The sequence below is a fragment of the Amphibalanus amphitrite genome, unplaced genomic scaffold (genome assembly GCF_019059575.1).
Source record: "Amphibalanus amphitrite isolate SeventyFive unplaced genomic scaffold, NRLGWU_Aamphi_draft 001626F_arrow, whole genome shotgun sequence".
Taxonomy (NCBI): domain Eukaryota; kingdom Metazoa; phylum Arthropoda; class Thecostraca; order Balanomorpha; family Balanidae; genus Amphibalanus; species Amphibalanus amphitrite.
The window spans coordinates 1,611-131,372 of NW_024883119.1; the positions used below are offsets into that span (position 1 = coordinate 1,611).

Sequence of the window (129,762 nt, forward strand, 5' to 3'; positions counted from 1 at the left end):
GCATCGGGAGCGACGATACAAGCCGGCACAGCCGCCGACACAGCCGCCTCTGCGGGCACACACCGCCCGACCCGCCCCGCTGTATCGACAATAAATCCCCCCGCGATCCAGCAGCAGAGGCGAGAGGGTGCCCGTTAATGAGCCCTTAGCAGACTCCCGCTGCATGCTGAACATGGTGCTGATCCTATCGATTTGCATAATTTTGAAGTTATTTTAGTGAGATAGGAAATCGATGCATCCCGGGATGCTGTTGGGTCCCGTGTGTCTGTCGGTGGTGTGGGCCGAGTGTGGCCGGCGTCACTGAGCGCTGCGTGTGGTGTTTACAGCCGGGCGGCAGCGGCGCGGCGCCGCCGACCACTACAGTGGCGGCCAGCTGCCAGACGTCCCCCGAGGAAGGCAACACACCCTCCAAAGAGCGGCTCATCATGGTCAGGGCCGGCCAGGGCGCCGGGCCGCCGCAGCAGGCCGCCGCGCGCCGCAAGTACGCCGTCGACGGCAGCGACGAGAGTGAGCAGGAGGACTCGATGTACGCCTCGCTGGGCCTGCGCACCTCGGTGACGGCGCGCCACGGCAGCGACCGGTCTCTGACGCCCGTCAACGAGCCAGCGGCCGGCCCGCCGCCGCCGCCGCCGCCGCTGCCGGCCAGTCGACCGTCCTCTGCCACGGTGGCGCCAGCGGCCGCGCCCACCGCCGTCCCTGCCCCCCTGCCGGCGGTGCGGCGGGCCCCGGCCGGCCGACGGCCCGCCTCCGCCGGCCGCCCTCCTCCTCCGGCTGCTGCACAGCGCGAGGTGACACCCTACCGGTCCACCTATCCACCCGGAGCGGACGAGGCGGCGCGCCTGTTCACGGCCCGTGTGCCGGCGCGCGCGCTGCCGCTGCCGTTCGAGGCGTACCGTCCCGAGAGCCCGGCGCCGTCCGTGCCGCCGCGCCGGTACCGGCAGGACTCGGGTGACCTGCGCGACTCCCGTGACCGGCGCGCGGAGCAGCGGACGCGCCGTGACGGCCGCCGCCGCCGTCACGGCCGCCACGGTGACGACGTGCAGGTGCGCGTGGAGACGGAGACGGTGGAGATCGTGAGCGGCTCCGGCTCCGAGAGCGAGGACGGCTCCTCGTGGGCGGAGCCGGTGCGGCCGCGCCTCGGCGCCGGCCCGGAGTCGGCCGCCGACATTGGCAGGATGCGGCGCCGCTTCCACACCCTGCTCGACGACGCGTTCAACTCACTGGACAGCCAGAGCCGCGGCGGCCGGTGGCGCTGCCGCTCGGCGGCGCCCTCCCGAAACAGGTCAGCTGGGTCCCCGGAACAGGTCATCTGGGAGGGGTCCTCCGAAACAGGTCATCTTGGAGGAGGGGATCAACCTAAACGGGTCGGCTGGGGGTCCTCCAAAACAGACCAGCTGGGTGGGAGGGTCCTCTTTGAGTGACATTGAGTGAGTTGGGAGCTGGCGCCCTATGGAGATTGTACTCTTAAACAAGTCAGCGGGGAGGGCCGGGACTTGACCTTCCAATTGCTGAGGTCATGTAGGGAACCTTGTATTTTCGGCACATCATGATTAACCCTCGCCCGCACATGCCATTTTCCCATCCTAGAACGCACATGGGGGGGGGGATGGTTGCCACCCCCCGCGCCATTTCGTTCCTGTTGGAGATAGAGCTTAGCAGCAAAGACCAAAAAGATTCTTTGGGAAGAGACGAATCCAATGATACCCAGTTTTACCTTCTCAGGTCAGTCATTGACCTTCCAGGTCAGGTCAAACTAAAAAATGTTGCAGTTTTGGGTCACCGTTGGATATCAAGTGCGCTGCTTATCAAATACAGATGACGATGCTGTTTTCTGGTGCCAAGCCAGCTAGAACCTCTGTGTCACACTATCCGACCAGAATTTTGCTGCTGAGGTCATTTCAGGTCAAGTTAGGTCAAGGTCAATTATATGTGTTTGTATGTCTGTGTGTGTCTGTGTGTATACTGATGTGTGCACCGATTGTTTTTGGGTCCATATCACATGAAATCATGATCTGAGAAGCTTTTACCAAAAATGCAGTCAAAAAACTTCACAAAAAGTAAATTCAGCTTGCCTAAAACGCAATTATCTTAGATGACCTAGATTGACCTTGACCCTGACCTTGACCCCTGTACATCGTCGAACAACATGTTCCATGATAGGTGGGAGGTAAGACTGGCAAAAAAGGCCGAAATCAGGGTGTCAAAAGCTCACAAGGCCCATGGCAAACGCAAGATGTTGAGAATTGGCCATTTGGGTCATGACATGACCTGAAAAACAAGGTCATATCTCCGAAACCGAAAATCACAGAAACTTTAAATTTTCAGTGGACATCAAGAAAGGATAGAGGATATACGAAATATCAGCCTTCTAGCTCTAAAAATGTTGAGTGCAGAGCAGAAAGACTGCCTGGGGGGGGGGGCATGTTGAACTTGAACTCAACGACACCAAGTTACGCAAAAAGACAGACTGTCTCCCTGCTTTTTTCCATTCACCATCGTGGGCGCTGCCAGTAAGCCTTGGTGTAGTCTACATCTTAGTATCACAAATGACAAGCTTGCGATATTTCTTTCTCGATGGCCATTTTGTCAGCATTAACGTCCATTTCTGAGGAAGCACACGGCTTGTGCTCTGTTACATAACATACTGCACTTTGTGGCTTCTCACCTCTGCTAAAAACAGCGGCGAACACTGAAGCGAGCAGTGAAGTGACACGTGTCCCGCATTGCCACAAGCTCCCACACACTACATTAGCGAGCTTCTTCTAAACGGCGGCTGGCGACTCACGCACATACACACGTAGACAAGACTGGAATTTAGATTACGCCGTTCTTCAACCAGCTTAGCAGAGAGATGGAATTTGAACCCAGTTTCTATGCAAATTGCTTCTGCCAAATGGCAGAAGCAGAATGAAGTGTCCGCAACAAACACAGTTTAATATGGCAGGACAGAGCAAGCTTGCTTGGTTCTGCAGTGCAAACTAGGGTACATATTTAGAAAACAATGCATAAAAATGGTTAACACACAGTATCAGAGAGCTTTATATTCTCATGTTTTGTTGCATGTGCTTATGACCGCTGAACAAAAGAACACTTTCCAGTTTTCCGTAGGCATTCATTTATTAATTCGATTTTTTTGTGAACTGCTTCTTAAAAACACCAAACAAAGCTGAATCCTGCGATATTTCATTGCAACTATCAATGTGCAGATATTCTGAATCATAAGACGCTATCTGCTCCTCATTTTAGTTATTTTATAGATTTGTGCGTAAACAAAACATTTTATTTAAAAACTAAATTAATGATGAATGATGTATGTCATTAATCGTGGTACTTGTAAATAGATCAGTTTTAGGCAGGCTAGTGATCAACACTGTCTAAACAATGCAGCATCATTTCTAGAGATGCATTTCTGTACGCCTGCTGGCAGCATATTTTCACGCGTAAAACTACACCAGACACGACCGTGTGAGATTCATCAATACTCCTGATGTGTACCGAACATCCGGAGCTTTGTGCGATAACTGACGGAACTTGTGGCCTGCTCCGTGTTGCAGGATTGTCCCCATTGTTATACAGGAGGAGCCCTCAGGTACAGCCGACGATAGCGCCAGGTTCTAAAATACAGCCATCGTAGAGCCGCCGCCTGCCCCGCACAACCGCATTTGACAAAATCAATGACTTCGCGCCACGGCTCAAAATTACTGAGAAATCCGTCACAAGACCTCTGAAAAAATATACTGCTTATACAGGAGCAAGTAAATGCGCGTTAGCAAAAAATAGAGTTTGCATTAAGCATTGGTCGCAGTGGTGTATGCAAACGCATATTGTATATGCAGCGCGAAGCTATTTTCTCGTGTATTTAAGGTTATTGACGGTCTTAACTATCAGGGCCACACCCCCACTTATGTTTTGTCCATTATGTAATATGCAAATTAAGAATGCATGTAATTATACATTTTGACTAGTGCAGGATAACCTCCCCCCTCTCTCTCTCTTTGGAGGATATTTTCAAGCTTTGCTTATCCAAAACTTATGGCCCGCTACATATTTCCGGCGAACCCATGTGCCATATTTTCCTTTTGACACGTAACAGCCTAGACGGTGCTCTGACATTGATTTTGTTAGATGCTTGCCTGGCATCCGTTGCTTTATGTGTGCAGGGCGCATCACCCCTTGCTCCCGCATACGCTTGTTACCATAATCGAGACACCAGCACCCGTTAATGCCTTCATTGATTAAAGGGAAAATTGTGTTTTTCTCATGTTTGATTCTATTCTATGATACCAGAAAAACGCCTTTTGGGCGAAGACCTAGCGAGCGAGACAGTGAGCCCTGCACGTACGGAAGGGCGAGAGGGTACTTCCAAGGGGCTTGTGCAAAGCACCCTTCTAACCGGTCGCTAGTGGTGTGCCAAATTTGAACGCAATCGACCCAGCCGTTCCTGAGATCTGGAAGCGGCACTCTGCACGTGCGCACGCGCAAACGGGGTCCAAACTGACTTCTGCACGGCACCCTACTAACCGGTCCCAACCGTGTACCAAATTTGATCGCAATCGGCCCAGCCGTTCTCGAGATCTGGAAGCGCCCCTGCACGTGCGCACGTGCAGTAGCACCCTAACCGCAACACATAGGAATGCATTGCCTGGTGGATGCCTACCTCTATGCCAAGATTCAGCGAAATCGCCCCAGTAATTACCGAGTTACTGAAATGGGAACAAATTTGGCACCTCTTATTTTTGCATTTTGCACGTGCAGTGGGGGTCACTCACATAGATCAAGAGTATCCGACCTTTGGTAGAAGGGATGCGGCTACCCTACAAAAATTACCGCAAGACAATCGCCCAAGCGGCTGCTGAGAAATGAGCCTCTCAAAATCACTACTTTGCAAAACAGCTTGAACGCCCTTGACTTTTCACGTGCCACGTGCCACGACGGTCACTGAGATGTATCAAAAGTAGTCAGTCACGGGGTAGAAGGGATGGGGCTACCCAGCAAAAAAGACCGCAGGCAAATCGGTCCAGCGGTTGCTGAGATATAAGCCTCTCAAAATCGTTACAGGCGGGCCGGGCCGCTTATACTGAGATTTTTTTCCGTTATATTGAAGAGACTTCGCTTCGCTCGGCTGCGCTCGCTCGCTCGTAATCAGAAACAGCTTTTTTGTCTTATGTTTGTTTTTGTTATGTTAGCTTTTCTTCTCTTATGTTAGTTACAGTAATGTGATCTCAAATTGGCAGCACTTTGATTTCAAGTGTGGTGACCGGTATAAATTTGCAACCACCTTACCCCCGCTTCATAAGGTTGGTATCTTCAGTAGCTAAATGAAACTAACTTGTGACAGGCACTATCGACAAGAATCGCAGAAGACTCTGGCCACTCAACTAAATCCGAGTGAGTCGCCGAGTCAGAAAAGACAAAATTTCGACTTCTATTTGTAATTAACCGAGCTTGCACAGTGCACAGATATGATAAAGCGCGCTTTTTGAGAGAATCCTTCAATGAACTATGTTTATGAACCACACTAACTTGCATTTAAGAATCAACTATGATCGGCATGCCGAAGTCGATCCATGCATTTACAGGGGAAAATATCCTAAACCAATCGACCTGTACAATATACTTATATGTATATTATCTGCAATGTGTGTGTCTATAACTCCTCCGCTTGGAGCACTTGCAATGCCTGGCACACGAGGGCTGCTTTAGGATGCATAATGTACGTACGGCGTAGGCTCATGGCTGACTGTTCAATGTTGCAATGCCAACGGCCACAGCGTGGTCGTCGCTGACAATGCTTCCCCGTCATGCAAACACCAATATTGGTATTTATCCGGGATAGCTGACTTTTTTACCATTTGCATGCTTAGTTTGTACATACGTTGAATATGAATAATAATAAGAAACACCGTTCAATCCAACAGCTGTAAGAGAGCATAGGTACAGGTCTCGCGGGTTTTAGTGGTAGGTTTTGCACCTAGAAAATTTAGTGTACTTCAGGCTATATCTTCGTCGTCTTAAGCTTTTAAGTGTTGAAGATGCGATCGACTTGTTGGGCAACGAGCCGGCCATGATCGTGTAAAATTGCTTCATCGTAGATTGATTACTTTCTGAGATATAACCGGAAATGTATAAGCGCAAAACCTACCGCTTAATCTCTCGAGAGCCGCACCTATGTACTTCTCTGGAGAATAGTTGACAGACACGTGTGATCAGTCTACGTAACACATAGTCATCATGAATAATATGATTTGAATCAATGAGCCTTTCAAATAACTGATTTCAGCTCACACAGTGAAAGTTAACCTTTTAGCCCGCTACACCATTCAAAGGCTTTCATATCGTATTGTTGATTGTTTGAATTGGACAAATTAATTCGTATTTGATGTAAGATAAAAACACCAAAACCACCCAACGTTTCGTGTTATTCACTTTTTCAAGGGTGATATGACACATTTTACCTACAGAGTCAAGTACGTTTTTTCGGTTTCGTTCGAATATAGCGCGGGCACTTTTTCACAAATTTCCTCTGCCTTGCATGACATATTGACGTATACATACACACATACTACAAATTAACGTCTTTCCTAGCCAACAGAGCAGACACCGAAGCTAGTCTGAAGAATCCACTCGAAGTGTTCAAAACATCACCTTTCGCAATAAACGCCGCTTCTATAATTCTCCGTTGGGTTTTAGAAAAGTTTTATCACCCTTGAAAAAGTGAATAACACGAAACGTTGGGTGGTTTTGGTGTTTTTATCTTACATCAAATACGAATTATATCGTATTGTCTTTTAGGTCATCATGTATTTGCAAAATGACCAGAAATGCATACGAAGTGTAAGATACGCACTCAAAAACCTCTCATATATGCACAACAAGAGAGTTGCGTAATGTTATTGGCAGCATTGTCAACGCATGACCAATATTTCATTTGGGATATATGTACTTACACTCAACAATGATGTATAGTTTAGTGCATCATTAAAGGTTTTCCAAGACGTGTATCGTTAGACGTGTTTCGTTTTGTGTTTTGGTCACTTTCTGATAATTTTGAAAATAGTGTGCAAACCAGTCTGCTCCATATGTACCTATGTGTCGCGTACCAATCTCTGGACTGCTGGCCGGAAGCGACTCAAGCTTATTTTGAACCGATTCTTCATGATCATAATTTTCATTGTTTATCCAAATTTACCTTTTTATATCTAACTATGTACTGTTAATGCGTGTTTCCCATGTTCCATTTTTGTTTTAATTCGTAGCTTTTCTTCGAAGTCATTGTCTTTACCCAACTTTTTTGTCTCTCTCTCTCTCTCTCTCTCTCTCTCTCTCTCTCTCTCTCTCTCTCTCTCTCTCTCTCTCTCTCTCTCTCTCTCTCTCTCTCTCTCTCTCTCTAAGATGCCTAATGAACAGTGAAAAATGAACACATTAAATGGAGTTCCTTTTCCCATCCAAACTGTTAATGACCGCAGTCTCTCAGCGTTCCGACATTATTTATCTCTCGGCTATCCCTCTGCCATTGTCTCGTCCTGTTTTCACGGCCTCTACCGCCGACGTCACTTTGTTCTGTTTACTCCCGAGACCGCTGCTGTCACACCGATTTATTTACACCACCATCAACCCTTTCACAGCGCTGCCACCCCTCCCCTGCCCGGCCCAGCAAAGCCCTGGTGACATCCCTGACGTGCCGCCCTCAGGTCGGTGACGGGCCGGGGCGAGTTGTAACTCCCCGCGCGTGCCGCGCCCCCAGATCAGTGAGGGGTCTGAGCTAGCTGCAACTAACTACCCGCGCCGTACCCCCATCGGTCGGTGACGGGCCGGGGACCGTAACTCCCTGCGCCGTGCCCCCAGGTCGGCCGACGGTCCCGAGCTAGCGGTGTCGCCCCCTCGGCGGCCGGCCAGCGCGCTGGAGCGCCGCTCCGTGCCCACACAGGTATCGCTGTCCCCCTCCTCGCCGGGTCACAAGTCGGCCTGGACCACCACCGACGACCTGAGCCGCTCGGCCGCGGCCGCCGCCGGGCCGCCGCCGCTCCGGCTGCTGCCGGGCCGCACCGGCGTCACGTCGAGCCCGATGCGTCGCGGCGGACTGTCGCCGCTGGAGCCGGGCGAGCCGCTCTGTGCCGACGACCCGGCGGTGCCGCTCATCCGCGCCATCCAGGAGGAGCTGCGCCGGTTTGGGGACAGCGTGCCCACCGGCGACACGGACGTCTGAGGATGGACGGACGGATGGACGGACGGACAGGCGGACAGACAGCATACGGACGCTCGAAGAGTCATCAGTCTGGTCACAGGACGAGCTGCCGCACAACCGTGTGATACCTCCGTGCCACCGAAGCACTTCGGCTCGGAACAGGTGCTAATATAAAGCCCTGAATGTCCATGAGAAGGCATCTTATCCAGTGGACTCGGGGAGCAGCCAGCAGCAGAAATCAGTACCAAAAGCCGGCGGCAGAGTGGACTCTATGGATGTTCGGTACCCTGAAAACTAATGCATGAAGCTGGAGGATCAGGTGGTAAGCCAGTGGCTTGATATTACAGCACGGCGAGATAGAGCGGAGCCGTTTCAGATGTACAATTTCGGCAGCCGAAACTGCACGCAATCTATCGGATCCTTTACTCAATGAAGAAAAATAGGGATACCGAGCAACTTGTTTCGCAAATAGACGAGCAAAACCAACGCAAGGAAACCACGGACAAAATATGTGTGCAGCATTACACATTTTTGCATAGATGGAAGCGAAAAGACACATGAAAATGCAGGACAATTTACATGTAAGGCGTGTGTGACTGTGCCACTTGGTATATGCTGTGCTGTATGATAATTAGTTGCGATTTTATACCAGCGAGTAAGAGTTTATACATGAGTAAGAGAGCCAGTGTTCCTGGACGCTCAACTGAAGGAATGTTACGCCATCTCTCCAGGCCTACGAACTTTTTGATGATAGTTTAAGTGTGAAACAGAATATTTGACTCCCAACAATGTCCATTGAAATAGCCATCCGTCCATATTAACTACCCGTCCAAATGTCACTTTTGGTGCACGATTTTGTAGGATAGAAATAGGTATGTGGCATCGTGCTTGAAATGTTATCGTTCGCGTATGTTTGATCCGTATCGTCATATACATATATGAAATGCGGTGATATAAAAGCGCGTTTTGGCAATTTGCGGCATTAAAGAACACATCGAGCGTTTTAAACGCCCGGTGACATTTGCGACATACCCACGGTGAAGACGAGTGTTTTTGCGTGTGACTGGCCATGTAAGCTATAAAATAGAGGGAAGAAAGCTTCACGTGGAATCCATAGCTAGTATTTATGAGTATTTCGTTAATCATAACAATGAAATGTCTACTTTGTAGCAAGTGAACGCTCGCAATGATGTTGGAAACTAGCAAAGCAAAATGCTTTGGTTTTCGGCATAAATAATGATGCATTCCAGTGTCATTAGCTAGAAATTAAACCCCAATGTTACTCAAATAGGATATTTTTGTTGCATTCATCGTTGCTTCTTTATGAAGATGGATGTACTGGTGTTATTTATACTGAGTGACAATGCGAGGCGACAGACGTGCAGTATTTGTGAGATTGCTGTATATGGATGGGATAAGTGTGATTTGTAATCACTTTGTACTACTCGTGATGGTTGCATAATAAACGCTCCTCAAGATAAATGCCAGTCTTGATCCTGCTATGTCACTGGCTGGTATTACGGCCTGGCCCCGCCCATATCAGACGCGCAATGTGCATCCGCTGTCAGCACCTGTGCTGCACCTCCCTGGAGAGGTATTTAATCCTCTCACCTCCCGCACTACGTGATCACCACGTCGGAGCCGCCCTCCCCTGGGGCCCCCGGTCACCCCGGGACGCGATGGAGCCCCGCCGGCCGGTGACGGCGCGCCAATCAGACCGATGAGTCGTCGGCCGGGCGGATTAGCGCTCCGTGTCGCGTCGCCGCGCGGCCGGTCGTCGACAGCCAGTCACAACACGGTTCTGCTCTCAGCCGGCGGCGTCGGCCGTCCCCCGTCGACCCCGCTGTCCGCCCCCTCCACCCCCTCCGATCGCCCCCTCCACCCCCACCGGACGCCCCTCCGCCCCCGTCGGCCGGCCGCCTCTGACCGATCACCGTACACGGAGAGGTGACGGCGACACGGCGGCGACGGCAGGTGTCTGGGGTGGGACGGATGGTCCGCCCGGGGACAGACCCTGTGACCTGACACACGCAGGGCCGAGGCGTGAAACGGTAAATGACAACGTGAGACTAGGTATTTTAGTTAGGGCCGTGTGTTGGCCAATTATACGTTACGAGATCAGGGGCCGTATTCACATCGATCATTTTCGTAAGAATTTTCTTAAGTTTGACCTACTTCTTAAGTTAATTTTTTTTATTCACGTGAACTCCGCCGATAAAAACTTAAGAAGTGTCGATACGAATACCAAATTATACTTACGAAAGAAAATCGACTTACGAAGTCGACGTGAATACGGCCCCAGGGCCACACTGAAAACAATTTAACCCAAGGCTGGCGAGTAAACCGGTGTTTTACGGGTACCCCTATCCGCAACCGTTTTTAACCACCCTTCCAGGAGTAGTGCTAGGTCCCATTGCGGTGTAGTCGTACTTGCTCTGAGCGGATATAACCGCTGTCAGCGAACAAGTCCGCTGAGAGCAGGGACGACTACACTGCAATGGGACCTTACTGTACTCCTGGGAGGGTGGTTAAAAATGGTTGCGGATAGGGGTACCCGTAAAACACCGGTTTACTCGCGGGCCTTGGGTTAAATTGTTTTCAGTGCACTCACTTCATTGCCTTGACAGGCCAATCGTTCCCCGGCCTCAGTTTAGATCTGACGACCCGAGCGAGGCAGTTTGCAGATCGGAGTCGGCCTGAGCTGTGCCATCTGCCCGGCTCGGCACTGACCTCGGCGTTACGTACGATGCCGTCGGGACGGCTCTGTCAGCTCAGATCCGAGATCGGACGGGGCTGGGACCAGGTCCATTTCCGACAGCCGCCGGCTAAATCGGCTGCCGCGTGACTCACCCCATACGCGCTATGACGCCGGATTCAGAGACAGAGAATGTGGTCCGGTTGGATAATACTAACATCAGTATAAGCATTGTACATAGAATCTATGTCAAAGGGTAGTGGAACAAGGACAACATGAAGATTGAAAACGTTCGTAGCATACCAAGCAAACCATTTGAAATGGTTCTCGAATCATGGTATGGTAACTACTACATAGTCGTAGAAATAAACAAAGATCAAAAAACGACTAACTTTATCAGAAGCACAATCTGAATGATGCACTGACCATCATCAGTGATGCACTGACCATCATCAGCATATTTTTCTTTCACCCTGAGCTTACTTCTCGTCAAGATATAAAAGCTCCAATCTTCATAATGGCTGCCCCATGACAATATTCGTGCTCATATTGACCGCTAGCATCGTTTACTAGCAGTCATCTACGCATTTGATCCACTAGTTCCTATTTTCATTATCGCATCCATTACGAGAAATATGTGAAACATCACACTTTGCACTGAATCATCAATAAACGCTTGATGCTTCCTTAAAAGAGCAATTTTCCCCAAAAAGTGCCAAATAATAAGGACCTAAGTCACCATGACCGTTTGAGCGGACAAAGAAAATGGTTGGAGAGATGGCATCGTCAATCATAGGGCTAAAAATCAATATAGGACAAATTTGTTACGTCAGCTAGTGATATGTGTCTACCGTCCCTCTCTGTGGGTGGATAAAAAGCTATAAAAAAAGAATCAGACCATAACCTAGCGGAAATAAGGTGCTAAGCGCGCCGCCGGGAGCGCTTCTCACCTATTTGTCGATAAAAATAGCGACGTGGCTAACACGGGAGTTGACATTTCACAGACCGGTGTATCCGGCGGTGCGCGACACACAAAATATCGCCCAGCCCATGACGTTCCATTTTACAGGGTGGAAAGTAATTACGCGAACATGTATTTTCTTACAATTTCGCCCGTCAGTGGAGATTTTGCATGAGCGCGGGCTGTTATGGAACATGACTGGTCGTGTTTGTTGTCGCCTCATCTAATAAAAGTGACCTTACTTTGAAAAATGACTTGAAAGGTCTACAACACCTCTCGGCTTCGAGTGGTGCTGACGCCATACGCTGCTCAAGATCAAAATGGGCAAAGAGCTCAATTTGAACTTGCCAGGGAAAGCGTTTGTGATTATTTTGGCTGGATTGGTGCGGAAGGGACTCGGAACGGTCTCGGCACCAGCATTACTCAATTACACCTTTGGTTGAAGCATAATAAAACTTAAGAGGACTTAAAAAGCAAAGCCGTTGGCGGCAGTAAAACCTCGGCGAATTCAGGCGCCGAATGGGTGGTCACCATTTCCGCGACCAAACGACAACAGTCGACCCGAAAACAGGCGAAATGGTTGACTTTGGCCGGGTACCCGATCTAAGATATCACGATTCATACATAAATCCGTGAAAATTCGAAAATCAAGCCGTACAAACAATCGAGATGGCCAAAATTCATGAATTAACAGCAGGATTGTCAATTTAAGTTTTCTAAAGACCGCCAAACCTGAACAGAGGAGGACAGGCAGCTGGCTTTGTGGTTGGGTGAGACATCTTCGAAGCTATTTCATCCGTCAAACCTGCAGAACAACGCGTTGGGGGCTGCTGATGCGTCCGACGTCCCGCCCGTCCCAGCCTTCAAACATCCGGCAAAGGAACACACATCAGCGTGTTATGAGCTCCGGATGGTGTCAGAATTGCATGTAGTGACCAACAAGGCCACCAAAAATAAAGTATACAACTAGTGGAACATCCTTCCAGACGAGTCTCTTTATCTAATCCATCAATGCACCAAAAGGGGCAAAATGATTGAGCGCACTTTTGTGCCCGACGCAAAGAAACTCTTCTTCATGATTGATAAAGTCCTTCCTCTCACGGCCAAAAAGACGCAAGACTGGTGCTTTGAGAATCCGTTCTTCTTCTGGGCATATAATGGTCAATCTGGGAATAGCCCAGACCTCAATTTGATCAAAAATATCCAGGCGACTCTTCAGGAGAGCGTCTAAGAGCTGCTAGTAGCCACCAACATCGATTGCCTCACCAGACAGCTCCAGGAGGCGTGGACTAAGCTTTGGCCAACAGTGCTTGACATGCTCATGTCAATTATGCCTGAACGCCTTTGTCAGTGTATCGCACATAAATAGGAATATATGAAAAGATGAAATTTTCATGTCACCGCCGCTTTTTCCATTGCTATAAGACGAAAAAGTATGTTCGCGTAATTACTTTCCACCCTGTATGTCCGACAGTGCGAGCTTTACTACGCGGTGCGGCCATAAAGTGTTCCCGGCCGATGTGGTAGGGAAAGGTGGGCGCAGCTGCGTCACCGATCAGTCAGCGCGCCGTCCGCGTTCAGCGAATACCTCTGCTTGACGTCAACTGCGGTTAGGTATGACATTCGCCGCGAGACTGAGCACCGAGTGCAGTTATGTCACAGCCGAGCAGAGGAGGCCCGTTTTCCCCTGTGATTTCCACTCATCCCGAAAAGTTGTTTCCTGTCCTTCGCTGTCTGGTGCAGTTTCCTCTCGTGGGCGGCTGACCGACCCCCCCCCCCCCCCGCCTAGTGGAGGGGTGGGCGGGTGGATGGACAGACTGACGGCACTAGCAGGGAAATCGGTACCCACACACTCCCATACGCGCGCTCATAAGCAGAGCAGGCCCGAACCAGGCAGTGTTCATTTGTCGGTAGTGTTGGTCGGCGAACGATAAAGTACGGGAGGTTTCCTGATGCACTGAGGCACAGACCGGAGCCGGGCGGCACGGCAGACAGCCTCATAGACCGTGCCCAGCACCTCGGAGCCGTCACACAGCAAAACAGTGTCTGAACAGCGTCTGAACAGCGTCTGAACAGCGTCTGAACAGCGTCTGAACAGCGTCTGAACAGCGTCTGAACAGCGTCTGAACAGCGTCTGAACAGCGTCTGAAGCCTGACCAGTATCTGAACAGTATCTGGACAGGATCTGAGCAGGTGAGCGATATGACCGCATCTGGACGACGCACAACAAATGAGCCGGATATATTTCATTGCACAGAGCAAATAGCGGACGGCAAGTGACACCACATCCAGGAAGGCTATGAGAGCGTAACAAGTCTGTCCTTTTCCTGCTTTGCGATGCTGTCTCCAGCCATTTTGTTTGTTGATTTCTAGAAGTTTTTCATAGCTAGAATTAAAAGATCAAATACATCAAAATTTTAGAGAACTAGCGATCATGCGAGCTTATCCACGATTCCAGGGGAAGAAATCAGTATGAGCGACCAAACCACCCCAAGGCAACCACTCAACCGATCAATAAGTGGTCGGCTGCATTAGATAGCCCCATCCTTTACGTAATTGATTAAAGTGCTTCTGATGGGTAGCTATGCGTACCTGATGCGTACCTCTAGGTGACCATCTGACATGTGCAATTTGCCATCTCAGAGGTACAAAAATAGTTCCGTTTGCAACAACTCTCCAACGACTAAGGAAATTGCGCTGAAACTTGCAAAAGATGAAAAGAGGAGAGTGGAGTAAGTTAGTCGCTCTTCGCTCTTTTATGAAGCATGTATCCCCGCGCCCCACTGGGGGGGGGGGGCTATTTATAGCCCCCCCTCCCGTTTTTCTGCAATAACTTCCAAACCGCTTGACGGATCGACGCCAAACTTACAGTACCTTTGGCTGCATCAATTTGACACCTTGTGTCAAAATTTGAACTTCGTAGCTACCATAGGTCGGCCGGAAATGACGTCAGAGTGACGTCATGTTCGGCCGATTTCGACGCATAACATTGAACCACGGCAATCGCTCCCATGAGCTCAGTTTTTAAGCTAGATCCAATTTCTTTGCATAAAAGGACTCAGAATTGACCGCGCTATCAAACTGCTATCTCGAATTTTCAAAATTTTGAAAAGTTCGAAAATTTGATATAATAATATTCAAAATATGTATTTTTATATTTTTTCAAAAAGTTTTTGACTTTTCGAAAAAACCGGAATATATGTGACAGAACGCTTGATTATGACTAACTCTAGCAAGTTTTAGCTAAATATCTTCAAAAATGGCCAAGTTATACGCATTGTTGCAAAAAATTCACAATTATTAATTTTTCAAATCAATTTTTCAGTACGTATTTGACATCGTACACCAATATAAATGGCACCATCGTGTTCCTGAGCTCAAACTGCATCCAATAGACACCTTTTTTGTTGAAAAATTTTACCTTCAAAATTTGACCTTTTTTGACCTGAAAATGACCTGACCTAAGCTAAATTCGACTCAAAATGACCTCGAATGACACAGACGACATCAAATTCGAAATCTATGGCCTAAATGGACCATAAAACATGTGTCACGTGACCGACGCATGATAAAATATTTTCGTGACCTGTGATGACCTGACCTTGACCTGAAAATCAAAGTAAAAGCTTGGTACCCTCAGGGTATCTAGAGCATCTGTTTAAGAGTGTGTGTACCAAAAATGAGCCTGATCTGACTTGTAAGATGGCGGCCAGAGCCCAAAATGTGAACAAGCCAAAATGCTAATAATTTTTACTTTGACCTGACCTGTGACGTCATCGGTGACCTCGAGGTCAATGAAATTAGGTTTCGCTCGACAGTTTTTCCGGGGCTATCAGACGCCGTTTGAATTTTGACGATCGGCCCAGTAGTTTCGGAGTTAGGAGGGGGGGGGGCTATGAATAGCCCCCCCCCCCCCCAGTAGGGCGTGTTATACACAGACCCCAGTGGGGCGCGGGTTAACCCTCGCATGTGTGCGGCGTTTTCCAGCTTCTAATGTGTAGGGGGGGGGGGTCGGTTGGACCCCCCCTTGCCGTTTGGCCCCTGATCGAGCTAGAGCTTCGCGGAAAAAACGAGCGTGTTGCCCGTGACGAGAGGAAGCCGATGATACCCAATTTTAAGGTCCTAGGTCATTGGTTGACCTTCCAGGTCAGGTCAATGGCCCAAAGTCGGGAAAATCGGGACCTGTTAGAAAGTCGTAAAGTGTGGCTGCTAAGGGGGTTTTCGGGGTGCTGATCACGAATATCGTGTTAGTTTTGATCACAGATGATGTCTTGAAGCATTTAGACCAGGTCGGGTCAGGTCAGGTCAGGTCAACCAGTAGGCGTCGTGACGGGTATTCGTAGTACGTGTCAACCGCCTCTGACAGCTTCGTAACATGTTACAAAGTCACCAAAACTACTTCGTAAATGTTCAAATGGTTGCTAAATTCGAATTCAGCTCCAAAAACTAGCCTAGAAACATGTAAAACTCGAAAAAGTGACCCGAGGTCACCCGAGGTCACCAAAGGTCAATGACCTGACCTGACCTTCAGGTGACCTTGACCCACACGGGAGTAACATCAAATCACATGTTTGAACGTTTGAAACCACGAAAAGCTTGCAAACACGCGGCTAGTGCGAGCCGACATACGCGAAATCGCGATTCCGGCCAAACATGGTCTCGGAAAAGAGGTCACAGGTCAAAGGTCATTTGGGTCAGGGTCATGAAATTTTCAGGGTAGGTGTAAAATTGATCAATGCGAGGGTACTGAAAGTTTCGTCGCGATCGGCCGATTTTTACGCGAGTTATTCGCGAAAAACCATGGGGGGGTCCATCCGACCCCCCCCCCTACACATGCGAGGGTTAACCCTCGCATGTGTGCGGCATTTGCCAGCTTCTAACGTGTAGGGGGAAGGGGGTGGTTGGACACCCTCCCCCTTGCCGTTTGGCCCCTGATCGAGCTAGAGCTTCGCGGATAAACGAGCGTGTTGCCCGTGACGAGACTGAGAGGAAGCCGATGATACCCAATTTTAAGGTCCTTTAGGTCATTGGCTGACCGGCCAGGTCAATGACTTGGTTGACAGGTCAGGTCAATGACCCAAAAGTCGGGAAAATTGGGACCTGTTAGAAAGTCGTAAAGTGTGGTCGCTAAGAGGTTTTTCGGGGTGCTGATCACGAATATCGTGTTAGTTTTGATCACAGATGATGTCTTTAAGCATTTAGACCAGGTCGGGTCAGGTCAGGTCAGGTCAACCAGTAGGGGTCGTGACGGGTATTCGTAGTACGTGTCAACCGCCTCTGACAGCTTCGTAACATGTTACGAAGGCACCAAAACTGCTTCGTAAATATTCAAAATAGTTTCTAATTCGAATTCAGCTCCAAACACTAGCCTAGAAACTTGTAAAGCTCGAACAAGTGAACCGAGGTCACCAAAGGTCAATGACCTGACCTGACCTTCAGGTGACCTTGACATCCACCCAAATGCATGGGAGCAACATCAAATCACATGTTTGAACGTTTGAAACCACAAGAAGCTTGCAACCGCGCGGCTAATACGAGCCGACATACGCCGAATCGCGATTCCGGCCAAACATGGTCTCGAGAAATAGGTCACAGGTCAAAGGTCATTTGAGTCAGGGTTATGGAAATTTCAGGGTAGGTGTAATGATTAACTCGAGGGTGATAAAAGTTTCGTCGTAATCGCTCGCTTTTGCACGAGTCATTCGACAAAAACCGAGGGGCCCGTCCATCCGACCCCCGACACATGCGAGGGTTAAGTTGACCTTTTCAGGTCATATTTATAGTTCATTCGACGGGTCTCAACAAGACAAACGCGATGCCTGCAAAATCAGCGTAATACAAGCTTGGTGACAAAAGTTATTCAAAAATATTTTCCGCAAAAACGTCAAATTTTGAGTTTTTGCCCTCTGGTGGGTAAATCGTTTACCTTAGGTCAAATCTGGCAACAGCATAAGAAAGAACTGTATAAGACCATCAATTGCACTTTTCTGCAGCGCTGTGGCTCTATTGGTTCTCGACGTATACGCCGATTTGTGAAAAGTTGACAAAATCGGGAACAAAAATTCGTGAAAAATCTACCATCGGTAATCAGTGCTCTCAGCGATGACCTGAGGCCTCTTGCACCAAACTACCTAGCTAGGTAAAATCGAAAAACCGGTTTCAGAATAAGCTAATCTAATGGTGGTGAATTTATTTGCAATAGCCCAATACATAATGCTACATGTGCTTGCTAACTTTTGCACGCAAATTGTTACATTTGAGACTTGGACTGGGTATACGATGCAAAATAATCCAAGCATTGGTGCAAGAGGCCTCTGATCGAAAATGACTTGTATAATTCTGAAAGATCTTATAGCGAACTATCCAGTGCTTTTTACCGCGTCTTTCTAGCTTGCTTACTTTCCGAGATAGCCTATACTGTTAAGTCCTGACCAAAGCGTTAGTGTTAACCCTCGCCCGCACATGGGGGGGGTTGCCACCCCCCCAGGTAGTCTTTCTGCTCTGCACTCAACATTTTTAGAGCTAGAAGGCTGATTTTTCGTATAGCTGCTCCTCTATCCTTTCTTGATGTCCACTGAAAATTTCAAGTTTCTGTGATTTTTGGTTTCGGAGATATGACCTTGTTTTTCAGGTCATGTCATGACCCAAATGGCCAATTCTCAACATCTTGCGCTTGCCATGGGCCTTGTGAGCTTTTTGACACCCTGATTTCGGCCTTTTTTGCCAGTCTTACCTCCCACCTATCACGGAACATGTTGTTCGACGATGTACAGGGGTCAAGGTCAGGGTCAAGGTCAACCTAGGTCATCTAAAATAATTGCGTTTTAGGCAAGCTGAATTTACTTTTTGTGAAGTTTTTTGACTGCATTTTTGGTAAAAGCTTCTCAGATCATGATTTCATGTAATATGGACCCAAAAACAATCGGTGCACACATCAGTATACACACAGACACACACAGACATACAAACACATATAATTGACCTTGACCTAACTTGACCTGAAATGACCTCAGCAGCAAAATTCTGGTTCGGTAGTGTGACAAAGAGGTTCTAGCTAGCTTGGCACCAGAAAACAGCATCGTCATCGGTATTTGATAAGCAGCGCACTTGATATCCAACGGTGACCCAAAACAGCAATATTTTTTAGTTTGACCTGACCTGGAAGGTCAATGACTGACCTGAGAAGGTAAAACAGGGTATCATTGGATTCGTCTCTTCCCAAAGAATCTTTTTGGTCTTTACCGCTAAGCTCTATCTCCAACAGGAACGAAATGGCGCGGGAGGGGGTGGCACCCCCCCCCCCCCATGTGCGTTCTAGGATGGGAAAATGGCATGTGCGGGCGAGGGTTAAGGCGTTTGGTGCGAGAGGCTGCCCGGGGTCGCGTTGACGGGCGGAACTCACAGTCACACATACATGGTGGTGTTACCGGGAACTGTCTTTTTGTGATTACTATTGTTTGGGTGAAAACAACGTAGCTCAGGACAAGGTCAGGTCACAACCTCAGGTCATGAAGCCAGTTGGAAGACGTCATGTCGTATATCATTTAACTTGGCATGTCTTTCTAGGCCTATTAAGGCCTAGAAATGGCGCGGCCTTAATCTTTTCATCTTTTCGGCATCTTTTCGCGGGCATCGCTTTTCGAAAGTTAGGTATTAGCAGGGCTCTAATGGCTTATTGGGATACCAAAGCCATTCTTAGCGTGCAGCGCTACATGGCTAATGTTAAAATTCCGAAATCATTGATAGCGTTTAGAGCCATACCAAGCCAAAATGTAAACCGACTCTCATGCTCTTTTTGATAGCATTAGTGGTGTGCTTAAATTTGATTATTAAGTTCAAGAGTTCCATGCACATACGTAGTTTGAATGTTACCGCTTAGCAATCTCTTACTTATAGAAAGGACTGCACTTGAATACTAGACTAAACGTTTCAATACCTATTGCCTGTGTGACAATACTGCAAAAGCACGTGCCTGGAACATCACAGGAAGTTTCCGCAGCACTGTAGGTACATTGCACATTCTGACAAAAACAAAATGGATATTCATTGCTCATGTTTATGCGACGATAAGGAAATATGACGTAAAGGCAAACATTACTTGGGAAATCATAAAGACGCTTCGGTGGATGTAACCGGACATAATCTGAATAACTGAAAACAATGGTGAATAGCTATAACTAACCTAAAGATGGTAATCATGTTCTGTTTTAGGCGTACCAAGAACTTTCATATGACGGAGGATGCCGGGGACGGAGGCGTGGGAAATGCCTGGTCCAGGGCTGCGGACTCGGAGTCGGAGTCGGAGTTGGAGTCGGTCGGAATGGACAGTTCTCCCGGAGTCGGAGTCGGAGTCGGAGTCGCCAAAATCTTACTGACTCAGACTCCAGAGTCGGAGTTAACGCTGCATGGCTCAACGTCATGCACTGCACCTGCTTGATTGACGATACTACGCTCGAAATGAGATTTTGTCGAAAAAAGGCCGGTTTGCTGTTTTAGACCAACGTTTCCAGCAAAAGAAGCAGAAGTCGGTGAATTTCCCACAACCTGCTTTTTAATTATACATGTTATTTTAATGCAAATTTGCAACGCAAAGCCTTGGAACGCACAAGGGATCGTTTCAGGCAAGATAAAACATCTCCATTATGAACTTCAATATCATGACATCGATCTTAATTGATAGAACCGTGTGGAGTCGGGATCTACTTGAAGCCGTAGTTGGAGTCGGAGTCGGAGTCACCCCTAATTCCGTAATCTTTAGTCAGTGATAAATTTAGCCATAGGACTCGTCTTTGAATTGAACTCTATGAAACACCGGAACAGCACATCACGAAAAACAATGTGGACACTCGTGATGCATTTTCATCTATTGTTTATCACAACTTCCCGTCACAGATAATTTGAGTAATTGTTGCCGACCTCGACTCCGGGCGTTCATGACAAATAGCTCTATTATCTGGCAGAGAGATCTATTTCATATCAAATCTCCAGGAAATATCCCGACTGGAGGAAGACTAGCCCGGCGGGGTCAATAGGTACGCTCATTGGCCAGCACTGGCTCTGCAGGCATGCACCAACACACGACTAGTAATCGCCGGCACGTTATGGATGTACGCTCTGATACCTATCGGAGAAAAGGGTCAAATGATACGGGGATATGCTAATACATTAATTGTATATATCTGTAATAACGTCAACAAACGATTTGTTTATTCTTTTTTTTTTTGCAACATCGCCAATAGGCAAACCCCATTGAAAACGAAGTCCAAATGTCAGTTAAAAAACCGCTGGCATTGTTTCATTCTTTTTCAATGTGTTAATGTGTGTAATAACAAAGGGATATTTACCGAGCTGTCAAGGGAACAACGCTTTTTCTTGCCATGATTTCAAGACTTTAAATGTTATTTAGGATGGTACAACGCATGCGTGGCAAAGACAATTAGGTACTAAAACGGCAAAATGTTTTGTTTTGCCCTATCTTAGTCAGCCCTTATTATTTTCATTTGTAAACACATCAATTTATCTAAAGTAAACAGACGTTTTAAGAGGTAATTTTTCACTATGCTTTTACTTTTCTCACAAATCCTCCCTGTTGGTTACTGTCATTCTGTTATGATTTAAATGCATTGTTGATGCAGGGCTTTAACATGGCTCATTTCCTTTGTCAATGTTTCGTATAGGTAAATCACAGGCAGCAAGCGAGCTGAGCCTTGGCTGAGCCAACGTTTATTGTAGAGGTATACTCTGAGCAGCGATCGATTGTGTACGTAAAATAAGCAAACATACGTGCTCTGTAATGCGCTATTCTCCTGTCGAAACGCCTTCCATTAATGAATCAAATAAAAAGTTAGTAACGACACACGGTGGGAACGATGTCTTTCTCTCTCTCTTTATCTCTTTCTCTTAAACTTGTTCCATGTGAGAGCAATATCTCGTGCATCCTGTCATTTATAATACTTGCACCACAAGTTCCGCTTATAGGCCAGCCAGGCATATCATGTTGCTCTATTTACATGTCATGAAAGTGTGCGCGGTTCGGTTCTGTCCTACAGCCAGGCCGCACCTGTCAGGTCTCCGTGCCGTACACAGGGCGGCCAAAGGAGCTGTATGGCAGTCCATGACACATTCAGGGGTCCCGTTCATCGCATAGAATAATAGCGGCTGTTGTCATGCACCCCAATCGCATAGATACGGATGTTTGCGGGGAATTATGGTATACAGAGCGCCGGATATTCTGGTAGGCTGCCCTTTATTTAGTGAGTAATGTTTTCAGGGAAAATAGCTCTTCACTACGCATCTTTGAACTGAAATCAGTGAATGTTGTCAGTTGTATTATTACGCAAGGCGCATCAATAAACAGGTATCTAATTTAAAAGATGAAATAAAAAGAGCTTCAAAATGCCATACCATTACCCAGTAGAATCAATTACTCAAAGTAGAAAGAAACATTATTTCATGATTATCAGAAAAAAACACTTGGCAAACAAATCTTAACAAGTCGTGAAAAGAAAGGTGAAAACATAGTATAAAAGTCACAAGTTACAATCAACAGCAACGCATATTCGGACGATAAATTATAACCCAGTCTCCCGCAGAGGGCACTGTCAGCCGAATTTCTATGCGGTGAGCCGGCTCTAAGTGCTCGCCGAGCCGTGTTGTGACTGTTCCGGGGAGAGCGCGTCTCGGCGGTCGTCGGTGGGTCGGCGCGCGTCGGCCGGTTCCCCATCGGTACCGACGGCGGGCCTCGGTCAGTCAGTGCGGGCTGCGGAGGGCCACGGGGCTGCAGGGCTGTGTGGGCTGCAAAGGACCGCGGGGCTGTGCGGGCTGCGGCGGGCCACGGTCAGTCAGTGCGGGCTGCGCCGGGCCACGGGGCTGCAGGGCTGTGCGGGCCGCGGCGGGCCACGGTCAGTCAGTGCGGGCTGCGGCGGGCCACGGTCAGTCAGTGCGGGCTGCGGCGGGCCACGGGGCTGCAGGGCTGCGGCGGGCCACGGTCAGCCAGTGCGGGCTGCGGCGGGACACGTGGCTGCAGGGCTGTGCGGGCTGCGGCGGGCCACGGGGCTGCAGGGCTGTGTGGGCTGCAAAGGACCGCGGGGCTGTGTGGACGGCGGCAGGCCAGAGCGGTCACAGTGCGTGCGGACAGGGCCACCGGCACGGCGGGTGGAGTGGGCTGGAGAGAACAGATAGCGTGGTCGGAGAGAGGACAGAGAGCACGACTGGAGGGAGAACAGAGAGCGGGAGTGAAGAGAGGACAGAAAGTGTGACAGGAGAGAGGACGGGGGCAAGTAGTAGAGCGGAGGAGGACTGACCAAAGTGAGTCAGAGTGGATGCAATTCGCACTGGCGACTGGATGGGCATCTATCGGGACAGCAACAGGCGGATGAGTTTAGAGCAATGCTGGTACAATTGTCAAATCACTCGACTAGTTTGGTGATTTATGACATTTATATTTCACAACGGTTCTGGTCATGGTTAGCACGCAAACGGCAAATATCACGAGCTGCAGAACAAACAATGACCAATAATGACCAATGCTATGTCCAATAATAATGGCCACAGAAGATATGAACAACGAGATTCAATCAAATTTTCTCATGGTGCATGTGTTTAAAGGTAGTGTGCCACCTTTGAAAGATTTCCCATTTTATTTTTCCTAGGATAAGAAGCTTCTGTTTTTACCTAATATCGCAAAAAAAAAATCAAAAATGGGCCTGGAATAGTGCCTTTTTCGCCTAAAAGTTTTTCGGTTTTTAGATATGTATAACAACTGTAGTGGGCTCACCTGCAAACAGGCGTCGGGCAACAATCGCGAATGCGGCGCACTTGTGACAATAAGCAAAGGTCATTATAGTGTTACGACCATACGACGTACGGGAATGAGTTATCAGCTGTCTAATCGTAGACAACACAATGTCGAGCCTTAAACTGTAAGCCCGTATTGGTATTGTTTCTTTTATTTGGCTGTCGAACATTATTTATGGTTTGAAATATGATTTTATGTAAAATAATTGATATGAAAAAGCCGTCTTATAAGTTATGACCCCATTTCACCACACGCAAGTGGCAGAAATGACAATGATCAGGTGACGCATTTTTCTTGGCCGAAGTCAGAGCGCGCGGCCCGACGCACCACGCGTATTTGGAAATTCCGACCTCGACGAGCATCAGAAGCCACCTAACAGGCGTGTTCGAAACCGCAGGAGATGATGATGAACGGGTTTATCGAAACTTGATTGGATGAGCATATCGATAATAGCGATTTCTGTGTGTGCATTTATTGTTCATAGTGGTGTGAAATGTGGTTGGGGTACGACCGACAACCCGTCGGGGCGAATTTCGCACTGGGGTACTCAAAATTTGAAGAATTTAAGACGTTTCCATGAGTTTTGAAGGTATGGATAAGTTCTAAAAATCCGGTTCTCCTTATCTGGGCCATTAACTCCATACGGTCCAAGAAAGCTGGCACACTACCTTTAAAAAGTTTTTTTTTTCTGTCATTCGTGATGCTTTGAATGTTAACTACACTGCACCATGATTGTAACATGATTCTCGAAAGACATTGCCATTTTCGTTTGGCGATGCACCACGGAATATTCAGAGCCGACACTCAAACGTGCAAGTCCAGATTGCGTCACAGCACACTAACACCATTCTCTCGTGTTCGTAGGAGAACACATCCGAATAACGGCTATATTTCGGGGCACGCGGTGAAATACCGGAACTATATTTTTCGCGGTAATACTCAACTTCAGTGTTACAGCGAAAAATTGAGGACTACTTCTGCAATGACCAGAAGCTACAGGCGAATCCCAGTCACCCCCTCCCCCCATTTGATGTCTCGTGCGTCTCATTCTTATTCATTTTCCACTTCATCGGCTCTCGTCTGACAAATGTTTGACCTTGCTTGCAGATACGTGCTGCTGCGCCGGTGATCTTCAAGCTGATCTCATGAAGCCTTTGTTTCACGCATGGTTTCAAGCCTCGCGCACAGACCATTAACTGCTGGTCGGTGATATTTTCTTGGAGTCTGCGGGCCTGTCCGGCGGACATCGCAACAGAAGTGCGTCCGGAGTTTTAGACAACGAGTTCACAGTCTGTTCGGGGCCACAGTGGGTTCACAGTGCGAGTGGAGCCAGACAACCAGAGGGTACACGTGGTGCGGGACACTGACCTCAGTCGAGGACTGCCGAGGGGCCCATGGACCGTGATGTAGGTTTAGACCAGAAATGCCGCGCTGCATTTCGCTAATAGGACTGTGTGACAATCTGTGCGACAGTGCTTCCCAGGAGAACTGAGTTAAAGTTGTTCCAATTTTAGACCGTTCTCCCTAGACTCCGGGGGTGGTCGTATAGCATCACTCAGTTTGTCTGAGGACGTCAGTTTTAATCCCGACTCAAGGTCAGCAGGACAAGAGGCAGCGCTGAGCACGAGCGGGAATCAGCAACGAGCCTATCACCAGGCCCAGGACCAGACTCAGCACCAGATCCAGCACCAGGTCCGACACCAGCCCCAGCACCAGTCGCACCACTGGCGGCGGCGCCATGTACGGCCTGCTGCTGGAGAACCTGGCCGAGTACATCAAGGTCGGCTACGGCGAGGACATGTGGGAGACGGTGCGGCGCGAGGCGCTGGTGGACGTGCCGTCGTTCTCGACGCACCAGGTGTACCCGGAGTCGCTGATCCCGCGGCTGGCCAGGGCCGCCTGCAAGGTGAGTGAGCGGGGAGCCGCGCCGCGCCGGACCTGTGAACTTTTACACCGCGACAGACGCCGTAAATCAGAGCGCCCCTGTGGTATTAGAATCCTGGACGATGGATGACAGTGAGCCCGCCCGGCCAACGCGACGGCTCAGCTCTCGAGGGGACGCTGAGCGCTTAGTGATTAGTGATAAAGTAGACGCAAAACCGGACACATCTGTTGATATGACTTGCTCTAAGGTTCTAGGTCAACAACACATATTATGATTTAGGATGAGAATCACAGCATTGGATGCAGAGTGCTTTGCGCTAATTTCATCCTTCACATGGCTGATGTTCTGTCTGTGTTCGGGTCGTGGAACTTGGAACATGAATGCAAGAGACTTCTGGTTGGATGAGGGACAAAAAGTGTGCTGGGATGCCTCAAACTCGGCAATTATTTCTCATACTAAAACAGATGTTCACCGCAAGTTTGCGGTACTTTGGTATCAGACTGTGTTTCTTGGAAAGCAAGTTTCTCGAGTAATACATAGAAAATACTTTCCGGGAGCATACGGAATGAGTGACGGTGCATCCGTCACTCTGTGACTGGCCGGAGCTACCGCCGATCAAATATCAGTCAAATTAGCGCAAACTGTCGGACAAGACTCGGTCAGACTATCGTGATGTAAGATCCGGCTCTGGCCCCAGCTGCCTCAGTCTTGTGAGCCGTTTTCGGAGTGCAGTTCTCGGGGCGGGTGTCGGCCGCGGCTCATATGGGCCCGGTGCCGTGTACAGAGCACCGATCCGTCACCGGAACACGGTCCGATCGATCCGTCTCTCTGGACCAGCGGGCGGTTCAGCGCAGCCCTTCATCAAACAGATACCGGCACACGTGTCAGAGACGCACAGAACCGATTTCCAACACTGCTAATCTGGACTCACAAATCAGTGTGAAAAATACCCAGCATCAAAGAGCGTTGAAAGAATTCCCAGTAGAGCTCAAGTTAGGGCAGCCAATATTCCCCCTAACTCCCATGTAAAAGACGATCTGCATTGAACGAACCAAAACAGTTGAAAAATGATTGACCTACGCTCTTCAATCTATCGTGAAACATGTGATGGTCAAAAAGTCATTGAAAGATGAACATCAGCTGAAAAATGTGAACATTATTAATTGTTCTTTTAAAGCCGGTTTCCAGAGACCCTGCAAACTGCTATGAAATCGTTTGATTATTTTCGCAATCTCTACTTTGGTGATTGGTGTAGATCGTTTGTTAACATTACGACCACAAAAAGATGTTGAAATGACTGTTTCAAATGAAGTGGCGAAGAAAGAATGGAACAAAGACATCGTTAGCAAGTTTCCACGACATAATTTCCCTAGTCGACACTGTGCCGTAGTTAATGCATATATTCGGAAAAAGATGGCGTTCTATTGAGCAAAGCTGAGAGAGGGAGAGAGAGAGAGAGAGAGAGAGAGAGAGAGAGAGAGAGAGAGAGAGAGAGAGAGAGAGAGAGAGAGAGAGAGAGAAGAGAGAGAGCTTATAAACTATCTTCCATGTACTTAGTACTTACCATGCATCTTATTCTTTGATATATTTGAATCGAAGCTTCAGTGATCATCCCAGCGTCGTAACAAACGATGATTTCATGCAGGTCTGTGAGCTTAAAGCAGATTAGCTCTCTGGAGCCAACCCGCTAAACTGGATAAACTGAGAAGTGAGAGACAATGCTGACGTTTTGAAAATCAGTTTGAACTCAATACGCTTGTCTTATATAGCGGAAATCAACAACACAAATGTGCTCATTTTTTATTGAAGAATTTCAAGGTCCTGAATAGTGAATACAAATTCCTTTGAATACTTGAAGGAAGGAATTCAGTTCTGTACACTTCCTAGTTAAGTTGACATCGTTCGTTGACCTACAGCAAACATTGTCAGAGCAGTCAAATTCATATTTGAACCTTATCCACAGTTTCGGGCCGATAAAGAGCTTAACTCGGACAGGTGATCAATTCACCACGTTGTTAGCTCGTGGCAAGATGAATTCCCGAGTTGCCCGCGGCATTCGAACCATTTTAGACGCACAATGTCCATCATCCACTCCCACGCAGTGACGTATTGTTGAAATATGCATGCATTCAAATTTTAAACTAATCAAAAATGGAATACCGCAAATAGTGACCTAGATCGAGAAAACTGGCCTGAGGCGATACATCTTACGACATATTTTTCCTAGCGCAGTCGATATGAATATAAAATACCCTACAGCTGTTCGTACACAGCTCGTACATGAACACAGCACGCATTCCTGACATACATAAGCGTCACATCCCTGTCAGACGTTAACCCAGGACATAACTGCCCACACGTAAACATAGCACAACGCACATCTCTGCTCAAATGTGTAAAACAAATAGGAACCCAATTGTAATCGAATTCCAACGAAAACATAGCGCACCCCTGTTTGAACCATCCATGCCCCACCATTCATATTCGCTCGTTCGTGCGTGTTCGAGTGACAAATTGGCATGGCAGTTGGACAGCATTTCGCTTCCTTCTTGGTTCATTATTTTATCTTATTAGCGAAGTAAAAGCATTGCTAACATGCTGTTTCTTCTTTATAGAGCATAACTGTGAACATGTTTTAGGTGACCGAGAATGTATGTACAGGCATTAGGAATTTAATTTGTGGCATGCAGCCAGCCCAAAACAGATGCCACAAAAGCACAAAGTTTGCATTCATTGACTGACGCTCGGGCGCCGTTTCAGATTCTGAACCTGAAGGAGCAGGAGTTCTTTGAGAACATGGGCGTCTACTTTGTGGGCTTCGTCGGCCAGTACGGCTACGACCGGGTGCTCTCCGTGCTGGGGCGGCACGTGCGCGACTTTCTGAACGGTGAGCAGAACCAGCCGTCGGCGCCGCTATCGAACAGACCGACTAGGGTGGCGGGGGTGTGGTTACATAACGTGACCTTAGAGCTGTGGAGTGGAATTTTTCACTGAACCCAGGTCCGGATCTCTGCAACTTCTCAGCAGAGTTGTGGACCATATTTTTAGTGTGAATAATAAACGATCTACTTTTGTATGATCATGATCATACACATTAACATATTCATGCATGGATAACTACTTCCATTGCTTCTACAAATTTTTTTTTTTTTTGCACTTGGAAGGAGCTTTAAAAGAATGTCATAATGTTACCTACCAAACCCGGATGTTTGAATGCGTCTTTTAAAATCATTAACATTTACTAGTTACAACCGACTGCCCACTGCGGAACTTTGGCACTAGCCTTTCTGATAATTTCATTTCTATTATTTCTATCACAATACGGCGGGACTAGCAAACTGCCCCGTTATATGTGTGAAGAAAGGATTTCACAGACTAATATCGGCTCTCATTCCTTGAGGACACCCTACCCCTCCACTCGGTGACAGGCCAGTATGCTGTCACCAGCTGGCCGTTCCTCCGCAGCCTGGTTCAATAAAGGCCCTGCGGCCACAATTCAGCACGGGGAGGGGCTGAGCGGCCCCACGCACTATGGTTGGAAACGGCCTCACGGATGGCCGGGGGTCAACGCGAAAAAATGTTTTGCCCATAACTTGTTAATGCGTAGACCGACTGCGATGAAACTTTGCATAGGTATACCAGTGTCTTTCGTGCATCATACAGTAACTCAGAAATGACGAGGTCACGTCACGTCACGCGTGTGTGACGTCATCATTGCAAGTATGTCATAAGTCGCCTATGTCTTTCGTTATGTTATCGATATCGTGAGGCATTTTGAACATGTTTTGAATACTGCTATTACTGAATGGATATTGTTGTTATGCTTTAGGGCGAGAAATATCAACGTAGTGACGCACAGTGTCTTACTATTGGTCATAAAGGGTCACAAATTTGGAGAAAGAGTATTTATGATTTTTTTTTAGATTAGGCAAAAAAGTAAGAAATAAAATGACGATCAAATGACAAAACATGCGTCAGATTAACCCGGCAGTTGCTGGGGTATTTCCCCATCCGCCGTTTGCCGGGGGGGGGCGTTCAACGCCCCCAGCCGATAACTCGCGAACAAATAGGCGCAGCGAAACGCACGAGGCGCGGCAAACGAAAGAAGAACGCGACGAGACGATTCACATGAATACTTTAAAGCTGAATTTCGAGGTCACAGGTCGGGTCAAGGTCAGGTCAAACACTTGAAATCGGGCTTTCAGTAGCATGGACTTTAGAACCTCGCAATCGGTGCCTCGCGTTTCGCGTTTCGATTATATCGTCATCAGTTGGTCCTAAATAAATTCAGTCATCAGTTGGTCCTAAACAATCTGTCACAACTGTCACAACTGTCACAACCCTTCATATAAGTGCTAAAAGAGTGTCAGATCAATGTAGGGGTCAGTCAAGCATAGGCCACTGGCCAGGGTCAAAGTCAGGTCAATCAGGTAAGCACATAACCCCGAAAATTAAAACTGGTACCTATCCGCAGCCCATGCATGACACATGTTTTATGGGTACTTTTGGGCGTAGAACACGATGGTGACATTCATTTTATCATACGAGTACGTGGCTGGTTGAAAAAAGATCAATTTCAGAAATGCATGCGTCATGGTCGTGAAGTAGTCACGAGAAATTGCCAACATTCAGTTCAAGATTTTGGAAACTGTAGAACGATGATCAAAAACCATAGATAGCCATTTGATTTGCCATGGTATTGGCAGTGTAATGGAGTTTACAGCATGTCTGTATGTCTGTTCTGTCAGTGGATATCCATATCCATACTCCAGGATATCCATACACGTTTGCACGATATTCATACTCCAGGTGCAGGGGCGAGCAGTTACTTCTTACGAGGGGTGCGGAGTCGAAGTCAGAGTCGGAGTCGGAGTCGGAGTCGGAGTCAGAGTCGCCCAGAGTCGTGGCAACGAGCCAGGAGTCGGAGTCGGAGTCGGTCAGGAGCCCGCAGTGGAAGTCGGAGTCGGTCCGAATCGGAACAGCTCCATCGCGACTCCGAAACACTGGCAGGGGTCCGGAGTCGGAGACAGAGTCGGCCGGAGTCATGGCAACGAGTCAGGAGTCGGAGTCGTAGTCGGAGTCGGATTTGGCGCCACCACGACTCCGCAACCCTGCTTCTTACCATCATTTATAAGGATAAGCGATTGCAAGACTGACGAGCCGACCTGGTGCTAACGAAGCGACGGGTAGGTACGCCTCGGGAGATGACGCTTCACGGACGATTTTGCGCACAAGTGCGCAGTCTGCTTTTACGTTCCCCTTACGCAGAATTGAACAGCGATTTATTCTGCCAAAAAGCTCAATGGAGGTCGATGGAGAACTTTTTGTATGTCCAATGAAACATAAACGCAATTTTGCAAATATTGCTGTGGTGACACTGCAAACAGAATGCAATGCCGTTCCTGATTTTGAACACGCATGGGAAAAAGAGTCACTCCACTCGATAGCCAACATAACAAGGATTATTTTGATATATAATAATCCAGTTTTACAACGTCATGGAGGTACTCCACATGCTATCACCAGCGCGGTTGTTTAAACCTTTGACGGCGCACCAAAAAAGTCACTGTCAGAAACTCCCGATTCCACGTACAATAATGGAGACTAAATGCGCAACTAAATAATTTTTTCTGCCCAATTCAAAACATTTCATCAATTTCCAACAGAATGACACCCCAAATATACATATATTCCGAAATTGCCCACGGCCATCCGTGAGGCCGTTTCCAACCATAGTGCCACGTGCCGGCGGTCGGGTCACGCACAAACGCAGCCCGTTGGAGCCGGCGGCGGGCGCCCAATGGCTTCATCTCTGCACGCCGTCTCATTAATGGTCCGTCGATCAATGGTGACCGGGCTGCCAGTGACAGGTGCTCGGCAGAACAAATGGTGATCGGCAATTCATTGGATGTCCAATAGTACCGCCAGCACTGCAGACACAAGCGCTGGACCAAATCCACCCTATAGCCGGATGGAGAGATGATCCGATTTCGCGGCGGAATGCTGGCGACAGCTCGGTTTGAGCCACTCGCTATTTGCTCCTGACGGGAATGGCCACTGGTCGATGGAAGTGGTCGTTTGCAGGCCACATGAAGTCTGCCATTGAGATGGGTCGCGCTTGGCATCTGTGGACACGCTAAGCGCTCGACTCGAAATTTTCCCGCCTATGCCAGGGAAGGCCCGATCGCCCAAGTAACATAAACGTCATTTATTTTTGTCAGAAATAGTTTTGTCACGTACTCACTTAGTCACATAAATCGCCACCACAATCATGCTTAGGAAACGTTGACATTTGTTTGAGAAAAAAACGAAGTCTCTATGTTAGTGGATGTGTAGTCTCTTTCCCGGTGCTGCCTGTCTTGTAAGTCGGCATGTATATGTTGCGGGCCAAGTGCGAAGGCTAGTCCATTCGCGAATGGCCTAGTCCAAGTGCGATAACGCACTTGGACTAGGCCGTTTGCAAATGGACTAGTCCATGTGCGTTATTGCAGTTGGCCTAGGCCGTTTGCGAATGGACGGGCGTTTATGCTCCCAGTCCAAGTGCGAAGTCAGGCCAAGTGCGAAATATCCAGCAAAGTGACGTCAACTTGGCAAGTCAACTTGGCATGTGCAAAGTCCCGTGTGAAATGATGCGTGCAAAGTATTGGTAACTCAACCGTAAAATGCTTACACAGTCATGCTGAGGTCGCCTCTTCTTTACCTCACCCCACCCTTGCGTGTCGAATCGAGCGCCACAAACTCGACCAAGGTCAGGTCGGGTCATCAGCGGGGAGCCCGGAGCACGGTACTAATGGTCTCCGCACACCACGCGACTCTCCGCTGTTCGAAGGTCACGGGGATATTTGACTTCCCCAGATCCAGATCGGTGGCCGAAGCCTGGCCAGCGGCAACACGTTGCTATAATTTCCGCGTTGTGCAGGGTTCAGCGGAAAGTCGCATCCCGAATGGACCAGGTGTGTGGAGACCTTAACCCAGAGTTGCGCCAGCTCGCAGATCTGCTCCGGAGAACAAACTAAACATATAAACGCAGTGGCGTCGCCACGGATTTTCGACTAGGGGATCTGGTCGGACGGTCAGTCAAAGTAATCCCCACCAAATACTGAAAACTCCTCGGATTTAGACAATTTTATTTTGAGAATGCACCAAAATCGTTTTTAAAATATTTTATTTTATTCTTGATCGATTTTCGTGGCCAAAAGTGTGTGTGGGGGGAGGGGGGGGGGCGTCGGACCGGCATATTTTCAAGAATGTGTGTGTGGGGGGGTCTGGACCCCTCCGACCCCCCCCCCCCGTCGGCGACGCCCCTGCATCGACCAGCGGTCCCCCATTCATTCGGAATCGTACCCCAATCCGAGGATCCATGCTTCCGGCGGCTAAGTGCAACGCCACAAACCCGTCCGTTCGCAAACGGCCTAGGCCATTCGCGAATGGCCGGCCATTCGCAAACGGACTAGTCCGTTTGCAAACGGACCGCCATTCGCAAACGGCCTAGTCCATTCGCGAATGGACTAGTCCGTTCGCAAACGGACTAGCCTTCGCACTTGGCCCGTAACATATAGATCACTAGGACCAAACAAATTTAAGCCTCAGAATTATATCAGGGGAAGAATGTGATGACTTTTAACCCGCGCGGGGCTGGGGTCTCCAGCCGAACGCGCGGGGCTGGGGGGGGGGGGTAAATTTTACCCCCCCCCCCTGTTATCTCCCGAACTAATGGTCTGATTTGGAAAATTCAAACACCAATCGAAAGCTCTCATCACGAACAACTAAAACATGTACTTAATTTAAAGTTTGAGGTCAAGGTCAAGGTCAGGTCAAGGGTACAAATTGCAAGTTTCTACAGTATCGGCCTTGCACCGTAGTTGCCGAAGAATGGAGTCATGGACTGAGACTGATTGCCCAAAACGTGTTCTTAGGCTACCAAGACAATAGTCGTTGCATACAATATCATTCAGAGGTCAAGGTCAAGGTCAGGTCAGGTCAGGTCAGGTCACCAAAAAACAAAATATAGAAAAGGGCATGTGCGACACATGTTTTATGGGTCATTTTACTCATAGAATTCAATAGGCACACTCAATAAGTGATATGGACCACCTCTGGATGAATTTCAGGTCGAGTTCAGGTCAAGGTCAGGTCAAGTGAGGTCAAATTTTGAAGTTGGTTGTTAAGGCCTAAAAAGGTGTCTATCTGATGCAGTTTTTCACGGCGAATCGAATGGTGCTATTTTTGTTTCCGAACGAGGTCTAGAACTTCCAAAAAAGTTTTTTTTTTCAAAAAATTTGTGTGTCGTGACGTCATAAAATTTTGAATAACTCCCACATTTTTGAACCGATTCTTCTAAAATTTGGTATGTAGGTGCACATAGACCACTTCTCTGACATATATTCCGTTTTTTCGAGAGACTCAAAATTTTGGATTTTATAATCATTTTCCCAAAAAAGTCAGTTTTTTGAAAAAAATTAGGCCAAAATCAAAAATTTCAAAAAACCGAGATAGCCATTTGATAGACAAAGTAGAATCACGTATAACCTTTTTGTTACGTCTTGATTCCTTTAAAAATTAAGATGTTAGCGGCGTTTGAAATTTTGCCGTTTTTGAGGCGAAAATGGCGAACATGACGTCACTAAAACGTCAATTTCTCAAAAATTTCCCGACGGATTTCGCTCAAATTTTCAGGAAACGTGTCAAATTGATGTAAGAAAAGGTACTGAGCCGCCGTTTTTGAGATATTGCAAAAATTCGCAAGGGGGGTAAAATTTACCCCCAGCCCCGCGCGGGTTAAGACCAGATAATGCATTTTACATATCATAATTAGAGGTTAATGGAGTTCCGGTTACCAAATAGCCATGTGATTCTCGTTAGGGAGAGTTTCCCGGAAAACATTTTGGGATTTACATAATCCCTATCATGCTCGGCGCTGTTATTTATAAAAGTTTCAATATATATATATATATATATATATATATATATATATATATATATATATATATATATATATATATATATATATATATATATATATATATATATATATAATAAAAAGTTTCTATAAACATAGGAGAGCTTCCATTGGAGCTATTATTTATGATTAAAGGATTAATAGCAGAAGCATGCAAAAACAGAACATGAGCGGCTCTTCTACCGATAGAGATTGGCCGCCCTAGTACAGAGCTGACACAGGGCACTGTCGAAACTGCTTTGGTCGGTGCTGACTTGGCTGCACCTCTCGGCTGCTGTTGTCCCGTCCGCGCCCCACCGGAGCATGTCTGTCCAGTCAAAGCCGTGTCATGTCTGGACTGAGGAGCGATTCGGCGAGCAGCAGCAGAAGCACTCCACACACGACATGGTCTCGTCCGGACAGACAGACTCCGGTGCGACGATGACAGGACAACAACGGGCGAGGCATTTCTCCCACCCCGTAGTAGTTTGACTCTGACATAATTACTTCCCGAGGGAAGATAACAGAACTCTGACCCTCTATCAGTCTGGAATACTGCCCGATGGCTGGCCTTCCTCGCCCCTCTTTGGTTCAGCCCGACTCGTGTTTTGATGCATAGCCTGACATAATAGATAATGTCCCGGCAGTGATGAATAGGGGGACATACGTTTTCTCCATGCCAGTCCTTAGATCGTTTCATGCCATTCGTGCTACATCGCGTGTTCAACCATACCGATTTATTCAGTACCTAATGGTGAAAATCCCCACACTACAAGGTATGGTCTATCTGAACACATGTTTGAGTATCTTCAGTGAGTCACAGAGCGTAGAGTGTAGGGTGAGTCACAGAGCAACGTCATCTGGCTCACTAATGCGACCATGGTGCGCTGATAGTGCACAAGGTGAGCATGGTGCTCGCTCGGCAGCCGCTTCATGACCTGATAGCCCTACTGGTCTGTCGGTTAATCCACCGAAGTCGCACTGGTCTTTCATGCAAACGACCCACACATGATTTTGAAAGAAATGATATTTTTCAATAAGACACGTCAACTGGGACTAGTTAGTCTTCCGCGCCGCCAAGGCGAAAAAATTATTTGATGGAACCTTAGTACCTAAGGCCTTATCAATGCTAGCTCAGACGGTAGGTAAATCTGCTTCAAAATGGCAAAAAGCAGTATGAGCTGAAGGAGAGCGTTTCGCGATGTTGTTTACAATCGTTTTATCATCGCTCACTTGTCTCGATGTGTTGATCCTTCGCTGTCTGGTGCATAGCTAACATCGGATTATGTCGACATAGGTTTATCCTCTGCAGCGTTCCGTGACAGTGACATTTTTCCGGAATCGTTTCCGACAAACTTCCACTTATTGGCCGATATAATGAATCGTTCCGCTCTCCAACTTCCTGGTAAAGAACCGCTCGGCTCTGCCGGCGAAATCCAGCCAGTCAGCCGCGTACCCACTGAGCCTCGGGAAATTAGTTAGTGCGCCTTGGCCAAGCTGCGATAAGTAGCCAACAAATTCCAACCAGCGGCAATTCTTGAGAGTGCTTCAGCCACGAAACACGCCGTCATTTAGATGCTCGCCAATTGATACTCGCTCATAGTTTGACTCGTCTTGGTCCGAAACTGGCCAATGATTCCTAAAAAAAAAAATCAGCCATGGACTATTATAGAGTGTAATGCCTCACCGGCACCCGAGCCGGTCGGAGCGCTCTCACGTTTCTCCGACAGGTCTGGACAACCTGCACGAGTACCTCAAGTTCTCGTATCCGCGCATGAGGCCGCCGTCGTTTTTCTGCGAGAACGAAACACCAACCGGCATGGTGTTACACTACCGGAGCAAACGACGGGGCTATGGAGGCTACACCATGGGACAAATCAAACAGGTAAGAACTGTCCTACGCCATGGGACAAATCAAACAGGTAAGAACTGTCCTACGCCATGGGACAAATCAAACAGGTACAGACTTCGGCTTCACCGTGGAATAGTACAAACAGGTGTGGGCGAGCCTATAGTTATGTTCATGGAGCGAATCTAAGGGGTAGATCCGAGGCTACACCATGGCTATTGAGCATGGTAGGTAGCAAGTGAAGATATCCGCCAGATAATACGATGGAATTAGCAAGTTTGTTCACAAATTCTTGCCCCGATAGGAAACCTGAATCTGTTGAATGCCTTGTACTTCAGAGAACCATCATGACCTGCGTCGATCAAAAATGAACGCATTTTGTCATCGCAATGTGTTTTTAATGCTGACAAAAAAAGAGCATAACTGAAAATTCCAGAGCTAACAAATTGCGGCAAAAATATTCGGAATATAAATAAATATCTGCCAGTTATCAGAGTACCAGCACCCTGACGCGACTGCCCGCTCTCCTGTCGCCGCCGACCGCAGGTGGCTCGGCACTTCTACGACACCGAGATGGAGATCGAGCTAGTGCGCGAGGACTCGCTGGTCGACTCGTACCACGTCACCTTCCAGCTGACGTTCGACAACCACGCCTTCCGCGAGAGCCACGCCATCCGGCTGGTGCGCGACGAGCAGAGCCTGCCCATCCGCGCCGGCATCATCTTCGAGCTGTTCCCATTCTCCATCGCCTTCACGTGAGCACGAGCTGCAGCTACCCGGCAGCCGCTTCCTGCAGCTTCTTTACGTGACCAGGTCGACACCGCCCTCAGTGGTGTTTGGACTGGGACACAGCACACTGTTAACGCACTTGATTTCAATTAACTTGTGACCTATTGGAAGTTTTACGTCGGATTTGCAAGATTATTAAGACGCACGGTGTCAAATATGCCTTTATGGCATTAAAATCAGACTAAGATGCAGTGCAACAGTTGAAACTTTGACACGGATTGCTGTTTAAGTTTCCACAAGGCAACTCAGTATCCTGATTGTTAACGAACTTCAGCCAGTAGGCCACACATAAAACGTTTTCTTTTCATTGGACAGAGCAGAGTCAATTCAGTGAAGGCACACACTATTATTTGAAAGATATTTGATTTGGAAGAGCTTTTAATGTAGCAAAGGCCGCTGAAGCAGTTGTTTTACAAATAAAAACACTAGATCTGCTTGGGGAATCCTCGGGCAGTTTTTTGGCTGTCTTTTTAAAGTTGACCTTCCTTCCCCGAATATCGCCGAGTGACGCGGAGCTGCGCGACCGGTGTGTTTCCGGCCGCCGGGCGCTAATTCGGTTACCATTCAATACACGGTAAACACATTACCACGGTCAATATCAACGGCTCGCTGAGCCGCCGCTGCCGGGACGTGAGCAGCGAGCTCTCCCAAATACCGCGCCACAACAGCAGCGGAGGGGGCCGCTCCGTTCAGAGATCTCAGCTCACCCCTCAGACAAAGCTGGCAGCTGGGAATCCCACGCCGCGGTCTAACTGGGCCAGCTCCCGGGCGGGAAGTGTCGGCCTCGCGCCACTGCGGCCGTGACCGGACCACCGGGCGGCACTGGTGTCGACTGCCAGGATCGCCGGCGTCACCGGCCACCGGTGACCGAGCGGACAAATCGCATCGACCCCGGCCGAGCCGGCGGCCGATCGGCAGCGGCCATCCGGCGCCGCCGGTACGGAGATTGCCCCACTGTGGCCGCCAGGACGCGCCCTGGCCACTAGCCAGACCGTCGCTCGGTCCAGTTTCCCTCATCGCCGCGTGAGGCATCACATAATCAATTATAACTGCGATCCAGAATCGGCCATAACGGTGATGATACTAACGCTGGCATGAATTATGCTTTATGAAAAGGAATTTGATGAGGATATTCGATGATAACGAGACTTGGCCTAGTGACCAATACCTTGTGACATCTTGTGGGAATATTCTTCACACAAAACTAAATCGAGAACTACGGAAGATCACATCACAATTTACAACACATCGAAAGCGATTCAGAGCTGTGGAATGACTCGTGCACTATTTTCCGACAGATCAAATATGGTTGTAAAGAACCTCGGTCAGTCGATGATGACCATTCTGCCGGAGCTGATCGGAAGGAAAATCGATGAGTGGTTCGACCTGGTCCGGCCGCTGGTGGAGTTTAGATTCTCAGGGGTAAGCTTCTCGCCTATCTCAGTCGATGCAGATGGAGTAACTTTGGGTTCCGAGAAAGCCTGCGATTTAAAATGGATTGGAGGTGTCTTTGAAAGCCGTATTTCATGAGGAAACCATGCATTTTACAAGCGCCATCCGACATCAAACCGATTCACGAGCTCACGGCGTGGACATTCTTCCATTGATATGTCGAAAGGAGGAGTGTTGTAAGCTTTCTGTCAACAACATTTGAAACGCCAGCAGCATTCTTTTACTTTATTGCTTTTATTTTTGTGGTGTCTGTTGCATTGTTCTCCGCCTCCAGCTCTGGCGCGGAGACACAGAGCTCCCGTCTGTCAGCGTCCGAGTTCCTTTTTCCGACACAATACACCACTTACAATGCGAAACTGACACGGTGCCGCGCTGCAGATTCTGAAAAAGACCAACAACATTTTCGAGCTGGTAACAATTGACGCCCCGTCTCGCCTGCGGGCGCTGGACAGCAAGGTCAACACCAACGGCATGGTCGACGACTTCGACGACGACCTAATCATCAAGGAGAAAAATCTGCGACTCAAAGGTGCGACCATTGCGCGGCTGCCAATAATGAGGCTGTGGTGGGGAGAGGAATTGGGTCTGGGAGAGTCTTTAACCGACGCAGACACAGGCAATTCTGTAATGGTAGCCTAATGTAGGGAGACTAGCATAGTGGCCCGAAGGGGACCTCGGTTAGGTGTGTAGGTCTTATTGGCTGGGTTTTGACAAAAACTTTCTTTTTTTGCTCCATGGGTGAAAACGCCATAAGCCTATTTAAAGTTTGATGCAATTTAAGCTTAAATAAATATTGCAATATAAAAATGTTAACGACAATCGATTAAACCTGCTCTTTTATCTGATAAGCTTCAAAGGTGAAACGGTACACATGTGACAGTCTGCATGGTCCATCCGCATTGCTGCAATTAATTGCATTTTACTCGAACTATTCTGAAATTATGTGTCCATGTTAGCAGTTGTCAATTTTCACCCAATTCTAAAGTCTGTCACATAAGTTCATCCTTTTGTTTCCAGAGAAATAAAAGCACACCAAAGTGCAAAGCTGTAAGTGTATTGCTCCACAACAACAGCAATAAAAACATTCTTTCATATCCTCAAAAAGAGACAAAAATAAACATTGAGAGGGTAGTTAAGGTAGATCAGTGCAAATGACGGTTCCTAGCAAACTGTCCTGTGAACCACTGTTCACCTTACCGCTCCGAGTAATGTACCGACTGGAGCCGCCATTCTACCCGGCGCTCGCCGTGTGCCGCCAGGTCAGATGATGTACTTTGACGAGTGGCGGATGATCCTGTTCCTGGGTACGCCGGTGATGCCAGATCTGGACGCCATGATCCACACCGGACTCTTCATCAACGACCTCTCGATGCACGACTTCAGCAGGTCAGCAGCGTGGTGTGAACCAACGGATTCAGTCAGTGTGCGATGGTGGCATGAGATCGCTGCAAGTGAACACGGTATTAAATCAACCCTTTCAAAGCAAAACTTAGCTTGACTCATTGTTGCGTTGCTGTCAGACTTTTAGTTATATAATGCAGGGACAGGCGCTTTGAACCGTTCTAGGCCGTTTAAAGCGTAGTGCAGGTCAGTCTGCACCACTGATAGATCCGCCTGTTGCACTGCGAATGCACAAGCCCCGGGCCCCTGGTGGCGGGCTGATGGCGCGTGTCGCTCCCTCCCTCCAGGGACCTGATGCTGGCGAGCACGCAGCAGTCGATCGAGCTCAAGCTGGCGCTGGACCAGGAGCAGCTCAAGTCGAAGAAGCTCGAGGAGTCGATGAAGAAGCTGGACGATGAGATGCGGAGGACGGACGAGCTGCTGTACCAGATGATCCCCAAGGAGGTGGCCAACCGGCTCAGGAAGGGCGCCAACCCCGTTGACACGTGTGAGGTGAGAGACAGATTCTCCATTCCGGAGAGAGCAGTCACCACTCAAGTGGCGCAATAGACTGTGTTATCGCACTGTTATGGCTAAGGTCTAAGTGATGTGTGACAGCTATTGTGTGTGATGTTTTCATTAAGCATGGCTAATCGTGTGCATAATTGTGGTATGATGGACACAGTTGAATGAACTTAATCTTATCGAATGCAGTTAAACGTGAAACACAGTTGAAAAGGGAGCTATGATTATCATATTTCACACAGGCACGCACTCGTAACTCCTCGTGACTGCGACATTAAATCGAACACCTATTGATGGTATCGGTGTCCATTTTAAGCGAACTCCTCAATCAGCACTCGGAAAAGACCTGGAATCTGTGTTGGCAGCAAATGAGTTCAATTTGTCTTGGCATGCACCTATCATAAAGAGACCTAACAACGTCGTGACCCCATGGGATCGCTGTCCAGCTGGTTTCATCAGACTTCCTGACAAAGGGCCACAGACCTTGCCTTTGTGACGTTTTATAACGTCATCAAAACCCACACTGAAGTGCCTTCAATTCACGACAAATAAGTGTCATGTTCGAAAGTTCATCGACGATGGCCAATAGGCATCAAGCTGTCTCCACAATTTTCCAGGCCTCGTAACATAAAAACTCTTTGGTCTTTGTGCTGCAGAGCCGAATTCAGTGAAAAGCCCCTTATAAGGATTTGATAGATGGATGCTGACGGGAAACTAACAGTACCGCTCATAACTCGCTGTGGCTCGCTGGGGAAGCTCTAATTTTTAGGCAATACCCCTTCTGTAGCTTGTATTCGCAGCTTACTCATTTGTTTATTTGCATTAATGTTTGCAATAAATTATGCATCACCTTCAGTTCATTTTATTTCAACTGTTTATCGCACCGTTTACCTATTGCATCAAGAGAGTTGTGTGTACCTACATATATTGGTGCGCTGTGGTGTAGATAGAGGTCTATGGGTGTGACCATGACTGCATTAGACCATGGAATAACTACCCGGCAGAGTAAATCAAAGACCAAACGGCAGTCACGCGTTACAAGTGCAGATGCATCCGCCGACTACCCCGAATGGCTCTATTCATTTGTGGCACCGAGTTCAGAGTATCGAAAAGTTTCCGACGTGGGCGTGGCCATTCACCGTTGCGTCATTCCGAAACCAATTCCATGCTAACCATCGACGCACTCCAATAAAACTCTACTCTCATGCAAGGGCTTGTCAATATGGCAATCGAACCAATCGGTCCCTGAAACCATTTCCTTTCCAACGCAGTGGCGTTGCTGTTGCATCATTGCGGATATGGATTACGTTTTTTCTTCGATATGCTTTTAAGCAAGTACCTAACGCATCCATTAGTAATGACGCAAAATGACATCTTAGTAGAAGGGTAAAAAAAAAATCGTCAGCGAGCATTAGTCGAACAATAACTTTAAACTTGCCCGGTATCCGCTGACTACTGCTTTACAAATTGTGCTTACATTTTATGTACGATTGCTTCTGCGACTCCCTTATTAGCATCACTATAATGGAAATTATTTCATCGGCTTGACAAGGCGGCACATGAATAATCATCCCGGAGAGGTTGAGTGATCTGTTTAGAAGACAAGGAGAAGACGACTGGGAAATGAGGAAGGTAGAACATCTGAATGTTGAAATTTCATAAGATTGTATTGTATCACAGTCTTCAAAAATGATTCTCAAATATCCGGAATATTGCTACGGACAGTCATAAGCCCTCAAACTGCTCATTAACCCGCGCCCCACTGGGGTCTGCGTATAACGCGCCCTACTGGGGGGGGGGGGCTCTTCATAGCCACCCTCCTTACTCCGAAACTACTGGGCCGATCGTCAAAATTCAAACGGCCCCGGAATTAGCCCCGGAAGTCTGATAGCCCCGGAAAAACTGCCAAACGAAACTTAATTTCATTGATCTCGAGGTCACCGATGACGTCACAGGTCAGGTCAAAATAAAAATTATTAGTATTTTGGCTTGTCCACATTTTGGGCTCTGGCCGCCGTCTTACAAGTCAGATCAGGCTCATTTTTGGTTTACACACTCGTGAACAGATGCTTAACCCTCGCCCGCACATAGGGGGGGGGGGTGGTTGCCACCCCCCAGGTAGTCTTTCTGCTCTGCACTCGACATTTTTTGAGCTAGAAGGCTGATTTTTCGTATAGCTGCTCCTCTATCCGTTCTTGATGTCCACTGAAAATTTCAAAATTCTGTGATTTTTGGTTTCGGAGATATGACCTTGTTTTTCAGGTCATGTCATGACCCAAATGACCAATTCTCAACATCTTGCGTTGGCTATGGGTCTTGTGAGCTTTGACACCTTGATTTCGGCCTTTTTTGCCAGTCTTACCTCCCACCTATCATGGAACATGTTGTTCGACGATGTACAGGTGTCAAGGTCAGGGTCAAGGTCAACCTAGGTCATCTAAGATAATTGCGTTTTAGCAAGCTGAATTTACTTTTTGTGAAGTTTTTTGACTGCATTTTTGCTAAAAGCTTCTCAAATCATGATTTCATGTAGTATAAACACATAAACAATCGTTGCACACATCAGTATACCTACACACAGACACACACAGACATACAAACACATACCTATAATTGACCTTGACCTAGCTTGACCTGAAATGACCTCAGCAGCAAAAATCTGGTCGGATAGTGTGACAAAGAGGTTCTAGCTGGCTTGGCACCAGAAAACGGCATCGTCATCGGTATATGATAAGCAGCGCACTTGATAGGTATCCAACGGTGACCCAAAACAGCAACATTTTTTAGTTTGACCTGACCTGGAAGGTCAATGACTGACCTGAGAAGGTAAAACTGGGCATCATTGGATTCGTCTCTTCCCAAAGAATCTTTTTGGTCTTTACCGCTAAGCTCTATCTCCAACAGGAACGAAATGGCGCGGGGGGGTGGCAACCCCCCCCCCCCATGTGCGTTCTAGGATGGGAAAATGGCATGTGCGGGCGAGGGTTAAGATACCCTGAGGGTTCCATACTTGTACTTTGATTTTCAGGTCAGGGTCAGGTCATCACAGGCCACGGAAATATTATATCATGCGTCGGTCACGTGGCACATGTTTTATGGTCCATTTAGGCCACAGATTTCGAATTTGATGTCGTTTGTGTCATTCGAGGTCATTTTAAGTTGAATTTAGCTTAGGTCAGGTCACTTTCAGGTCAAAAAAGGTCAAAATTTGAAGTTAAAATTTTTCGACAAAAAGATGTATATTGGATTCAGTTTGAGCTCAGGAACACGATGGTGCTATTTATATTGGTCTACGATGTCAAATACGTGCTGAAAAGTTGATTTGAAAAATTTTAAAATTGTGATTTTTTTTCAATAATGTATATAACTTGGCCATTTTTGAAGATATTTAGCTAAAACATGCTAGAGTAAGTCATAAGCATGTGTTTTATCACATAGATTCCGGTTTTTCGAAAAGTAAAAAAAAGAAAAAAAATATAAAACATAAATTTTGAACTTTATTGCATATAATTTTCGAAATTTTCAGAATTTTGAAAATCCGAGATAGCGATTTGATAGCACAATCTATTCTGAGTCCTCTCATGCAAAGAATTTGGATCTAGCTTAAAACCTGAGCTCTTGGGAGCGATTGCCGTGGTTCAATGTTTTGCGTCGAAATCGGCAGAATATGACGTCACTCTGACGTCATTTCCGGCCTACCTATTGTAGCTACGGCGAAGCTCATAGTTTGACACAAGGTGTCAAATTGATGCAGCCGAAGGTACTGCAAGTTTGGCGTCGATTCGTCAAGCGGTTTGGAAGCTATTGCAGAAAAACGGGAAGGGGGCATTAATAGCCCCCCCCCCAGTGGGGCACGGGTTAAAAGTTGATGTATTGTAAGGTGTTCTTATGCCTACATGCTAAAACAGACTTCTGTAAACGATAAGGTGCCTGCTGTGTGTGCATAGATAAAACCCTGTACAAGGCTAATTTTTCTTATTTAACGAATTCTCGAAAACCGTTGCGGCAGGTTTTCGAGAGCGTCACCATTCTGTTCTCCGACGTGGTCAACTTCACCGAGATCTGCAGCAGGATATCGCCCATGCAGGTGGTCGCCATGCTGAACAGCATGTACTCCATCTTTGACAGGCTGACAGAGTTCAACCAAGTCTACAAGGTGAGCACCACAAAACGGTTCACGTTTTGCTTAACATAAGCGGTCTCGCAGGGTTCGCTGTGCCTGATGTGGAGGCAGCTGGCGGCCTTGCCACCCCAGCTCCGCAGGTGAAGGCGACTGGTGGCCTCAGCACGAGACGACTGGTGGTATCCCCATGAGACGACCTGTGGTCTCAGTACGAGACGACTTGTGGTCTCAGTACGAGACGACCTGTGGCCTCAGTACGAGACGACCTGCGGTCTCAGGGCCCATTGCTCCGCAGGTGGAGACGATCGGCGACTCCTACATGGTGGTGGACGGCGCGCCAGAGAAGAGGACCAACCACGCCGAGCGGATCTGTGACATGGCGCTGGACATGGTGGACGGCATCACGGGACTCACCGACCCGTCCACAGGTGAGCAGCGGCGCTCTCACCGACCCGTCCACAGGTGAGCAGCGGCACTCTCACCGACCCGTCCACAGGTGAGTGGCCCACAACTGAGCAGCGCCGACTTCACCGACCCCCGTCAACAGGTGGGCAGCACCGACCCGTCCACAGCTACAGGTGAGCAGAACTGGTCTCACTGACCCGTCCACAGGTGAGCAGAGCTGGTCTCACCGACCCGTCCACAGGTGAGCAGAGCTGGTCTCACCGATCCGTCCACAGGTGAGCAGAACTTACTTAACAGGTGAGCAGCGCCGACCCGTCCACAGGCGGGCAGTGTCGCTTTCATCAGGTAAGCAGCGCCGCCCCGCTTTATTAGTTAACAGGTGAGTAGCGCCGCTCTCACCGATTCCTTGACCGCGAACAGACTGACCCGTTCTCCCCCGCATACAGCGAGCAGCGGGGAGCGTAAAAGGAAGGCGTAGTGCAGTGCTATATGCAAGAATAAGGACTGGAAATGAGTCTGGAAATTACAGTTCGTCGATAAAACAACAAATGGACGTACAATTAAAATGTGTATCTGCTATAATACCACACTATAAGCGATCCACTAGATATGTGTCCGTTTTTTATTCAATTATCTATAATATAATATTTAGATTAGGATAATTCATTTATTTTGTTTAAACTGTGCATTCCATTTTTTTCCAAAGGTTAGTTAACGTTCAAACACAACTATTAAAAAGGTTGAAGCACGAGCCAACGGACACATTTAGGCCACAAAGGAACATTGACAGGGACAATAAAAACGATGCAAAGTTATTTCCCCCGGCGAATCTGTCTTCTGTTTAGCATCACAATACAATGCACATTTCTCGGTCACCCTTTGGGACTTGCTTCACCACAGGGGAACGTACACTGATTGTTAGTTGTTACATACGTTGTCAGCTTTCCCAATGCTTTGAGCGTGCCCGGATGTACCTATTTTTAACATGTTTTTCCCATTGTTCCATATCTAGGGGCCGGGCTAGGGCCAAACCCAATCAGGCAGTTGCCAGCGGAGAGACCTGCAATAGGCACTTTGCCGGATTCATCTGCTATCAATCGTCTCTCGCAGCAGTGAGCACACGAGCATCTTAGGAAATGGTCACATACAATGCCCTAGTTTCTTTAGATGGCAGCATAGTATACCTAATGATGTTTAAATGCACTAACTTTTCAGATGCCAAGTGGTGAAGCTATATACAGATGCCCTTACTCATGTGCTATGTAATATCACGGCAGTACCGTACGAGCTTACATCCAAATATCCCGGAAAGGCTTTAACTATTTTCTTAGAATGGCTCTCAACTTTCGTGCACATTAGGAGTCATCGCGAAGTCTCGTTCCGACTGGGGAGCCCGTTTCGGCGAACGGGGGCGATGTATCTGTCATTATCGCATTCCCGGTGACTTTTGACCTCTGAGCGGGGTCATTAGCAGCTGCTGGTGTCGCCAGCGGCCCCGGGCGCCGACCAAACAGGGCAGCAGTGCCGCCGCCGATTCCTGATTGGTGGCGCCGAGAATATATTGGCGCCTGGGGTGTGTGCCGGGGTGACAAAAACGCCAGCTAACGGTGGTCGCCAGCGAGATGTCATTAATTGTCGGCAAGGTTCATTGGAGAATCGAGAGAGGATGGAATGCTTACTTTTTTAGCAGGATGCATAGAGGTAAAACGAGAGTGAAAAGTCAAAAGAAAGAAGTGAGAGAGGAAGAAAAAGTGAGAGAGAGAGAGAGAGAGAGAGAGAGAGAGAGGGAGAGGGAGAGAGAGAGAGAGAGAGAGAGAGAGAGAGAGAGAGAGAGAGAGAGAGAGAGAGAGAGAGAGAGAGAGAGAGAGAGAGGAGGGGAGGGCGGAGGGCAGGCGGTCAGGCTGAAGGACGGAGAGAAAACGGGTAATTCCTGCCCTGACACGGGTCACGGCTTGCTGTGCCCGGACAGCATACAAATAACACGCGTCAGCTGCGTCCTGCTGCGGTTTTTCGGCTGGGGAGCTGCAGAACCAATAACTGCACAACAGCGCCGGTAAAACACATCGTTTTTGTGCTGTTCTGCTGCGCTGCAGAGAATTTAGCACCGCGGCGAGATTCCGTAAAGCCGGCACTGTCCGCGTCTCTGAGCCGCAGGCTGCTCTATAATGTCGCCGTGAATGACGCAAACAGGATGTGTTTAAATGAAAAATAATAACAGAAGACGACATGTGAGCAAACTGTAGACGTGCTTTGATGAGAACCAGGTCATGACAAGGCAATTCAAAAGAGTGTCTGCATTGTATTTTTAGCACTATTTGATACAGTTTTGAAGTGCCATACAGAGGAAGAGATGCAAATCGTTTACTTTGTATACTGTCCCCTGCCCATACTGTAGAAGCGTTTTCACCGTCGCCCAATAGTAGAATCACCACATCTGCGCTTGTCCCATCTGACTAGTGACTTTGGTCGCGCTGTTTCCAGGAGACCATATTGAGATCCGCGTCGGCGTTCACTCTGGTACCGTGGTGGCCGGCGTCGTGGGGCTGAAAATGCCCCGCTACTGCCTATTCGGAGACACCGTCAACACAGGCAAGTGCTATCCGCAGGCGGACAAACGGCCAGCTACCCGCTCGCGCTTAGATAATGGAACGTGTACTCATAAGAAGTTAACATCACCCGGCTAAACCGGGAGAAGATCCTCTCGTTTCGGAAATAAGAATGGAGCAGCTGCAGCGGGAGCGCTGGCTGACTGTTTGTTTAACACATACCTACTCTTACGCCACACGTGTGGCGCTAGCATCAGATTACGCAAAACCATATCCTGAACGCACCGCCACATGTGTGACGTTGGTATCAGATTACGCAAAACTATATCCTGAATGTCCCAGACAACATGCAATAGTTCTAGGCAAGACCCTTTGTTGTAATTTCATGTTTGCGAATTGCGCTAACAGCCTTGCGCTACCTACCCATCCGAGCGCCACTGCTGATTCGCGCTTTCGCCACTAGATGGCAGGGGTGGCGAGCGCCTGCATCTAGGCTGTTCCGCATGACAGGGAAGCCAAACCAGCCAGCGCAGGGCGGCGGGGTAGTGCACTCGGCTACAGGTTGATCGATACGGACTATTTATTCATCGATTATTTTTGGCTAAGCACGGCCAGTAGCAGCCACCTGGTACCGGAAGACTGTGTCACTTGACTTTTTGTTAAGCGGCACAACCTAACCACGCCGCATGGCACCGGCTCGGGTCGTTGGCAGGCGTCCATCCCCGGTTTTATTTCATTCCGAGAATAGTTCGTAGATCTGGGTGCTGCTAGATTTAGATATCTCGAGCTGGGGGAGGGGGCTCAAAAACATATAATGACTAACGAGTCCCAAGCCGAAAAGTCGGAGGGGCTCGTGAGCCCCGTGAGCCCCCAGTGAGCCCCCTGGCTCCCGCGCCTATCATATGCCTATCATATAGTCCCTATCGACCAACCTGTAGCCGAGTGTACCTACTCAATCAGACCTACCAATTTCTCAGTTCCACCATGTTGGGCATTTTTAAACCGTTTCCAGCTCCCGCACTCCTCTAACTCTTCGTTCTCTCGTCTCGGTAACGTCTCTCTGTCCACCCGCAGCGTCCCGTATGGAGTCGAACAGTCAGGCCATGCAGATTCACATCTCGGAGCCGACTAAGCAGCGTCTCGGCCCCAGCTACCGGACCGTCGAGCGGGGCGGCATCCACGTCAAGGGAAAAGGTCAGTCGGCCGCTGACGTACCGAAAATGTCTGTCATAGACTCATATACGGCATCCGCGGCAGCCCGACCGAGTCCTGGATACCGGTACGAACCTTTAGCGATACCTATAATAAATGCATTTAAAAAAAGCTGCATCAGTGGGCTTATGTTACGATGCTCTTTCTCCTTAATTTTGAATTTATGACCGGACATCCCCTGTGCCTTATCGAGTTACAACTCTGTCTAAGGCATTGGATGCGAGATACGCTGTCTGTTATCATTACTTTTCAAACTTATTGCTTACGTAAGGTCGTCGTTGATTCTGCTCCACATTTGACAGAAATAAACTCAATAAACTCGCCAGCTTGCCATAAAACGTACTGGTCATTTCACGTTCAATCATTCGAGCAGCTTCTCTTGTCATCGGGAGATTGATGGAAACGCTTCGACCCGGGCCGGCCGGCGGCGGCTGGAGCCGCATCCGCTGGTCGATGGTGAAATGGGCCCTGACGGCGGTCAGGTCGGGTCGGCAGCGGCTGGCACTGACCACTCTCCCTCCCCACTCCGCCGCAGGCGCCATGAAGACCTACTGGCTGCGCTCGCGGGACGGCCGGCGCCCGGTCTCTGCCAAAATTCCTGACTCGGACTCGGAGGAGAGCAGTCCGCCGCACGCGCGCAGTCCGCGCCTCTCGCTGGGCAGGAACAGCTACACGCCGGTCAGCCAGGACTCACAGCATCGCCGGCCGGCCAGCGGCACCCTGAGCAGCTCCGGACTAAAACGTGCGTACCCCGAGCGCCGCGACAGCGCCAGGCACAGAACCCCGACTAGATGGAGAAGGAAAAGGTCGGGACAGGTCGGGAATGGAACAAATGTGACAGTAGTCATAGGTCCGAGAGGGCAAGGGGGACCGAAACAACAAAGAAGGCCTGAGAGGGGGACAATGAAAGGAGAAGCATGGCGATGGAATCATCAGGAGGGAACTGATAAGGATAGATACGGGATAGAAGCGTTACGGAGATATAGAGGGGTAGGAATGAGAATGAGTGGCGAGCGTAACGCAGGGATGGTACACAAATGGATTAATTAAGCGGCCAAATGTTCTGAACAGGATAGACAGGGAGTAGGGGTAGAACCCAAAGAGGTGACGGGGTCTAATCTCGGGCGGTGCCTATCTCGGACGATGGGAATTGGGATCTAACCTCCAAACTCCCGGGGGAATTCGAGACGGATGAAGCGTTCAGTGAGGAGACGCACCAAACTGGCAAACACATCTGGAAACCCGTGGGGTCCTGCTGAATCTACCGATTCTGTGCAAACAGTGGAGATCGGAGTTGCGAAAGCCGACTGCCCGAAAAACGGTCTCTCTCTCTCTCTCTCTCTCTCTCTCTCTCTCTCTCTCTCTCTCTCTCTCTCTCTCTCTCTCTCTCTCTCTCTCTCCCTCTCCCTCCCTCTCTCTCTCTCTCTCTCTCTCTCTCCTCTCTTTCTCTCTCCTGGTACTGTTTCCAATGCAGCATTAGACCCGGACCTGTTTGCAGCGACTAGCGCCACCTGCGCAGTGCGCCAGTGACGGTGATGAGCTCACTGCGCCACCTCGGTGACTGACCCTGCCGGCTTTATTGCAGTCTCCAACCTGCTGACATTCGACGAGTCACGGCTGATCGACATCAAGCGTCAGCGGAGCCGGGCGCCGCCGGCCGGGCCGCTGGGGCGCACCTCGCGCGCCCATTCCATCTCGTCGGCCAGCTGCGCCGAGGTGGCGCGCTCGCCGCCGCCGCTCGCCGCCCTGCTGCACTGCTCCATGAACGACCTGAGCCAGGCGCCGGCCACCAGCGTGACGCACGGCGCGCCGCTGCTCGTGCAGCCGGCCGCGCACGCGCCCAACCTGGACTCGGCGCCGGCGGCCGCCAAGCCCGGCTGCCACTACTCCAAGAGCGTGGAGGCGGTGGTGGTGACCACGCCGTCCGGCTGCTGCCGGCCGCAGCCGGCCAAGGGCGGCAGTGCAGTCTGCGGCCTGCTCTAGCCGCCCCGCCGACCACCGCCGGCCGTCCACCGATCTCAGGCGCGAGACGCCGTCCCCTGTCCACCAGTGTTCTGTTTCATTTGGAACATAAATGACCGTCACTGACCGCCTCGACCGACAGAGAGCTGTAGGTGAGCTTCACAGACACGTCCATAGAACAATTTCATCAGAGCTTCGAATGACCTCCCGAAGAACGGCCTGGCTTGTCTAATAATCGTTCAGCCTATAAAAGACGTAAAAAAGTCGAGGCGTCGCGTGGATTTGAGAGAAGGTTGTCTGTAAGCCGTTGTAGAATGAATCTCTGGGCTATTTTCACCAGCATGATTAATGATTATGTGACCAACCTCACTATTACATGCATAAATAAGACTGACGTGGATCATGTTACGTGCAAGGTTCTGGCGGGAGACAGTGGGCGGGTCAGGCTGTAGCACTGGAACAGCGGTTGGGGATAGCGGGTGGGTCAGGATGTGGCGCCACAGTCAGTGTGCGGGTCAGGCTGAAACGGCCACTGACCAGACCGACAAACAGCTATGAGGATCGAGTGTCACGGGAAGGAACTTGTCCTCTCAGAGCGTCGGACACCAACGGTCTCTGGTGTGCCAGCGGACTGAGATCGCTCCGTCAACGCGTGAGATGCCAACGCCAAACCCCAGCCGGCGATCCCCACCCATTCAACAGGGAGACTATCTTACCAAGTGCCGTATTTTCATAGTTACGATATTTTGTCACATGCAACATGATACCGGTGTGGGCAAATTCGTATCAAAGTCAACTAAACGATTCTTGGCCACGTATACGTATCGTGACAAATATCACGGGCACAATTATCTAGTCTCTAGAATGCGTAAAAAAACATCTCGCAAATAATTGCCCTTTAAATGCCGGAAAATTGCCATAAAAATAATTGCTGCTTAATCCTTTCAACGGCATTTCTAAACCATTTGGACCCTATAGAGAGGCAGACTTCTTCCGGCTAGGTTTGGCGCATACTTTACGTACCTCATGAAATACATTTATGGAAATAAGATATCAATATATATATTTGGTATGATTCAGCGAACACTTATGTTCCAAAAGTCGTCGGTAACAGCCAGTTCGATCATTTACGTCATGTGTAGGCATGGTGTATGCAATGCTACATGCCATATAAAAATATTTGACTCTTAAGATGAAGGTCATTTACAAAGCACACGATTCCAAAGCGACATTCGAAGAGCTTTAATTACAAGTAGAGATCAAAGATACGTGCCACTTCATGAACAACAATTTTTTTGGCCCTTGAAGCTTTGAATCACTGGCACGTTAGCTACAATAGCAGCAGCACAAATGTGGCGTCTAAGGCATAGATGCAAGGCAAGAAAAGACACACAACAAGCAGGGCCTGAGGCAGGTTTTCATGAAACACTTCAGCTTCATGAAAAGGTATGCAGCGATCAACCTAAGCGATCGCCTGTCGCTGGAAGAGCACCGATCACGAAAGCACAGTTCCCTCAGTCCATTCCTTACAAATGGATGTCACTAAGCAGGGTGGGTGGCACGACACATAAGCTCGGGTTTTGAGTAAGACAAACGCGAACCCCAGGCCTTCCATCAGAGATATTGATAGCACCTGATATCACATTGATATACGGATAAAATGGCCAGTGAATGAAATGCGCTTCCCAACATGTCGCAAAAACAGCAAACTAGTAACAATATCGTAATTCGTAGGTATCGTATAGTAAAACCACGCGCTCGGAAAACGAGGACTTTCGGCAGAACAGTGCGACTGAAGTCCATTCAGACCTCAGTTGAAAAGCACAAACGCTACAACGCCTCGGCGGCAACCGCTCTCTCTTTTGCCGCCGAATCGCTTGCTTCTGCGGCGCACTCCTCACAGACGTTCTCCCACTCCGCAGGCGCCCGTTTCATGTAGAGCCGACCGCCCGGGTGGAAGCACTCGTGCTCGAGGCCGTGGCACAGGAGGCCGACCAGGAACAGTCCCGGGAACAGACACACGAACGTGCGCCCCGTGCCCAGTGCGTACACCGCATACACGAGGGCCTCCACGAAAAAGCTTACGGAATAGTAGAAGGCGTACCGATATCTCGCGGGGTCATCCTTGACGTTGAACATCCCAAAGATGTGCAGGTACGCCATCAAAGCGTGGTAGAAGCGTTCCTGTTTCCAGTTCTCCGTGAATTCCGTCTCCATGAAGTGGAACCAGATGATACACACTATGAAAGCGCCGACGCAGACGCAGATGCCGTACGTTATGCCGAGATGGAAGAGACAGGCCAGCGCGAAGACTCTGGACGCCAGGAAGCAGATCCTGTAGAGGACCTGCAGAACGGTGCTGGCATAGGAGAGCTCCTGCTTGTCGTGCCGGTGACTGCGGCAGTGCTGGCCCATCGAGAAGGTGCTCAGCGCCAGCGACACCAACACCAGCGCACCGAACACCATCTCCAAGAGCGCGCTCTCCACGCCGGTCCAGTTACTCAGCAGCTTGTAGATCTTGACGACGAGCTGCGAGGCTGAGCCGGCATACACTGCCACCAGCCGTAAAAACGACAGGTCCGCCTGAGCCAGGAAAAAGCGATGGTAGTAGGAGGCGCCCTTTTCTTTGCTGCGGGTGCGGCACGCTATTTTTCCTATTTCGCCCATGCGAATGGGCACTGCTAACAGAAGGCAGTGTCCTACGGTGTTGGGCCAGGAGACGTAGCATTCGCCGCTGTCGTTGCGATACCACCAGAACGAGAACAGGTTGATGGGCACTTGGGGGAGCACCACCGCCGTGAGCAGAATGGAGAAATACCACCACTCATCACTTGAAGCATAGTTGACGAGTGAGTTGATGTTCATTGCAAACGTGCCGATGTATGAGCCAATGCCTATAACGTACATAACCCAGAAAAATATTCCAATATCTGGGGCACGCGGTTGAAGCCAGCCTTCTTTAGTAGCGAGCTTGCGCAACCACTGACAGCACATCTTGACCACTGACAATTCATTCACTTCAGGGATACTCTTGGGTCCCAGGTCACCAGCTGCAACGGAGACACAAGCCTTTAGTTACAACCAGGGTTACTTTTATAGGAAAAGTTGAGAGGGGGATTAAAGTTCGGGGCAAAACCGGATCCAGATTCCAGGGGCATCTGGAAGGGGGGGGGGCAATGCCAATAGGTTTTGATTAGGATGGGGCCCGCAGAACCTTACCTACCCCAAATCCTATTCTCTCCCCGGATTTCAGTCACTTTATTTTGTAAGATTGCCAAAAAAAAAATTGCTTAAGAAATATATGCACATACCATGGCGGTAAGGGGTGGGGGAGGTCCCAACTTGACTGCGCCCTTTCAAATGCCAATCAGTAGTATCAGCCTATACCCTAGCCAAACATTAATCCTCGCCGGACTTATTTTTGAATCAAGTATCCACTTACCCGCAAGGAAATCAGACAGGTATAGACCCGAGCCTATGAGTAGGCACACCTGTCGGTATTAGTAGAGCAGACGTCACACAGAGGTTTTCCAACCAAGGAGAGGCACTTTACCAGGAGGAGCTTCTTCTAACAAAACCTAAACAAACCTTGAAACCTTACCTGACCTATCCTTACCTCACCTACAACCTAAAACCTAAAAACCTCCAACCTAAAAACCTATCCTACAATCTGCAAACCTACAGCGCCTCTCCTCGGTTGGAAAACCTTCGTGTGACGTCTGGTCTACCAATGCCAACCTGTCTATCACCGACAGCCCTCGGACAATTGGGACTAAGGTGCGGAATGCCTAGTTGATCTTCAGGCTTCTCACCATAAAAGTTGAGTCTGCAGTGGACCTGATCCCAGTGAGGCGACTGACGTCTATTTTTTCAGTGGGTTTTGCCAGGGCTCGAAAAGACTGATCAGGTTATTTATAGGCCTGCTGCCCGAGGGACACAGCAAACACCCATGCCACACAATGTACTCGGGTGATCATGTTCGGGTGGCAGGGGCTCTGCCACGGTATTGGGATGGGGGGGGGGGGGGTCCGACCCAAAACACAAAACCTCACTGGCGGATTCAGGGCCCTGTTTCACCGGTGATAGCAGCACGCTACTATCCTTATTATTTATTTATTTATTTATTTCGCATATCTTTGTGGTTTCCAATATACAATTGGCTTGTTACACCACAGCGTCATACAAATACACATACCGGCTGCCATGATATACAGAATAAAATATACATGGACGCAGTGGCGTGAGTGATGCCTAAAAAAAGCTAAAAAAAGACATGTAACGACTAGCTCAATGACAAGGCTAAAAGATGGTGACGCAATGTAATATAAAACACTCTTGTTTAAAATGATGGTAGGTGTGTGCGTGCTCTAGAGTTTGGTAAGCATCGACTTTTTCACATTTTTCTTGAAGGTTAAGTCACTTCTGCAGACACGCGTTTTTTCGTCGAGAGCGTTCCACGTGTTCAGCGACCGGATGGGTGCGGCCAAGCGAGTTCGCTCCAGACGGGCCCGCGGTACATGAAGGAGACCAGCAGCGGTCGCTCTCGTACTACGCTCTGATATGTCCGCGCGATACGTGGCTAGTGCTTTTAGGTGAAACGGTGCATTCTCCTGATACAGCAGTGAGTGCACGAGGACACAGTCTCTATAGGCGATCATGTTCTCGAAGGTAAGCCAGCCGAGCTCCTGTCTTGTCTTAGAAATACGATCAAACTTACGTTTCCGTGTGACAATGCGAGTTGCATAGTTCACCACCTTTTCCATGCGAAGGCGATCCTGCTTTGCAGGTGGCGCCCAGGCCGGCAGACAATACGTCACATGCGGAAAGACCAGGGCACGAATGAGGTGTACTAGGGTAGTTCTTGGCAGCGTGTCTCGGATCTTACTGATGGTGATGAGATTGCTGTAGCAGCGCTGCACCACTCTGCTCGTCTGTTGACGCATGGTAAGCTCTCGGTCCAGAACCACACCTAAGATTTTGACACACTGGGCTGGTGCTATCTGTATGCCGTCAAAGTTGATCATGAATCCATCAGTCTTTTTGATGGCTGCTGCTGTTCCAAAGACGATGAGCTCGGTCTTTGTGGGATTAACTTTAAGCCCGTTTAAAGTGAACCAGGCAGAGACAGTGGCTAGATCGGTCTCCGCCCTGAGACGCAGCTCAGTGAGTCCTGCCGGGGTTGGCGCGGCGCAGTGCAGTATCTGGGAGTCGTCAGCGTAGGTTATGAGTGACGCGTGATGTGACAAGTGACACGACAGGTCATTTGTGAACACACTGAACATGATGGGGCCGATCGTACTGCCCTGGACCACTCCATACGGCACCGGGAGGCTGCCGCCGCCCTCTATGGCCTGCGTCCGGTCGCTGAAGAAGTCCGAGAACCAGTGTGTAGATATTCCGTACCACTGGAGCTTGATGAACAGTGCGTCACGATCAACACAGTCGAAGGCCTTGGATAGGTCACAAGATGACAGACACGTCACGAGTCCATCATCGCTATTCGCCGCGATCCTACTGACGAGATCGATAGTCGCGCCCTCTGTCGAGTGATTGGGCCTGTACGCGTACTGCGACGGTGACAGGATATGGTTGTCGGTCAGATACGTGATAAGCTGAGTGCTAACTAGTTTTTCCGCGAGCTTTGACACCACACTCAGAATGCTGATAGGCCTAAAGTTACATGGTTGCGACGTTTCACCCGCCTTATGAATAGGAATCACTTTTGCATGTTTCCACACTTTCGGAACTTTACCAGTGACAAAAGACCGATTTATCACTCGGAGCACATGGGGGCCGATCACCGGGAAACACCGCTATCAAATTGCGCGAGCTGACGTAATGTGATGAGGTCACACTAATGACGTTTCGTGTAATCCGTGAGCTGCGTTTGGAACAGAGTTGCTATCTTGTTGAATTGCGTTTGATACATTTGTCTGATCGCACGGCCGTGAAGATGTTAGCAGCAATATTTGATGACATCACACAGATTGATGGCGTCATGGTTTGTTGATGTTACCATGAAAACCCAATTTGACACGTGTGAAACAGGGCCCAGGGTGACATTCAGGGGGAGGTCTCCCCCACACTCCAAAGCACACGAAATCGATGAAAAATTGTCATTTTTCTAAAGTACAAGTTAAGTTTAGTTTATTTTGCATATCGTAAGTGGTTAAGCGTTCTGAGGAATATCATCATGAGAAGTATGCGCATCTGGCTGACCTTATCCTCACTTCTGTATGGAAATATGAAATTGCCAAAATAAATTACTGTATTAAAAATCGAGATATTTCGAGCACAGCTCTTCGTCGGTCGATTGTAATTATTTACACACATAACAGGCACACAATGTCGAATTCGTCTCAAGTTCTTCAGTAATGTCGCAGTAAGAAATTTAAATACACAGATCCCGTGCAAATTGATCACCCTAGTTCCTACCTTAAAAATATATCTAAACATAATTCCCCAGTTAAACTAGCAGTACATATATAGGTATCTTTCAAGAACCAATTCACACACATTTATATACATTATTTTGGAAGAAGCTGCCATGATGTAGTGTTATCGTTAATTTTGGGCCTGGCGTCTCGGATGAAGATGGATTCAGCGATTCTTCTATCCGCTTCATCTTTGCATACACGCAGGATTTTGGCCGTCACCGAGATGTCGCGTCGATCCATCTCAGGGTGCTTATGCAGCGCATGCTCTCCTAGGGGAGTGTCCTCTTCTCTGTTAATGCCGTTCCTCCGATGCTCGTTGTAGCGGAGTCTAACTGGCCTGCTCGTTTCTCCGATGTAGGTGTCGCCGCAGTGACTGCAGGTAAGTTCATATACCACGTTTTTGGTCGTGCACTTGGACTGTAGCCCCGCCTGGCATGAATGACAGCACCTTCGTCCCGAGGGGCAGGGGGCTGGGTTCAGTCGTGTCTTGACCAGTCGTTTCTTCAGGGTGTTGTTGGTGGTCCATGCTATCTCCACTGGTAATCCAGAGTTGATTGCAACCTTCTTCACCTGAGCAGCCACCTTGTCATTAACGAAGGGCAGTCGGATATATGTGCCTTGCTTCTTCTTGTTCTGTTGTCGCTGATCTGGCCGTTCCCGTCGTTTCATATACCATGTTGTCGCTGATCTCGTCGTTTCATATACCACCAAAAACGTGGTATATGAACTTACCTGCAGTCACTGCGGCGACACCTACATCGGAGAAACGAGCAGGCCAGTTAGACTCCGCTACAACGAGCATCGGAGGAACGGCATTAACAGAGAAGAGGACACTCCCCTAGGAGAGCATGCGCTGCATAAGCACCCTGAGATGGATCGACGCGACATCTCGGTGACGGCCAAAATCCTGCGTGTATGCAAAGATGAAGCGGATAGAAGAATCGCTGAATCCATCTTCATCCGAGACGCCAGGCCCAAAATTAACGATAACACTACATCATGGCAGCTTCTTCCAAAATAATGTATATAAATGTGTGTGAATTGGTTCTTGAAAGATACCTATATATGTACTGCTAGTTTAACTGGGGAATTATGTTTAGATATATTTTTAAGGTAGGAACTAGGGTGATCAATTTGCACGGGATCTGTGTATTTAAATTTCTTACTGCGACATTACTGAAGAACTTGAGACGAATTCGACATTGTGTGCCTGTTATGTGTGTAAATAATTACAATCGACCGACGAAGAGCTGTGCTCGAAATATCTCGATTTTTAATACAGTAATTTATTTTGGCAATTTCATATTTCCATACAGAAGTGAGGATAAGGTCAGCCAGATGCGCATACTTCTTATTTTGCATATCATTAACTGGCAGGGGCAGCCCAATTACAGTCACATATTAAAGAATAAATATATGGTAGGAGACCGAGACACACATATATAAATACCTTGACCAAAGGCCTCTCAGATTTCAGAGACTTCAGCTTGTCCAGCATCAACCCTTAAGGTTTCTTTTCGCGAATAACTCGCGTAAAAAATGCCGATCGCGACGAAGCTTTCAGTACCCTCGCATTGATCAATTTTACACCTACCCTGAAAATTTCATGACCCTGACCCAAATGACCTTCGACCTGTGACCTATTCGATATGAGACCTGTGACGATATTCGAGATGAGATGAGATGAGACCTCTTTTCCGAGACCATGTTTGGCCGGAATTGCGATTCAGCATATGTGGCTCGCATTTAGCCGCGAGTTTGCAAGCTTTTCGTGGTTTCAAACCTTCCAACATGCGATTTGATGTTGCTCCCATGCATTAGGGTGGGTGTCAAGGTCACCTGAGCTGAAGGTCAGGTCAGGTCTGGTCCTTTGGTGACCTTGGTTCACTTTTTCGAGTTTTACATGTTTCCAGGCTAGTTTTTGGAGCTGAATTCGAATTTAGCAGCCATTTGAACATTCACGAAGTAGTTTTGGTGCCTTTGTAACATGTTACAAAGCTGTCAGAGGCGGATGACAGGTACTACGAATACCCACCACGGGCACGACCCCTACCAGATGACCTGACCTGACCTGACCTGACCAGACCTGGTCTTAACGCTTAACGACATCATCTGTGATCAAAACTAACACGATATTCGTGATCAGCATCCCATAAAACCCCTCAGCACTCAGCAGCCACACTTTATGACTTTCTAACAGGTCCCGATATTCCCGATTTTTGGGTCATTGACCTGATCTGGAAGGTCAACCGATGACCTAGGACCTGAAAATTGGGTATCATTGGCTTCCTCTCGTGACGGGCAGCATGCTCGTTTTTTCCGCGAAGCTCTTGCTCCATCGACCATCAGGAGCCAAACGCGAGGGGGGGGGTCGTACCAACCCCCCTTGTGCCATCAAAGGACTCAAAATGGCCGGTCGGAGAGGCCATCGTAACCTAAAATGGCCTGTGCCGGCAATGGTTTAAGTCATTGGATCAGTCCAAGATCAGCCGAAGTGTGGTCCCTCCTATATATATAGGTTTATAATATATAGCCTTGATAGGTATTTCAGTAGGCGGAACTATGGTCAAGCGTACCCATTTTCGGGAACGCATTTTCGTTCCCATGTTTGGGAACGATAAACCCAAATATGGGAACGCCATGTAGGCATTATTTAAAACAAGAAAAAGAACCGTTAAATGACGTCCAAAAGATATAAAACGATCGTGAACCGCCTGATATTTGTCTCGATATTGTTGGGAAAGAGTTTGATATTGTAAGGTCCATCGTAGTTTCAAATCGTTCCCCTATTTCTAAAGCAGTCCATCATCCGGGCCGCGAGCCCAAATTTGGGAACGCTCTCGTACACTGGCGCTGCAAGCGTTCCTTATTATGGGAACGGCGTACCCAAAATTGGGAACGATTTCACCGACGCCTTTCAGGGACTCTTTTCATTAAGAAGCATCACGTCCAACGCCGCAAATTATTGTTAACGCAACAATCATCAGATGACCTTTCCGGCAAGACCGTCGCATGTTTCGCCCGGTCTTCTGCGCTTTTATTCCCGTCGATCTCGCAGCGGGCAGCGTATATTCGGATGCAGTATGAGCAGAGCATGGGTCCCGAAAAATTCCTCAGAAACTAGAGAAATTCTCGGACACACACGACGGGTACCATATGAATGCGGGTGAGACTAAATGCTTACTTCGAAATTTAAGCTGCGTTGCGGCATTGGTGGTTATGTGCGGCGTGTATGCCGCATGATTAGTAAGCGGCGACCACTAAATTAAAAACTCAATAGCTTTGACCTGTTTTCAATGGATAACACTGCATACCAAAAATGTCCATCGCTCTCGTCATAGGATATTTAGATTTAAATAACTAACTTATCTACATCATCGTTTTGAACCAAATTAATACTTTCAACTTGACCCTCGCCCGTATTGGTGTTTTTTTTTTTCCAGCCGCGAACGTATAAGGTATAACCCCTTGCCGTTTCGCTCCTGATCAAGCTAGAGCTTCGCGGAAAAAAGCAGCGTGTTGCCCGTGACGAGAGGAAGCCGATGATACCCAATTTTAAGGTCCTAGGTCATCAGTTGACCTTCCAGGTCAGGTCAATGACCCAAAAGGCAGGAAAATTGGGACCTGTTAGAACGTTGGACGTGGTGAACGTGGCCGTGGGACCTGAAAAAGTTGCACCTCTATGTAATATGTGGGTTCGATATACTGTGTGACGTTCCAAGAACTATTTGGGAAAAGTTGCACCTCCGGAGAGACGGACGGACGGACGGAGAGACGGATGGACGGACGGATGGAGAAACGGACGGACGGATGGACGGACTGAGAGACGGAAGGGCGGACGGACGGACGGACGGACTGAGAGACGGAAGGGCGGGCGAACGGACGGAGAGACGGACAAAGAGATGGACAGACGGACGAGAGAGAGAGAGAGAGAGAGAGAGAGAGAGAGAGAGAGAGAGAGAGAGAGAGAGAGAGAGAGAGAGAGAGAGAGAGAGAGAGAGAGAGAGAAAGAGAGAGAGAGAGAGAGAGAGAGAGAGAGAGAGAAGGGTGGTGAGAGAAAGGAGGATCAGATGAAGGAAAAGACTTAGAGCTATGGATATTACTTGTCAGAGACTCGGGGAGGACGGGAAGGAGACTGATACCTAAAGAGAGGAAAGATGATCGTGCGCAAGGGGTTTGGGAGATAGGTAAGGAGACAGGGGAAAATGAGATTTTATTGCTCCGGTCCCAATAACACTTCCCAAAATAAAATATAATTGGTCGTAATTATCGAATAAGAATCGGAAATTGTCAAATGAACGTCTGATTTGCTTACATCGATCCGCCCTATACCCTGTTTGACATGTTTGCACCAAAGCCAACTTGCAGGCTATACATCGAGCCAGTGGTATATACTATACAATAAATACATCTCTCCCGGTGGTATACCTGCATAGAGCCGAGACCTCCGGCTGTATTTTCCCACGATCAGCCGGATTGCAAAGCCGTGTATTTTTCGTCCGTTGCAGGCGGCCGGCGCAATCTCCGTGAAAGAAGCGCTCCAGTGACAAAAGCACGAGCAGATCGCCTAAATGCCGGAGGCCGCGAGAATTTCTCTAGTTTCTGAAGAATTTTTCGGGACCCATGCTCTACTCATACTGCATCCGAATATACGCCAGCGGGCACGCCCCCCTCTGCAGGATTACGTAATTCACAACGCTCAGCGATGTTCAACAAGGTCTTCCATACCTATATCCACCGTCCGCGCCGAGCGTGGAGACATGTCAAGCACCTGTCTGTTTATCACCGATAGTTGACGAGCACAAGGAAGGGTTAGGTTAGGGTTTATATAGCCTTGCAAGGAAGTATCCAAAAATGGGAACGCTGAATATGTTCCACCCTCAAAACACCTAGTCCCAATGAAAATCTAGTTTTTCCCTTTCTTGATGAGTGTAAGTGGCAAAAGGCCTGGTAGGATGGGCACGAGGAATGATCGAAATCAGCATAAAAATTATAAATAAGCCACACAGAGCAACCTATATAAGAGAAATTCCCCCAAAACGATCATGCTTAGAAACACGGAAGACAAAAACCACGCTCATGACGCTCCTTATTAAACAACTCTAAACAGCTAGCATCCAAATAAAATATGTCTTTCTGGGATGATAAAATACAGCTGAATAATTTTAAACCACTGAAACTGAGTTTACAACAGTAGTTCGGTAAAATCACTGACGTTCCATGCGGTCGTGCGCCCCGACACCAAATGTCACCAATATTACCCCTGGACTGTCCGCGTGTTCGCTTGCATATGTCAGCATCTGGTGTCGCTAGTATGAAACTTCATAACCAGGCGAAAATTATTATGCTTGACCTCAAAATGTAAAAAACGCTTCAATTTCCTTAAAATTGCAAGTTAAATGTAGTATAACCCTTGTTTTCACCATTCCGTCAATTCAAAAAATCCTTAAAAATATCGTTCGACGGTCAATTTCCTTGTGCAACGGTCAGATTAAAGATAATTTTATAGAGACTTAGTAGATACTTAAAGGAACCCTCCCAGATTTGAGATTAGATTTGAGTTGAGATAGCCAAAATGGGGTCCCTGGCTCACAATTACCGGTTTCGGCACTCACAACATCGAGAAATGCCTTAAATCGGAAATATTGAATTTCAAAATTGCAGCATTTTGATTCAGAGGGGCTAATGCATAGGAATACCCCTCTGAATGTGTGACGTCAGCGCAGATGTCTAACGATTTTTAAATGTTTTGACTAAAACGTTTTGTAGCACGCGGTGGTATATGCTATTTGCGCGCAACATCTGCCGCAAACGCCGTACTTTCAAAATGAAGTCGCTAGAAACAGCGGAGATCCCAAAAAAAGTAAACAAAAGTAAAAGTCTAATATCTTGAAAACCGGTGAATATTTTTCGGTGAAATTTGGTAGATATTCGTTTTCGCTCTTTCTGAACCGAGCGACATCACTTTCATGCCAATTCATAAACCTTTTTGAAGGTGGGAGGGTCCCTTTAAATTAGCGTGCACTTTTTTGAAACGTGATGCACTAATGAGTTTTATTGGGCGAACGGCCGAAAAATTACCTTCCGTTCCCATAAATGGAAACGCCCGTTCCCATATTTGGGAACTCCGTTCCCAAAAATGGGAACGTTCCTATATTTGGGTACTCATGACCAGTAAATATTTACTTTAGGTCTGCAATATTATTTTAACAAGAAAAAATGCACATTCTTACACTATTTGATGTCCTGAATTCAGATATGATGCTTAAATGCATCAAAAATGTAAAATAAGATACTAAAACCCCAGCACATTACCCCACATTGCTGCACAATATACACTGAAGAAAGCACGCTTCCGCGACAAAAACGAAACATACAACGCTGCCCTATAAAAGAAAAAAAATGATGTGGATATTCATTAGTTTTCGACGTTATGAAAATGACGTCATAATACCAAAGCACAAGAAAAACGGTGAATAAAAAAGAGAATATATTTAGCAAAGCTAATAGAGCATGAGAAAATGATCAGAACATAACCAAACCTTACCTAACCTGACCTACTGATGTTTGCCTACTGGGGGAAAAGGAAAAAGTGACTTGCATGAATAGATTGCAAGCAATGGTAAGTCAAATATTTTCAGGTTAAGTGGTTATGCATCAGGCTTCAGGCCTTCGGCCTGAAGCCAGATACACAACCACTTAACCTAAAAATATTTGACTTACCATTGCCTGTAATCTCTCCTAAGGCATTGCCTTCGGCACTGCACCGCTCCGCCTCGATTATTTTGACGTCACTTTCCTTACAATTTATTATCATCCGTAATTTCGCTCAACCTTGGTTGGACCATTTGTAGCGGGTGCGCCGCGCAGACGGTCTTTTGACACGTGCAGTCGGAGGTGGGGCCGGCGGTGGTGATACTGGTGATACTAGTGTACTGGTGCTTTTAAATTGGTTTCTAGAAGGAATAAGTATCAGAAATGAAATCAGGAGGTCTTAGAGTATCGTGTGAATGACTTTTATTTACCCCTCTGTTTTGCGGACCTAAAGTAAATAAATACCCTCATGACCATAGTTCCACCTACTGATTTAACAGTTATCTCACCTGGTTCGGAGTTCTTGCTGGTTCCTATCAAAGACAAAACCTTGGACTAAACAAACTGTGTACACGGCGTATACGTACTTAAAAAAACAATTATCATTAGCAAGCATCCACGGGGCATGGCCGATCCACGGTAAGTTCTGATGATTCATTACATACCTCTATAATGATTCACAACTCACCCGTTTCATATCTTGACCACCCCGCATTTGATGTCTCTCGGACGATGAAGATTCTACGTCATCCGGCCAATCACGTTCCATAACCGCAGCGGAGCCCCTGCTGACCCTGATCCCGGATTGGCCGGACGACGTACAATCTTCGTCAACCGAGATATATCGAACAGGGCCTTGCATCGAACGTTTGAAACATCTGCGTCAGAGGCATAGCTTTTCATAAAATGTCCTCTAAAATGCAGCAACATTTCCCACTAATTCACTGCATAAACCAAATAGCATTTATCATAAATTTCTTTCCTCAAATGACATTCGGAAGCATAACGGGCCTTTATTTGAAGATCAAAACTAGCTATTGAAAGTTATAGAAGCATACTGTTCTTGATTTAAAGTGAGATTCAGGGGAAAAAACATCACTTGACGATACTCTACGACTTCGGTGACGTCAATTGAATCTGCCGCCCACTGAGACACTTGCACCTAACCTAACCCAGCCGACCTGCCTTTCTGTAAGAATCAAGACCTGTCCTACAACATACAAGAATCATAACTCATAAGAAATATGATTGCATGATGCCTACATCTGCATGCAGCACCACTCGTTGCATTTCTGTCCTAGTTCGGTTTCCATCGTCCAAGCAAACCCAATACCACGGAAAGCGTGACGCACTGCGGCGCCATTTCGCGAAACAGGGCCCTGCTATTTGCCGTCCCAACAATAGCCGCCAGCCGGGGTCCGTAAAAAAGCGGTGAAACGACAGGATTTGTAATATGCGTTCCAGGCCACACCAAATGGACGAGCACCAGAAATCCATTCCTTTGCGGCTGGCGTCACGTGAAGTTCCATAGTATTGTATTGCTAACGTAGGCTCTTCAGCTCGGCCGGCCACCGCGGGTGACTCATTACTGCCGTTGGCTGATTAAAAGATTTGGGATCCTGCGACTCTGACTTCGACCCTCACTTGGTATCAGACGCCAGATCATGACCTGCAGCTTCACCCTGAACTGTGAAAAAAAAAACATTGCGACACAAACCTTTATTCCCTACCGCGGAGACTATACAAGGGTGTCAAAATGCAACATGCCGGACCAGAACGGGCAGTACATCAGATGGAAGTAACGACATGAAAAGCAGTACAATACGATTCCTGATGCATTCATCTTGGCGACTACTACATGCTCGCATCGTGCAATGGCAGCGACACACTCATACCAAAGTGACCAATCTCACGCACAACTCCGGCAGAAGTCGCTGGCGACAGGCACAGCCAGCGACCGGGCAGGATCCCTCACAGCTACCGTCGAGCGCCGCGTGCCGCGTGCTCTGCCCGCACACAGCACGGCTCGTATCCCGTTCAGTACGCCCACCGCGCGCCGTCCGCCGGCTCAGCTGGTGCTCGACGAGCTGCTGGAGCTCGGCGAGCGGCGGCGCTCCTTCTTCCGCCGGGCGCGGCGCCGGCGCGAGCTGTCGCTGTCGCCCGTCGACGGCGACGACGAGCGCGACGAGGCGGCGCGCCGGTCGCGCTCCGCCAGCCGCATGAAGTAGCGCTCGTAGGCCTCGTAGTAGCCCTCGTGTCGCGGCGGAGAACGTGAGTAGGAGCGAGAACGCGAGCGGGAACGAGAGCGGGAGCGAGAACGCGACCGCGAGCGGGAGCGGGACCACGAGCGGCCGCGACCGCGCCCACGGCCGCGCGGCTGCCATCGGCCTCGGAAGCCACCGCGGAACGGTCGGAATGGCCGGCCGCCGCGCGCCACGAACGGCCGCGGGGTGCCGCGTCCGCGCTCCACCCACTCCCTGTCCACCCAGCCGTCCACCTTGGACCAGACGCGGCTGAAGACGCGCCGCGGCGCGTCCCCGTCCCCGTCGGCCGGCTCCGGACGCGTTTTCTCGCCGCCCGAGTCGCTGGTGTCCTCGCGCACCCGAATCTCCGCCTCGCCGTGGCTGCTCGAGCCAGACGAGTGCGAGCGCTGGCGGCCCTTCTGCCGTTTGTAGTGGAATCGCTCGTCGTCGGGGTTGACGCGCAGGGGCGGCAGGGCGCCGCGGCCCCAGGGGCGCCGCATGCCGCGGCCGCCGCGGCCCCGCCACTCGTTCCCGTCGGCGTCGTACAGGAAGGGCGCGAAGCCGCGGCCGCGCATGCCCGGTCGGCCGCGGAACGGGGCGCGGCCGCGCGCGCGGAAGGCGGCCACGCGCGGATCGGCCGGCGGCCCGTCCTCGTCGGACCAGTAGTCGCGGGACGGACTGTTGTCCATTCGCATCCGACCTGCGGCGGAGGGACGGGGAGTCACAAGTCAGGTGATGAGCTAGCCAAACTACCTAACGGTCTTTTTAACATTCACCGACACTAGGCTGCAGACATGAACCATATTACTTTAAAGCGCATCATTACGCTGGTTTATAATAACATTCTGTCCTATTTGCTTCACAAAAGTACTGTCATGTCCCGCTCTTAGACGACAAGAAAAAAAACAGTAATATGAAGGCATTTACTTGCGAATTTTAGGGACGATATTTCGACAAAATAGCTGCAATGCAGCTGGCACCAAGCAACCAACGCTGGCAACAGCTGGCAAAAACGAAAACTGCGCCGAACAGACATACTCACCATAGCGTCTGCCGCCGCTGCCCGACCGGGACCGGGAGCCGGACCGGGACCGTGAGCGGGAACGGGAGCGGGAGCGCGAGCGCGACAGAGACCGGGACGAGATGGTCGACCTGGACTCGGAGCGCAGCCGCGAGCGGGACGGTGACCGCGAGACGGACGACAGCGACGAGCTCGAGCTGCTGGTGGACGAGCGGCGCGCGCGCGCCAACACGCTGCGCAGCTGGCGACACAGAGTGGCGCGGGTCATACATGGCGGGACTCTGGGGCACCAGAGCTGATCCGTGCATACAATACAGGGCGGGACACTGGCACACGGGGACACATCATACATATTATAGGGCCGGTACATGGCACAGCGCGGAGCCCAACTCGCAAGCTCACATAAAAGGGGCTGACACAAAGAGCGACACAAACCACCTGTCTAAAAACAACACCTAAGAGCCTAAAGAATACGACACACTGAAAAACCGCATTTTGAACCCAGCTCCCAGCTCAGTATGACAACAAAAGGTGAATGTTTGTGGTAAAAGTCAAAGTCATTGAGGAGCTCTTGTGAAACCTGACGTGGCGAGTACTGTGTTTCACGATAACTGCATTTACTGTACGCTGGATATTTGATATTTGATAACGCAGCTATTTTACCAACACACACAAGCGGAACATAATCTGAAGAGCTGGCAATCATCACACCACCTGCCTGCCGCGGTCAGCCTCCAGAGATAAAGACAAATCCCTGATAAAGTCAATTAAGCTGAAAATAAGCATCACAGTTCCTTTTTGAAAGCCCAGAATGTTTGATAATGAAACCACACATCTCCCCAGACGGCAGACAAAGTACCTACCTTCTTTTTGCCTTCGATTGCCTTCCTGAGTTTTTCTCTCTGCTCCTCCATCCGTTTCTCCTCGAAAACCTTGTACGTCGTGACTAGCTTGTCTCGCAGCTTCATCTCTTTCTGTTGCAGTTTATCCTTCTCCTCCTTTTCTTTCGCCTGCAATAGATCCCGGCTGTGTGAGGCCACCACGCCACGTGAGCACGCTGCATTCCGAGTCCATCGGAGGACGTGTGGATAGTGGGAAACAGCAGGCGTACATCGGCACCCTTCAAAATCACTGGCGAACTGCCGCACAAAGCTGGACCGACGACCAGCTCCGCGGGGCTCGGATATGCTGCGGGGCCGGAGAGGTCGGGTCAGGTCGGTCGGTGTCGGGTCGGCTCAGGGCTGGTTCAGGTCGGTTCGCTCAGAGCTGACCGGTTCGAATAGGACTCCATCGGACCTCCGTCCCCACACCGGACGGCGGCGCCACTCACCAGTCGCAGCTTCTCCGAGGCGCCGTTGCGGTGTTTGGCGATGATGTTCTGCACCTCGGCCTCCTTGCGGCGGGCCTCGGCTCTCAGCCGCTCCGTCTAGAGCGGGCCGGGGCGTCAGATACGGCTGACTCAGGGGGCCGGCCGCGGGGCGTCAAACACACCTTACTCGAGGAGGGGGGGGGGGGGTGGCAGTGCCGGGTTCTCTGACAGGGTGAGGGAAAAGCACGAACAAACATCACACAGAGACGAGGCACGAGCTCAAATACGAGTCAACCTCGCTCAAAGCGTGACATCAATAATAAAATAGCCACGAGCCACAATCTATGGGTAATAATGAAATCGTTTTGAGGGAATCATTTACTCTTTAAGGTACGTACAACAACAAGGACGAATGCGTACATTTGCCGGCCCTTCATTCGCCGACTTCCCACGAGACCCGGAGTCTCAGAATACTGACAGAGCGCCGTGCCGATCTGCGTAAGACTTATCACCCATCATGACGTCCATAATATTTTTACTACGTGGCTCAAGGGGGCCGACCTTATCAATATACAAGTAAAACCTTTTAGCGTAGCGTACTACATGCTCATTTTCACATGTTACCAGACATCAATTGGCCATGTTCGCATCCAGTACTGAGAGAAGCAATTACTAACTATCGAGTGAAGAGCATCGTCTTGCTACCCAAAATGATAAAAAAGATTACCGTTGCAAATATGGTGAAGTAGCAGAACGAACATTAACGGCTCCGAAAAATAATTTAGCCTGATTGCTGATCAACAGCGACAGGTAAGTGGGATGACCAATTCGAAGCCAAACGAAGCATAACATTCAATTTTTGCGTCCGACAAGCTTCTCATCCAAAGGACGCCACGTAAATGGGCCCTAAAACGCCTCCCATCCTACGCTGTCGTCAGCGTGTCGTCACCTATATCCCTATTCCACGCTGTCGCCACCCACATCCCATATACCTTGTTACCACACGGAGGGATTATAAGGTCTTGACACCAAGCTAGCACCTCAACACAGGACCGGAACTGCATCAGCCCATAGCTGAAAATGGAGTTAATCAGCATCCGCGACGATGACGATTGATGTTAAACTATCGCCGCAAATCGATCAACTTACCAAGCCCATTTTAGCCATACCGACGAGCCTTGCGTCCCACTAATTATGCGTGACCATGTCACACGCACATCAGGCGATGGCCAGTTAATCCGAAGACAACAAGGCGCCTATCTAATCCACATATGATGTACGATTCCATGCATTTTGCTGTTGCATCTCTAGGGTAAGCAAAATCAGGATTTGGTAACATATAAATCTTCATGTCATGTAATTAAATAAAAGATCTTCAGAGTTATATTCACTGTTATTTGCTTGATCTGAAAATAGCCGTGCATGCGTCATTGACGGGACGAACAATACGACAGCACACTGCCTGCAAAGGACGGGACACGTACGCTAGTAAAGTTATCTTTGTGATCAAACGAAATAGGTAGATGAAAAAGACTGATGCCGTAATAACGACTAAAGTGAATCCGATGAATGGAGTATTGTTTCAGGATAACTGGGCAAGAAAACCTTATGCCAAAAATGAAGAAGGAAATATGAAACGGATACATTTAATCTACTGCTATGCAAACCCCTCCTGTTAAGCTAAGATCAGCATAGAAAACTATCACACGGGCATGTAACTAATCGCGCTGTGTAAGATAAGCGAAAGCTACCAATGGTACAAGAGCCCGACAGAAATATTGAGGCTGGTCCGATTCACAGCAGACTGGGAGTGGCCAGTCGGCGGACAGGTATCGGGATGTCCCCGGCTGCGGTCCCCGGCCCCAGCCCCGGTCCCGGCCCCAGCCCCGACCGACGCCAGCCTGCTCACCTTGACCCGGTCAAACAGGGTGTCCAGCAGGCGGATACTCTCCAGCTTGCGCTGGGCGATCAGCAGCTTGCGCTCCTCGAGCTCAATCTTGAGCTGCATGGCCTCCTCCTCCTGGCGCTGGCGCCGCAGCTCCTTGGAGCGGCGCCGCTCCTCCTTCTTGCGGCGCCGCTCCGCCTCCAGCTTACGCTTCCGCTTCTCGCGCATTTTCTTCTCACGCTCCTCGTCTTCAATTTTACGCCTGCAAAACAGAGAATCACTGAAGTGCGGCGAGCAAAAGATCTGCAATGGCACTATGTCATCCATACAATTGCAAATCGGTTCGTTTCTTTTATATGAAAACGTAATATAGCCATAAATGTCTCAAACTTCCACCACCCTGTCAGGGACAGCCCCGTCGGTATACCTCACCAGACCCCACCCTGACTACTGAGGCCGCTCTCTGTAAACTCACAAAGCCGAGGCGTCCTTGAGCTCGTCCAGCTGCCGCTCGCGTCGGCTCCTCTCGTCCAGCTCCTTGTCCTCCAGCAGCAGGCGCTCGCGCTCGGCGCGCCGCAGCTTGATGTTGCGCTCGCTCAGGTGGCGCGAGCGGTCAAAGTCGACACGGATTGGCGCCGCCCAGCAGCGGTCACCCTCGCGGTACACCAGACGCATGGCCTTCAGCGAGGTCATGGCCTTCACGAAGCCCATGTACTCCTTGTACTGGACGAACGCCTCAAACGCCACGTCGTTGCTGAAGTCGAACGTGCCGCGCACGCCGGAGATAGAGGCGCGCATTTTGCGCCGCAGCCGGTCCAGCGCCGGCACGTCGATACAGCGGATGTCGCCCCACTGGGCGAACACGCGGCGCACCAGCGCCTCGTCGACGCGGCCGGTGGCGCTGTTGGCGAACCAGCGCACGGGCAGCTGCTGCAGGTGCAGCGTGTCGGGCCGCTCGCCCGGCCGCATCTCGTTCATGGTCGGGTCGTCGCGGAAGAACGAGTCCCACTCGTGTCGCGTCGGGAAGGGGATGCGCGCCTCGGCGGCGCGCACCCGCAGTAGGTCCGTGAAGCCAGGCAGCTTGATGGTGCGGTTGTCGAGCTGGCCGAGCAGCGACTTGAGGAGCCGGCGGCTCTCCACCTCGCCCTCGAACCGGATAAACTCCAGTGACGACTTGGTCACTGCCAGCGGGACGGGGCCGCCCGGTCAGAACGCCGCTGGGGCGGGTAGGTGTATGTGTGTGTGCGTGGGGGGGGGGAAGAGGGGGAGGGGCGGTGCCGCGCGGTCAAAGCGCGGCTGGGACGGGGAGGTGTGCGTGTGTTTGGGTGGGGGTGGGGGGAGGGGAAGTGGCGGTGCCGCGCGGTCAAAGTGCGGCTGGGACGGGGAAGTGCCTGTGTGTGAGGACGGCGGAAACAAGTTATCTGCTGTCGGTGAGTGTGTTTATTGTCATTTTGAGTGGAATCCATGGGTACCTACAGGGAAAAGACACTACAGACAAGAAGAGCCAAAGCTATTTAATGCATATAACTATACCCTGTCAAACAAACTTAAACAATGCAACGGGTACTAATCGTCTGGTGTACCATCCCACCGAATCGCTATAAATGACGTTTTACAGCATGAATAATTGATATATAGAAAAAAACGGATAAAATTACATAAGTTCATCATTATGACATGTTGGGTAATATTCAAATATTTTTCGCAAAAAAATTAAGAACTTAAAAACAAATCTTCGCAAAAAAGTACCAAAAAGTAGCAAATAACCGCCAACCCATGAACTCAAAGGACTACAAATGACTGAAAGAATCCAGAAAAACTGTCGAAAAACTGTCAATGAAGTGGGTACAGCCAATTACGAACATTCCGCTCAGCAGACAAGTTATAGGTGCGCTGTTTCCGGTGACGGGACCGGTGTAAACTTTCACCGATGAATATTCGTACTTACCTCCTAGTTATCTACCGATGACATGAAAATTCACCGCTATTTTTTAACAGCTTAGATGGGTTAAGGACAAGCAGTGCGTGGCCACTTCAGTTACAGCAATCAACGGTTTGATTGTTTTCAATCGTATGCGGCAGATGACACTGATCCACAGCTGGCTTCCACGATATCATTTTGACCCGCCTGTTTTATGCATCTTTTGAGTTGACCCGTTCACAATAGGGACCTCCTCTGTTCACATGGTCTTGGAAGCAGATATATTGCTCCAATGTAATAACATGTTACTTGCACTTTACACGAGTATTGGTTTCACCAATGTTGCTGACGCAAGGTTGGCACCTTGTAAGGTATAACTGTTCTACTAATAAAACACGTGTGTAGGACCGCTATTAAAAAGGATAAATCTACATCAGTTTCATCACAACATGCTTCGATGTCTAGGTTCTTGTAGTCTTGCTCCCGTCCTGGTTGAAAACAATGATGGACGCCAGCGTCGATGCATTGATGATCAAAATATATGACATCAGAGTTATTTACTGAACATGTTATGCATCAATTTCATATCAAAACATTTTCTTCTGAAATTTGTCTACCGAATTTGCTGTAAATGTTCTGCTCCACAAAACCAAGAGCGTAGTGTCCACTGTCTAGTGATCAGGATCATTATCTTGATGGCATGACGCTGTGTGCACTGTGCTGTGCGCATTCCACGGCATAACGACACCTTGATCGTTTGGTACAAAGGACATCAGCGATTGTCCTAGCCGCTGACAGTTTTCATGACTGTCAGTAGTGAGCACCGAAGGCCTTGATAAATGACATCAGGGTATTTTGTCACTGACATTTAAGTGACAAAATCACTCATCTGCAGGGAAACCGTGAAGGATGAGTCAAACGGGCATAGTACACCAAAAATGAGCCCACGCGTCGTCAGAGGAAACAAATTAATAAAATGTGAATGACAACCGTTTGTTCATGTCCGAAAACAAAATATACAGGTGCCCCCTCCCAAAAAACGCGTTTCCAGCTTTTGAGGCCCACATATCAAATTCGAATGAAAATAACGAGCAAAACTTTCGTCAGGTTTTCGCTTCTTACTTCTTTAGCACACTGATATGTCAAATTATAAAGCTGTGCCATCCTTTTCAAGCCAGCACTCTTACGTTGAATAACGTGGCACGTTTTACTTTTTTGCTGTCGTTGAGCCATCATGATGTTTGGTTTATTTTCTATGAAACGCCTGCGCAAAAAAAAACTATTTTTATATGGCATGTTTGAAACACAAACGGTTCAAAAAGTTATTCAGTCATTGACATAAAAATAACATAATTTACTGAAAATATTAGCCACATTGAACATTCGAAGTTTCAATGTTATACCTTAATCACTTTCTGAGGAATATTGATTTAAGTTTTTCATTTTTTAGGGCCATCTGGTATAATGATGAAAAAGAAAATAGGTCATCATTTCAAGGCTTTACTTTACATCGACCGCCGCTGGTCGTGACACGCCGTGGCCTCTGCTGCCCGTCCACCGGGCTCCCACCTTTGAGCGAGACCAGCGAGCCCTGCGTGATGAGCGCCAGCAGCTTGTCCTTGACGGTGCCGCTGGAGATGGACTGGCTGGGCGAGCTGAGCTGCGGCAACTGCACCGAGATGTTGATGCACGCCGTCGGCCGCAGGTAGAGGCCGTCGGCGCGCGACAGGTCCACCAGGTCCTCGCTGACCTGGCACGGGTAGACAGCCATGGTGGCACCGCCCGCCCGGCAGCTGCCCCGCCTGGAAACAGAGACAGATATCAGGTGAACAGCACCGCCCATGACGTTCGTGCCTCGTGCTCGTGTCGTGACACTCGGCTTCCTCGTAGTGGTACTAGAGGGCATCACTTCAAAATCCATATAGCACAAGCTGTCTCAATGTGCGCAAGCGATGTTTCTCACACAGAATCGTAGCCCTCTGGACCAGACTGCCTGATGATGTAGCAGCCGCAGGAAGCTTGGGCACTTTCAAAACTGCATGGTCTCGCGTAATACATGATGACCTGTACAATTTTGTTGCGTGATTACCAACTCAAAACACAATAAACCTTGCTAAATGTATTTATTATCCAGAAACCAATGATTATCTACACAGTCATCACCGATGACATATGTCATCGGTGGACAATCAAATCCAGTTAAACCACAGCAACAGACAATGGGCAATCTCGTTGGTGAACTGGCGTGTCTTCTGATCCTGGGTTCCCATCATATCTGCTCCCATATCTTAATGGCTGCTAGGCAAGGAGAGCCCTACCAGGTGAGAGACGTCTTGTACAAACATACAACTTACAAACCTACAACCTACACCTACAACCTACCCTACTAGATATGGCAGCAGGGGCGACGTCTGCTAAGAGAATACCCAAAAAAGTAGGACGAAAAGCTGAGGACCAAAAATTGAAGAAAGTCTACTTAACGGAAAATGTCAGTATTAGTACCTAGAGCAGACGTCACATGAAGATTTTCCAACCAAGGAGAGGCGCCATACCCAGAGGTGCTTCTTTCTAGGAAAACCTAAGCAAACCTAACCTAACCTGACCTAACCCAACCTACAACCTAAAAACCTACAAAGTACATACCCCTACAAACCTACCCTACAACCTACAAACCTACAGTGCCTCTCCTCGGTTGGAAAACCTTCGTGTGATGTCTGCTCTACTAATGCCAAAATCTCATGGTATCATATATATATATATATATATATATATATATATATATATATATATATATATATATATATATATATATATATATATATATATATATATATATATATATATATATATATATATATATATATATACCGTAAAATGGGGTGTTAAGGGACAGTGGGGTGTTAAGGGACAGTTGCATGGGAAAAACTTTGAGTCATATTAACTTCCTAATTTGAGAAGGTTCAATAAAAACTTCAGTGTGGTAGTTGACACTGTTTTGCTCTTGACCATAGGACAAAATGGTATGGTTTTTCATGCAAGTGATTTGGTTCAAAGATGGATTTGAAAATCATGCTACATTTTCACAAAATTGAAACATCTCCAAAACTCTGTGTGTACCACATAAACTGGTGGGTGTACAGGGAAAATGAATGCATAGGTGTATTGTCACATGTATTGCACATGTTTCCTGAAAAGCTTGTGCAAATCCACCCATTCATTCATCATGCTCTTCCTCTTTTCCGGATACATGCATATTTTGAGGTGGATGTGGGGTGCTAAGGGACAGGGAAGAAAAAATAGAAAATAATATCTAAATATAATTTCATTAAGTTTTCTTTCAGTAGGCATGGAAAACACCAAATTCCACATAAAATGCTGGCAAGTTCATGCTTTTATCTCTAACACATCTTAAGTTATGTAACAAAACATCTCAACACTCTCTTTTACAATGATGGGTCAATGGAGACTGATGTAGGTAAATGTGATGTCATCATAAAAAGGCTAAAACAAAGAGGGCAACATAATGACAAGTGACTAGCTTCAACATGGGTTTTAATTGATGACAGAAGATTACTTTTTGGTTCTGTTTACTGTATAATTAGCACATTTTCCACAAACGTAAACTGCATTACACGTAATTGGCTAAAAAGGTCATTAGTGGTGAATGAACCTGACTTGTTTTGTGACAGAATATGCAAAACATTTCAATAAATAAATTGTGTGCCCTTCCACACCCCAATTGTGGGCATTTGATGACCATTTCTTGGAATAATATAGGTGTCCCTTAACACCCCACATTGGGGTGCTAAGGGACAGTGATGAAAAATAATAAAAAATAATATGCAGGTATAAATCTTAAAAACTTTAATGTGGCAGGCATGTAAAGCACCAAATTCCACATAAAACGCTGACAATTTGATGCTTCTATCTCCAACCCTTCTTGAGTTATATAACAAAACACCTCGAAACTGTCCCTTAACACCCCGTTTTACGGTATATATATATATATATATATATATATATATATATATATATATATATATATATATATATATATTTCATTGTAGACCAAGGAGTTGTGAGCTTTAGCAAGCTTTCGGTTGGTTCTTTCTATAGTGCGAATCAGTTTTTTGGTACCAGACGGAAGACCAAATATTAGTTGTCCAAAATTGCTCATTAATGAGTCACACAATCGTTAAAATCGTTAAAAATAAGTGACGTTTCGGTTTATTGTCTCTAAACCATTATCAAACAAGTCGTTCACGAATCGAAAAACACAGTACCAGATGCAGTTGTTTTACATAATACATGACAAAATGTCTCGTGAATAGGGGTAAGACCACTTCTTTTAGACATATACACAAAAATACCTATCACCTAAGAAGGAATTGCGCAGCGTAAGGGTGACTAGACTAGTCACATACAAGGCTAATCACACGGACACATCGTTCTTGACGTCCGGATTAGCGCCACAGGCCTAGTGTGACACATGAGTTGACCTGTTTGTTGAGTGTTGGTGTGTGCTGTCTAATGAGTAAGGCTTCAGCAATGAAGAGTCTATATTTGTTGTGTTCTGTTTTGATGATGTCTGTGTTTTCTGTGAGATGTTTTCTGGTGAGTGTTGTGTGGTGTTCTTGGTTCATGTGCTGTTTGGGGGCCCCATCCCTCAAGTGCATGGTGAGGCGTCGCGAAAGTGACGTAGTTGTAGCACCGATGTAGCTTATATCTCGAAGCCTACAATCTTCGAAAGGACAAGAAAAACGATAAACTACATTGGTGCACTTCAACTTGTCATTTTTGCTGTGTGTGTTGTTTCGTATGAGCAGGTCTTTTGTCTTACTATTCCTGTAGTAAATGACCAATAGTAAACGGTCATTCTCGTCAACGCATTTTACATGGCCATATATGATGTCTCTAATAACTCGCTCGTCTATTTTATATGCAGTTGACATCTGGTTGCGGTAGAAAATTCGGATTTTTCTACCGCTGTTCGTCCCGTTTGTCCCGTTTGTGTCGTCCGTCCCGTTTGTCCCATTACTCTCATTTGTCCCGTTTGCACCGTTCGTCTCATCTGTCCCGTTTGTCATGTTACCTTTTTCGATCTCCCTGTCCAGGTAAGTTCTGATTTCGTCATCTATCTCTTGGTTTGAATATCCATTGTTAACTAATATCTGCTTAATCCTAGTGAATTCTACATGTAACAAATCCCATGACGAACATACTTTTACCGCTCTTCGTATAAAAGCACGGATAACACTCTTTTTGTATCTGGAAGGACACTCACTGATCCCATTCAAACATTTTCCAGCGTCAGTAGCTTTGCGATGCACTGACGTGATGAAAGTGTTGGTTTGGGCTTTGACCATCACATCCAGAAAAGGAAGTTTACTCTCGACACTCAGTTCAAAAGTAAATCTTAGAATGGAGCTCGATTCTAACTTAGATATTATTGCATGAAGATGCTCCTCGTTTCTGACGTCTACAAAAATGTCGTCTACGTATCGACAATAGATATTGGGGGTATATAGATATTTGGCTAGCACGTACATGCTAGCCAAACGCCTGAACACCCTGCTACAGCCTTACCTGCCAACTGGACACAACCTCAGATCTACAGAGGAGTTTATCGACCTCCTTAGAGGCAGACAGCCCTCAGGCATACTGGCTTCCATAGATGTAGAAAGCCTTTTCACTAATGTCCCAGTTGAGGAGACTATTAGTATCATCCTTGACAAGGTCTACAACAGCTCGACACTACCTCCCCTTCAACTATCTAGGGAGATTCTTGAAAAGTTACTCCGGGCCTGCACAACTGAGTCCCCATTTCGTGGCCCCGATGGCCAGCTGTATCGGCAAAAGGATGGGATTGCAATGGGTTCACCGTTAGGGCCTCTATTTGCCAATTTTTATATGTGTGAAGTAGAGGGAAAACTTTTAGAAGACGCGGACGTAGCCCCCAATATCTATTGTCGATACGTAGACGACATTTTTGTAGACGTCAGAAACGAGGAGCATCTTCATGCAATAATATCTAAGTTAGAATCGAGCTCCATTCTAAGATTTACTTTTGAACTGAGTGTCGAGAGTAAACTTCCTTTTCTGGATGTGATGGTCAAAGCCCAAACCAACACTTTCATCACGTCAGTGCATCGCAAAGCTACTGACGCTGGAAAATGTTTGAATGGGATCAGTGAGTGTCCTTCCAGATACAAAAAGAGTGTTATCCGTGCTTTTATACGAAGAGCGGTAAAAGTATGTTCGTCATGGGATTTGTTACATGTAGAATTCACTAGGATTAAGCAGATATTAGTTAACAATGGATATTCAAACCAAGAGATAGATGACGAAATCAGAACTTACCTGGACAGGGAGATCGAAAAAGGTAACATGACAAACGGGACAGATGAGACGAACGGTGCAAACGGGACAAATGAGAGTAATGGGACAAACGGGACGGACGACACAAACGGGACAAACGGGACGAACAGCGGTAGAAAAATCCGAATTTTCTACCGCAACCAGATGTCAACTGCATATAAAATAGACGAGCGAGTTATTAGAGACATCATATATGGCCATGTAAAATGCGTTGACGAGAATGACCGTTTACTATTGGTCATTTACTACAGGAATAGTAAGACAAAAGACCTGCTCATACGAAACAACACACACAGCAAAAATGACAAGTTGAAGTGCACCAATGTAGTTTATCGTTTTTCTTGTCCTTTCGAAGATTGTAGGCTTCGAGATATAAGCTACATCGGTGCTACAACTACGTCACTTTCGCGACGCCTCACCATGCACTTGAGGGATGGGGCCCCCAAACAGCACATGAACCAAGAACACCACACAACACTCACCAGAAAACATCTCACAGAAAACACAGACATCATCAAAACAGAACACAACAAATATAGACTCTTCATTGCTGAAGCCTTACTCATTAGACAGCACACACCAACACTCAACAAACAGGTCAACTCATGTGTCACACTAGGCCTGTGGCGCTAATCCGGACGTCAAGAACGATGTGTCCGTGTGATTAGCCTTGTATGTGACTAGTCTAGTCACCCTTACGCTGCGCAATTCCTTCTTAGGTGATAGGTATTTTTGTGTATATGTCTAAAAGAAGTGGTCTTACCCCTATTCACGAGACATTTTGTCATGTATTATGTAAAACAACTGCATCTGGTACTGTGTTTTTCGATTCGTGAACGACTTGTTTGATAATGGTTTAGAGACAATAAACCGAAACGTCACTTATTTTTAACGATTTTAACGATTGTGTGACTCATTAATGAGCAATTTTGGACAACTAATATTTGGTCTTCCGTCTGGTACCAAAAAACTGATTCGCACTATAGAAAGAACCAACCGAAAGCTTGCTAAAGCTCACAACTCCTTGGTCTACAATGAAACATGTATCAAAGAAGATATTCTGCCAAAATATACCAATATATATATATATATATATATATATATATATATATATATATCAGTTGGAGAAACTATGAGGCGCCAAACTAAAATGTGATCAGCCAATCAACGGCTAGAGTGGGCGGGGCAATGACTATACGGTCATAAAATCAGAAAACTTCATCTTTTCCATGCATCCTAGCATTCAAATGAAAAATAAGGCATAAGAATGTTTTTAACCACACAAGGCCTACACTCACTCGGTGCACAATGCACTGGTGGCTCTAAATCGCAGAGTTACAATACAAGGTCAAACAGCAATTGATAAATATGGCGGATTGAAACAGACCAGACGCACCAAAAAATGTAAGCAGCACCCGGCACCATGGTTTCAAAATGTCATAATTTTTATTATTTTGTTGATGGTTTTACATTTTGGTTAAATTATGATTTTAAGTTAAATATCCATATTTATTGTAATTAAATCAAATCTTTTAACAATTTTCTTTCAAAACACCGATCCATTTATGGAATTGGAATGACCAGCTATAGTCCATTTTTTTTCAAAAGGCTCATGGCCCGAAGTATTATTTTGGAGTAGGCACGTGCCAGACGCTAGAAAATAACGCAAGCCGAGAAGAATTTCGCGGCCATTTTTGAAAGATAAGCACAGTGCAACGCAAGGCCATATAACGGAGCGAGTTGTTCAATTTAGCTTTTAAATCGTGTCACATTACAGAATGTTAGTAAATTCATAGATTTGAGCCATCCTGTTGATTTTGAATGCAAATTTAACGTCACTCCTGTATTAACCTTGATTCCACAGCCAGCCCATCACTTGAGAAATAGCAAGCGGCAACTATTTAAACATTCGAGACGGAATCTGTCGGGGGCCGGAATTCTGAACGGCAAGCTCATGGAAAACATGCCATTGTCAGCTGCTGAAGCTGGTGACGTTCCATGTTGTTGTCTTACACTGTGTTCTCGCGTGCTACCTACAAACTTCAGTCGTCTTTTTATAAGTCAAAGTCTTTCCAGATTTAGTTGGCGCATACCCGACTTCTTCCCAGTGCAGAAATCGTTCGATCAGCATTGTAATAGATCGGCAGATATGCTGGCTCATGTTTCTTTTTGTACTCAGCAGAAATAAATCTAAAACAAAATGTCAATCCGTGTGTTACTTTTGTAGGTCTGCAAACAGGTCATCCACGTGATCAGTTTAATCATTTGTTTAGTGCCTATGGCTAGACCCCGTGTGGAAGCATTTTCGATTCACAGTTCCTCATTATGAGTCGTATGTCTATTGTCTATACTTTTTTCCAAACTATCGCAAGTCAGAGACCAGCCGATCGAGCCGGCCAGTCAAACGTGCCAAGCCGGTGTTCGTTGATTTCTGTAAAAACCATCACTTTGCACGTGACAATTCTAAAATCGATTTTCGGGCCGTGCGCCTTTTGAAAAAAAATGGACTATAATTGTGACACCCAGAACCTGCAGGCTGCAGAAAAGCTGTTTTCCTATCAACGTTTTCCAGTGAATTTGCGGAATTTAATCAAACCACATTAATCCCTAGTGGAAAATGGAAACCTTTGCTCTCTAATAAGTGGGAGCCATACTGCAAAGTGCAAATACCGGCACGTTAAACCGTTTTTCACCCGAAGTAGCGAGGGCTGCATTTATGCCGATATATGGTCATCAAAAGTCTATTAATTGACCGATCAATTTTTTGGATCTTCGCCTCGTAGTTTCCCCAACTGATATTGATATGAATCTTGCAACAAGAAATGCAATGCAACTGTTGACATTTTTACAATTATTAACACCATTGGAAACATTGGGAAAGTAGCTACTTACCAATTAAATTAAATTTACACTCTATAAACAACCAAAATTCAGCTTTTAAATCACAAAAAAACAACCAATTAACAACCGTTTTCTTCTCAGACCCGCGGGTTTGCCTTGGACCCGCGGGACCCGCGTGCGTCCACTTTCCGCCGAGGCAAATATCGGAAATCAATAAGGCTCATTTTTCCGTTCACTTGAGTGGGATTCCCTCCTAGCCGACAACAGAATGCGCAAGGGGTTCGCCGTGTTTGTCCCCTATGGTGTGTTCTTAATTCTGTGAACTTAAAATGGTGTAACAGAAAGACATTTGAAAATCACTTGTTATTTGAAAGTTATCAAATATTGGCGTAGGAAAACTGAGAAATTCAGAAGAGAATATTTCATATAAATAAAAATGAGCGTAATCTTTTTAACACTGATCATGAATCAACGAACTTCGATGTTACTCTTCCAGCCGCATCGGCTGCTTGCGCAGTGTGAATCGCATAGAACATGCTTACTTGCAAACGCTATAAATCCGAATGGATTTCTCGCCGCATGTCGCTGGCGGATTGATGCGGAACGACCTTGGATCCATTACGGCCTTGGATACAGCGATTCCTGTGAGTTTATCACTGACTTTTTTGGGGAGACTGGCCTCGTGAGAACCCATAGTAACATTCCCTTGAAATAAGCCGATCTTTTTTCCTAAGCTCGACCGATGAGGCTGGATTGTTACGGGGCATGGGGGTTTGGGCAACAAATAGCATTTTAATGAGATGCTCGGATTTGGGTTTCGTACATGTTTCCTAACGAGTTAGCTTCGTATTCCAGGTGCTCCCGTCTTAAAATGTAATGTGCTGTGCGCGGAAACCATTTTAAGTTGAGCTTGAACTTGACCGGAACTGGAAGCCATTGTCGTAGCATTTACCGGCGCCGGCGAAAAACGACGTTGTAGGTAGGTAGCTATGTCAATTGCCAGTGCAATAATTGGTTTTCGATGGAATAAACATCCTCAGGTAGGATCATAATCATTCCATTATCAAATCATGGCGTTGGTATTCCCTATCCTGTCCCCCCCAGGTTTCGGTCACAGACCAACAGATGTCGCTACCTGTCGCTTTGCGCCGGTGAACGGGCGACCGTCGGCCGGCTGGCTGGAGTTTGGGTTGCGTAGGATTTACAGATGGCGCTGCATTCGCGGACTGCGGCGGCTGCGGTACACAGCTGCCCGACCCAAGCCCGACCGGGGTGGTGTTTGTGTTTGGGCTTTATTTTTCCGGCGGATGTGTGTGCTACTGTTCGGGTGGGTTTCTGAACGGTTTAATTGCGCCTCGCTGAGTTTACTATTGTTGCATCATAGAACAATTTTGTTTTGTGTCCTGATCATGTCTGAGTAGACCAAGACTGTAAAGTTAGAGTTGTGATGGAAATGTGACACAGGATTGCATGGCGAGTGGTGGCGGAATGGCTGCCTGACGACGTTTTCAAGTCGCCATTGCATTGTATTCTAAGAATATTTTGGAGGAAAAACATCTCTGCTGCTTAAAACTTTTACTGCTGGTGTGGAGTTGTAGGCCTGAGTCATGAGTGTGTGCTGAGGCTGTACCTACCTTACAATGATACAATTTAAAGTATCTTAATCTATCCACTCTGTTTTAACTTGCATGATGCAACTTCAGCTGTTGTAAGCTGCTCTACCCTTACCTCTACCTGACCAGTCAATTTAGTGTTTGTCATTAGATACCTACTCGTTCATTTGTCTTTAGATCTTTTTTAGATAACATTATCTGTATTCTGTTGTCACATTTGTAGCATTGGTGTTGTGCCTAATGTCCCTAGGCTTATTTTCAGTTGGCTTTGGCATGTAGCTAAAGGTTGAGCTGCCTTTTGGTTTTGGGCCACCTGCAGACATGTGTTTGCCCTGAAGTCTGACCTACCTAATACCTACCTAATTTTCATGTGTGTGCTTTTTCTTGTGGGCTTTATGCTTTCATGCCATGCTAGAACTGCCAGATTTTATAATTAATTCTGTCATTGGTGGAGTGTGTCACTGTTATTCAGCTTTCAGGTTTATACCCCTGTTTCTCTATGAGTAAAATATGCATATTTGAAGGGAGTCAAGACTCAGACCAGTATGCAATAAGGTATCAACTAAACATGCTTGTGCTTAATGCTACCCAAACATCTAAAATGTTGATGTGGTCTAGCCATCAAGGTTTAGTTTGTCATCACATTTTCTTCTGATCTTGAGGACATTCCCCTCAAGGCAGTCAACATTTATGCAAGTTTATTATGATTGATAAGATCCTTTTCCTGCTATGACTTTCAGGAACCATTTCACATCTTTAAACTGCTGTTGACTGAGCCGTTTGACATTCTTTTTCAGGGACATCAAGGCATTTAAGAATTGAGCATGTTCATTTTTATCAATTTAATAGTCACATGTTTCTATCCAGTTAGGAACAGCATTGCCAAAGGTCTGTGGGTGGCTGCAAATCCCTTCTTAGATGTACACACTGAGACCTCAGGCCTGAGCCAATATTTAGTCTTTTTGTCAGCAAGCTTATCTGCAGAGAGAAGAGTTGGTCTTTTCCTAAACATAGGCACAATTTAAGATTTATGGCTGACTTTTCAAAAGTGATCACTTGGGCTGCATTGTTACTTTTTATTATTCTAGCACTTCCAAGTTCCACCATCACTCTAAGTGATGGCTGGATTATAACACTTTGACGCTTGAGGCATTGTATGCCCATTTTATTTGGGCTGCTAGTGCTAATTGATGTAGGGTCAACGACGAATGGCAGTCTTTAGATCATCAAAACATTATGGAAATGGTGTTATTATTCTTATATCTCGCCCGTATAGGGAGGATGTCGAACGGACCCCCTTGTATTTTTTCGCGAATAACTCTCGTAAAAAGCGGCCGATCACCACGAAACTTTCAGTTCCCTCGAGTTAATTAATTTTACACCTACCCTTAAAATTTAATGACCCTGACCCAAAGCACGTTTGACCTGTCACCTATTTCTCGAGATCATGTTTGGCTGGAATCGCGGTTCGGCATATGTCGGCTCGCATTAGCCGCGCCACGGATCACATAACGGATCGGCAACTCCCCCCCGCGATCTGTCTCCCCTGCCACCTGGTGGGCATTTAGGTGAACTATCTTCACTAAGGAAGCGGCCGGCCTCGTGCGTGTTGAGGGCGTCGTGTCGGAGCTAATTAAGTGATTTTTCTGCGGAACATGGTTTCTCAGCTAGCTCAGAAGATACCTATGGTATAAATGAGAATGGCAAGAATCGTTAGAGACAGGTTAAGTATTTGAGATCGTATCCTTTGTCATGAAAATCGTTGTTTTCATACCCACGTGGGCGACCTAGCGTCCATCGCTAAATTGGTAATTTTCCGATCGCTGTCATCTCTTACATATATTTCATGAGTACATTTTTGATAAATATTCATCTGCCGATTAAATTAAATCTATAACTTTCACAAATATCCTACTTGCATAAAGTATAAACCCACGCCGGGCCGGTACACGGTACCAACCGCGCCGGGCCGAGGGTGTATGAAACCCCCGCCCCCTCCTAACTCGGCTTCTGGGCTACGTAGCCACACGGGGTAAGCGGCATTCCAAAGGGCGTAAAAATAATGGCGGAAATACTTCGGTCATTTTTTTAGGTCAGATCAAAGGTCGGGTCACCAGAGGTCATTAAAGGCAAATTTTGTCTATTTCAACAATTTTCGAAACATCCGACGCATAACTTGGGAACCAACAGAACTACAGAGGCGCGGAAAAGCGCATTCGATAGCTCTTTCACAGGTCCTTCTGAGTTTTATTCACAGATTTAACCTCAGGTCAACGGTTTAGCGTCCAGAGAGCAAAATCTCCAAAAATAGCCGTGTTTACGAAAAACGTTTTTTTCGGTAATATCTTTTGACTCAAACGAGCCACGACATTACTTTTGCCAGCATCGTGTTCCTCTCGTCGAGACGCGTCGAATGAACTATAGGTTGACCTTGAAAGGTCATTTTGAAAATCTTACGTCAGGTGAAGGTCATGACCTGACCGGAAAGGGTCATTCTGCATATCAGTCGATCCGTATCGTCGAGCTGAACACATCTGACGTGTTTTCATCGCTCTAGCACGTCTCTATCAAAAGTTATAGTAAAAAACTGCTGGTGAACGTTTTTATTCCACTGTTTACATACATGTAACCCGATGTTTGAGGGTGTTAAGGATGACCCGCCCAGACCAAATGAGACGCCTTTCAATTTGCTCTTATTGAATTATTATTAGTATTACACATATTATTATGCATATAGAGAGAGAGAGAGTATTGAGTATGCGGCAATATATAGGGTGCAAAATGACCTGACCTGGCTCTAAGCCACAGATATTTTGAGATGTCTGATGTAACACGTGGCTAAACCAGCCTCGGGGCCAAAGCTATACGAGCACTGTTTAGCAGCACGCTGTTACCCAGTACCTAGCATCATCAGGTATGGGTGCCTCCGTTCCTATGGAAACGTAAGCAAACTTCACAATGTTGCCAACGTCTTAATGGAAACCGGCTAAGTGTCAATACCTTGTAGCGGCGGGGAGGGTCGTATCGTGAAACAGGGGCCGAGATCCACCTATAGTCACGTTAATGGCCAGCTCGTTGGATTTGCTCCGATGTTATCTACTCCAACTGGTAGCCTGTGACCATCGAGATAGGAACAGAGGATGAACTCGTACTATGGGCAGACGGATGAGGAAAGGTGGCTTCGTGTACGGCCAAAAACGACGTTAAAGTTGCGAGGACGTGCTTCTTGCTCATACAACTCAAGCATGACTAGAAACATTTGTATCATTATGCATGCTCCAGCTGATTAGGGAATAAAGTATGTAACATTTCCATGTTATGGTAACATTCCAGCTGTTAGAGAGACTCTGTAATTTAATCCGTTCACAACCTTTGATTGTTTTTGTTTTGTTGGGTTAGGCCCTTTCGGTCCATTGAGACCATTGCAGAGCCGGAAGGATTATAGGAATTGGGGGAAACATTGGTATGGACAGGCACCCTAGAGAGTCACCGGGGCTGAGCCCGTCCCAATGGACAGGACGACCAGCCCCCCAAGCACTCTCTGCACCCGGCTACGGGTGTGCTCCCTAGGGAGCAGTGGTGCGCTTCAAGGGAGCAGCCCGCATGAGATAAAGTTGCCTGTCCAGTCCGGATCGAGAGTTGCTGCGTGGAGGAGAAGGATTTGAACTTGATCTGAACATCCTGAGGATGTAAACGACGGACGGGTGTTGCGTTCACACCCGTTTCCCCGTGCCTTTTAACACTGGTTGCGGCGGGCGGCCGGCTCCCTCCTTAGTGAAGATATCCGCGCCGCTAGATGGCAGCCCGCTCCGCGGGTACACCGATAACAATGGGAAGCGGGGAGAGTTGCCGATCCGTTAGGTGATCCGTGGCCGCGCGTTTGCAGTCTTCGTGGTTTCAAGCGTTCAAACATGTGACATGATGTTGGTCCCATGGATCAGGTTGGGTGTAAAGGTCACCTGAAAGTCAGGTCAGTTCATTGGTCTTTGATGACCTCGGTTTACTTGTTCGTGTTTTACATGTTTCTAGACTAGTTTTTGGAGCTGATATCGAATTTAGCAACCATTTGAACATTTACGAAGTAGTTTTGGTGCCTTCGTAACATGTAACGAAGCTGTCAGAGGCGGTTGGCACGTAGGTAGGTACTACGAATACCCGGCAGGACCCCTTCTGGTTGACCTGACCCGACCCGAAATGGCCTAAATGCACAAAGACATCATCTGTGATCAAAACTTACATGATAATCGTTATCAACACCCCGAAAAATCTCCTAGCAGCCACACTTTACGACGTTTTAACAGGTCCCAATTTCCCGACTTTTGGGTCATTGACCTGACCTGGAAGGTCAACCGATGACCTAGGACCTTAATATTGGGTATCATCGGCTTCCTCTCGTCACGGGCAACACGCTCGTCTTTTCCTCGAAGCTCTAACTCGATCAGGGGCCAAACGCAAGGGGGGGGGTCGTACCAGGGCCGTACCAACCCCCACCCCCTTGTGTCGTCGAAGTAGGTACGCAAAATGACCTGTGCCGGCGAGGGTTAAAGAGCTATCGAATGTGCTTTCCCGCGGCGCTGTAGCTCTATCCGTTTCTGAGTTAAGCGCCCATTTGTCGAACATTGTCGAAAGAGACTGAAACTAGCCTTCGATGAGCTCTGGTGACCTGACAAAAATTGACAAAATCAAAGAATTTCCTCATGCTTTTTTGTGCTTTTTTAACGTCTTCTGCGTGTCGCTAAGTGGCTCAGGAGCCGAGCCAGTGAGGGAATGTTCTCGCCAGTGAGGGGGTGTTCTCCACGCCCCCCCTCCAGCAGGGCGTGGAAATCTCGGAGGGTGTTGCTTAACCATGAATAGTCTATGGTTTCCGGTTAATTGCATAAATGTCATGGTGCGTCCCTTGACCCGGCAGCCATCCATAGTTGCATAGGCGTAGGAACAGGGGGGGCCGGGGGGGCCATGGCCCCCCCATTTTCGGAGGTGGGGGGGCCAGCAATGTTAACTGGCCCCCCCACTTTTTGCTGACTTAAGTGTCTGTCTGTACCTAGGTACCAGTGCTACCACCCGGTAACTTGACAACAATTCAGCTTGCCCTTTAATGAAGATTCCCTTTTTTTCTACAGCGTTATTGACCGCAATTTCCTTCACTCAATGAAGGAAACCATATCACTTATCAGAGACAAGACTGTGGGTCCTGGTGACAGCATTTCGTTGAATACGAGGCACGGGACAGCGAGCACTGAAAAAGGTATAAGACAATACTAGCACGGTGCAGGAGAATGCGTATACAAACGACAAACGCTTGACCGGATCTGCTTGGGGTCGGCATAGTTCGTCAAAGGCGTACTAGCTGGGGGCCAGGGTGACCATGGGTGACGCCTCGGCTCAAACAGGCTGGGGGCCAGCAATGTCTGTATCTGCCCCTTCCCTTTCACTTTCAGTGCAGTGGCGGTCGCAGAGGGGGGATCAGGGCCATGCCCTTCCCCCCTCCAAAGGCTAATCAGGGGGCCATCATATCATTTGCCCCCCCCCAAACAACCAATGGGCCCCATGGGCGTATGGGGCTCTGGCCCTAATTCAATTGTCACGAGGCTCAAGAATCCCACGCTAGCTATTAACAGCTCCCAAGCCAGTCTTTGAGGGTCCTACACTGATCTTGGAGGGCACTTCAGTGGCGGTCAAGCGCCGACATTGACCGCTGAGAACCCACATTGACCTCATTTGAGGGCCCCTAAACCGGCCTCAAGGGCCCAGTCGGCGTCTGAGGGCCTCACACCGGCCTCTGGTGGCCTCATTTCTGTCTCTGGGGTCCCAAGACTAACCTTTAGGTGCCTCTGAGGGTCCTGCACTGAATTGATTTCTGAAGACCCGATGCCGGCCTCTAAGGTCCGCATCGGCCTCTGAGGGTCCATCTTGGCCTTAGAGGTCCAACGCCGGCCCATGCCGGTCTTTTAGGGCCCCACACTGACCTCTAAGGGCCCATGCTGGCCTGTAAGGACCCGTCATTAGCCTATGAGGGCATTGTACGGGATTCTGAAGACCTGATGCCGGCCTCTGAGGCCCATCTTTGTTTTTGAGGGTCTTCTGCTGGTCTCTGGGGTCCAACACCGGCCCAAGCTGGTATTTTAGGGTCCCACATTGACCTCTAAGGGCCCCGCACTGGATTCTGAAGATCCTATGCCGGTCTCTAAGGGTCCGCATCGGCCTCTGAGGGCCCACCTTGGCCTATGAGGGCCTTCCGCTGGTCTCTAGGTTCCAGGTCCCGCCCATGCCGGTCTGTTACGGCCCCACACTGACCTCTAAGGGCCCATGCTGGCCTGTAAGGACCCGCATTAGCCTCTGAGGGCCTTGCACTGGATTCTGAAGACCCGATGCTGGCCTCTGAGGCCCATCTTGGTTTTTGAGGGCCTTCTGCTGGCCTCTGGGGTCCAACACCGGCCCATGCCGGCATTTTAGGGTCCCACACTGACCTCTGAGGGCCCATGCTGGCCTGTAAGGGCCCACATTAGCCTCTGATGGCCCAAGTCGGCATCTAAATGTCTCATCCTGCCCTTTGCAGGCCCTGTACTGGTCTCTGAGGGCCTCAACCCTCACCGGCCGATGGGGGGGGGGGGCGGGTGCCGCCCCTCCATAGTCTTTTTTTTTTGCGATAGCTCCGAACACGCCGGTGATAGAGAGCTGAAGCTTTGCATACCTGACCTTCGAATCAAGCCGGATCTTTTGACACCAACCGCATTTTCGGGTCAGATCAGGTCACTGACCCATGAGGTCATAAGTGAACCTCTGCACGGTCTTCAGATGTCGCAACTTCGCAACGCCCTCACTGCCAGAGGAGATTTCACAGGGAAATGAACCTTGGAGGACCTAGTATCCATTAGGGTCTCACAACTTGTACATTTCGGATTTTTCCTAAGGTCATTTTCGTGACCTCACCATTAGGTATAAGTCAATGGGGATAAACTGAAAACTTTTTCTGGCGCCGTAAACGACCTTCAACTATCTCAAGCACACTGAATCTTTCATGCACTCCTTGCAAGGTTCGATGCGTCACTTTTGCAATGTTGACCTTGCGCGACGTCATTTATGAAGTTATAAGGGTCATATAAGTTTGTCGTCAATAACTACCGATCAAATTGAGCTAGCGAGTCGGGGAAGCCATCAATGGACTCAGGAAGACCTGCCGAATCGGACGAATAATATGCGACATGACCTCCTTCGACCAATTTCGTGACCTGGGGGCGCTGACCTGACCGTGACCCGTGGTCAACACCCTCAGTTTACCTCACCCAAACAAAAAGTACATCATTCGACGCGCCTGAGAGAGGCGAACACGATGCTGGCAAAATCGCGGCTCTGCGGCCGTTTTTTGCGAAGTTATTCACCAAAAACGGAACCGTGCCTTGAGACACTTGACCTGACCTCAGAGGTCACCGGTTGACCTAGAACCTTAAAATCGGGTATCGATCTCTGCGTCTTGTAACGGCGCACACGCTCGTTTTTCCGCGACGCGCTAGCTCAGCCTGGGGCGCAACGGCGAGGGGGGTTGTACCCGCCCCCGCCCCTCGGCCGGCGCGTACAATATATGTATACAATGTATGTAGAAAACCTATAGGTTCTGTCCGGCGAGGGTTAAACTGGCCTCTGATGGCCCAGACCGACCTCTAAAAGTCCCACACCGGCCTCTGATAGTCAATCAGCCCAGTTGCAGTGGTCGCTGATATAAAACCTCTTAAAACGTTATAGGCCTGGCTGAGCCTAGCTGGGCCGTTCATGCTGATTTTTATAGGCATATTGAAAAGACTCGCTTTGCACGTTTCACGCTTGCTCGTAATGAAAAAGTTGCTGGATGCCTCTGGAATTTGCATGGGTGCCAACGGCTGCGGAGGACAGGGGAACGCGTCCATCAGTTTGAGTTTATGGACGGGAGTCTCCCTGAAATTTTAACCAATTTTGTTTTTGTTTTTGTCTCGATTTTTTTTATCTCTGATCATGTTTGCGAAAACAAAGTGGCCGAAATCCGAGGAGAAATCGGATTTTGGGGGTAGGTTAGGTTTTGGACCTCTGGGACCTTGGCCCCCCCACTTTCGAAAACGTTCCTACGCCTATGCATAGTTGAGGCAATGGAATTTAGCCGATTCGGACATCTAATCTCACGTTGACAATCCTGCATGACAGACATTTGTTCTGCAGTGTGTTACTATGTAAATGATGAAGGATGGGCGTTTTGCGCCACAATCACTCATCGCCACTATTTCAGAGCGACCAGCATTTTCCGCCATATTTCGACCTGAGGCCAGTTTTACCAACAGAAAAATAGCCGCCTGCCGAAATTTTTTGCATTAAGACCTCTTCACATACGGAGCGTAAACGTGCTGGGCACGTAAGCGGATAGGGCTTTACCGTTTACGCTCCATGTGTGAAGCGGTCTCTAGGCAAAACATTCCGGCAGGCGGCTATTTTTCTGTTGGTAAAACTGGCCTCTGACCTTCCCTGACCTCAGACGGTTCCGATCAGCTCAGCGACTGCCGCATTCACGCATGAGTGTTGATTGATCCACTCGTATTATTGTGGGTGATCGCTTTCGTGTAGTAAAGCATTCTCTTTTTTCGTGAAATCCACACGAACTTCCTTTTGCCGTTGTCAATGCACTTATGTTTGTTTCTGTTTTTCATTCCAGATCATATTCAAGAATGCCATAGTGATTCCCAGCAACTTAAATGTGACTGAAGATTTGCTTGGCGTTGTTGGATGATGTGTCGCCGAGAACTAAGCCAACCAAGCTTTATTTGTGTGTGTTTTTAAGAGCTCAAATACCCAACAGGCTCGAACAGTATGAGTTTGCTGGATACGTGGTCCTGGCAAAAATTTGTACAGTACTGAAGAAAGTCCAGCCTTACATCGAGTCAGCTGTGTTGGTGGCTTGCCACATCAAAGTCGATGAGTGCTCGAATGCGCTCGGTATATGGTAGGGGAGGTATTGGAAGGTCTGCTGTACCGAGAGCATAGATGTTAAAGCAAAACATGGAAAGCGGCCCACCAGAGATACCACTGCTGATCTTACCAGATGAGCCCGTTGAGCATGACAGTTCTGTGGCGGCAGAAGACGTTGTCGGGACTGCTTCAAAACTTTCGTCTGAAAGTGAATCATCCTCGCATTTGGTACCATCGATGGCTTCACCCGAAAGTGGTTCAGTTGTAGAGGCATGCACCAAAGCTAGCTTGACATCCTCTAACAACAGCGCTTCGACTTCAGAAGAGCAGAGCGCAGCTACCTGTGCCATCAGTACCGTCCAAGATGTACGTGAAGCTGGCCCATCATCATCAAACGCTCCGGTTGACATTACCGTGGACGTGATGGCTAGTGGCGATCTCGCTGGGTCAGGTGATGAAGCTGGCCCGCCTCTCCTACAGACGGAAGCATTGCTGCCCTATACGGCCTCAGACGCTCCAGCAGACCCGGAGCAGAACAGGGAAGTTTTGCCGCCCCGAAAGAAGCTCGGCGCCTGCAACAAAAGCACGAAACCAACACTTGCGCCGCCTGTGCTTCAGCCAGAGGTTATTACCATTGATGACGAAGAACCGGCGTGTGATTTTGAGGAACCACCAGTGCTGCTGGCAGAGGTAGCCGTTACTCGTAAACGTAAAGGAATTGTTCGCAAAAGGAGCTTCTTTGGAAACACGGTCGACAGCAGCATGTTGAAAGAGTCATTGCTGGAGTGTAGTCCTGCTAAAAAAGCTCACAAAGGTGGCACGGTACATCCTGATTTCCCCAGCCGCGGGAAAGACGACGACGTTACACTTCTGCTGTCTGGATGTGGGAAAACTGGAGGCGATGGAGCGTCTCCCAAACCAAGGACGCCGTCCAAGTCGGGTGTGGTTTCCGTTAAAGTGGACAGTAAGAAAATTGAAAACCATCCCGCTGGTCCACGCCCACACAATCGTCAGGTTTCGGAAAAGAATTTGTTTGTCGCCCTGTCTCCCGGAAATAAGGAAAGCTGTAAAGGCGATCAGAAGACGACTATTCTCGTAAGGAAGGACAGACCGTTAGCGCGTCGCATGGGCTCAGGCAGTCAGCCGAGTCGTCGCAGCGGCGCAGCTCGGTGTAGACCGGCCAGCGTGCAAAATCAGCGTCGCTTTGTTGGTGCAGGTGATAACGAGCGCATCAAATCGACAGGGTGGCGTTCAGTACCTACAGTGCCGTTGGACGATGTCGCTTCGCAGTGCGGCTACGTGAGTATCAGTGAACACAAGCGAGAAGTGTTTGCTCCCCTCCCTCTGCCACCCGGCGATCTTGTGACGCTGCCACGCAACCCGGAGCTGGCCGAGCGTATGCAGAAAATTGTCGAGGCTGATGGCTCAGATCCTGAGGGTGTTTTCACGAGTAGCGCACTGGAAGGATTTCTCGAGGAGAAGGCTCCACTGAAGTTGAGCTTTCCCGTACCAGACTGTCTTATGCCTAAGGAGAAGCTGACTGATAGAGATGCAGAGTACCCGCCACCTGCTCAGCCGCCGCCTGCCATCGTGCGGCCACGAGGAGAACCGCGCTTCAAAACACTGCTAGAGAAGCAGGTGTGGCTAGGAATGCGCGACGAAAAGGATCTGAGGGCTCTCCGACCGGCGCAGTCGCCGTCCAAAGACGACTCGACTGATGCTCTGCCGCTGTACTCCCTTCTCCTACCGCCTCGCTACCTGTCCCCAGCTCGATCTTCGCGTGACTTGTCAGTGCATAGAGGTCGCCATCTTCTCCCACTGTCTAAAGTCATGCACAAGTCACTGGACATGCGGCGAGCCTGGGACAAACCAGCAGAGGGCGCCGACTGCGTACAGTTCATATACGATGGGCATCGCCAGGTGCGTATCCGCGGCTCTGGATCCCTTAACGATGGACCGACGACTCGTGGGTATGGGAAACTGCTGCGCCCTGAGTCGGTGGAGGAGAAGGTGAACGCTTGGCGTGAAAATGACTTCCAGGTGTTGACGGAGTCGGTAAGCCGCGAGCGGGCTCTGCTGGCGGCGGCCACAGTCCAAGACATGCCACCGACTCCTTCGCGAGAGCAGCCAAGTCCAGCAACTTCTAGTCACGTCACTCCAAGTCTGCGACTCAGTCCGGCTGCTGTGCGCCACAGCTCTCGTACTCCCAGACCGCGAAGACGCCTGTTACTGGAAACTGAAGGCGCGGACGAAACTGCGGACTCCTATTCGGGTGACATGGCAACGTCTTTACCGGAAGATAAGGTGACCGCTGAAGTCGAAATCGATTCTTTCGAGCCAAAGATTCACAGAGTTGATAACACGCCTCGGTCGGTTCCCAACGAACAAAGTCACATCGATGAAAAGTCTGTGTGCAGTGACATCCGAAAGCTGGCGGAAGCTACAGTTGACAAAGGTGTACATGACAGCTCTGTTTCTGATGAACAGAAAGATTGTGTTCGTCTTGAGGTGGCAGGTCACCAAGGCGAAGGCATTGTGACTGGTGCGGAAGAATGCAGGGCAGACGAGAAAGCTGGGATAGCCGGTGACGCAGCTGAAACATATGATGATGGAAGGGCTGACGCCTCAGTGAATTGCAAAGAAAATAGCTACGATTCCAACGGGGACTGTGCTTCGGAAGAGGAGGTTCAGAATCATTCAAGCTCTGGCGTACCCTTTGTCGAGCAGAATGACGATGCCTGTGTCATTCAAGACACCGTTGGCAATGGCAACGAGAACGACATGGCGGACAAAAACAGCGACGGGAAGAACGGGCTGGAGAAGGACGAGATCGACGCCACAATTGATTCACCTAGCAGCACCATTGAACAGACTGAGGCTATCGACTATCGGGATGACAACCTAGACAGAACAAAGGATGCCTTAGTCGTCATCCATGAAACCACTCCTTCCGACAACAAGGGTAATGTCTTTGTCCAAAAGAACGAAGCATGCACCGCGGAAGGTAACAGTGAAGAAGACCACAGGGGCAACACGGACGACAAATCCGGCAACGACCAGCAAAAGGACAAACTGAAAAGTGAAGATGTTGATTCCTTTGCCAACCCACCACACAGCGCCGATGAAGAGGTGGAGGTCGCCGGCTGTTTTGATGTTAACCTAGGCGCAACTGGGAGCTGTTTGGAGGCGCTGGAAGATTCCCATGTTTCAGAGAGCGATGAACATACCCTTGCTCAGCAGAATGACGTTACCTGTGCTGATGGAGAGAAGTATGACAGGGACCAGGATTACGACGCGGAAGACAACATCAGCAACGACCAGCAAAAGGTCGAGACGAAAAGCCAGAAGACTGATTCGACTGTCAATCTACCCAACAGTGCCCCTGAAAAGACGAAGGTTTTCGACACAACAAAAGACACTTTCGGGACGACCGAGTTCATATGCGATTCCAATCGGGCTCTCCACGAACCTGTCCTGAAACGGAGCGATAGCAAGGAAGCAGAGGTACAAGCCTGCCTCGGGCCAGATACTCTGGAGGATTTCAGTGCTGTGGCTAATGTTTCAGGAAATGTCGAAGTGGTCGAGAACGATGAGCATGATGATACTGTCGATCTGCAAGCGTTACAGAGGGAAAACTCGACTGATGCTGGTGTGTTACTGCATAGTGCAGCCGAATCTGCAAGTGTCGACGCAGCTCATGAAGCGTCTGAGAGCGCCTCGCCAGTGGATCGCCTTTCATTCTTCAAGTCATTGCTGGAGAAATATAGTCGGCCCCAAAATGTTCAGACTGCTGTGTCAACTGACCAATCATCACCCACTCAGAATGTGTCGATGGGGTCTGGCACATGTTCAGGAACTGAATGTGCCTCCGACCGGTTTTTGAAAAAAGGCCTCGATATGGCAAAGGCTTTGGTAGCATCCCTTCTTAAAACCACTAGCGCTGTGACAACGACGACGCTTGACAAAAACGAGGAAAGAAATCGCGACCTATCGGGTGAGAAGGAGATCAAAATGGAACCTACCTGCAGCGAAGAAACCAATTCACCCCAGTCTCAGAAATTGAGTGGCGGCAGTGCCTCTTTCTGTAAAACTGAAGTGATTGCATCAGGGGAACAAGCTTCAATCGCGGGAGGTCTGCAAGCTGACAGCGCCAACTGCAAGAACGATGAGTCTTTTGATGAAAAAGACGACCTTCGTCCCCTCTCCAGGGCAGGAGGTCCAAGCTCTGCCGTGATTACCCATGAAACAAAGGCGGAGAAACTTCCAGTCTCAGACTGTGACACGGAAATCGCAACAGCCCTTCGCGCATGCGTCCACCTTCCCCGTTTTCATCCGACTGCGGTGCGGCCGTTTTGCATCTTCCATGAAGTGCACAACTGCCCGGAATACCGTATTGGCGGCAGCTGTTTCATGACTGCCCAGCGCTCGCGGATTTTACAACTACAGCGAAACTTGGCCATCCGCACTGGGCGCCTGCCGGCACTGCCGGCTCGGCACCAGCACACGGCACGCACATTTGGCCGTGTTCGGCCCAAGGGAGTGCGTGTGAAACACACGGCCGAATCTTGTGTTGCCCTGCTTCCGATCCCCGACGGAGCACCGCTCCCAGTGACTAGGCTGCCTCCCGTCAGACCCCCTCTGCGTCGCTTCCGTCTTCCGGAAAACGTACGGGTCTCTGATGTGCGAGAAGTGGTGGTGCTGACGCCGGTCCGGCCAGGTGACGGCTCCTCGTGTTACAGTGTGCGTCTGGCCAGTGGCGATCTCTGTCGTGTTGGGCCTGGTGACGTCCACGCGGGCGAGGCTTGGCGAATGCAGCCAGCTGACGACGTGATTGTCGTAGCTGCCGACGGCCGCCGCTTCCGGAACCCACAGGATCGCGACTGCACGGATTCCGTGGATGTGGAGAAACCGGCCGGCAATGTGACTCAGCTGTCACTAGCTGATGTCAACCGCAGCATCTCCCAAGGTCAGATGCTGATGAGTGGTTCGGATGGTGGCCTGGTGCTCTCGCCGTCGCGAGTACGCGTGATGTGCCGAGACAGGCTGCGCCGTGTCGCTGTCGGGTGTAAAGGCAGACGGGAGGTGTTCGAGACGGGCACCGTGGTGGTAAGGGAGGACGCTGGGCAGCTTGCGGTGATCGGTGCCCTGCCGCCAGAGGTGACACTACACCCTGACAAGGAGTCCGGCTCGGAGGTAAGTGGTGCGCCCCAGTCGGTACAGCACGGCTCCGGTGAGTCAGGCAGCAACACCGCACCCGGATCGACGAAGCTGACCGTGGACGATAGCAATGCTGAACTGCAGGTAATCGGCACCGTGCAAGGAAGGTCTAAGAAGCAGCAACAGCAGCACGCGACTTGCCAGAAGAGGACCGCTAGCGGGGACACCAACGTGGTGAAAAAGAAGCGTCGACGTGGGTCTAGCGAACGTCGGTCAATGACTGCGAAGGACGATGACAAGGTCAAGCAGAGGAAGGCCCTGTTGGCGTCCACACAACCTCGTAGTAGCAACGGCAAGTTCCTCTCTGCGACAAAGCCAGTGACCAAAACGCTGGTTGTTTCTCGCCCAACCACTGGAAACGTCAGTAAGGCAACCGCAGATAGCGATAATGTGGTGGTGGTTTCGGCAAAGAAAGCTCGGATGCTGTGCGAGATGCCGGCACCCGTCACGGAAGCCGAAGTACCATCTGTACCAACACCCAGCTGGCTGATGAGTCGCCTACACAGTGTGACAGTTGAGGTGGTACCGACAGCTGACAAGACAGAACTCACTAAGAAGCTGCCCAAGACGGTGGTAAAGACAGTGTCCCCGTTGATGCGGAAAAAGCCGTCTACCCCTGCGACAGGCCAACCCTCCAAACCAATGTCGGCAACAGGAGTGCTGATGTCGGTGATACAGAAGATCTCTAAGAACGATACAAACCCTGCCGAGAGCTCGTCATCGGTCGTGGGAGAATCGGCCAACTTATCATCGGCGACATCGGCTCAAGAGTTTTCCCAGGATAGCTCTGCTGCTGAAGTACTAAAGGATGCCCGGCAGTCAAAGCCAAAGATGAAGTCATTTACCCCAGCGAAACCACTCAGCGGAAGACAGGCACCAAAGGCTGGCGTTGACGTCAATCCCAATCGGTCGCTATTGAAACGATCCTTCATCGCCGAGACGACCGAGTCTGTGTCACCCGTTGCTTCGGTGCGAGGTCCTCGCGCACGACCGGGACAGAGTTCTCGGCGCAGAAGACCAACAGGTCCGCTGTCACCGAACGGAACGGCTGCGCGAATCTGTGACCCAGCGCGGCCCAAGGTGCGGCGCAAGAGCTGGGCTGACCTGCCCTCATCGCGCCAGAGCTGGACCAACGAAGATAACGCTGTCGAAAAAGCGGCCGGGATCATCCTGCCGCGCCGACGCTCCTGGGACAACCCCGCGGCGCGCCAGAGCTGGACCACGCCGGGCGCCAGCCGGCGGCGGGCTCGCAGGAAGTCCGACATCCCGCGGACTAGCCGGCCGCAGGGGCTGGTGGCTAGCCCGTCAGCGCCGCCACCGCAGACCTCGGCAGCAGCGGACGCTCAAACGGCACGGACGGACGCCAGCGAGCCGGCCGCGCCGCGGCTCAGTCCGCCGGTCGGCCGGCCGCCGCCCACCCTGCTGCGCTGTGACGGCGTGCCTGTGCGGCGGCCGTCCGGCGGCGGCGGCGGCGGCGACGGGCCGGACCTGGCCCCGGCGCTGGTCGACCTCACCACCCCCGAGAAGGCGCCGTCGCCGCGGCCAGCCGAGGCCGAGGCGGCGCCGGCGCGCCGGCGGCTGAAGCTGCCGCTGGAGGTGACGCTGCTCAACGAGTCGGACATGAGCGACGACGAGCTGGACGACCTCGGCGAGCTGGCGGTCAGCGCCGCCCCAGGTGGGTGCCGCCGCGATACACTGCTACCGGTCATAGAGACTGGTGGGGTAATGGTTTGAATTGTTTATTTATTTATTTATTTATTTATTTATTTATTTACTTATTTATTTATTTATAGTCAAATGGGACATGCCAGGGAACCCTTATGCTTGTCTTGTCCAGGATTCGTAATTTAATCACACTCAAACGTTGCGGAAATGAGATGTCCACTTTTAATTTTTGTTGTTGTTGTCATTGTCGATACAACGAGTCTATAGTCGTCTTGAGTTTCGCTGTATGTCAAACGACCTTAGGTTCTCTATCGAATTGAGGGAGATTCCGAAATAAGATGAAAGTTACGTTCCAATAACAATCCTATGTCTCGCCTGTTTCAGAGAAGAAATCCGATGACGTGTATTGTCCGAACATTGAACTGATTGAACTATGAACACATTTTATATCTTCACGGCGTAAGGTAAGAATCGCAAATCGTCTATGTGATCAGAACAACTCGGTCAAAGAAAGTGGAAGGTCACTAGTCAGAGAAAATTAATGTGACTTCAACAACTTGTATTTTTATTTTCCGAGTTATTTTATTGTTATTCATGTTCTGCATTAGCAAATTTCTGGGGGGGGGGGGGCAGTTTGAATGTTTCGTTTAATTGTATGGTTTGATTTCGCTCAGTGTCTTTTGATGGTTTCGGTAAGTCGTGCTCATGAATCTGTGTTGAGCAAAGGATATGGTTAATATTTCATACCAATGTGTTGCCAAATTGATTCGACGTTATCTAAACGGTCAGTAGGAGTTCTGACGATTCGCCTAGCGATTTACCCCGGTGCAGCCGTGTTCCTGTATTGCCGGGCGCTGTGTGTGACGCTACCTCTGCCCCGCAGTCGCCGCCGCCGCCGCCGGCGTCTCTCACCGGCCGGTGCGTCCGGAGGTCGTCGGAGGCCCGGCCGGCGGTGGGCCGCCGAGCCGCCCGCCCGGCGCCGCGGACGGTTTGGGACAGTGCTGCGGTCAGTGCCAGGGAGATGGGCACGGGGACGGGATTTGTGCCGGCGTCAGGCCGGCCCGCCATGATCTCTGCGTGATGCGAGGGACATCGTCAGTGTGTGTACAAAGTGTATGACCGCGTGTATGTGCCGGTGTGAGGGCGGCGGACCGGCGCAGACCAGACCAGCGCCCCGCCGCGCCGCCCCAGTGGCGCTCAGGCAGCTCCGCGAGAAGGCGTCGGCTGTCAGGCGCTGGCGCAGAGTATCCGGGCGGCCGGTCGTGGCGGCTGCTTTCTGAGAGCACTCACGTGGCAAGATCGACAATCTAGAAATTTCAGCATCTTCCTGCTTCGGACCGTGAGAAAATCTATCAGAGTAGCCGAGAGCCGATCCGTTGAACCGGTTACCTTTGAATAACTGCAGGCGATTTGTCGATCCCGCTTTATAGGGCGCGTCTGATGTGCCCGTGGTGGCAGAGAGAAGGCATTTATTCTGACGGACTCCAACTTTTTCGGCTTCTTCATGCGTGTGGGCAATATCAGTTTAGCACCCAGATTTCTTTGTTTTCTGTTGTGGCTGTGAGCTTTGCTAGGCTACATTACGGACAAGTTGCTCTTTATTTTGTGTATCATCCTCACACGCGGCATGTTTTTTATGTCCTCCGACGGAGATTGTAGATAACAGCTTCGTCCCGTTGTGCTTTCGACCTGATCAGGAGCTCTCGTTGAAGACTGCCTTGGCGCTAAGGTGGGTCTCGGACTATGGTTAAGCCTTGTTTACTGCGCAGAGTGTTTCCCACTTATCTCTTGTTTATGCTCATTTGTAGGGTATTTATCGGAGCACGAAGGATGAAAGAAGTGTCATCTCTCTGCTTGCGCCGCTGGCTCATCAGGGTACTGTTTGCCAGAGTGTTAGTTCAAAGTCACCATTGAGTCGCGGTAGTGTGACCTCCCGCAGCGCCTGGCTGCAGGCGGGCCTGTCAGGTGGGTCCGATCACATTCGGGTCTGGGCAGCTCCGACCGCTCTATGGCTCCAGTGAGCGAGCCCGCCTCCGGTGTATCAGTGTGCTGTGTTTATAAATATGTCTCAATGTAAATGAATACAAGTTAAAGCTTGCTGATGTCTACAGGGTGTTTCATTAAAAGTGTCAAAAAGTAAAAGGTCATGATGCACATAATAACAATGTTTTCTACGGAAATTTGCATACCATTTCATCCGCAATTGTTGGACATTTGAATATATAAAAACGATAGCACCGTCACTCAAACCTATTCCACATATCCGCCCCTTCTTTTGATGCACCGTTTCGGGCCTTCGGCACGTGTCCGGAGGTGCCTCACAGCCCGTTTTCATCTTCAGCGTCCAGACTGTCGGCAAAGCCTTGAATGGTGCTCTTCAGCTCCCGAAGTGATGCGACTTGAGTCTTCCTCAGCTCTGCGAGAGCTACTGACCAAAACCAGAAGTAAAACGGTGACAGATCGGGGCTTTGCGCTGGCCAGAGGCGGGCGGCGAGGCAGCTGATTTTTCGATGCAGGAACTTCTAATCCAGCCAGTTCCTGGTGGTTACAGCCATTATAGTGGCTGTTTTTGATAACTTGTAAGGCCTTGGCTATTTCTGATGTTGAAATTAGCTTCTTGTTATCTTCAAAGACCCTCAAAAAGACCCTGACCTTTTCAACGGTTTCCGCCGAGAGGTGGGGGACCCCGTCTTTTTTGGACTGCGACCGGCATCGAAGGAACCCTTTTAAACCTCTCAAGAAGCCCTTTGAACCTTTTATAATCTGGAACGTAGCGAGGTGAGAGAATAAAACGTTTCCTGAAAAGTCGGCATACGGTTTCAATGTTTCTGATGGCACCAAAGGTAAGCGTAATTCACCCCTCCTGTTGAGGTGTAAATAACCTGTTCTTGTTCTGCATAAGGAAAAAAAACGACTAGTAACTTTGGCCTCCTGCCCTCGCTCCGTATGAGTGTAAAATATATATTAAATGGACAAACCATAAATGTCCAAAAATTTGCAACCAAGCCACGTGCGCAACCACGTGATTTGCATATTTTATATAACTTTAATAGGCCTTTACTTTTTGACACTTTTAGTGAAACACCCTGTAGTTCGTTAATTATATTTCGTTAATTATATTGACAGCGTAGCACTGGAATGCCATTTGCGACTCTGTGCGACGTACTAAAGCTGCTGAAATGCGCCGTCCCAATCAGGTATTCCATGCGTGTTCCAGCCAAAAACGGAATTGACGCTGCTAGTTGAGCTGTATTTGCACTGCTACATATTGAGCTATATACCTATATCGATGACGCTAGGAAATAGATTGGTTTATCTTCGCTGGTTCGTATTGATGGTACCATAAGGTGTTTAAAATAGTCGATTCATTTGTGCATTCATTTCTATCGCTAATCATCATAAAGATCATCATAGCGATCGTCGTCGTATCTATCATCGTCGTAGTCGTATCTCCTGTACGGCCCTCCGTATCGGTACCCGTAGCGCCGTCCGTAGCGCCGTCCGTAGTAGTAGTCGTCATCGTCGTAGTAGCGCCGGCGGCCGTAGGACGTTCTGTAGTAGCGGCGGCCGTAGTCGTCGTCGTAGTCATCGTCGTCGTACCGGCGGTAGTAGCGGGACCGGTAGCTGCCGTACCCGCCCCGCGAGTAGAGGCTGACGTAGCCGTCGCTGCCCCGCCGGATGACCGAGCTGCCGGTCGAGCGGACGTAGGATGTGGGCGAGTAGATGTCGTCTCGGTAGTCGGCACTGGCGACGGCCGCAGTGAGCAGCAGCAGCACGAGCACGCCCTGGGGGCGGGCGGCAGGGGGTCAGAGGGGTGGCAGGAAGTGGGGCACTGTCAGCAGCAGCAGCGGTAGCAGACCCTGGGGGCGGGCGGCAGGGGGTCAGAGGTGACAGGGAGTGGGGCAGTCAGCAGCAGTAGCAGTAGCGCGCCCTGAAGACGGGCGGCAGGAGGTCAGAGGAGTGACAGGGAGCAGGCAGAGGGGTGATAGGGAGCGGGCCGCTGTCAGCAGCAGCACGAGCACGCCCTGGGGGCGGGCGGCAGAGGGTCAGAGGAGTCAGAGGAGTGACAGGGAGCGGGGCACTGTCAGCAGCAGCAGCGGTAGCAGACCCTGGGGGCGGGCGGCAGGGGGTCAGAGGAGTGACAGCGAGCGGGGCTGCTGGCCGTCAGAGGGGCGACAAGGGGTGGGGCTGAGGTGGGTTAGAGGGGTGACAGCCAGTGACTCGCAGGCTCGATTTATCGATTTAACACTGGCTCTGTCCACCGCAAATGTAGTGAATTAACTAGCTAGTTTCCCTGGGAAGAATCAAAACTTAAAACATCTTTTAAATATTCGGTACAAAGGCGTTCTAAAAGTAAGCTCTGTTTGAGCTTCTCTCAATCAATAATCAATCACTTGTCCTAACTAAAACACCGGGGTCATCGCTACGTACCTTCATGTCGAATTCCGAGCTGACTGTCGCCCCGGTGGCAGCGCTCGGTGTCAGGACCTCAGCAGTCGCCGGTGCACGCACTGATGTATGAGTGTACCTGAACACTACCTCTCAGTCTTTATATACCCCAATATCTGCGGGCCCGCGGCGCCTGGCCGCTAACAATGCCTCCCCCGTGCGCGGCCCGTCTCGGCCGGCCGGCCGCGCTGCCGCCCGGCCACGGATGTGAGCCGGCGGTCCTTCACGGTCCGGGGCCGCCACCCGAGACTCGTGCTGTCCTCAGCCGATAACGAGGCGGGCTTTATGCTGTCCGCGCGCACAATTGGGCGCAGGGCCACGACTTGACACTGGCTGCAAAGTAAGCTATTCCATGCAGCCGGATTCGTTGAAAGTGCAGGGCTGTGAAAACCCGTTATCCGCCTGTAGATTGGAAGTTGGAACCTGGCTGATGGAGCGGTCACCACACCCATGTTGGACCCCTCCCCCCCCCTCACTGGTTAGCTTGTGTGAGTTTCCGTCAGCGGGGACCAAACGAGTGCGCTCAAGAATGAGGACGTGTTGGTCCTGAGGTGGAAGGGGATAGATGCATTCACCTGCAAAGAACCTGAACACGCCCCCAGCCAGCAATTTTGCTCCGGGCCCAAGCAGGCTCAAGTGCGGATTGCCCGAGATTTTAAGTCGGGCTAAAGTCGGCTAGGGCTTGGGCTAAAGTCGGCGTATGACACAAAAACGCCGACTAAAGCCCATGCTCTGCCGGAGGTATGCCCGCTCTGCGAGCTCCGGACAGCCGTAGTTTAGCCCTAGTTGAGCGATGATTGGCGTTAGCCCGATTTAAGCCCGAGCAGTGAATCCATTTATATAATGGAGATTACTCTGGGCCCGAGCGGGCTGAATTCCGGCAAGCCCACTCTGTGTGCCCTGTCTATCCCGACTTAAGCCATAGAAGTGAATGGGGTTTATACATTGCAAACTGCTGTGGCTTTGCTCGGGTTCAGCTCGAGTGACGGCTCCTGTTTTCTCAAGTCTCGACTTGACTTCATCTTGCTTTTGCTTCACACTGGATCAAGTAGCAAGGAGCAGCCAATGCACTTTCAGCAGGTTGTGCGGTTACAATGCATATTCAAAATTGTTACAGTCACTCATATGCTCTGTTAACCGGTCATCGAGCATTGCGAAAGGAAAGTAGTGGTTGACTTTGATTGAATGTATATTTCAAACGACTACAGACACGTCAAATGAAACACAAATACATGAAACAGTGGACTGCAAACTGCAGCAATAATATGGCATGAGTCATGAAAAAGCGCCATCAAAACTATAAAACAATCACGAGGCCCGCTAGCCTCCCTCCCCCTTCATAATACTTAGTTGAACACCCAACCGAAAGCATTAAGTAAGGACAGCAAGTAATCGCTCATAAGACATAAAGCAATAAGCAAACAATCGTTTAAAAGGAACTTCACTTTGGTGAATGAGAGCTTTGGAGGCGTCTGGCTCCTCCACACACACACACAAATACACACATCTGCAGTAGATGGTCGGTCAGCTTTCGGCGCAGTTTCCGTATATGTAGGTATACCTACTTAATTATAAGCAGGCAGTTTCCGCTAAACCAATTGGCGAGGGCGACTGCGGCGTCCACCCGGTCCTGGTTTGTATAACTATTCCATTTTTTGGAACCATTTGCTCTAATGGTACGTACCTGAAAAAGAGATTTATTGGTTTAATTTACATTGCATATTTGCTTTAAGAATAACTTATTGTTGCATTAATACTGTAAAAGCACTTCTCATTGATCCGTATAAAATGTTCATTCGATTTTCAACGCGGACAGAGAATGAGCGTGCTCGGTGATAAGTAGATAAATATTTGTGTTTTGTATTTCATTTTCCTGGTTCAGAAGTGCTGGTATTTCACAAAGATATAAAGGCACGGAGTGCGACTTTTCTGAGCGAGGGTATAAGTCGTCAGGCTGAACAGCTATTCAGCTTCATGTTTGATGGCGTGAAACTCAGTCAAAATCATGACGTTTACATACGATCAAGCGCACCATTCAATACACTTACCTACCGTAAAACTCCATGCCAGTCCACTTGATAAGAGCAGTGAGCACTATCCCTTCTTCGCGCTGTCACACGCGCCCAAACATCAACCACCAAATGCCTCAGTACCGGTGTGTCGTTTCGTCGCACAGCGCGCAGACTGTCACAAACGCTGCACATGATTGGCGCAGAACTGCGCATGCGCGAACAGCCGAACAAGTATGGCTAAGCTCCGGCTTTACTCCAGTTAGCCGAAGGACACAGCCAGCTTGATCAGCCCGCGCTCCGCCCAAGTTAAGCCTGTTTTGGATGCGCGGGCAGATGTCGGGCTGAGCTACTGCTATCCGCACGTGGGCATAGCTGCGGCATGCCCCAGCTCAGCCCTAGTAAAAAATACATTGGTTTTGATCAAAGTGGGCAAACCCAAGCTAAGCCCAAGCTGCCCGACGTTTGCCACAGTTCAGCCCAAGCGAATTGCTGGCTGGGGGTGCATCACCTCCCTAGATTACTTAGATTTGTGTGCTTTTAAACGAAGTAATTATGCATAGGCAATCGAGGTCTGATGAAAACAAACTCATGCTTCTGGAAATCGGTGTTTATGTTCATCCAGTGGTCGCTTTCCTCTTGAACCTCGCGGGCCGAGGGGGGGGGGTTGCCGCCCCCCCCCCATAGGTTTTTTCGCGATAGCTCCGAACACGCCGGTGATATAGAGCTGAAACTTGGCATACCTGACCTTAGATTCAAGCCGGATCTTGTGACACCGAGCGCATTTTTAGGTCAGGTCAGGTCGCTGACCTATGGCGTCATAAGTGAACCTCTGCGTGGTTCTCAGATGTCACAACTTCGCAATGCCCTCAGTGCCAGAGCAGCTTTCACATGGCGCCTGAGCGAGGCGAATACGATTATGCCAAAATCGCGGCTCTGCTGTCATTTTTTGCGAAGCTGTTTATCAAAAACCGAACCCGTACCTTGGTCCACCTTACCTGACCTCAGAGGTCACTGGTTGACCTGAGACCTTAAAATTGGGTACCGGTAGCTGCGTCTCGTAACCATGCATACTGCATACGCTCGTTCTTTCCGCGAGGCTCTAGCTGAAAGCGACCTCCCTCCCCCTCGGCCGGCGCGTATGTAGAAAACCAATAGGTCCGGCGAGGGTTAAAGCAATCCACGTACCACCTTTTCCCTTCCCACGCTCCCACTTCCCACGCTCGGGCTCCATGCCTGAATTCTGAAGCCAAGGCTCCGTCCAAGTATCGGCGACTTGTGACGCAGTGCGTAGATGTCGCCCTGGTTCAGGCACCTTGTAGGTGGCGCGGCGATCGCTCCACCTGCAGTGCCCGGGTGGCTTCTGCGCTACCTAGTGCTGCTCCGGCCTCTGCGGATTACGGGTTGGAGCTTCTACCCATTGGATTTTTTCTTTTAATTTTTCGTCTCATCCATCTTCAGAAATTCTCACTCACTGTCTCACTCATTCTCACTCAACCCTTGTATATACCTACCTACGGGGCTGACGCCTGACGGGTCACCCCCACCCAGGGAACTGATGGAGGGCGCTCACATAGGGACATATGTAGGGGCATGTTCGTTTTTCCGCAAACTCCTAGCTTGACCAGTATAACACCTTTTGGGGCGACTAACGGAGCGAGCGAGAGGGTGGGCCTTGCACGTGCGAAATTGCGAGGGGGTACCTCCAACTGACTTGTGCACGGCACCCTATCTAACCGGTCTCTAGCGATGTGCCAAATTTGGGCACAATCGGCCCAGCCGTTCTCGAGATCTGGAAGCGGCACCCTGCACGTGCGCACGTGCAAAATGGGTCCCAACTGACTTGTGCACGGCACCCTACTAACCGATCCCTAACTGTGTACCAAATTTGAGCGCAATCGGTCAAGCCGTTCTCGAGATCTGGAAACGACCCCTGCACGTGCGCACGTGCAACAGCACCCCAACTCTGGCACATGGATATGCAGTGCCTAGTGGGTGCCTACCTACATGCCAACTTTCAGCGCAATCGGCCAAGTAGTTACCGAGATATTGCAACAATTACAAAACTGACACCTCTTCGTTTTGCACGTGGCACGTGCATAAGGGGTCACCCACATGCATCGGGAATAGTCCAATACTTGGTAGAAGGAATGAAGCTACCCTACAAAATTTACCGCATGTAAATCGGTCAAGTGGTTGCTGAGATATAAGCCTCGCAAAAGCGTGACCACGGCCGGCCGGCCGGCCGCTCATACTCAGAAATTTCCGTTAATCTAAGGAAAGACTACGCTCGCTTCGCTCGCTCCGTAATAAAGACACGAACGGTTGGGGTCAGACCGACGATCTACCTATCCTTCGCCAGGGGTGTGTGTGTGGGGGGGAGGGGAGGTGTTTCTTGTGACACTTATGCTTGTTTGCGTGTGTAAAGGACAGCGAAAGGTGACAACGCTTATCAATTATCATGCATTAGTTTCGCATTGTGTGTGTAATTTTTGATTCTGGCCACCTACGGTAAAAAAATGATTTTTTTTTAAAGAAAAAACGCAAAAAAAAATCCGAATTTCGAAAAACGGAATATATGTGATAGTTCCTACGCTCTTCTATATACATATCAAATTTCAGATCGATACCTCCTTTTTTAGCCAAGTTAAAGCGAAAAAAACTGTTCAAAATTGATGAGGTCAAATTTTTTAACTCAATTTTTAGCAATTCTAGACCACGTAGCGCAAAACAAAGACCACCATTGAACTCCCCGTGACGAGCTGCATCGAATCGATACCCATTTTATGCAAAAATATCAACTTTAAAATTTGACCTAATTTGACCCGACCTTGACCTGACCTTGACCTGACCTTGACCTGACCTTGACCTGACCTTGACCTGACCTTGACCTGACCTTGACCTGACCTTCACCAGAACATAATCTTAACTGACCCCAAAGGCTGCTTGACCCACATAATCGTATTTGACATAAAATGGACCATAAAACATGCATCACATGATATTTTCATAATGTGACCCTCAGTGACCTGACCTCTGTGACCTGACCTGGTACCAGTGACCTCAAATAGCAAAATATGTGTTTGACGAACATTTCCTAATAAATGATTTTCAATGAAATGCACTTTACTCGATTTTACAACGCATTTCTTTAAATGCCTGTAAACGGTGAAAATTTGACCTTTGACCTGACCTGTGCCGTCATCGGTTTGACCTAGGTCAATGAAATTGGGTCACAAGATAGTTCTCTGTTGGGGCTATCCAACACCGTGTGCCGCTTGTCGCTATATTGCGTGGTTCTTGAGATCTTAGGGGGGCCAAATTGCCCCCCCCCCCCAGCAGGGCGCGTTGCTCGGCAGACCCCAACGGGGCGCGGGTTAACCTTCCAGGCGGTCGGGGGGGCCTTTTTTTGCCCCCCCCCCTTTAGTTTTTTCAATATATCTCGAGAACCGCTGCGCCGATCGTCACCAAACTTTCAGTACCCTCCCGGGAGCAGCTAGCGCACATGGTGGCCAAAATTTTTTCCAAAGGCTATGATAGGTTGGCCGCTAATGACGTCAGAGTGACGTCATTTTTGCCAGTTTCGACCCAAAAAAAAGGTTTCGCGGGAAGAGCTGTCAGGCCTACAGCTTTAGAGATACAGAAAAATGTTTCAGACATAAAAGGTGTGAAATCAAAAGGGCTACAAAACTGCTATTTCGGTTTTTCGAATTTTTTGGATTTTGACCCCCAAAAATCAAAAAATATATTTTTTGAATATAATAGCCAAAAAATCCAAAAAGTTTTTTGAATTTCGAAAAAAACCGGAATATTTGTGATAGTCCCTACCGCCTTCTATCTACATACCAAATTTGAGATCGATACCTCTTTTTTGGCCAAGTTATAGCGAAAAAACTGTTCAAAATTGATGACGTCAAATTTTTAAACTCAATTTTTAGCAATTCTAGACCTCGTAGCACAAAACAAAGACCACCATTAGACTCCCCGTGACGAGCTGCATGGAATCGATACCCATTTTATGCAAAAATATCAACTTTGAAATTTGACCTTTTTTACCTGGCCTTGACCTGACCTCCACCAGAAAGTGACCTAAACCGTACCTGATGGTCTTATAACCAACACCATTGAGTTGGAAATGAAAAACTGGCCATAAAACATGCATCGCATAACCTTAGTAAAGTTGGGCTCATGTGGTGACCCTTGGTGACCTTTGGTGACCTGACCTGTGACCTGACCTGGTATGACCAGTGACCTCTAATAGCAACATATGTACTAGACAACTGACGCCTTATCGCTGATTTTCGACAAAATGCGTTTTACTCGGTGTTATAGCGCTTTCCCTAGAAGCCCGTGAACGGTGAAACATTTTATCTTTGACCTGACCTGTGACGTCATCGGTGACCCCGAGGTCAATGAAATTTGGTTCCCTTCGACAAATTTGACAGGGCTATCGAACGCCGTTTGAATTTTCCGGATCCGTCCAGTAGTTTCGGAGATACGGGGGGGGGGGCAAAAAAATGCCCCCCCCCCCCACCGCGGTGGCTGGTAGGCCCACCGCCTGCCGGGTTAATGACTGAAAAAGTGACTAAGAGCCAGTGACGTACCCAAGGGGGGGGGGCCACGGGGGCTAGGCCCCCCCCTGAGCGCCGAAGGCGCTCAGGGGGCCCCTCAGGCCCCAGGATATTTTTTAAACACTGGATAAAACGTCTTTTACTCGGAAGAAAAATTGATATTAAAGTTTCATTTATGTGCCCTGGGTACCCGAGGGGCCCCTGCAGTCATCCAAGGGCCCCAGTTTCCTGGGCCCCTGGTCGCCTAGGGGGCCTCTGGTAGCCGGGGGCCTGGTCTCATGGGGGCCCCTGATAGCCTGTGGCCCCTAGTCGCCTAGGGAGCCCTGGTCGCATGGGGGCCTCTGGTCGCATGAGGCCCCTGATCGACTGGGGGCCCCTAGTTGCCTAGGGGGCCCTGATAGCCGGGGGCCTCGTCGTATGGGCCCCTGATAGTCTGTGGCCCCTAGTCGGCCTAGGAGGCCCTAGTCGCATGGGGGGCCTCTGGTTGCATGATATTGAGGCCCCTGATCGCCTGGGGGTACCTAGTCGCCCAGGGGGCCCCTGGTAGCCGGGGGGGCCTGGTCGCATGGGGCCCTGGTTTCCTGGGGCCCCCGGTCGCCCCTAGTCGCCTGGGGGACCCTGGTCGCCTTGGGCCCCTGGTAGCCTGGGATCCCCTGGTCGCCTGGGGGGCCCCTGATCGCCTGAGGGCCGCTGGTCAACTAGAGGGCCCCTGGTCGCCTGGGGGCCCCTGGTAGCCGGGGGCCTGGTCGCATGGGGCCCCTGGTCGCATGGGGGCCCCCTGGTCGCCTGGGGGCCCCTGATCGCTTTGGGGACCTGATCGCATTGGCCCTTGGTCGCCTGGAGGGCCCTGGTCGCCTGGGGCAGTGGGGCCCCTAGTCATCTGGAGGACCTGGTCGCCTGGGGGCCCCTGGTCGTCTGAAAGTACGCTTATCACCTGATTGATACCAAATCATCTGAGTGGCTACTGGCTACTGGATATAAGTAGTGACTGGAGTAGGCACTCATCTGAAGGAGCCAATATCTGATAATAAATCGTTTAGCGGACTGACTCTGGGTGTAAAGAAGCTATTTTTCCCTGTACTTCGACCTTTATTGACAGGTCTTCAAAGGGGCAATGCGATTCAAAAACAAACAATAATCATGCTATACCTACTGCCATCCACGAAATTCTCAAAATGATCGATGCTAAAACACGTGACACAACTTACAGACAGTTCGTACTCCAGTAGGTCTACTTTTTCAAAACACTATCCCATATAGGGCTAAGCGAGAACTTTCCGACACCCTGATTCAGTGATGGGTTGCATAATCGAATCTCGATGGCCTCCCTTACGACACGGCGGGACCATGTTGGCTCGACCGCCAGCGTGCTAGCCTGACCTGGGTCAAATGGTTGGCGACACTGGAGCCAGTGTTCAGCTAAAGGGGATGTGTCTGACCTCCCATGCTTTATGGCTGCTACGTGTTCTTTAAGTCGCATGCTTTTAGGACGCCCGGTCTCGCCAACATACGTGGCACCACAATCACAAGTAGTCTTGTAAATGACACCTTTTTGCAAATCCTTTGGTGGTACGTCCTTGGCTTTAACTAGTTTGTCCCTGAGTGTTGGCTTCGAGCTATATCCTAACCGAATCTGGTGGGGCGCTAAAATCCTAGCAATTCTTTCGCTGGTTCCTTTGACGTAGGGGATGCTAATGTACGTACTACGGGGTCGTTCGGTTGTCTGGTCGTCCGGTACGGCCGGATCTGTCCGGTCGGGTCGCCCAGCGGTCGGTTGGGCTCGGTTATCGCCATCGGTCAGCTCCTGTCTCTGCTGCTCCGTCGCAGCCCGTCGGGCGTCCTAAAAGCATGCGACTTAAAGAACACGTAGCAGCCATAAAGCATGGGAGGTCAGACACATCCCCTTTAGCTGAACACTGGCTCCAGTGTCGCCAACCATTTGACCCAGGTCAGGCTAGCACGCTGGCGGTCGAGCCAGCATGGTCCCGCCGTGTCGTAAGGGAGGCCATCGAGACTCGATTATGCAACCCATCACTGAATCAGGGTGTCGGAAAGTTCTCGCTTAGCCCTATATGGGATAGTGTTTTGAAAAAGTAGACCTACTGGAGTACGAACTGTCTGTAAGTTGTGTCACGTGTTTTAGCATCGATCATTTTGAGAATTTCGTGGATGGCAGTATAGCATGATTATTGTTTGTTTTTTTGAATCGCATTGCCCCTTTGAAGACCTGTCAATAAAGGTCGAAGTACAGGGAAAAATAGCTTCTTTACACCCAGAGTCAGTCCGCTAAACGATTTATTATCATTAATATACCTGGGTTTAAATATGACTTTACAGTCTCATAGAGCCAATATCTTTCACGGTGCCGGAGATATCACAGAAAAAACAAAAAGGCTAAACTGAATACCCCCCAACCTTGGCCCCAAAGGCGTCATTGGCTAACACAGGGATGTGGGTCGATTTGCAATCGCATTTCCTCGTAAGTCCTATTCCTCCAATTAATACAGAGTCTCCCAGAATTACCCAAGCATTTATTTTCTGGCTAAAAGTACAATTGCGCTCGTTTCCTAGTGAAACATATAATAGCCGCGTTTACATAGGGCTAGTTGCCAGATAGTGGAATTCCGATAACGAGACATTTACTCCCCACTATTATATTATATACCTACATATCCGGAATTGGAGGATGTTCAGTAATTGAGGCGCTCGCTCATAAAATGCCGTGCGTTTCATGCACACTCCTCAAGCAAAAATATTTTTACTTTCCAATTTTCCACATTTTCTCAAGGCTTAGACCGTTACAGAGACCGTTTTAATTGACTTTGATGAAGTTGAACGCGAGAAATCACAGCCAAATGCTACATTAGGTTGTAAAGAACTGAATTGCGTTTTCCCACACACGTGGCGTTTTCTCACCTACGTCTGCAGGAGAGACCGGACCCACTATGCCCCCCCCCCCCCCACCATCAAAAGGTTCTTCATGACTCCCGGGGGCCCCGGGGAACCTGGGGGGCCCTATACACTGTGGGGGGCCCCTTCGAAAGCAGGTGGCCCCCTCCTGGCCGAAATCCTGGGTACGTGCCTGCTAAGAGCAGTTAATTTCAATTACCTTCACCTGAAATAACCGTGACCTTAACATCCACCACAATGCATGGGACAAACAGCAGTCACATGTTGGAACGTTTAAAATCACAAACAGAATGAGCACGAACGGATGAGGTTTGTTGACCTACGCTGAATCGCGATTCCGGCCTGACATAGCCTCGAGACAAGTCATTGGTCAAAGGTCACTTGGTTGAGGGTCATTGAATTTTAAGGCTAGGTAAAACATTGATTAACTCTGGGATACTGACATTTTCGTCGTGATCGACTGCTTTTTGCGCGAGTTTTAAAGGCAAGGAGGGGGATCCGCTCGACCCCCTCGACTCCCTCCCCGGGAACAAAGTGCAAGGTTAAACAACAGTTTGAGTACGTCGGACCTAGTACAGATTCATTGTCCCGGTTCCGTCATTTCACATCGATTGCTTGTTCCCGCAATGACACATTGAATTATGCTTATGCAAGTTATGGCTTTACTTCTACTTCTCTCTCCCCAAAGCGCGCGTCACGTTCCCTGGACTCTGCGTCGTGACAATGCAGACTCCAGACGACCTTCCCGAGAATGGTGCTATGAGCGGCCGCCAGTGCCACCTCCCTGCTCCCGGGAGCCGCGGACGGCCGGGATCGCCCTCCTCCTGAGCCGGTGACCGCAGACGGCAATCCCAGCCACTTCCAAACTGCTCAGAACTGCCGTGCTGGTTCCGTCTGGAAACCGTCGGCCGCCGGCGCCGACCGGCTACGCCGCCTCTGTAATTTCGGTCTGTGACCGGTGTCACGCACCGGTCGGCGGGTCACGCGGGGGTCTTACCGACGCCGGGGACAAAGACGGCGGCGGCGGCGGCGGCCGGTGCGTTCGGAGAATGCGTAACTGGCGGCTGCGACCGCCGGCAGGCAGCGATCCTGCAGCGAACCCCATTACTGACGGGGCCACGCCGCGGTACTGGAGCATTTCCTGAGTGCGCGGCGGCGGGCCGGGTCTGACTCGGATACCGCAGGGCGGCGCCGTGTCGGCGCTCTGCAACCCCAGCACCCGACAGACCGCCGACAGTTATAGTCTGATAGTAGTGGCAGTAATGCGCTGGTCAGCCCATTCAGTACTACCTCAATGTAATCGTGAGTGTGGAGTCTCTGTGCGCTATAAAAGTCTGCGCTTGAAATACGAGCAGAGGTCGAACCGAGTTTAACGGAAGGAATGAGATGTCAGACGATCGATAAGCGTTTGTAGCTGGTCCACAAAGTTCGAGCTTGGGATTCTCTGGGTCATAGTCTTCTCTATGTCAGTAATAGGTACACCTACAGTAGTTTATTTCTGGGTGCATGATTTTTTTTTGCGGAATGGGGCACGCCAGTTTTTCGTTGCATATCCAACAGAGTATATGCATTTTCGCTGTTCTACGCAAGAACTCCTTCTACGATTGTATACACCTTACCTGATTGTGTGCTGGTGCTGCTCAGAATTTGGTATCAAACATTTACTTACAGTTGTGAATTGTGATTCCTATTTAATGTCTGCATATTTAGAAAGGTTTTGGGCTTACATATTTGGGCCACAAATAAGCGAACACACATTAGTGCGCCCTGGACGTGTGCTCGTAGAAAGTGTAGGCATAGGGGAATGTCCATGGCTCAAACCAAATTTTGGCACTCGGGGAAACATTTAAGACTAAAATTCGTTTTACCGCCACATGGCCGGGATGTGTAAACCGCAAAGTTTTACGACCGATTGCCATTTTGCTTTTCAGTTCTCCTCTGCCCTCAAGTATTTTTATTGGCAGAACATTTGAGTTTTAACATGCACCTTGGGTGATAAGTGAATTATGAATAAGAAACGTCATAGGTTAGTTAGAATTGCAATATTCAACAGGAAAATAACAACCTGATTAGGGAATGTATGATTTCAAGCTTTTGTGACTACATAGACATTGTAATTCATTGTACGTTTTTCGGCAACTAGTTGTTTATTATTTTCGTTTCGAATTTTCGACTTTCGCATCGAGGCCGTTGGCAAGAAACAGTTTCCTTCGAAAAAATCGAAATTCGAACGAAAATTCGAAACGAAAACAATAAACGACTAGTAGTCGAAAAGACGTACCTTGAATTATTGGTAAGGGAACTTTGGAAACTGCTTGGCACTGGCGGGTCCAGAGAGTTTTGGCGGGCTTGGATGCTGCGGGGGAATATGCCCAAAACAGTTTTTTTTTAAATTCCAAAAGCTCGTCCTATTTTGCTTGTTTACGCACTGCTGTGCAGTTTGAAACAATTGTTTCCTAATTAAAGTTATCAAGTTTTCTTTTTGTTCTCGAAAACTGTTAATTTTCGTCGATTTTGGGCACCGAAGGGACTTTTGCCCCAAATGCCCCCACCCCCTGGATGCACCACTGCTTCTTGGAAATTTAGCATAGTAATCCTGATAGAAACCACAAACGTTGGACGATGAACTGGCCGAGGCTTACAGCATGTATGTAGGGTAGAGAATGACATGCGTATTGCGTAATGAGTTTTGAATAGCGAGATTTCGAAATCCCAGGGGCGGATCTAGGAAAACTCCAAGGGGAGGGTCATGAATCGAAGTGGTACCCCTACCTATACCCAAAATTAAAAACTCAACGGATTTCGTCCACTTCATTTTGGTGGGGCCCCCATTTTCAGTTTTTTTCTTTTTATTTTTTATTTTCAGTCAGTAGGGGAGAGTGGGGTAAGATGCCCAGGGTGGGAAAGACGCCCCACCCCCTCTAGCGGCGAAACAAAAAATCGAACCTGGAAATTAATGTTCTTAGCGTAAAGCGGAAGCCAGCCTTGTTAACTGCACAACAATTTGCGAAGCTCAGTTGGGCAACGGCTGGCTGGTGATTGTATGTTTTTTATTTGCTGCTTTCAAAAAATATTTTAGTGTCAAAACATTGTAAATATCAAAGAGGGTAGATAATTTTGGCGTCCCTTGCTATAGTCGTGATACATTAATATGCGTGTACTGTGTCCCAAACAGTTTGTTTCAGGGTGTAGTTTTATGACTAACAAATTGCACTAATTTAATGTTACTTCGGTACCTTGGGGTAAGATGCCCCCTGTCCTGATGGGGAAAGACGCCCCCTAAATCCGTAGGCTGTCCTTCAAGCAGCCCGTCAAATCATTTATTACATACTTGTGATGAGAGACAAAAGCCGACCTGGGACTATTGAGAGTCCAGTACGGTCGGGTGCTTCCCATGCCGGTCTCCCGGCCCACACAGCGACTTTTTGGGCGGCATCTGACTCTGAGAGCCCTTACGACGGCCTCTGTGGGCCCCATTATTGGCTCCAGGGCCCCTCACGACATCCTTTGAGGGCTCCCACGCTGGCTCCACGGGCCGCGCTGGCATCTGAGGTCCCCACGATGGGTTCGAGGGCCCTCAAGCATCATGAAGACCTATAAGGGCCCCACAGTGGTCTCCGAACGCCACCACGGAGGCTTGTTTGGCCGCGCTGGACTATGATGGCCCTAACGATGACCTCTGAAGCCCCTTACGACTACTTTTGAGGGCCCTTACGATGACGTTTGGTGTCTACTGCAGGCTCGAAGGGACTACTGATTCGTTCAGGGGATTCACGTGCCCATTTATGTCACTTATAGTGCAGGGGGCATCTTCCCCAACCCCAGGGGGCGTCTTTCCCACCCTGTGGGGTAAGATGCCCCCTTTCACTTCTTCAGGAAAATGCTTAATAGCAAAAAAGCTATCATATTTTAGGCACGAAAGTGTGATATTTTTGGAGAAAAATGATGTCGGCTTCCGTTGAAACTCCAAGTTTTTGCTTTCCGATCGTCATTTTCGAATAATATATGACATAGCAAAACCCTGGGCATCTTTCCCCACTCTCCCCTATCTTAACTCTTAGCCACAACCACATTTACCAATTGTAAGCAAGTATATATGAATGTGCTATGTGTATATATGTTGTGGACGCTGAGTAGTGAGTACTTACCAGGAACGTTATCAGGTAAGCAAATCGTTGTCAGTCCGACGAACTTGACCCTGGCGTCTAAAGGGTCTGTCCTTGACACTTCAGGCTTGTCAGGAGCACCAAAGTCCTTCCAGGGACACCACAAACCTGTCACGGGCAACTACGGCCTTGTAGGGGCGCCACAGGCCCGCCAGGGGCACCACAGGCCTGCCAGGAAGCAGGGGCACCACAGGTCTAGCAAGTATACACGACAGGCCTGTCAGGGGCACAACGGGCCTGTTGGGCCCATGAGCACCCCTAGGGGCAGGGGCACCACAGTCCTTCCAGGGGCACCGCAGGCCTGTAAGGGGCACCAGCGGCCTAGCAGGGGCACCAGTCAACACAGGCCTGCCAGGGGCACCACAGACCTGCCAGGGGCACCAGAGGCCTGCCAGGAGCACCACCGATCTCGCAGGGGTAACTTGGGCCTGTCAGGGCCCAGGGGCACCACGGGCCTGTCGAGAGGCACTTCAGGCTTTTCAGGGGCACCATAGTCCTCTCCGGGCGCAGGGGTAGCAGGGGCACCAGAGGCCTGCCAGGGGCACTACAGGCCTAGCAAGGGCACCACTGGTCTATCAGAGGCACCACGAGCCTGTCATAGCCAGGCATCTCAGGCTTGTCAAGGCCCAGGGGCACCACAGGTCTGTGAGGGGCACCAGCGACCTAGCAGGGGCACCACAGACCTGCCAGGGGCACCAGAGGTCTGCCAGGGGCACCACCGGCTTCGCAGGGGCACCTTGGGCCTGTCAGGGGCACCACGGGCCTGCCGAGGGGCACTTCAGACTTTTCAGGGGCACCAGTCCTCTCCGGGCGCAGGGGTACCAGCGGCCTAGCAAGAGCACCAGAGGCCTGCCAGGGGCACCACAGGCCTAACAAGGGCACCACGGGCCTGTCAGGGGCACCTAAGGCTTGTCAGGGCCCAGGGACACCACAGTCCTTCCAAGGGCACCGCAAGCCTGTCAGGGGCACCAGAGGCCTGCCAGGGGCACCACAGGCCGAGCAAGGGCACCACTGGCCTGTCAGGGGCACCTCAGGCTTGTCAGGGCCCAGGGGCACCACAGTCCTTCCAGGGGCATTACAAGCCTGTCAGGGGCACCAGAGGCCTAGGAAGGGCACCACAGGCCTGCCATGGACACCACAGACCTGCCAGGGGCACCACCGGCCTTGCAGGGGCGCCTCAGGCTTGTCAGGGGCACCAGGCCCGTGGTGTCCCTGCTAGGCCTGTGATGCCCCTGGCGGTCCTGTGGTGCCCCTGTCAGGACTGTGATACCCCTGATAGGCCGGTGGTGCCCCTGGCAAGTCTTTGGGCCCCCGGGCCTCAAGGGGGGGGGGGCCATGACCCATGTGACCCCCCCCCCCCCTTGGATCCGCCACTGCGAAATCCTAGCGAATATTAATATTTTTCAACACGGCTTTACATTTGTGGTGTGGACAGTTGACAAAAGAAGGAGCGAATGTCAATTTCCGGTGAAAAGCACTCGCTCATGGCCTTCCCAAAACACAACGACGATAAAGCCTGCGCCTCTGTGTTAAGCAGAGGCTGTCATGTTGATCATGTTCTGTGATTTCCTCGTTCATCATTTCTGGCGATGCTGTCGGATGTCTGTGGTAGCAGGGGTGCCGAACACGACCCGTGCCGTGTCAGAGCTGCGCTGGACACGGCTGCTGATCCCTGATCTGGACCGGCTACCGTGCTATCCCGGCTCAGAGGGTGAGTGCAGGACCGGGTCGGCGCCGTCACTACCTCCGCACCAGGGCCCATCTGTCACGGGCACGGCTCCTCTCCTCCGTCACCGCCGCGGCACCTCTGCTCCACCGTGGTCCCCTTCCGTTACCACCGCTGTGGTGACGGAGGGGAACGCCCTCCACCACCGCCCGTGTTACCCCCTCCACCACCGCCCGTGTTACCCCCTCCACCACCGCCCGTGTTACCCCTCTCGTGTTACCCCTTCCGCCACCGCCGTCCTCACCATTCAGTCGCCGCCACCCCTACCAAATTCCGTCACCATCGCCCCTACCAAACTCCGTCATCACAGCCCTTTCCCCTCTGTATCGGCCGCACACCTCCAAAACCACTATCCTTTCCTCTAAAATCATCGTCCCTTCCCTTATTTCTTCACCTATAAAACCAACCCTTCGTCTGAAACCACCGCCGATTTTATCTTAAACAAACTTTTTTCCGATAAAAATACAGTCCCTCTCCTAAAAAAACAACAACTGAACTTCGTAGGTAAACGGCGCAAAAGGGCGAGGCCTCTTAAAACAGTGAAAACTTGATGACTGGATCGATTACCGTCAGTTTTAGGGAAGGCGTAGGGGAGACCGGGGCAAAGCGGCCGCCCGGGGCAAAGTGGTCACCCTTCGCTTAAGCCCAGCACAACTGGCGTCAGCTCCAGTTTATGGTTGCCAATTATGCTCCTCTTTGCGGTCGTTCGAATGAGCCAGACTGGAGCTTCCGACGCGTTGCCATTTTCCGTGACAGACGAAAGGTGTATTTTCCCAGGTTGCTCTTTTTATCTTAATATGCTTACGCCTCTTAAACGTTATTTGATGCCATAACCGTTTGGAAGTTTATTTAAGTGTTCTCATTCCTGCAATGAGTGGTTATCGCACATTTCCTCTGCCACTTTTAATGTGTTTTCCCTCATAGCTGGAAGATGTTTTGTCTCGGATGGTAGGAGCGGGGCAAAGTGGTCTGGGCGGAGTGAACATGTGAACAGCCCCTAATTCCATAAATTGCTTCCATTTGGACAAAAAACGTTTTTGATATTGAAATGTATCGTCATGCGCTCATCTCGGCCACTTTTCGGTCACATATGTTACCCAAATAATGCAATTCAATGTTTTCCATGAATGTCCTTGCATTGTTTACCTACAAGTGAATGATGGCAAAATAAACGTCCGTCCTTTTTTAAACCTTTTTACCATCAATAACTTCATTCCTACATGAGGTAACTAGTTATGGGGGAGAAGAAAATCGCCGGTGGCCGCTTTGCCCCGGGGTCTAGGGCAAAGTAACCAATATGCATAGGTTTAAAGGTGTGCCAATATTTCCTATATGTGAAGGCCTTTAGAAATAAAACGAAGTTAACCCGCGCCCCACTGGGGTCTGTGTATAACACGCCCTACTGGGGGGGGGGGCTATTCATAGCCCCCCCTCCTAACTCCGAAACTACTGGGCCGATCGTCAAAATTCAAACGCGTCTGATAGCCCCGGAAAAACTGTCGAGCGAAACTTAATTTCATTGACCTCGAGGTCACCGATGACGTCACAGGTCAGGCCAAAGTAAAAATTATTAGCACTTTGGCTTGTTCACATTTTGGGCTCTGGCCGCCGTCGTACAAGTCAGATCAGGCTCATTTTTGGTTTGCACACTCGTGAGCAGATGCTCTAGATACCTTGAGGGTACCAAACTTGTACTTTGATTTTCAGGTCAGGGTCAGGTCATCACAGGTCACGAAAATATTATATCATACGTCGGTCACGTGACACATGTTTTATGGTCCATTTAGGCCATAGATTTCGAATTTGATGTCGTCTGTGTCATTCGAGGTCATTTTGAGTCGAATTTAGCTGAGGTCAGGTCACTTTCAGGTCAAAAAAGGTCAAATTTTGAAGTTAAAATTTTTTAACAAAAAAGGTGTCTATTGGATGCAGTTTGAGCTCAGGAACACGATGGTGCCATTTATATTGGTGTACGATGTCAAATACGTACTGAAAAATTGATTTGAAAAATTAATAATTGTGAATTTTTTGCAAAAATGCGTATAACTTGGCCATTTTTGAAGATATTTAGCTAAAACTTGCTAGAGTTAGTCATAATCATGCGTTCTGTCACATATATTCCGGTTTTTTCGTAAAGTCAAAAACTTTTTGAAAAAAAATAAAAATATAAATTTTGAATATTATTATATAACATTTTCGAAATTTTCAAAATTTTGCAAATCCGAGATAGCAGTTTGATAGCGCGGTCAATTCTGAGTCCTTTCATGCAAAGAAATTGGATCTAGCTTAAAAACTGAGCTCTTGGGAGCGATTGCTGTGGTTCAATGTTTTGCGCCGAAATCGGACGAACATGACGTCACTCTGACGTCATTTCCGGCCGACCTATGGTAGCTACGAAGTTCAAATTTTGACACAAGGTGTCAAATTGATGCAGCCGAAGGTACTGAAAGTTTGGTGTCGATCCGTCAAGGTGTTTGGAAGTTATTGCAGAAAAACGGGAGGGGGGGCTATAAATAGCCCCCCCCCCCCAGTGGGGCGCGGGTTAAAATACGTTAACCCGCGCCCCACTGGGGGGGCTATTTATAGCCCCTCCCGTTTTTCTGCAATAACTTCCAAACCGCTTGACGTATCGACGCCAAACTTTCAGTACCTTCGGCCGCATCAATTTGACACCTTGTGTCAAAATTTGAACTTCGAAGCTATCATAGGTCGGCCGGAAATGACGTCAGAGTGACGTCATGTTCGGCCGATTTCGACGCAAAACATTGAACCACGGCAATCGCTCCCAAGGGCTCAGTTTTTAAGCTAGATCCAATTTATTTGCATGATAGGACTTAAAATAGACTGCGCTATCAAACTGCTATCTCGGATTTTCGAAATTTTGAAAATTTCGAAAATGTTATATAATGAAATTCAAAATTTACATTTTTACATTTTTTTTCAAAAAGTTTTTGACTTTTCGAAAAAACCGGAATATATGTGATAGAACGCGTTATTATGACTAACTCTAGCAAGTTTTAGCTAAATATCTTCAAAAATGGCCAAGTTATACGCATTATTGCAAAAAATTCACAACTATTAATTTTTCAAATCAATTTTTCAGCACGTATTTGACATCGTACGCCAATATAAATAGCACCACCGTGTTCCTGAGCTCAAACTGCATCTAATAGACACCTTTTCTGTTGAAAAATTCTAACTTCAAAATTTGACCTTTTTTTACCTGAAAGTGACCTGATCTAAGCTAAATTCGACTCAAAATGACCTCGAATGACACAGACGACATCAAATTCGAAATCTTTGGCCTAAACGGACCATAAAACATGTGTCACGTGACCGACGCATGATATAATATTTTCGTCACAGGCATATAAACCTGTGATGACCTGACCTTGACCTGAAAATCAAAATACAAGTTTGGTACCCTCAGGGTATCTAGAGCATCTGTTCACGAGTGTGTGAACCAAAAATGAGCCTGATCTGACTTGTAAGACGGCGGCCAGAGCCCAAAATGTGAACAAGCCAAATGCAAATAATTTTTACTTTGACCTGACCTGTGAGTCATCGGTGATCTCGAGGTCAATGAAATTAGGTTTCGCTCGACAGTTTTCCCGGGGCTATCAGACGCCGTTTGAATTTTGACGATCGGCCCAGTAGTTTCGGAGTTAGGAGGGGGGGCTATGAATAGCCCCCCCCCCCAGTGCCACTGTGTTATGCCATTGTGTTATACGCAGACCCCAGTGGGGCGCAGGTTAAAAGCCAATTTAATAGGGATCACAGTGGCATATAAAGAATCTTTCTAATTTTATCAAAAAAAGCGTCGGCATCATAAAAAGCGTTAGGGTGGCCGCTTTGCCCCGGTCTCCCCTATACTGTAAAAAATGTCTACTAATTTCCTAGTTATCCGGCCACTTTTCACTAATAAACTGCGAGTAGACTTGAAGTCTACTCGCATTTTGTTAGTGAACAATGAAGTGTACGTACTCGCAATTTGTTAGTGAAAAGTGGCCGGTTAACTAAGAAATTTGTAACATTTTTTTACAGTGTCGGCCGTTCACATAGTGTCAGAGCTGTCATTGCCGGTCGGGTGCTGTGCCACGGGCGCCGTCTCGTGACGCTCAGCCACAAAATGGCCGCCGCACCTTCAGCGGAGAACCGCGAGAGGAGAGACGGCATCTCAGGGTCGGGAATACCGGCCACGGACGGAGGCGTATGGACGTGCGTTGTATGCACGTGACGGCAAAAGAAGCATGCAAACTCACACTCACCATCAACTTCGTGTTGATAATCCACACAGAAAGATAAACACATTCTTGGACATTGGGCCCAATTTCACTAGGCCATGAACTTGAAATCACTTCCCACACTCGACTCTGGGCTCTTTGAATTTCGAGGCGCGGAGACATGCGACTCATATAAACTCTTTTCAGTTTTCACAAATATGCATAAAAATATATGCACATGTAGACCTAAGTTAGTTTCAAACTATACGCAACTAAGCAATAGTTCCTCCAAATGTAGGTGCTCGTCTCGGCTGGTGGCCAATCCGCCTACATGGCTACTTGTTTAGGCGGTGACCGGGCATCTGGGGTTAAAGTTTGGGCCGCTGCCAGCCATGGCATGCATGGGTCATGTCCTGGCCTTCGCTTCAATGCGCAACGTTAAGTATTGCCCTGTGAGGCAGGATTAGGTGAAACGAACGGCTCTCCGTGTCGGTTCTGGCGTCCAGAGAAGAAAGAAATATTGACAGACTCGAATTTCCAAACCAATTAACGGATCCAGAAAGGCGGATACTGGACGGTGTGTTGGTGGATATATGTACTTCTCAAATGTTTCCCCAAACTACAATAATTCTATCGGCTTCGTTAACCCGCGCGGGGCTGGGGTCTCCAGCCGAACGCGCGGGGCTGGGGGGGGGGGTAAATTTTACCCCCCCCCCTGTTATCTCCCGAACTAATGGTCCGATTTGGAAAATTCAAACGCCAATCGAAAGATCTCATCACGAACAACTAAAAACATGTACTTAATTTTAAGTTTGAGGTCAATGTCAGGGTCAGGTCAAGGGTACAAATTGCAAGTTCCTACAGTATCGGCCTTGCACCGTAGTTGCCGAAGAATGGAGTCATGGACTGAGACTGATTGCCCAAAACGTATTCTTAGGCTACCAAGACAATATTCGTTGCATACAATATCATTCAGAGGTCAAGGTCAAGGTCAGGTCAGGTCAGGTCAGGTCACCAAAAACAAAATATAGAAAAGGGCATGTGGGACACATGTTTTATGGGCCATTTTACTCATAGAATTCAATAGGCACACTCAATAAGTGATATGGACCACCTCTGAATGAATTTCAGGTCGAGGTCAGGTCAAGGTCAGGTCAAGTGAGGTCAAATTTTGAAAATGGTTGTTAAGGTCTAAAAAGGTGTCTATCTGATGCAGTTTTGAACGGCGAATCGAATGGTGCTATTTTTGTTTCCGTACGGGGTCTAGAACTTCCAAGAAAAATCATTTTTCAATTTTTTGTGTGTCGTGACGTCATAAAATGTTTAATAACTCCCACATTTTAGAACCGATTCTTCTAAAAATTGGTATGTAGGTGCACATAGACCACTTCCCTGACATATATTCCGATTTTTTGATACACCCAAAATTTTGGATTTTATAATTGTTTTTCCAAAAAAGTCAGTTTTTTGGAAAAATTTGGGCCAAAATCCAAAATTTTCAAAAACCCGAGATAGCCATTTGATAGACAAAGTAGAATTACGTATAACCTTTTTTGTTACGTCTTGATTACTTTAAAAATGAAGATGTTAGCGGCGTTTGAAATTTTGCTGTTTTTGAGGCGAAAATGGCGAACATGACGTCACTTAAACGTCAATTTCTCAAAAATTTTCCGACGGATTTCGCTCAAATTTTCGGGGAACGTGTCAAATTGATGTAAGAAAAGGGACTGAAAGTTTGGCGGAGCTGCGCGTCGCGGTTTTTGAGATATTGCAAAAATTCGCGAGGGGGGTAAAATTTACCCCCCCCAGCCCCGCGCGGGTTAATTATGGTCAATTTAAAGCAAAACTTTTCTTATCAAACGTGATGTTTCTTTTCCTGGACGAGAAAAAGGAACGCCTTTCAAGAATTCTGAACCATCTGCCAATGCAAAAGGCATTCAGTCTGCTGACTTTCTGCTCGAGTGATCCGATAGTGATTCGAAAATGTTCGTTGTACAATGCGTTCGGGAAACAAACGTATCCCATCAGCTTGAAACCGAGAACGGTTTGTCTACATCCTTGATTTGCTTAAAATCCAATGAATCACCATTAATTGGCCGCGCCCGCTTCATATATTTGCACTAGAGCTTATACCTAATGCTGAACAAGCTAACGCTAGACAATTGTGAGCGAAATGTGAAATATGTAGGCACTCGGCGATTTATTATGATTAGATGCATTTAGTTGCGCCATGATCGAAACACGATTGAGGTTTATTGTTGCAGTAAGTTTGTCTGTCGAAGGAAATGCATAATCCTCAAGCGTGAATTGCTAATTAACCCACGTGTCGGGAATCAGAATCAGCAAGGCCCGAGCACGTAAAAGATTTGGAGGAATCAGCCGGTCTATTCATCAGCCAAACATATTCTGCTTCAAACATCAAGCACACTCAGGACCAAAACATCACAAACATCATCGGTCCGCCATCTTTTTTCCTGGACCCTCGTCACCAATCCCCTTCCAGCTAATGCGTCGCTACTGCCCCACCGCGCCGCCATCGTACTGAGACAGCACCACTAAATACATGTAAAATACGCAACACCACGTATGACTGGGGTATTTTTCGTAAGGCGAGTGACTGGGGCCAGTCTGCAGAAACTACTGGTCCGATTATCAGCATTCAAAGAGCATTCGATAGCCCTGTACAAAACTGTCCACGAAACCTAGTTTTATTTATGTCTGTCAACGATGACGTCGCAAGTCAGGTCAAGGTAAAAACTAGCAGCATTTATGCATGTAAACTCTTAGGGGTCTGGCCGCCGCCAAATGTCGCAATATTTGGTTTACACGCCCATAAACGGCTTCTGAAGGTGTCCTCTGGGTATAAGGGGAGGGTGGGGCAAAGCAGCCACCCGGGGCAAAGCGGCCACCCATTGTTTTAGCCCTCTGCAGCTGGCGTCAGCTCCGATTTATGGTTGCCAATTATACTTCTCTTCGCGGTCGTTCGAATGAGCCATACCGAGGTTTCCGACCCATTTCTATTATTCTGTGATACGCGGAAAACGTTTCTTGCAAGATTACTAACTATTTTTTTATGATTTATGAATTTTGTTTGATTCCTAAACCGTCTGAAATTTTTAAGCGGTCTTGCTCATGCATTGCGCGGTTATCGTAGATGTCTTTTACCAATTGTAATGCTTTTTGCTCCACTAATAGCTGAGTTGAAATATTTTTGCTTAGCTTAGGACGGCATGCTTGGGGCAAAGTGGCCAGCTCTGAATTGGCCATAAGTTGTTTCCATTTGGACAACATACGTTATTGATATTGTCGCCCTGCATTCATCTCGGCCACTTTTCGGTTACATGAGTTACCAAATAATGCAATTAAATGTTTTTCCATGAATGTCCTCTCTTTGTCTAACTACAGATGGGAAGATGACAAATTAACCCTCGCCCTGGCAGGGGGGGTCGATGCGACCCCCCCCTAAGGTTTTTCGAAGATAGCGTAAAAACGGCGGCGCGCAGCGCCGCCAAATTTGGCACAGCTTATGGGCAATCTTTTTACATATGACCTGAAACTTTCAGGTCCGGGTGACCTTGGGTCAGGTCACCAGGTCAGAAAAACCGGTACAAGGTCATGGTCAAATTTCCATTTTCTTTTTGCACCTGTCCAACTCACAGTTTTGCACTGATTTCCTTCAAACTTTCAGGGTGTGCTAAGTTCACCGAGTTGTATAACACATAGTTCGGGTTTTTTGAGGTCACTGACCTGAGGTCAGTTAGAGGTCATTACGTCGTAATGTTAAGCCTATGTGAAAATACTAAATTCGGAAAATACTGGAGATATCCGCTTCGTTCTATCACTTTTGTGCTTTGAAACCACAGTACTTAACAGCAGGTCACTTGGTGCTTCTTTGTTTGTTGTACTTATCCATGGGTCAGGTCAAATGAGGTCAACTGAGGTCAAATGACGTTTTTGCCAATAACTTGGCACATAATGACGCTAGAGCTTAAAAAATGGCATCATTGTGTTCCTGGTGATCAGCCAAATCGAATGATATGCGATATGATGCAATTTGGTTATCTTTTACTTAATTTTAATTTAAGTTTGCTTAAAATTTAAGAAAAACTCTAAGTACACTTAAGCAAGCTTAAAAGTATATTATTCGACGCGCCTTGACGTGCTGAGTTCACTGGTGCTTTTTTTTTTCTCTATCTTAATTAGATCAAAAGTTATAAGCGAAAAACTTTTGACCTGTTTTTAGCGAAATTTTTACATTTATACCCCCCAAAACCCCTCTAAATATTGACCTAGAGCACCCAAATTTGCTCAGGGGCGAGAACTCCAGGGGGCCCACCTACCAACCAAATTTGGTGTTTCTAGGTGCCATAGGAGCCAATCGCGGGGGGGTCGCATCGACCCCCCCCTCTGCCAGGCCGTGTTATGAAAAATGCCCTGCCAGGGCGAGGGTTAAACATCCATCCTCGTCTAAGCCTTGCCACCATCAAATACCTTTGTCGTACATGAGGTAACTATTCTATTTCTTATATCGGGACTCGAGAAGTCATCGGTGGCCGCTTTGCCTTAGGGTATGGGGCAAAGTGGCTGAAATGGTTTTGCCAATTTCTCCCAGATGTGAACGCCTTTGGAAATGAAACGCCGTTGAAATAAAAGGCAATTTAATAGGGATCACATTGGTATAGAAATCATCTTTCCATGTTTATCCTCGCCGGCCGAGGGGGGGGGGGCGGGTGCCGCGCCCCATAGGGTTTTTTCACGATAGCTCCGAACACGCTGGCGATAGAGAGCTGAAACTTGGCATACCTGACCTTTGATTCAAGCCGGATCTTTTGACATCAACTGCATTTTTGGGTCAGGTCAGGTCACTGACCTATGACGTCATAAGTGAACCTTTGCACGGTCTTCAGATGTCGCAACTTCGCAACGCCCTCGCTGCCAGAGGAGATGTTACAGGGAAATGAAACTTGCAGGATCTAGTATCCATTATGAGTCTCACAACTTGTATATCTCGGATTTTTCCTAAAGGTCATATGAGGTCAGGTCATTTTCGTGACCTCACCAATCACCATTATAAGTCAATGGGGAAAAATGAAAACTGCTATTCTGGCGCCGGAAACAATCTCCAACTATCTCAAGCACACAGAATCGTGATTTGATGCACTCCTTGCAAGGTTAGATGCGTCACTTTTGCAATGTTGACCTTGCGTGACGTCATTTATGACGTCATTAAGGTCATATTAGTTTTTCGTCAATAACTCCCGATCAAATTGAGCTAGCGAGTCGGGAAAGCCACCAATGGACTCAAGAAGACCTGCCGAATCGAATGATATGCGACATGACCTCTTTCGACCAACTTCGTGACCTGGGGTGCTGACCTGACCTTCACCTGAGGTCAACACCCTAAGTTGACCTGACCCGAATAAAAAGTATATCATTCGACGCGCCTGAGCGGGGCAATCACGATGCTGCCAAAATCGCGGCTCTGCGGCCATTTTTTGCGAAGTTATTCACCAAAGACTGAACCGTACCTTGGGGCACTTGACCTGACCTCAGAGGTCACCGGTTTACCTGGGACCTTAAAATCGGGTACCAATCTCTGCGTCTCGTAACGGCGCACACGCTCGTTTTTTTCCGCGACGCGCTAGCTTCACCAGGGGCGAAACGGCGAGGGGGTCGTACCCCCCTCGGCCGGCGCGTATGTAGAAAACCAATAGGTCCGGCGAGGGTTAAAAACCAAGCGTCGGAATCGTAAGAAGCGTTAGGGTGGCCGCTTTGACCCACTCTCCCTTACAAACTTTGTAGGTACTTTATAGTGTGCTTCAGGTCAAAGCTAACTAGGTCAGAGATTACAAATGGTTACGGAACTGGTAATGTTTGTGTACTGTGTATGTAGGTCACGTGACACGTATTTTATAACTCATATTGGCCATAGAACTCGAATTGGCCATAGAATAAAAAGCCAATTAGCATTTTAAGAGCGTAGGTTGGCTTAATTTGTTAGATGATATGTTAAATGATGCCCAGTAACATTATCAGTGACATTGCAAAATGTGACAGAAAATACATTTTGTTTCTATGGAGCTTATGCGTCCCAAACGCTAATTAACCCATGTTTATAAGCATGGTTTCATTTATTGATAACGACTCAGATGTTGGTATGAACTGAAGGGTTTCTTATCTTTTGTTATGCATTGAACTGTCGTGTTATTGCTGCGTTATAAGGTGCTAACTCGCCACGATTTGTCGACAGGGCTGAATTGAAGCACGTACGTTTAAAGCCATAAACCCGGCACAGATACATCGCACGCATAACTCATATCACTGACGCTGCAGTGCTTGAATGTTAAACGTCACTGAGCTACGTGTGTTTTATAAATTTACCACGGCAATAACTGCGGTCTCAGAGCAGACCCGTTTTTACAGCGGGTGGGCATGATTTACAGCCCCATCCTCACCAAATAACGTTAAGTCACCGATATAAAGACAACTACGATGTAAATAAAACGTTGCCAGTAGCCACTGCACTAGACAATAGAAATGACCTATACGCATCAAATATCAGCTTAATGAACGGTGGAATCCATATGCCGTAGTGCTCTCCTCATTCTTAAACCTTTTTAACTCTCTCGAGCAGAGGAGGGGGGGGGGACTGGTGCCACATCCACTTCTGACATTTTTCTCGCGATTGCTCGGAAAGCGTTAGCGATAGAAAGCTGAGACTTGACATACTTAACCCGCGCCCTGGTGGGGTCTGTTTATAACGCGACCTGGTGGGGGGGGGCTATTTTTTGCCCCCCCCCCTCGTATCTCCGAAATTATTGGACGGATCCGCAAAATTCAAACGGCGTTCGAAAGGCCTGTCAAATTTGTTGAAGGAAACCAAATTTCATTGACCTCGGGGTCACCGATGACGTCAAGTCAGTCAAAGATGAAATGTTTCACACCGTTCACA

At 48.7% G+C, this 129,762-nt stretch overlaps 6 protein-coding genes across 9 annotated transcripts; 3 read left to right on the top strand and 3 right to left on the bottom strand.

Annotated features, from left to right (window-relative positions):
* Positions 1-326: 326 nt before the first annotated feature.
* LOC122374249 (ESX-1 secretion-associated protein EspI-like) lies at positions 327-9,501 on the top strand (the record flags this gene model as incomplete). The annotated part of the gene is made up of 2 exons (XM_043352875.1): positions 327-1,282; positions 7,846-9,501. Coding segments are annotated over 2 exons (1,317 nt in total), but the record flags the coding sequence as incomplete, so codon positions are not given.
* Positions 9,502-25,348: 15,847 nt separating this feature from the next.
* On the top strand, positions 25,349-50,831 carry LOC122374251 (soluble guanylate cyclase 88E-like). Its single transcript, XM_043352878.1, has 14 exons — positions 25,349-25,544; positions 28,284-28,410; positions 36,192-36,346; positions 36,857-37,065; positions 38,398-38,521; positions 38,930-39,080; positions 39,811-39,937; positions 40,240-40,444; positions 44,466-44,612; positions 44,875-45,007; positions 47,466-47,573; positions 48,605-48,724; positions 49,278-49,484; positions 50,328-50,831. The coding sequence occupies exons 1-14, from the start codon at positions 25,377-25,379 to the stop codon at positions 50,723-50,725; spliced, it is 2,379 nt and encodes a 792-aa protein (XP_043208813.1). The 5' UTR covers positions 25,349-25,376; the 3' UTR covers positions 50,726-50,831.
* Positions 50,832-51,750: 919 nt separating this feature from the next.
* On the bottom strand, positions 51,751-64,565 carry LOC122374254 (XK-related protein 8-like). 3 transcript variants are annotated; one of them, XM_043352884.1, is made up of 2 exons: positions 64,424-64,565; positions 51,751-53,754 (listed from the first exon to the last, which is right to left on the bottom strand). In XM_043352884.1, exon 2 carries the CDS (start codon positions 53,696-53,698, stop codon positions 52,535-52,537), a length of 1,164 nt encoding a protein of 387 aa, XP_043208819.1. In that variant the 5' UTR covers positions 53,699-53,754; positions 64,424-64,565; the 3' UTR covers positions 51,751-52,534. The 3 variants fall into 3 exon arrangements, with proteins under 3 accessions (XP_043208819.1, XP_043208816.1, XP_043208817.1); XM_043352881.1 differs by lacking the exon at positions 64,424-64,565 and adding an exon at positions 64,401-64,421; XM_043352882.1 differs by lacking the exon at positions 64,424-64,565 and adding an exon at positions 64,245-64,409.
* An 874-nt stretch (positions 64,566-65,439) lies between these two features.
* LOC122374253 (A-kinase anchor protein 17A-like) lies at positions 65,440-81,558 on the bottom strand. The gene is made up of 8 exons (XM_043352880.1): positions 81,385-81,558; positions 73,684-73,916; positions 70,669-71,374; positions 70,218-70,455; positions 68,330-68,425; positions 67,863-68,009; positions 67,021-67,240; positions 65,440-66,678 (listed from the first exon to the last, which is right to left on the bottom strand). The coding sequence occupies exons 2-8, from the start codon at positions 73,883-73,885 to the stop codon at positions 65,804-65,806; spliced, it is 2,484 nt and encodes an 827-aa protein (XP_043208815.1). The 5' UTR covers positions 73,886-73,916; positions 81,385-81,558; the 3' UTR covers positions 65,440-65,803.
* Positions 81,559-81,917: 359 nt separating this feature from the next.
* LOC122374250 lies at positions 81,918-100,858 on the top strand. Of its 2 annotated transcripts, none has more exons than XM_043352876.1 (4): positions 81,918-81,977; positions 91,621-98,766; positions 99,141-99,220; positions 99,640-100,858. In XM_043352876.1, the coding sequence occupies exons 2-3, from the start codon at positions 91,950-91,952 to the stop codon at positions 99,191-99,193; spliced, it is 6,870 nt and encodes a 2,289-aa protein (XP_043208811.1). In that variant the 5' UTR covers positions 81,918-81,977; positions 91,621-91,949; the 3' UTR covers positions 99,194-99,220; positions 99,640-100,858. The 2 variants fall into 2 exon arrangements, with proteins under 2 accessions (XP_043208811.1, XP_043208812.1); XM_043352877.1 differs by lacking the exon at positions 81,918-81,977 and adding an exon at positions 82,590-82,660.
* Positions 100,859-101,985: 1,127 nt separating this feature from the next.
* Positions 101,986-110,861, bottom strand: LOC122374252 (probable peroxisomal membrane protein PEX13). The gene is made up of 3 exons (XM_043352879.1): positions 110,835-110,861; positions 103,188-103,586; positions 101,986-102,541 (listed from the first exon to the last, which is right to left on the bottom strand). Exons 2-3 carry the CDS (start codon positions 103,191-103,193, stop codon positions 102,146-102,148), a joined length of 402 nt encoding a protein of 133 aa, XP_043208814.1. The 5' UTR covers positions 103,194-103,586; positions 110,835-110,861; the 3' UTR covers positions 101,986-102,145.
* Positions 110,862-129,762: the final 18,901 nt, after the last annotated feature.

What these genes read in the sequence shown, in the direction of transcription:
- LOC122374251 (XM_043352878.1), top strand. Translation starts at nt 25,377, where the DNA reads ATGTACGGCCTGCTGCTGGAGAACCTGGCCGAGTACATCAAGGTCGGC. An exon ending in TGGAGTTTAGATTCTCAGGG is followed by an intron (nt 38,522 to 38,929) that starts GTAAGCTTCTCG and finishes GCCGCGCTGCAG; the next exon opens with ATTCTGAAAAAGACCAACAA. An exon ending in CATCCACGTCAAGGGAAAAG is followed by an intron (nt 48,725 to 49,277) that starts GTCAGTCGGCCG and finishes ACTCCGCCGCAG; the next exon opens with GCGCCATGAAGACCTACTGG.
- LOC122374254 (XM_043352884.1), bottom strand. Translation starts at nt 53,698, where the DNA reads ATGTGCTGTCAGTGGTTGCGCAAGCTCGCTACTAAAGAAGGCTGGCTT.
- LOC122374253 (XM_043352880.1), bottom strand. Translation starts at nt 73,885, where the DNA reads ATGGCTGTCTACCCGTGCCAGGTCAGCGAGGACCTGGTGGACCTGTCG. An exon ending in CTCAAGGACGCCTCGGCTTT is followed by an intron (nt 70,456 to 70,668) that starts GTGAGTTTACAG and finishes TCTGTTTTGCAG; the next exon opens with GCGTAAAATTGAAGACGAGG. An exon ending in CAATCGAAGGCAAAAAGAAG is followed by an intron (nt 67,241 to 67,862) that starts GTAGGTACTTTG and finishes CTGTGTCGCCAG; the next exon opens with CTGCGCAGCGTGTTGGCGCG.
- LOC122374250 (XM_043352876.1), top strand. Translation starts at nt 91,950, where the DNA reads ATGTTAAAGCAAAACATGGAAAGCGGCCCACCAGAGATACCACTGCTG. An exon ending in GGCGGTCAGCGCCGCCCCAG is followed by an intron (nt 98,767 to 99,140) that starts GTGGGTGCCGCC and finishes CGCCTGTTTCAG; the next exon opens with AGAAGAAATCCGATGACGTG.